The 121,896-nt window shown below is 39.5% G+C and overlaps 1 protein-coding gene across 1 annotated transcript; it reads left to right on the forward strand.

The window, feature by feature from the left end:
- Positions 1-43,766: 43,766 nt before the first annotated feature.
- foxn3.S (forkhead box N3 S homeolog) lies at positions 43,767-112,161 on the forward strand (the record flags this gene model as incomplete). Its single annotated transcript, NM_001096709.1, is given in 6 exon segments — positions 43,767-44,323; positions 64,309-64,445; positions 82,457-82,521; positions 94,010-94,075; positions 100,261-100,369; positions 111,489-112,161. Coding segments are annotated over 6 exon segments (1,455 nt in total). The 3' UTR covers positions 112,027-112,161.
- Between the last annotated feature and the right edge of the window lie 9,735 nt (positions 112,162-121,896).

Here is a 121,896-nt window from a genome sequence, read left to right on the forward strand (position 1 = left end):
ACTGCATAAGTTATAGTTGGGTGATCTAACCTTGCTACTTGGCAACTAAGGATAGTACCTTTCATTTTGGCAAATAGTGGTTGTTAACTGTGAGAGATCAACGCTTTCTTGAAGTTGTTCTCATTGCTTGCTGCAGGGTAGCTGACATATGTAGTTGTTTAGGGACTGTTTGAAGACTTGGGTTTTGCCAAAGTCCTTGAAGTTGCTTGAAGAAGCTTCATGTGTATTGAGTTTCCCTTAAGGATTTAAAAAGGACTGTGACAGGCAACACAGGAAACAACACGGGAAAAATAAAATATGCTAAAACTAGCATATTCCATGCACAGATGCTAAATCGTTAATAAGATCACACAGGGTTTGATTGTAAACTCTTGCAAGTAGGGCCCTCTGATCCTATTTTTACTCGGTGGCTTGTTTGTTAAATTATTGCAATCAATTAATGTATAGTGCTTAGTAGCTTGCTGGTACTACCTAAATTACATTTTTGTAAAATAAATAACAATATTAGAAGCATTTTTTATTTTGCAGAGCCTGCCTATTTACCCAGTTTTTATTTTAACACTGAACTGTTCCTTTAAAATCTGCAGGTGGAGTGAAGCATTTAATACCCAACATGTGCCTTTGCCAGATAATTCACAGGAACAGGATGGAAGTGGGAACAAGATCACTAAACTAATGATGCAGGAAGGGACTGACTTAAAATAGGCCTTTAAATAATAATGTGATCACAGACACCTGGCCTTAAAGGGATCCTGTCATCGGAAAACAAGTTTTTTTCAAAACGCACCAGTTAATAGTGCTACTCCGGCAGACTTCTGTACTGAAATCCATTTCTCAAAAGATTATTTTATATTTAATTTTGAAATTTGACATGGGGTTGTTCTTAGATCTCCAGGTAGCTGTTATCTTGTGTTAGGGAGCTGCTATCTGGTTACCTTCCTATTGTTCTTTTGTTTGGCTGCTGGGGGGGAAAAGGGAGGGGGATGATATCACTCCAACTTGCAGTACAGCAGTAAAGAGTGATTGAAGTTTATCAGAGCACAAGTCACATGGCTTGGGGCACCTGGAAAAATTGACAATATGTCTAGCCCCATGTCGGATTTCAAAATTGAATATAAAAAAATCTGTTTGCTCTTTTGAGAAATGGATTTCAGTGCAGAATTCTGCTGGATCAGCACTATTAACTGATTCATTTTGGAAAAAAATTTTTTTCCCCCATGACAGTATCCCTTTAAGAGACTGAAATATGAATAGGAGTGAGCCTGAATAGAAAGATGAATAATAGAAATTAGCAATAACAATTAGGGATGCACCAATCCAGGATTCAGTTCAAGATTTGGCCAGGATTCTGCCTTTTTCAGCAGGATTCGGCCGAACAAATCGCATATGCAAATTAGGGATGGGGAGGGAATTCACGTGACTTTATGTCACAAATCAAGGAAGTAACAAATGTTTTCCCCTTCCCACCCCTAATTTGCATATGCAAATTAGAATTTGGTTCGGTATTCCGCCAAATCTTTCTCGAAAAGATTCGGGGGTTTGGTCGAATCCAAAATAGTGGATTCGGTGCATCCCTAATAACAATACATTTATAGCCTTACAGAGCTTTTTAGAAGGGGTCAGCGATGCCCAATTGAAAGCTGCAAAGAGTCAGAATAAAAACTATAAACAATAAATAATGAAAACCAATTAAAAAGTTGCTTATAATTGGCCATTCGATAAAGTGCTAAAAGTTATATGTACTTATTTATCCCTTGTATATATAATTATTTAGAAATGATTCCTTTAACTGTCCTGGTCTCTGTGTTAGTCAAGGAATATTCATAGTTTAGCTAGACCATTTTATGTTTGTGTGCATGATGGCAATAGTCCTTGCCTACATTAATTCAGAGCCAATGTGCTTTGTGATGCATTACTTCTAATTCATTGCCCATGGAGATACTTTTGAAAGACTTTTCCCAGTACAGCGTTATGATCACTTCTTCCCTACACATTATCTATGGAAGATTTCTTACTGCGTCCTTCCATATACTTCTATTAACCTTGTCTCTGAAAGGCTTAGAACTAAACAAAACCACTAAGAATTCTGTTCTCCCCTAAGGCTAATATGCAAGTCTTTACCCACAGCTTGAACATTGTCATGTACTATTCATTTTGCTTGGTTCTAAAACTGGGTAAAGTTCCAATTACATTTCTTTAGGGCATTGAGGCTTTTTAAAACAGGGAAGTCAAATACAAAAGTGCATGTTATTAATAAGGTTTTAAGTTCTAAATCGAGGTCTGTAATTATCTGTGAATGACCCAAAGGAGAATGAAAGCAGCGGAGGTGAATGAGTTACAGCACAGTTGAATGACTTGAAAAAATGATTGTATCAAGCTGTTTGCAGCGTTATCTAGCAAGTATTTTCACTGCCTATAGAATGAAGAAAGAAGAACCTCATTATTTATTTAGGTTTAAATATAAGTCAATGTGGATGCAGAGAGGCTTATCTGAAACTGGTATGAGAATAAAAGATTATGTAGAATTCTGGGAAATTAGAATCTTCCAAGGCTAATGTCACCAGGCCTCCAGCAAAAAAGTGTGGAAGGACCCAGCATGCACACCAGCTCTGTTCCCTCTTCACATACCTGTGCGCTCAAAACAATTTTTTACAAATACGAGTGCCTCTGCAGATGGGGGATTTTTGTGCAGCAGACCCCATTGTGAATTTTGGCCATAATGTTCAGAGGTCAGCCATATTGAACTGTATTTGACTATCTTTTATTCAGGATGTCTTCATTTGACAATATAAGGGAAGATATGCTCTTGTGGCAACAATCTCATACGTCAAATTGAGTCAACAGTCAATTCCCAGGGGTAAACCTTGTAAACCCATTGGTTGACAATTTTAAGGGATACTGTCATGGGAAAAAACATTTTTTTCAAAATGAATCAGTTAATAGTGCTGCTCCAGCAGAATTCTGCACTGAAATCCATTTCTCAAAATAGCAAACAGATTTTTTTATATTCAATTTTGAAATCTGACATGGGGCTAGACATATTGTCAATTTCCCAGCTGCCCCAAGTCATGTGACTTGTGCTCTGATAAACTTCAATCACTCTTTACTGCTGTACTGCAAGTTGGAGTGATATCACCCCCTCCCTTTCCCCCCCCAGCAGCCAAACAAAAGAACAATGGGAAGGTAACCAAATAGCAGCTCCCTAACTCAAGATAACAACTGCCTGGTAGATCTAAGAACAATACTCAATAGTAAAAACCCATGTCCCACTGAGACACATTCAGTTACATTGAGAAGGAAAAACAGCAGCCTGCCAGAAAGCATTTCTCTCCTAAAGTACAGGCACAAGTCACATGACATGGGGCAGCTGGGAAATTGACAAAATGTCTAGCCCCATGTCAAATTTCAAAATTGAATATAAAAAAAATCTGTTTGCTCTTTTGAGAAATGGATTTCAGTGCAGAAGACTGCTGGAGTAGCACTATTAGCTGATGCGTTTTGAAAAAAACATGTTTTCTGATGACAGGATCCCTTTAAAGGAGAAGGAAAGATATGGAGGCAATTTATTGCCAATGGATTAGCTGCAATAGTGCAAGCTAGAATGCTATATTTATTCTGTAGAATGTTTTACCATACCTAAGTAAAAAGCTCTAGAAACTCTCTGTTTGTTTAGGATAGGAGCTGCAGTATTAACATGGTGTGACATCACTTCCTGCCTGAGTCTCTCCCTGCTCTGGGCTCAGATTACAGTAGAGAAGGGAGGGGAGGGGGAACAGGAGCAAACTGAGCATGCTCTTGCCCAGGGCAATGAGGTTTAAGCTGAAGGCAGGAAGTCTGATACAGAAGCCCATGTGTACACAATAGAAGGAAAGAAATGCAGTGTTTCTTTTGACAGGAGACCCAGAGCAGCACTACTTTGGGGGTTTACTGGTATATTTAGATGGACCTTTCTGATAAGACTTACTTAGTTTTAACCTTTCCTTCTCCTTTAAGGGATAGAAGCTGGTGGAGCTTACCACTCAAGGCTCCCCTCGACTGCTGTTCTTGTGAAAGTTCAGCAACTCCATACCGCACCCGTTTCAGATGTACTGATTTAAGGTGGCCATACACGGGCCGATAAATGCTGCCGACAGACCGAGTCGGCAGCTTATTGGCCCGTGTATGGGGCCCCCGACGGGCTTCCCCGATCGAGATCTGGCCAAAAGTCGGCCAGATCTCGATCGGATGGGACTAAAAATCCCGTCGGATCGCGGCCGCATCTGTTCGTTGATGCGGTCCCGCGATCCGACCGCCCGTCTGCGTTCGCTAGGATCCGATCTTTGGGCCCTAGGGCCCACAATCGGATCAGCCCGATATTGCCCACCTCAAGGTGGGCATATCGGAGGGAGATCCGCTCATTTGGCGCAATCGCCAAACGAGCGGATCTCTGCATGTATGGCCACCTTTAGGTTGACAATCCAGCGTTGACTGAGAAATCAACAGAGATTGCTAGCTTTATGGACACATTGTGATAAAAACAGGCAGTTCAAGTGCAAAACAGGCTTATGCGTTTTGTGCCTGGAATAGTTAGTGTATTTATAAAACATTACCCTGGCTTTAACCACTCATAAAGTGACACAAGGAATTCTTTCATTTAGGCTAGCCTGTTCTGTAATTTGGATGTTATTTGGGGATGAATGCTAACTTGCTGTGTTGGATAGTCTTTGAACACTATACCCAAGTGACTTTAATAAAATTTTTCTGAATCCATAAACTTCTTAGGCTAGGGTTGGCACAGCCAAATGTTGAACCCTAAAAGGTCAGACTATTTTAATACTCTTATTAGCCAAATTATGTTGCCAAGAGAGGATACAGACATTAATTTCATCACACATCTTGGTGTGTTTAATGGGTGCACCTGCTGCACCATCGTGTTGCCACCAATATCACATTTGCTGCATGTTAAATGCACTCAAGGTGTCAAAAATTGTGAAGATGAATTGCTTGAGTATCTGTCACTTTTGTACTGAGCTTCTGTAAACATTTTCTGTGTATATCCATAACTAACAGCCTGTTTTGGCATTTACGAGTTCAGATTTATATGAAAGGCTTTTTATTCTCATCGCTTATACGATTTAGATTCTCTCCGCACACTTAATTATGTGTGTTTGTTTTGGAGTCCAGCTGTTCATGTACATTGTGATATATGGCATTTTCACGTTTATGGTCAATTATGAAAATTAGATTTTAATTAGCAATATTTCCCTTTGCAAAGAACTAGAATGGTAAGACTGTGACAGGATAAAAGTTACTATACCTTAAATAGAGTGAAAGCTTTCAGAAACAGAAGGCTGTACACATAACATTGCCAGGTCCGATTGGTGGAAAGGCAGGATTTTAGGCATGCTGCCCAACCACAGCCGCGTTGCATCAGAAGCTCTGGGTATGCACAGGCGATACGATAGTTTATAAAATGTCTCATGTGCCAATCCCCAATGCTCCAGACCCAATGATGAAAATTTGTACATGTGCACGAATGAAGGGGAGGAGACAATGGCGACAAATGGCAAGCGACCTAGGGTGCCCGGCACTAAATATTGCCTTTAGACTATTGGTGTAAGATTTTAACTCTCATTTAAGAAATTATGGGCAGATACATAAAAATTACTCCATTACATCACTGCGGCCAACAATGAATCCAGTACCATTGAATCCTGGCCCTTTAAGAACTCAAATTCAACTATTAGTCACCTAAAACCTACCACATTACTGTGTAAATCAGTGGGAGAGGTCCAGGGATCGATTTGGTGATGTTTGCAGCCTTCCTGACATTTTTTTAAATTTGAATTGAGTTTTTATAATTTGAATCTAATTCAATTCGAGTTTTCGGATCACAATTCGTCCAACTTTAAAAAATTTGATTTTTATAATAAATTTCGATTGGTCGAATTTATGGGAGTTTAAGGGTAGTTTAAAAAAACTCACATGAATTTGAAATTTGAAATTTGACCCTTTAAAACTTAATTTAGGTTGGTCTTTTTGAATTCGAATTTTCAATTCAAATTCGACCCTTGATAAATATGCCCCTTAATGTTTCATATGTAATATCTTTTGAATGAGGCATCTTACAGTCTGACATTTGCTTTTTTTTAAAAAAAAAATGTAATTTACTTGTATTTCTATCAGGGGTGTGCAGAGGGAAGTAAAATAATGAGAATTATAAAACTTTTTAGTTTTGTTTTATTGTTACCTATAGATGAAAAGAATTTAACATTCTATATGACATAAATGTATTTAAAGGAAACATAAAGACTTAATGTAACTATAAAGACTGAACGTGAATGCATCTGAATCTGTGCACAGACAAATTCGCACATTATTTAAATTGCTGTAAATTGAGTGATTATTTTTAAATTACATTACAGTTATATCAGTTCTTGTTTAACGGAAATGAAATAAAAGGTTCTTATGAAAACAGCAAGTTTGCTGGGGTACAGCTGCTGCGCTCGGAAAATAATTTCATACCTTTATACAAAGGTGATTTCTTGTAATTTTTTGTCGATATAAACCACTTATTCGGGAAAGGGTTCATAGGAATATGATTACTGGAAATATATGAATATGTCTCACATTAGGGGGCATATTTATCAAGGGTCAAATTTAGAGTTCATGGCTGTTTATAAAAACTCCCATAAACTCAAAATTAGAACAAAAAAAAACACCAATCGAAATTTATTTAAAAGTTTTAATTTTTTAAATTTGGGTGAATAGGATCGACCTGCAAACTCGATCGAATTCGAATCGTAATAAACATGCATTTTGCAAATGAGCAGTATTCAAACCATACTGTGCATGTTCCAGTTGCCAAGTAGAGGGTGTGGCCAGTACTTAGGGCGGCACCATACATTTATACAGCCCTGGGGATTTAACATTAATTTTACTGATAAAGTTATAATTGGTGCCAAAATACCAAAATGTAGATTTATTAAGCTCCAATTTTTTCAGCCTTTTAAAGGGGGAAAACAATTTTTTTCAGAGGAAAAAAAACCTCAAATTTTTCATGATTTATTATTAAGCCCTGATAGTGTTAAAAGTCCAAATAAAAAAGTACTCCAACTCAGACCTGCCGAGTTTATGTACAAGTCAATGGCAGATGTTTCATTGGTATCCTGGTCTGCACTGGGTTTCGTTCAGTAATCCGAAGATTTTGTGGTTTTCGGGTGTCAAATCCGGAAAAGTCAGAGGTTTAGGGAGTCAAATACGAAAAAAATTACGATTCGGATTTTTTCACTATTTTATAGAATTTTTAACGCACAAATTTTTTTTGGAAAAATGCATTGATAAATAGGTGGGGAAAGTCTGTGTGAAAATCTGAAAAATTTGGGCTTTTCAGGAAAAAGTCTGAAAAACATCAGAAAAAAAATCGAGTGTTTCCCCGATTAAATGAAGCTTTTTGAATAATAAATAAGGTCATGGATTTTAGTTTGGTCTGACTTTTTTAAATTAAATAATCAGAAAAATTCGGATTTTGATAAATAACCCCTTAAGTATACGATTTGACTAATTGAAATAAGAAACTTTATTAATATAATCAAACATCTGTACTTTACACTTTACTTTCCCTGTCTGATCAGTCTGTCTCTCTACATACACTAGTATACTACTAGGCCAATGCATGTGGTGGGGCTGTTTCTTGGCCTGTGCTTATAAAACAGCCACTCTGCTCTTCCTCCGAATTTCTGTGTTTGCACCGAGCCAGAAGCAGACACACACATTATGCATTTTGGCAAAGAAATCCTGTCTGTGTATGTCTGCACCTCACTCTGCCTGATCACCAGTTAGCAGAAATAACAGGTTTTTGCACAGCAGTCTTAGTCTGGTCAACATGGGCTCACTAGAGTTATTGTATGCCAAGCAATGATGACACGTTGCTGCATTCCAATATGTGAGCCACAATAATTAAAGAAGCCATTAGTAACTCTGTGGATTTGTTAGTCGGAGGTCACGTACACACAGCACACCAGGCCTCTCCAACAGAAATAACTCCAGTGCTGCAGAGTTTAAGGAGGACATCGCCTCTATCATGCATAGGGTTGCCACTTTTTCTGCCGGTGGAGACCGGGCAGGGGGCGGGGCTGTGATGTGGAGGGGCGGAACAGTGACGCGGGCGAGGGACTGGCTGTGATGTCAGGGGGCGTAGCTATGCTGCGGTGATCGGTCAATCGACGTGTCAATCATGGGGAATTCCTTCCAGTTTTCTTAATTTGGAAAACCGGGCAGGAAGTTTTGACCCAGGCAGCCCTTCAAATTACCGTGCTGACCTGGTCAAAACCCTAGCCATGCATAGGAACCAAAAGAACTTCAGCACATGGGTTAAATGCTTAACAGGGATGTTCCATGTGTTTAATGGTGCTTGTAAGTATTTGGCTTGGCAGATTAAACACAAGGAACATCCCTGTTAAAGGAGACATATTGTGTGAAAAACAAGAATGTGCCGGTGCATTATACTCTTTTAAATATAGAAGAAAAGTGCTGAAAATCATGTTTTGGATTTATTAAAACTGTCTGCAAAAACCATAATAGCCCCATCTATCTGTTCCACTGCCTGTTGCCTCCTATACCAGGCTGTGCAGGGGAGCCACTGCAGTGTAGTGTAGGAACCAATCAGCAGCTAGCCTGACTTGGTAGGGAACAGGAGCCTGTCTTTTGTTTTGTGAGTGCAAGGCTGTGATTGGCTATCCCCTCTCCTACTGTGCTCTGTTAGGGACCATTAGGAAATTAAGTCAACGTTTTTTTTGTTGAATAGGTCGGTTTTTTATCGAATCGTATGAATCGAAGTCCACCAATTGACTCCAAATAGGTTCTAGGAGGTCCCCCATAGGCTAAAACAGCAATTCGGCAGGTTTTAGATGGCAAATGGTTGAAGTCGAATTTTTAAAGAGACTGTACATGATAAATTTCAAAATTCGAATTTTCTAATTTTTTTCAAATTCAAATCGAATTTGGATTATTTCCTAGTTGAAGTACACAAAAAATAGCTCGAAATTCTATGGGGCATATTTATCAATTTGTGGAATTGAAGTTCGATCAAATACGATATTACTCCATTCGTATGATTCGAGTTTGAACGAAAATGGCCTATTCACTTGAAAAAAAACCCTTCTTTTAATACATTTTGGTTACTCTTTTTTAGTCGTATGTCAATGTTTTTTATTCAAAAGTCAACCCTTGATAAATCTGCCCCATAATAAATTGTAAGCTCTTGTAACCAGTGCCCTCTAATCCTAGTTATGTAACCCTGCTGAATTATTGTTAGACCCCTGTTTGTTACAAATGACTGTAAAGCACTATGTAACTTATAAGTAAATTATATGATAGACATGCAGGGGGACGATTTTACAGAACATTTATTTAGATCCCCATTAATCTAAATGGGTTTAGTTAAAATATAATGCAAAAAAAAAAAATGTAAATGAAAAGCATCTTTTAGTATGACTGTAGCTGGTATTATATGCCCTTTTGCAACAGGTTTTTTGTCATTTCTTTCTCTTGAAACCTTGGTGTTCAGTTAGTGTGCGGCATCTAAGCTGCTATGTGGTTGCTAGGATAACTGATTTTAGCATCCAGCTTGTGCTTTGCATGTTAAACTGCATTAATATTAAAATATAAAATTCTGGCTTCCCCGTCTGTTGGCATTCAGTTCCCTGGGATACAATTGTGGCATGCCATGATTCCAGTAAGCATCAGAGTTTAGGTATAGGTATACATAAATCCCAGTTGTTAATGCGCAATATATCTATTATTTTCTCACTACCTTATATAAACCTGCCTACTGGTAAATGCAGCTTTTTATCAACAATATTAAGCAAAAGTGATTGCACAGCAATTGTACGCTTCCCGCGGTTACTTGGGGACATCTACATTATATTCACAGCACCACCTCTGCCGGCATCAGAACAGTGCAGTTTACAGTCTTTCTGCTACTAGAAAGGGTTAATTCTCCCGCAGACACGGGGTGCCCTGCGGTGCAGTTAATTCCTCTTGTGTCGTCACCTAAAGTTGGGCAGCTCAGGAACAAGGAGGAGATTCCATTTACCTGTGCACACACCACCAATCTGTTGTAGATGGGTTCAAAGTCCACATTTAGTACATCCACTTATAATGTCAGCATTAAAGCAGCAATAGACAAAAAAAGAGAGGATAGATATGAATGTCGGTGTTCCCCTGGGGTTCATGGGTGATGGAATTAACACTCTATCCTCGCTGTGTTTGTTTCCATGGCAACAGCTACGTACAAGATCCAGAGAACTAGACTATCTTCACGACACAGTTGCAGAAACAGTAGCTTGCAGGTTTCTGATATCGCACCACTGGACAGGCAGCACCCACTGTACTGAGTAAGTGGAAAATTATTTCTCCTTTAGTTTGGGAAAATTCTCCGAATTGGAGCCAGTGTGGGCACTGTATGTAGTTTGCATGCCTTTGTGATATGCAATTTGGCAGCGGCAGTCTAGAAGTTGCAGGTTTGGCGAGACCGCTGTGTGCTAAATATATCATTACATGCTGTGTTTAGCTCTCAACTCATGCGATAACAGCCTGGGAAAAAAAAACAACCCTTTGATTTCCACACTGCTGACAATAATGCTCTGGCACTCAAACAGAATTCCCAGCCAGTCTACTGAATTGGAGTTTAGTGGAAGCATTGGTGCCAGGGAGACTGGGAAGTGGGTTATTTTTTTAGGGTAAATAAACAATAGTCTGTCCTTCTGTAAGAGGTGTTTTCGTATGAACAAAAAGTATTGTTGAAACGGAGAATATCTAGTGATACATGTGGATGTGATCTATGACTTTATTATATGCAGGATCATTAGACAAGTGCATTGACATCTTCATGTCCTCTGATCCCCATAAACTACTATATCACAGAGAATTCTCTTCTCCTGAAATGCAAGTGCCGCTCTTCCTGCCTCCACGTTGAACCTGTTGGTTGTATTTTTGCATCTCTACTGAAATCTCTTCTTGTCTCTGGAATGTCTGAGAATAAGTGATATTATTTGTGAGGCAGCTGTGATGCAGGGAGGATTTTAAGCTGGGATTCTAGTCCAGTCAACGTCAGGATCGGCTGATTCCCCTGTGTGGAATAATATGTGACCAGCTGTTCCCCTGCAAAGCGGGGAAATCCTCATACACAGGATTCTGCCAGACAACATTTGTATGTTGTGGGAATACATTTGGCGCCTGGGTGGTGTGCTTCCCATTTAGAGACTCATTGAAAGAAATTCATAGAGGCGATCATCTAGGATCTATTCAATTAAAAATGCACAAAACATCTGCATAGTGGGCTTTTCTCTCTGGTATTCACCATGGAAGATCACCCTTTTTGTATAAACAGTATTTAACTCCTTTACTGCTAGATTGCTGAAATCATGCTTACAGCCAAGTGGTTAAAGGAGAAGGAAAGTTACCAAAGAAGTTTATTGCCAATAGATTAGCCACAATAGTGCAAGCTATAACACTAGCTATTTTCCTCCTTAAAGTTAACTTTTAGTATGTTATATAATAGTAATACTTAGCTACCTGTCAAAATTCCAAACTGAAGTACTTGAGTGAACAACCCCTTAAAGGAGAAGAAACGCTATGGAGGCATTTTATTGCCAATAGATTTGCTGCAATAGTGAAAGCTAGAATGCTATATTTATTCTGCAGAATGTTTTACCATACCTGAGTAAACAGCTCTAGAAGCTCTCAGTTTGTTTAGGATAGCAGCTGCCATATTAACTTGGTGTGACATCACTTCCTGCATGAGTCTCTCCCTGCTCCTTCCTAGCTCTAGGCTCAGATTAAAGCAGGAAGGGGAGGAGGGAGGGGGATGCAGGGGTAAACTGAGCATGCTCAAGCCTTAGCCCTGGAGTTTTAAGCTGAAAACAGTCTGATACAGAAGCCCATGTGTACACAATAGAAGGAAAGAAATGCTTTGTTTCTTCTGACAGAGGACTGAAGAGCACCATTACTTTGAGGGTTTACTGGTGTATATATTTATACAGACCTTTCTAATAATGCTTACTTAATTTTAGACTTTCCTTCTCCTTTAAGTACCAGTTGCAGACTTGTCTTCTCGCTATAACTCCACTGAATTTGTAGCCTTTTGATATCTACAATTATTGAGCCAGAAGTATTTTCTTGCTGAAGGTATGTTGGCAAAACCATTGTACCAAAAATGACAGATTTTATGCTGCTAATGGCGCTGCCATTGTATAAACATTTTTAACAGATAAATAATATTGGCCAGAGTGATGATATGGTGCTCTAATGTGCAGGAATATGAAAAGAATTGCAATGATCAGGACATGGTGAGTGATGAAGTGTATTAAAATAACAAAGTTTTATAAGATTTATTATGTATGTTTTTATTTGTCTGCTGATTTTGTTACTTTTAAGGTAAATGATTTCAATGCAAGCTAACACCTATGGCGGTTTACTAGTCCCTATTCTGATTTTAAAATAGTGTCTAAATAGATATGCAATATATACACCCTGACACTGGGCATTGCTTTCTGGTTCAACAAAACAGGACACAGAGGTACTTGGCAACTACAATTTGCTTTTCCTGGTGGGTTACTTTGCGTCTTGCTTTTCCATTGTACTAGTACTTGGGAGGTCCTACATACTGTGCAGCCTCACATGGGTATGACTTTTTTGCAAGTTAGCTGGAGAATCCCATATAAGAATCATCAGTTCTGCACAAGGAAATATACCCCAACCTGCAAATAATTTCCCCTCACCCCCTTTCTTAAACAAAGAAACTGGCTTATCATCCCCTTTTTAACTGCAGGCTACTGGAAAAATAATTTGTGTGGTTGAGATTGCTTCCATTAGACTACTAAAAAATTATTTCTCACAGCTTTGGTTATTGTTAAGACAAAAACGAACCTAATTTATAAGTCAGTCTGTTTTTTTTGTTTGCCCTTCAGGCAGCAATACCTAGGCTTCCTCCATTGCAGTGATTTTCAGAATTTTAAGGTTTGCAAACTCAATCATGGTTCAATATTTGTAAATGCCTACCCCTATTACCTTATAAAAAGGTTAGAATTTTTGAAAATTTTTGTTTTTATCTTAATTCAGGGTCGGACTGGGCTGGTGGCACACTGGCCGGCCCAGACCCAGTCCCTTCCCCAATCTGTCACTGCTTCCCGACCTCCTTTTCCTGCCCCGGTTACCCCATAAGAAAGGTACATGGGGGGGGCTGGAGGAGGCTTGTAGCATTGGTGTGGGGCTTTGCAGCAGGGGTGGAGGGGCCCAGTGTCACCCAAAAACCTTAGACTAGGGGCCCACTCTCAGTACTATTATTATTTTATTCTCTTAGTCTCTATTCTTTACATACTATAATCTTTTATTCCATTTATTTAGCCTCTTTGTTCTCAAAGAAATAGGAAATGGCTCCCATAAAGTGCTTTGAGTGGTTCTAGGATTGTGTGCCTCTATATATATACCAGTGTAGCAACATATTCTATGGAGAATGATTGTGCAGTGAGAAGCAGTATGGGAGATTCCATTCATACTGTAGGTATAAATCCAAATTATCAGAGAAGAAATGTTTAGTACTCCTAATAAGCTACCTCTCATACATACTGTCTGGATGATATTGAAAGAAGATTATTACCCAAAAATTGAGACTTGCTTGTCTTTAAGACATGAATGACAGTGTTACACCTGGGTCTTTATACAAGGCTGACATAGACTTTGTTGTGCTTTTACAATACAGAACTTGAAAGTTTCCCTCTCCTTTGTTTGTGTGTATGTCTTGTTCCAACATCATTGACAGATGAACCACATGGGATTAATAAACCAGTAACCTATACATTTTCCCAGGCATTGTTTAAATAAGAGTGATATATATTTTAGAGGAGTCAGTGCATCAGAAAAGACCTTAGCAGTAAAAGTCGTATTTGTGGCCAAAAGAAGATTTATGAGTTCAAGATTCAAACAGGGATATCCAACCTGCATCCCTCTGGCTGGCTGCCAAGATGTGCTGGGAGTTGTAGTACAGCAACTGCTGGAAAGCCGCTAATTATTATCCCTATAATATAAGCAGTGTTCACCCAGTGGAGTGCTTTTACTTGGCTGCCTCAGCTCGTAGCTCTCAAGTTGAAGTGTATGGTTAAGCTATAAGGATCATTTCTGCACACTGGCTCCTACTACCTAACTGGGAATAAGAAAGGACAAAAAGAAATGTGGATTTTGTGAGTTTGATTAATTATCTAGCATGTACATATGGAAATAAATGAACAAAGGGACATCAGGGAATAACCCTACCGCAGGAATGATAAATGAGTCCTTTTCGGAGATGACTATGTTCAGAAAAAGCATTGGTTTAAAAATGACTTTATGTTTTTATGTGAAAAAAAAACACAATCAGTGACAATTAGTGCCCCATTATTCAGACACATATACCCATACCCAGCACAGTCTAATGTGATGCCACCTTTTGTATTAGGTACAATGATTCCTATTGTTCTGGAGATCAGATGGAAGACACAAGCACAGAGAATTTCTCTTTTCCGCTGATTTAATCTCCGGCTTTCTTCAGAGTGGGTGATTTCATTTAAATGGAAATACTAAACCGTAATGTACTGCAAGTGGTGTAGAATGAGTGTTCTCTAAATGGGCCTTTAATACTTTTCTTGAAATATGTAGCAGTATCTGTGTACCAGAAATGCAGTTTGTTGTTAGGCTGTGCTAATCAAACAAATTGGGGATGGGTTTTTTGACCAATGAGACCGTAAAGCAGGGTCCCGTGAGCCACATTCAAATGTAAAAAGAGTTGCGGAGCAACATAAGCATGAAAAAGTCCCTTGGAGTTCCAAATAAGGGCTGTGATTGGCTATTTGGTAGCTCTTATGTACACCAGCAGCCTACAGGAGACTCTATTTAGCAGTACATATTGTTTTTATATAATCAAAACTTGCCTCCAAGTAAGAAATTCAAAAATAAGCACCTGCTTTGAGGCCCCCGGAAGCAACATCCAAGGGGTTGGAGAGCAACATGTTGCTCACGAGCCATATATAAAAATAAAAACTGGGTAAATAGATAGGCTGTGCAAAATAAAAAATGTTTCTAATATAGTTAGTTAGCCACAAATGTAATGTATAAAGGCTGGAGTGACTAACATAACAGCCAGTAATCAGTAAAACAGGCAAGCACACACAGCGAGTCAAACCGGAGTCATACCCCTGGTGCGTTTATTGCGTCACAACGTTTCGGGGATCGTTCCCCCTTCGTCAGGTGATCATCACCTGCATCACCTGACGAAGGGGGAACGCCCCCGAAACGTTGTGACGCAATAAACGCACCAGGGGTATGACCCCGGTTTGACTCGCTGTGTGTGCTTGCCTGTTTTACTGATTACTCATTGGTTTGGGGGTGCCGTCTCCCTAGGGCTTTAGCACCAAGCGGAAACAATATTGAAGGGCCTGAGAGTGCACGTGACCTTCTCTCCTAACATAACAGCCAGAACACTACTTCCTGCTTTTCAGCTCTCTTGGTTTCCACTGATTGGTTACCAGGCAGTAACCAATCAGTGACTTGAGGGGGTCACACAGGTCATAACTGTTTGCTTTTGAATCTGAGCTGAATGCTGAGGATCAATTGCAAACTCACTGAACAGATATGTGCCATGAAAAGCAGGAAGTAGCATTCTGGCTATTATGTTAGACATCCAGTCACTCCAGCCTTTATACATTACATTTTTGGCTAACTAACTATATTAGAAACATTTTTTATTTTGCACATCCTATTTATTTACACAGTTTTTATTTTTAAACTGAACTGTTCCTTTAAGGGCCCTTGTTTATTTATATTAGGGGTAATTTATTTATCCCAGATGCACAAGTGCCAGAGCACTAAAGGACAAAGGACATGCCCCTTAGTGATCAGTCAACAAGCTGTTGTAGCGATTGCTGCACTTTGTACCTAGCAGCTAAGGGCAGAGACACACGCTCAGATTCGGGCAGATTTAGTCACCCGGCGATAAATCGCCTCTTCTTAGCGGCGACTAATCTCCAAGAACTGCCTCCCACCGGCTAGAATCTAAATCGTCGGTGGGGTGGCACTTGGATCGCTTCATTTTCCGAAGTCGCCCAAAGTTTCCTCATCAGGCAACCATGGGCAACTTCAGAAAATCAAGCGCACCAATTGCCATCCCGATGTCGATTTCCATTCTAGCCGGTGGGAGGCAGTTCGGGGAGATTAGTCGCCCAAAAGAAAAGGAGATTTGTCGATGTGCGACTAATCTCCCCGAATCTGAGCGTGTGTCTCCCTAAAGGGGTTGTTCACATTTGAGTTAACTTTTAGTTTGACATAGAGAGTAATATTCTGAGATGATTAGCAGTTTATCTTTATTTTTATTACTTGTGTTTTATTTAATGATTTCAGTGTGGAGGCTCAACAGTTTGGAATGTCAGCAGCTATCTGGTTGCTATTGTACAAATGACCTTAGCAACCAGGGAAGGGTTTGAATGAGAACCTGGTACATTAATAGGACATGAATAGTAACATGAGTAATAAAAATTACAATAAAATTGTTCAGTGACTCCCATTTGAAAGCATTTTTTCAGAATAAGAAAGCAAATAATTCAAAAACTATAAGAAAGAAAAGTAAAAACGAACTGAAAATTTGCATAGAATTGGCCATTCTATAACATAAAAAAATAACTTGAAAGTGAAGCCCCCTCCATTAACTTTAAAGTGAACCATCCGCAGGTCAGGCCTGTCCGTACCACCAACTATAGGGGATGCAGCTTGCATGTCAGATGGTGTGTGTCAGTGCAAAGTTCAGTTCAGAGAGAGCCAGTGTAAAAACCCCAAATGCAAAGTTACAATTGCTTTTACTTTTGTCTGCCAACAATTGTATCAGTTAGGGTAGGACTACATGGACGTTTTCGACGTGATCCGGCGTGCTGCGACAAAACGCCTGCAACAAGACAGAAATAAATTAAGGGTAGGACAACATGGACGTTTCTGGTGCGATTCGACGCACTGCGACTTTCGGATGCAGACATTGAACGCTGCGTCTGTCAGTCATGTCTTGACGGATCAACACTGCGACTTCAGCTGATATTTTTATCTCTTACCTTATTTCTGTCGCATGCGACTTGTCGCAGGCGTTTTGTCGCAGTGCGTCATGTAGTCCTACCCTAAGAGATCAAAATGTCGGATGAAGTCGCATCGCTGATCCAACCCTGCGTCTACAGCCGACAGTCGTGTCAAATCAACGCTGCGACTTCATCCGACATTTCTATCTCTTACCTTATTTCTGTCGCATGCGACTTGCCGCATTGAGTCGTATCTCGCCGAAAACGTCCATGTAGTCCTACCCTTAAGAGCTGCAAAGTCAACATGTATTACTGGCCTGTGTGTAGCCGACTTAGCCTGAAACAGTTGTGTTTAGAAACCTGTTCATTCATCTCGCTTTCTTAGTATTGCCAAAGTTGAAGGCCAGAAGTTAGTGATATTTTTTTTCGTTTGCATGGCTGCACATTCAAATGGAGTGTTTGCGGAATACTGGCAAACAAAGCTGTTAGCTATGCAAGAAGTAAGTAACATGGATTTTGCTGTATAAATGCCATTTGATAGGTTTATTATTCACAGGGAATTCCGTATGTAAGCAGATGAATTCAGTTCCCATTTACGTTCATATACATAATCCATACATTCATCCATTATCCATAGCTCTAAGAACTGATAAGTGCAGGGAATTTACCAGGAAGTTCCTTTTCATACTATGGGGCAGATTTATCAAGGGTCGAATTTCGAGATTATGGGAGTTTCTAAAAACTCCCATGAACTTGAAATTCGAAAAAAAAATTACCAATCGAAATTTATTTAAAAAATCGATTTTTTTAAAAAAAACAAAAAACGGGTGAATAGGCTCGAGCTGCAAATTCAAATCAAATTCGATTTGAGGCTTTTCACCCCAAAAAAAAATGTTTTATTTAAAAAAAAAACATTTTTTCAAATTTTTTTTTCAAAAGTCCACCAAATGACTCCAAATTGATTGTAGGAGGTCCCCCATACGCTAAAACACCAGTTTGGCAGGTTTTAGTTGGCGATTAGTCGAATTTGAATTATTAAAGAAACAGTACATGATAAATTTCGAATCGAATTTGGACTATTCCCTAGCCGAAGTACATAAAAATAATTTGAAATTAGGATTTTTCGAATTCTGCCCCTTAATTTGCAGTAGTAAAACTACTACTATTATTACATTTTCCAAATGAACTAAAGGCATGTCTTATGTCAAACCACACCCTTTTTTATCTTGGGTTAATCTAAAGTGACTTTCTAAATACACACAAACACAACTTCAAAATGGTTGAAGTCAAAAACATCTTCTGGTCATAATCGGATTCACTGTAAATGTTTTAAAATAACAAAAGGATTGTAAACCCAGGAACATAACAAAAAAAAAAAGACAGTAAACTCAGTGACTTCAAGTAGGGCCAGGATTATGGGGAGGCTGCTGGGCGATAATCGGTGCTGGCCTAGGGGCGCCCGATTCGGGTCAGAGCTCTTCCTCAAAGTTGTAGTGATTGAAAAAAATAACTGTTATGGAGCCCTGTATTCCATTTTAACTACAGATATATGGGGCAGATTTATCAAGGGTTGAAGTTAATTTGAGGGAATTTTCGAAGTAAAAAAATTCGAAATTCAAAGTAATTTTTTGGATACTTCGACCATCGAAAAGCATACTACAACTTCGACTCTAAGTAAAATCGTTCGAATATTCAACCATTCGATAATCGAAGTACTGTCTCTTTAAAAAAACTTCGACTTCAATAGTTCGCCAAATTAAACCTACTGAAGTGCTATGTTAGCCTATGGGGACCTTCAAATGCATTTTTCTACGTTTTTTGTAGTCAAAGTTAAAACGTTCGATTGTTTGATGGTTGAATTTCTAAGTATATTTCACTTCGGAATTCAACCTTTGATAAATCTGCCCCTATGTGTTTCCAGGTCAATAGATAAAGCAATGCGGTTATCTAACTGTATTAGAGCTGATACATGATATATATAAGCTATTTGTTATTTGTATTTTGATTTTTATTATGGATTGTGTCTGTGCAAACTGTGTTTTTCTATGTACAATACTACCTACTGCTTTGCAGGTCAAACAGACACAGTTTTTATTTACATTCCTGTCTGCACTGCTTTTTTTTAATGAACTTCTGGCATATACATAAAAGGCTATAACAAACTGTTAATGGAGAACATCTGCATGGAATCAAGAGGCTCTAAACAATTTGCATATGTTGTGCTTGTGCCCAATTCATCATACAGTTTCAAACTCTGACTTCATATGGAGGTTTCCTATAGTCAGCAGTGTGGGACGTGCACCAAAGACCTTGAAGACAACTATTTCTCACATGATGTTGGATTTTATCAGGACACCAAATCAGTTACCCCATTTATTAGAAGTTTATATGCCTTGAATTACCTATCAAGGGGACTGAAAATGAGTATTGCTTAGAACAGTGATCCCCAACCAGTGGCTCGTGAGCAACATGTTCTCACCAACCCCTTGGATGTTGCTCCCATTGGCATTCATTTTTTGGGGGATAAGTTTTGGTTGCGTAAAAAACAGGTATACAGCCAAACAGACCCTTGTGTTCTAGTCCACATGCAGAAACCAATTAAATTATAACAGTTCTTGTTTGGCATCACCAGGGAACTTTTTTCATGCCTGTGTAGCTCCCCAGCAAATTTGATAATTGATTGTGGCTCACAGGTAAAAAAAAGTTTGGGGACCCCTGGTTTAGAACATTCATTACATACTTATTTGCATTAATAAATAGAATTAAAGGGGCTGTTCACCTTTAAGTTATCTTTTAGTATGTTATTGAATGGCCTATTAGCAACCTTTTCTTAATATTCATGTTTTATTTTGTTTAGTTTTGGAATTATTTGCTTTCCTGTTCTGACTCTTTCCAAATTGCCAGATGCCATTTTTTGTGAGGCTACATTTATTGCTTATTGGTTATTCATATTCCACACCACTGGCTTGTTGCTAGGGTAATTTGGACCCTAGCAACCAGATAGCTACTGAAATTCCAAACTGAAGAGCGGCTGAACAAAAAGATAAAATAAATAACCACAAATAATAGAAAACAAGGATGAATTGCAAATTGCACTCTCCGGGGCAAATTTACTAACCTTAAAAAATTTGCCAGTGACGGCTTCGCTCACATCACAACACTTCACCAGGCGTAGATTCTCCAGGACAATGCTAATTCACTAAAATCCAAAGTTGCAAATGCTGGTGAAGTTGTGCTAGCTTTACTGAGGCAAGCAAAGCGAAGTTGCACTTGGCTAATTTGCATACGGCAGGAAGTTAAAGTTGAATGGACGTATATGTTGCAGCAAAAACATTACGCTACACAAGCCCAACGAACCTTAATAAAGAAAATAAAGTTGTTATATTGTCCTACACATGAGCCCAGTGTATAGTTTAGGTGCCATATGTAAGGAAATGTAGGGGTACCCCAGAAAAAAAATTACGATCTTTTGCAGCCTATCACCCTGAAAAATTATAAGTCACAAGCGTTTTTTGGGACTTGGAAAAATTTTCAACTTTTTTTTGAGGAAGACCTATCAACTCTATTGCACTTTGCCTGGTCTGAGGTGGTGAAGGCAAGTCTGGCGCAAGAGGTAACGTTCAGTAAAATCCCCATCTTAATGAAGTTGCAAAGTAACGCTTTCGCCAGATTGAAAATTCGCCTGGCGTAAGAGTGCGAAGTAGCAATAGGGTCTATCTCCTTCGCTAGCAAAGTTACACCAGCAACCGTTAGTAAATTGGCAAAGTACCGAAATGCCGTTACACTGCCGAATTTTCGCCAGCGTTAGTCACTTCGCCCTTTAGTAAATTTGCCCCTCTATGTGATACTAAGTTAGTGAGCATCGCCAATTTATGCATAAAAAGGAAAATATTTGGAAATATTTGTTTACAGCATATATACTCAATGCTGATTGAGACCTTAGGGCTCAATTCTAAATAAGATAATTTAAAAAGTCAGGGACATTTCAAAATGATTGCATTTACATGCAGTCTGTGCAGCCTGTATTTTCTAAATGTGACACATATTTTTTTAAATATGTAGACCGTATGCTAGTGGGCACAATTCTCAGCAGTTTAGTGTTCGGTAGACTTAGGGGCAGATTTATCAAGGTTCGAATTGAAAATTTGAATTTTTCAATTCAAATTTCACGTTTATTTTAGTGTAATTCGACTAGGGAATTGTCCAAATTTGATTCGGATTTTAAAAAAAGAAATCAAATTCGTATCTTGCAATTTATCAAGTACTGTCCCTTTAAGAATTCGAATTTGAATATTCGCCATGTAAAACCTGCCGAATTGGTGTTTTAGCCTATGGGGACCTCCTACAATCAATTTGGAGTCGTTTGGTGGACTTTTTTTTAATTCTAATTAAATTTTAATTTAACATTCTTTTTTTTTTGGTGAAAAAATTTGAATTCAATTCGAATTTGCAGATCGATCCTATTCACCCGAATTTAAAAAAAATCACATTTTTAAATAAATTTTGATCGTTTTTAGAAACTCCCGTAAACTCGAAAATTCGACCCTTGATAAATCTGCCCTCTAGTGACTGCACCTACCCCTGCTGTAGTGAATGAACAAAATGTGTAGAACATGGGCACACTCCACATAATGCTTCTGCAGAAAATCTTTTGAAGAAAACTTCTTTTATTTATGAGATCCCAGCAAACGTTTCGGGGACGTGCCCCTTCATCCAGTGCTACTTACAAACTGTGCAAACAAGACTTTTAAAGGGAGGTGAACTGTAAGCCCCACCTTCCTTAACCACACATTTGACATCATCAAGTTAATTAACATAGTGATAGAAAAAACTTCTTTTCATATATAAATATATTATAAAAAAAGGATCCGTAATACCTTAATAAGGTGATTTTTCAATACTATTGATAGTCCTTTGGTGCTCATAATCCATACAATCACGTGATCCCTTTGTGTTAAGACTGTAGATAAAAATATACAAAAGATTTTATATAAAGAGTCAAAAAATGCCCTAAAAAATCTCAATTTTACAAAAACAGGCACAAACATATTCCCCCACTAATAGAAACAGGAATAACTTAAATCCTCATTGAGTCCCATGGGAGCTAGTATGTTCAATCTTTCTATCCACAGAACCTCTTGTTGCAATAGTATTTTGTCTTGGTTACCGCCCCTCATAGGGAAACTCTGCAGCTTTGTGTCAGCTCACATTTATTAAAGGGGATGTTCCAAATCTTTTATATGAGTGAATTCTCATTATAAATGACAATATAAAATGGAAGTGTGGCATTTTTAATTAAAGATAGCGTAGCCACTAATTTTTCTAGTCTTAACAACACTAATCTGGTTAGTAATGCTGTAATGATGCAGTCTACAGTGGAGGCACAAAGTGGGTCGGAGACCCACCTCTGCTGAGCAGTTAGTTCCCCATACACTTTGAAAAAAGGTAGCAAATGTGAAGCACTATTACTAAAATGCAACACTAATATTACTTCAAATTCATTCTGTTTCAATCAATACTTTCCCTGGGGAAAAGGAACATCTGCACACCGGAGAGACAAAGAGGCAATTAGTATTCTTCAGTTAACTATTTTAACAGCCAGTTTCATCTGTTAGTAAAAGTAGATTCAATTTGGAAAATCCTTTAGTGAAAAAATGGTATGCTTACTTTATATAAGACTTAAAACCAAAGGCAATGAAATCATAAGTCAGTGTGAGCAGCTCTGGAACTGAATTGGAACTGAAGTTCCCCCATGTGGATTGTGCAGTAGACAAGCAGACTAAATAATGGTAGAGGGGACTGTTGCAGAGTGAGTCTGCATGGGAATGTAACGCCTTATTAGCATGCACTGGGTACTTGTCTGACATTCTTGATGACTTCCTGGAGGGGCTATGAACACTTGTTGAGTAGACTGAGAATTCAGGGTTATCTTGATGAATGAGAATCCTCTGCCGGGATATATTCTTCCAAGTCTGCACTAGTGTATCAAAGCATTTGTCATGATCCTTCTTACGGAAATGGTTTCATGTGCCTAATCTTACTTAGGGAATATCCCCAAGGTGTGCATGAGTTGTTGAGATTTTATTTAGCAGTATCAATCAAATCATGTTCAACAGATCAGCCACCCCAAGGGATTTGAAGTAGAAATGATTACTTCAGGAAAATAGCGATGTGAATGACCAAGGAAACACTGCGCACAGTATCAAACTGGATTTCCCAAAGAGTAGCTCTCATGTACAATATGATTACTAATGCGGAACTATTTTTGGGAGCAAAAGAGAATTCTGATGATGGGGCACAAAGTCTATTAACTTGATTCTGTTCCCTAGGCAGTTTCTTTGGACCTTTGTGGGGACACAAGTGCAATTTTGCAACAGTGTAGTTACCCAATGCAAGTCACCAATTATCTACCGGAGATGCATTTGTTAATATGAATTTCGAAAAATAATATGTTTCCGAGTTCTCCCAGCCAAGAAAAAAGAGGACTTTCTGTGGGATATTTCTTTACAGCATTACTGAAGCTGAAATCCACTTTGCACTACTCTTCACCTGTTTTGGCACGCAACAAATATTGGATATCTGCATCAAAAGACAATGCCATCAGCTCTGATGATTTACTGCCAGAAGAACAACCAATGTCTGAAGTGTAATCATTTCTGAATGCAATATTCCAAAGAAGTGACAGCCCCTTACTTTATTCACATATAGATCATGAGGAATAGGGATGACCGACTGAACATTCAGCAGGAAAATAAAACAGAGGCCTTGCACTAAAATCAAGGCTTGGTAGGAGAGGAGGTGACATATGAACTATTTCAGCTGTTTGTCAGTTTCCTTTTATGTTTTATTTCCATGTTTTGTTTAGCTTTTAAGTAGACTGCAATAACAAAGTGGGGCCCTGTGAATGTATTGGAGACTGCCTGGCATGGGCTGTTTGTTTTGTGTGGTGCTAGTATTTCCAGGTCTTGAAAAAGCAGGAGAAACCAGCAGATTTATCCACCTGCAGTGCTTTACAAGGAATGGGGAAACAAGTATGTTTAAGAGGAAAATAGCTCTCCAAATAATTCATTGTACTTGACTGTGCATGGAGAAGAGCAGCTTTGAAATGATGAGCCTTTTCCTCTAAAGACCTAATCACTTGCACTCTGTGAATCTGCTTCGATTGCTTTGCCCAGCTCACATAGAAGATGCGATAACATGTATTGTTGTTATTATTACAATCACACCAATTACTTCTGAGTGTTTGTTTAACCTAAGAGCTTGAATTCCCTCTTAGGGCTATTCCACACGGGGAGATAGCCACGCGTTTGCGGTCGCGGCGACAAAGCGCCGCGCCAGTCGCCGCGACCGGCGCAGGCGACAGTTTTGTATGGGCGCCTATGTAAAAACGCCTGTGCTAACCACACGAGGCGATGCGCTTTTCAACAGTCGCCTGAAAATGCCTCGCCAGGCTTTTTCAGGCGACTGTTGAAAAGCGCATCGCCTCGTGTGGTTAGCACAGGCGTTTTTACATAGGCGCCCATACAAAACTGTCGCCTGCGCCGGTCGCGGCGCTTTGTCGCCGCGACCGCAAACGCGTGGCTATCTCCCCGTGTGGACTAGCCCTTAGAGCATTTATGAGATCAGATGGGTATTTCTAAACCAAAACAGAAAGTTTAATGGGGTTTAAAATGTGTTTTGACTAAATGATACCTTGAAATACGTATTAGCATGTGAAAAAAGTTTATTGTAGGAAAATACCCTATAGATCAGTGATCCCCAACCAGTGACTCGTGAACAGCACGTTGTTCACTAATCCCTTGGATGTTGCTCTCAGTGGGCTTAAAGCTGGTACTTATTTTTCAAATCTTGGCTTGAAAGGGGACCGTCACCCAAAAAAATTATTCCAAATCCTATTTTATCACGTTAGTCAAGCAAAATTAACTATAATTACACTATATAAATGATTTGAATCTTGTTTCCTTCAGTCTGGGAATTCATAATTACAGCAAGCAGGCAGGAGTCATTTTGTTGACACTGTTATTAAGACAAGCCTTGTATCATCTCAGAATCTTGTTTGTGCACCAGAATGGGGGACCTGATGTCCATCCCCATGCCCTGGTTACACAATTAAATGGTGAAGACAACGGGGGAATGTGGGGAGAGCAGTGACATCTAGGAAGTGCTGAATGGAAAGTGAAAGTAATTGCCCAAGGCATAGAGGAGGAGCAGACAATATTTGATTGACAGCTGAGATTTTTAAATGAGCTTACATCAGCTATGAATGCTTTAATAAAAATAGAAATTGGATTTCATGTTTAATTTGAAAAGGACTTTTATTATACAGAATTGTCTGGGTGACAGGTCCACTTGAAGGCAAGTTTTGGTTGCATAAAAACCAGGTGTAAAAAACCTGCAAATTAGAGCTTTATGTAGGCTGCCAGTCCAAATAGGGGGTACAAAATAACCAATCACAGCCCTTATTTGGCACCCAAGAACTTTTTACATGCTTGTGTTGCTCCCCAACAGTTTTTTTTTTAAACTGACAAGTTTAATTGATTGTCATAGCATTACCATATCAATATTGGCATATCAACATAAGGTTGTTAACGATTAAGGAAAATAAGAAAATTAAAGCGAAAACAAGAATGAAAATAAAATATTACCTTGAATTAACGAAATAGTGTTAATATGGCGGTGGGGTATTATTTACATTCTGTCTATGGTGGTTTCTTATACATCGGCATGCATGTAGAGCCAGGTACAGTTCTCCCCAACAGTTATTAGATTTGAATGTGGCTCACAGGTACACAAGGTTGGGGACCACTATGATAGAGTTTGAAATGGCTTACAGCTCTCCTCAATGTTGGGGTTAGCAATCATGTGATACAGTAACCACAATGCCAGAGATTCCTGGAGAAAAAGGAGAGGTTTTCTTATAAATTATGGGTGAAAGGGACTTTTCAATTGATTTATGTGCCCCAGTACCTGCCTGCATCTGAATAACATACATACATTGTTTAGTCAGTGCATTTTTCTATTTATAATGCATAAAAACATGTAGAATGTATCCTTATATTTGTCACTTGTGTGCCAGAGAGCATAAATAATCCCTTGATTTATTCTGTCAGTTTAGTTAAAGGGATACTGTCATGGGAAAAAAACATTTTTTCAAAATGAATCAGTTAATAGTGCTGCTCCAGCAGAATTCTGCACTGAAATCCATTTCTCAAAAAAGCAAACAGATTTTTTTATATTCAATTTTGAAATCTGACACGGGGCTAGACATATTGTCAATTTCCCAGTTGCCCCAAGTCATGTGACTTGTGCCTGCACTTTAGGAGAGAAATGCTTTCTTGGGAAATTGACAAAATGTCTAGCCCCATGTCAGATTTCAAAATTGAATATAAAAAAATCTGTTTGCTCTTTTGAGAAATAGATTTCAGTGCAGAATTCTGCTGGAGTAGCACTATTAACTGATCTGTTTTGAAAAAAACATGTTTTCAGATGACAGGTTCCCTTTAATAACAAATCCTACACTGAAATGCGTTCTCTATGTAGTCACAAAGGAGTGGGAAAAAGAGTTAAGTATACCACCTTCATACTGGCCAGATATATAGATCTATCCACAAAGCTTCTGTGGCAGTGAGAACTAGAGAAATAAATTATAAATTGACTTCCAGATGGTATTATACGCCCATAAAACACCTTGATTTCAAATGTATCTAATCTCTGTTGGAGATGAGGAAGAAGGATTTGGTTAATTTACAGCAAAATAATATATTTCTGGAAGAGAATTAGTAAACAAATATTTTCTATAACATTATTTCATGAAAGTAATAACTTAATACCTTTGATAACTTTCTATTTAGAAATCTTACAAAACTTGGTAATCTGAATGTATTATTGCATTCACCTTAAGCTGCCAAAGCATTCAAATTTAACAGAAGAAAATGGGAACTGGAGGAGTTACATAGTTACATAGTTAAATCGGGTTGAAAAAAGATAAAAGTCCATGAAGTTCAACCCCTCCAAATGAAAACACATCTATACACACACCCCTCCCTACTCTCACATAAATTCTATATACCCATACCTATACTAACTATAGAGTTTAGTATCACAATAGCCTTTGATATTATGTCTGTCCAACAAATCATCCAAGCCATGCTTAAAGGCATTAACGGAATCAGCATCACAACATCACTCGGCAGTGCATTCCACAACCTCACTGTCCTCACTGTAAAGAACCCCCTACGTTGCTTCAAATGAAAGTTCTTTTCTTCTAGTCTAAAGGGGTGGCCTCTGGTATGGTGATCCACTTTATGGGTAAAAAGGTCCCCTGCTATTTGTCTATAATGTCCTCTAATGTACTTGTAAAGTGTAATCATGTCCCCTTGCAAGCGTTTTTTTCCAGAGAAAACAACCCCATTATATCCCTCTTAGGGACTGGAGTCCAAAACTGCACTGCATACTCCAGATGAGGCCTTACCAGGGACCTATAAAGAGGCATAATTATGTTTTCATCCCTTGAGTTAATGCCCTTTTTTATGCAAGACAGAACTTTATTTGCTTTAGTAGCCACAGAATGACACTGCCCAGAATTCGACAACTTATCTACAAAGACCCCTAGATCCTTCTCATTTAAGGAAACTCCCAACACATTGCCATTTAGTGTATAACTTGCATTTATATTATTTTTGCCAAAGTGCATAACTTTGCATTTATTAAAATGTAACCTTATTTTCCAGTTTGCTGCCCAGTTTCCCAACTTAGACAAATCACTCTGCAAAGTGGCAGCATCCTGCATGGAACCTATAGTTCTGCACAATTTAGTATCATCTGCAAAAATAGAAACAGTACTTTCAATGCCCACCTCTAGGTCATTAATAAACAAGTTGAAAAGCAAGGGACCTAGTACAGAGCCCTGTGGTACTCCACTAACAACACTGGTCCAAATGTTCCATTTACCACCACTCTTTGTGGTCTATCTTTTAGCCAGTTCTCTATCCAGGTACAAATTCTATGTTCCAGGCCAACATTCCTTAATTTAACCAGTAACCTTTTGTGTGGCACTGTATCAAATGCTTTAGCAAAGTCTAAGTAAATCACATCCACTGCCATCCCAGAATCGAGGTCCTTGCTTACCTTCTCATGAAAAGAAATTAAGTTAGTCTGGCAAGATCTATTACACATAAAACCTTGCTGGCACACACTCATAGTATTATGATTTGCTATAAAGTCCAGTATCTTATCCTTTATTAACCCTTCAAAAAGCTTTCCTACCACTGACGTCAGACTAACTGGCCTATAGTTTTGAGGTTGAGAAGGGGATCCTTTTTTGAATAGAGGCACCACATTAGCAATTCGCCAGTCTCTCTGCACTATGCCAGACCTCGGACAATTCCTAGCAAAAATAAATCTAAAAACCTCTAAAAGTCCAAATTGATTTAAAACGGTCTCATCAGAACAGCTCCCATTGACTTCTACAGTACCTCGGTAACTTTACCCTGCCAAAGTTTTGTATTAGAGATTTTCGTAGTTCGTACACTTGATAAATCTCAAATATTTAGAGCTTTTTTAAAAAAAATTAGAAAACCATGAATTTTTAGAGATTCATGGAAAAAAAATCGAACTTCGATTATTAGTGAATGGAAACCAATATAGCCTCTGTAATTCTGTCAGGTGTCCCCCCCGCTTTCCAGCAAATGTGCACGCTCTGTGGGGGGAAGCGCATGGAGGTAGACAGATGGGCCTGCTCCACAAGAAAAAAATCCAAGATGGCTGTGTATTCCACTGTGGATTGGCAATTTTTCAGTGATTATACTGGCACGTCTGGGGTTAATATGATGATTAGCTATTGTCTGTGGTCTTTTGTAGTAATTATACTGGCACTTTTGGTGTTACTAAGCTGATTTTCCATTTTGTGTAGCAATAACAATGGTACATCAAGGGTAAATATACCCCGTATCCATTTTCTGTATTATATTATACTGGCATATGTATGAGTATGTTTCAGTAAAATAGGCATCGTTTTTAAAGGATAAGTAAACCTTTAAAATAAGTGAATGTGCAATTTATGAGGGGGGTATTCTAAGAACTTTTGCAATTTACATTTATTATTTATTCTTTTTAAATTCCAAGATATTAAGGGATACATGTACTGTTAATATAAATTAATTTTGTTACAACAACGCCACCGGCTGGTCATTTTCCCACCAGTCTGACCACCAAGTAGTCAAGGAAGTTGTCAGGAGAAAGAAAGAGGCTGATATTCATCTTGCTAGGAATAAAATTAGAAACCTTTCTCACTTTTCTAAGCAGAATTGGCGGAACATCTGTACGTGTGCGCAGCATTAAGGGACTGTACCACCACAAAGTGAAAATACATCATATATACACAGATTATTTCTCACTATGCAGAATTGGCAAAATATTTCAAACTAATTTCCAAATTCCTAATTTTAGCACAATGTTTTAACGCTAAATGTGTATAGAGAGCCAAGAATAATGTTTCAAATGTGCTTATTCAACTAGTACTAAATCCATTTGTTTGCATCAGAGAGTAACTGATGCAGTTTAAACTTTTTAAAAAGAAGAGAGCAGTGCAGTGTAGCATCTGGGGATGCTGCCAAGATCAGTCATTAATCCCTCTGGTGGCTGACCAGAACATCAGCTGTGCCAAAAGCAGAATACTACTCATGTTAAACTGCTAATATCTTAAATACAAAAAGACATAAAAAATAATTGTAAATGGCAAAAGTACTCCAAAGACCATTTTTAGTCATTTTAACTTTGTATACATTGCTCATGTAGATTAAGCAATTGCTGTGTATTCCAGATTTAAAAAAAACTCATTGGATAAGACAGTGATCTTCGTGTTTTCATTAAGCAGAAAAAACCTGCCTCCTTTTGTAACCCTATAGTGAAACAGATACAGAGATATTAAGCCACCACTGTATAATGTCCACCAGTAAAACTACTATAAGAGGGTAAATGTTTATTCAGATGCCATAAGCGCTAATCCAGCCAAGAGCTGAGCTTGCTTCAGAGTTGGGAGGTTGGTTGGTTACTTTTTCAGTTTCCTTGGAAGTTCTGTAATTTATTATGGTTATTGGGTGTCCCTATCTTCACAAGGGCAAGTCAACATGTGCTCTGTGTCTTTAGACTGCACTTGCTGGGAAGGATGTCAATGCAGGCCTGGACTGGCACTCTGTGAGTTCGGGCAAATTCCAGAATGGCTACTGTAAAATGCAATAGAGAGTCACTATTCTGTGGGTTTGATGTGGGACTGTTTGAGCCTATGTGTACTAAAAATGCCATGGCTTATTTTGAATCCCAGTCTGGGCCTGGATGGTTGTGATGAGTTAAAGTGAAGTTTCTGTAATAGCACACTCTGGGAGTGAGAGTTAAGCTTAAGGTAGGTGGTAGAGAAGTGTGGGCTCCATTGAGATTAGATGGGTTAGTGCCCCACATTATCACCAACTGGCATAGGAACTTAATCAGTAACAGAGATATATCTGGAGTAAGTCACCACTGTGATCATCATTCTAATGCTGGGGACTAGTTCACCTAAGTGAGTACTACCTCAAAGTTGTAGCTAACACTCTGATAATGTAATACCTATGCCCAATACCATCGAGGAAGTACTACTACTGTGGTTTGGTGGATTATGTGAAATAGGATTCAACAGAATTATTTGATCCAGCAATATAGAAACTGTATGCAGGGCCACCATCAGACATTTTGGGGCCCCTCACATGTACTGGAGTGGAGTATTTTTACAGTTTATTGTTCTTACCCTAACATCCATTCCCACAAGAATCCAGTAGGCTTTACTACCTGGTAAAGGAACAGTTCAGTGTAAAAATAAAAACTCTGTAAATAGATAGACTGTGTAGTTAGCCAAAAATGTAATGTATAAAGGTTGGAGTGACTGGATGTCTAACATAATAGCTAGAACACTTCTTCCTGCTTTTCAGACCTCTAACTCTGAGTTGGTCAGTGACTTGAAGGGGGGCCACATGGGACATAACTATTCAGTGAGTTTGTAATTGATCCTCGGCATTCAACTCAGATTCAAAAGCAATAGTTGTGACCCATGTGGCCCCCCTCAAGACACTGATTGGTTACTGCCTGGTAACCAATCAGTGGAAACAAAGAGAGCAGCACAACTGGAAGTAGTGTTCTGTTCTGTTAGACTTCATATTCAAAGCATTGCATGGTTGCAGGGTAATTAGATGAAATTGCAAACTTGGGAGTTGCTGTATAAAAAGCCAAAAAAGGCAAAAATCACAAATAAAAACCAATTGCAAATTGCAAATATCACTATCTAGAATGATCATAATAAAAGTAAACCCAAAGGTGGAACAACCCCTTTAAAGGAACAGTAACACCTTCTCTGGTAAAACTGGTGTTTTTGCTTCAGAAACAAAACTATAGTTTATATAAACAAGCTGCTGTGTAGCCATTGGGGGCAGCCATTCAAAGCTGAAAAAGGACAAAAGACACAGGATACACAGCAGATAACCGATAAGCTCTGTATTATACAATGGGATTCTTCAAAACGTATCCATTATCTACTTTATATCCTGTGCTTGAATTTCTGCCTCCATGGCTACACAGCAGCTTGTTTATATAAACTATAGTAATGTTACTGAAGCAAACACACAAGTTGTACCAGCGCAGTGCAACAGTATATTATACTGTCGTTCCTTTAAAATGCTTTAATTTTTTTGGTGTTACTGTTTCTTTAAAGACGTCCTTGGCTGATCTGGTTGTACGATGCTGGGCGTGATTTACTATTGTTAAGAAGAGTATACACTGAATTCATTGCCTGTTGGCTTTGTGACATATATGTGAGCTCAGGAGCCACTATATATATTTTTTTTTTCTTGGCAAAAGGCTCCTGTTCTTTCCGTAATTAATTTCTGTTCGGATATTGCTGCTCCCATGATTATGTCAAGATGTCTAAGTTTGGGTGAGTGGAAATCGCTGACCTGGCTGTAACCTTTCAGTTTGGAAAGCAGTCAGAAGTCAGACGCAGAGTAACTCACTACAGCGGTTTCCCTATGATTCAGGCCTGCCAGCGGAAAGCCGAGTCTGGCAATAAATAGCACAGAACTGCTGAACTCACAGCTCCAATATCTCCAGCTCCTTCCTGTCATTGCAAGGCTGTCCCTATAGAATGAACTGCTTTCTCCCATCACTGAATACAGTGCATAAAGAGAGAGAGAGAGCTGGCTCAAGAGAGGTAATAAACAATGTAGAAAACAGTGAAGTCTCAGATTCAATGTGTTTAAAACGTTGTTTTTCTGAAGAGGACAATAGTGCATATTTATCGAGGTTGCAAATAGATTTATAAGTAAATCTTTCAGTTAACATGAGTTTTGTTGTCACTATTTTAGAAGACTTGGGTTGAACTGTAGAATCTGACAATTCAGCAGTTGTGAACTGCTAACCTGGCTGCTCCTTTAAAGTGATTATGTCATTATTTTTATGATGTATTTTTTATTTCTAAATTACAGTGTTTATACTGCAAATAATTCACTCTACAATGTAAAATGTAATTCCTGAACCAGCAAGTGTATTTTTTTAGTTGTAATATTGGTGTGTAGGCAGCATCTCAGGTCATTTTGCCTGGTCATGTGCTTTCAGAAAGAGCCAGCACTGGTTTCTGACAGGCTGTTGTTTCTCCTACTCAATGTAACTGAATGTGTCGCAGTGGGACCTGGATTTTACTATTGAGTGCTGTTCTTAGATCTACCAGGCAGCTGGTATCTTGGGTTAGGGAGCTGCTATCTCATAACCTTCCCATTATTCTGTTGTTAAAGGAGAAGGAAAGCTACGTAGGCATTTTATTGCCAATAGATTAGCTGCAATAGTGCAAGCTAGAATGCTATATTTATTCTGTAGAATGTTTTACTATACCTGAGTAAAAAGCTCTAGAAACTCTCTGTTTGTTTAGGATAGGAGCTGCAGTATTAATGTGGTGTGACATCACTTCCTGCCTGAGTCTCTCCCTGCTCTGGGCTCAGATTACAGTAGAGAAGGGAGGGGGAGGAAGAGGAGCAAACTGAGCATGCTCTTGCCCAGGGCAATGAGGTTTAAGCTGAAGGCTGGAAGTCTGATACAGAAGCCAATGTGTACACAATAGAAGGAAAGAAATGCAGTGTTTCTTTTGACAGGGGACTCAGAGAAGCACTACTTTGGGGGTTTACTGGTATATTTAGATGGACCTTTCTGATAAGGCTTACTTAGTTTTTACCTTTCCTTCTCCTTTAAGGTGGCCATTTGAAAAACTTCGAAAATTTGAATTCAAAAAGACCAACCAAAATTAAATCAAAGGTTTCTTTTGTCCAAATATTTTTCACCAGTTGACTCCAAGTAGGTTCTAGGAGGTCCCCCATAGGCTAAAACAGCAAATTGGCAAGTTTTAGATGGCGACGGGTCGAAGTTGAATTTTTAAAGAGGCAGCACATGATAAATTTCAAAATCCGAATTTTCTAATTTTTTTCAAATTCAAATCGAATTAGGGCTATTCCCTAGTTAAAGTACACAAAAATTACCTTGAAATTTTCACTTCGACCTAATGCTGACTTACTTCTGTAGTATCTCTTTCTATAAGCGGAGAGCTGTTCCTAGAAAAACATATTTCTAACTTGCATTATCAATGTAGTTCTTGAATGAGCCAGAAAATGTGCAGACATTATATAAACTATTCACAGTGTAAGTAGTCTGATAGCAGCCTGAAGTGCCATTTTATAGTTAAATGCTAATTCCTGGTTGTACTATTAGAATCTGGCAAATTCTCTGATCTCCTGGGTCTTGTACTCTGCATATCCCTTAGAGAAGAATCACAAATGTTCCGTATTGTGCTCCTTTTTTTCAACTCAGTTCATTTGTTTTCATGATTTGCTTGATACACCTGGATAATTTCTAATATAATTTGGCTGCAGGCCAAATGTGCAATTATATCTTAGTTTTAATACTCAGTAATGAAATGGAAACAGCAGCCATTATTTTTTGTGATACTTTTAACTTACTTTACTCTAAGATGAAAAAAGGGCACATGGGTATATGACTAAAGCTGACTTCTGACATATCAGCTGACATGTACATTATTGCTGCTGGCAATTCACTCAACTTAGAAAGCAGCCAAGTGAGCAAGGATGTTAGGCTGAGTGGCAAGCAAAGGGCCAAACCCTGATTTCTTATGGGCTGGGTTTGTCAGATCTGATTGTGTTAAGGTAGCCATACATTGTAAGATTCGCTAGTTTGGTGAAGTCGCCAAACAAGCTAATCTTTCCCCAGACAGGCCCACTTTGGGTTAGCGATTTTTTGGGTGGTATCAATTTTTGCCCAGTTATTGGTTGGGGAGGCCTGTTGGAGAACCAAATTCATGACAAGATATGCTGCCAAATAGGTCTAAAGGACCCGAATTGGCATCTTAAATCCGCCCGTGTATGGCCATCTTAAAGGGATTCTGTTGTGATTTTTATGATTTCGTTTTTTTATTTCTAAATTACTCTGTTTACACTGCAAGTAATTCATTGTACAATATAAAATTTAATTTCTGGACCAATAAGTGTATTTTTTTCAGTTGTAATATTGGTGTGCCTCTTGACTCTTTGTACCCTAGAATGGCAGTACTAATGGTACCTAATACTGGGTGAGATAAGACAGGCAGTACTAGTGGTACCCTAATACTGGGTGGGATAAGACTGGCAGTACTAATGGTACCTAATACTGGGTGGGATAAGACTGGCAGTACTAATGATACCTAATACTGGGTGAGATAAGACTGGCAGTACTAGTGGTACCCTAATACTGGGTGGGATAAGACTGGCAGTACTAATGGTACCTAATACTGGGTGGGATAAGACTGGCAGTACTAATGATACCTAATACTGGGTGGGATAAGAATGGCAGTCCTGTATGGGTAACACACTGACCTTGTTGCTACTCTATGTCAGGGGCACCCAGGTTACTGCCTCACACGTCTCTCTACATAAAGATGCCACTAGCCAGCAGCACACGCGCAGGGACACTTTTGATAACACTCAGATGTGGGGGAACGCTAAGGAAGCCGATACTATTGGCGCAGAGAGATGGTACTGGTATTCCACTCATACCCTTGCTTTATACACAGGCCGTACCATATGGTGACACAGTTGCAGGGGTTCCTTGAAGTCTCCGGGCACGTTGCTGTCTGTGCAGCCTCTGCTTTTTCACTTCAGGAGCCCTCGCGTAGGTATCATATATATATATTTACATAGTTTGCTTTTCTATCGATGAGGATTGTTTTGTCATCAGAAAGAGAAAGCGGTCGAATCCTTGCTAATTAACCCCTTCAGGGGGGGGCAGTATTGTCGAACCCGCAGCCCCTTCACCCTGTTTGCCTTCTCCCTCCGTGCGCGCGCCCCTCTCCTCCCCCAGAGTTTCTCCTCCCCCCGGATAACGCCCCGCCCACGTTTCTCCCCTCTGGGCATGTGTGGCTTTTTGTTTGCAGTGGAAACAATTTCTCGCTCTTTAGCTTCCCAGGCTGCCCCTCCTCCCCCTCCGGGCTGGCACAAGTCCACGTGTCCGGTGCCCGCGGGCTGCTAAAACTTTGGAGGATCATGACGGCGGGGAAGGGGTGAAGTTCTTCGCTCTAGGTACGTTAAGGTTTTACTTGTACTGATCCTACGGGCAGGAAGTGATCTGATCCAGCTTGGGATCGTGTTGGGGAAGGTTTAATGTGCAAGTGATCAGACTAAAAACTCTATACGGTTTCCTATTGGTTAAGTAGCTGTCTGTGCCCTGGTGTCACTCCCTGGCCATTACAAGTGCGTAGCTGCTGCTGCTGCTGCAGAACATGTTGCTTTTAGTTCAAGGAACAATAACACCAAAAATGGAAAGTCTTCTAAAGTAATGAATATATAATGTACATTTCTGCTGCAGTGTTAAAACGGATGTTTGCTTCAGCAACACTACTATAGTTTATATAAACAAGCTGCCGTGTAGCCATGGGGGCAGCCATTTAAAACTGAAAAAGGAAAAAAGGCACAGGATACACAGCAGATAAGCTCTGTAGTAGACAATGGGATTCTTCAGAACTTATCTGTCATCTACTATGTATCCTGCGCTTGAACGGCTGCACCCATGGCTACACAGCTGTTTGTTTATATAAACCAGGGATCCCCAACTTTTAGAAACCTTGAGCAACATTCAGAAGTAAAAGGCGTTAAAGGAGAAGGAAAGCTACGGAGGCATTTTATTTCCAATAGATTAGCTGCAATAGTGCAAGCTAGAATGCTGTATTTATTCTGTAGAATGTTTTACCATACCTGAGTAAAAAGCTCTAGAAGCTCTCTGTTTGTTTAGGATAGCAGCTGCCGTATTAGCTTGGTGGGTCATCACTTCCTGTCTGAGTCTCTCCCTGCTCACTCATAGCTCTCGGCTCAGATTACAGCAGAGAAGGGAGGGGGGCGAGGCGCAAACTGAGCATGCTCACGCCCAGGGGATATAGGAGCCCATGAGTACACTATAGAAGGAAAGAAATGCTGTGTTTCTTTTGACAAAGCACTCAGAACAGCATTACTTTGAGGGTTTACTGGTGTATTTATATAGACCTTTCTGATAAAGCTTACTTAATTTTAGCCTTTCCTTCTCCTTTAAGGAGCAACACTAGTATGAAAAATGTCCCTGGGGTGCCAAATAAGGGCTGTGATTGGCTGTTTAGTAGCCCCTATGTGGATTGTCAACCTAAATTGAAGCTCTGTTTGGTAGTGCACCTGGTTTTTATGCAGCCAAAACTTGTCTCCAAGTCTTGAATTCAAAAATAAGCACCTGCTTTGAGGCCACTGGGAGCAACATCCAAGGGGTTGGAGAGCGCTCATGAGCTACTGGTTGGGGATCACTGATCAAACACACCTGTTTTTTACCAGTGCAGGGCAACAGTTCATTATATTGTCATTCCTTTAAGACACTTTCAGTTTTCAGTGTTCCGGTTCCTTTAAGTTGTCCTTCACTAGTCACTGATGTCACTGATGTCACAACTAAATATGGAAAGTTACTTCATAAAGGCTGAAGCTCTGCTCCTGTGTTCTACCATGCACCCTGAAGTGGCAGCTGACCTTTAATGGGGTGCAGCTCACACAGGACTCACGATTACACACAGACACACTATAGTGAGCTACTCGTACTAGTCTCACGTTGAAGTACATTATGCTGAGGCGTAAATTAGCTCAGTATTCACTTTTGCAGCAGTCCATGTCCTCAACATGAGGCTTGCCCGGCCTTCTGCCCTAAAGCTGTTGAGGAAACTAAAAGCTGGCTGTCTAAGATGTGGGACTTATGTAGTTCAGCATCAGGAAGGCCATTGCCTAATTTTAGCTTGTAAAAAAAAAAGCGTTGTTTCTCTCGAAGTGGAGTAGGAAGATCTGGTTTGTTGCTTCCTAGCAACAAGGATTGACTTAACACTCAGCCAATCCCAACAGCTGGGTCACAGCACTTCCTACATTCAAACAGCGTGTTGTTGTAATATGAAGTTCATAGTGCTGCTCCCCCCCCCCCCTTAACTTGCCCTGCCCCAACAGGCCCTTGCTTGCTAAACTGTCTGCCTTTAAAGCTTCTTTATTTACTGCTGATGAAGTGCGATGTTTGCACAAACTCCACCACTTTGTATCCTCAATAAAACCAGCTGAATAGGAGGGATGGCTCCCCCTGACTCACCCTTTGTGTTTGGAAACCTGTAAACAGAGAGAACAGAGAAAGGGGAGGAGGAAAGTTTTGAGATGGCACGGTAGCTGCTAATGTGATTGGGACTCCTTAAACATTTACTCATCTGCTTTCAGCTAGTGTCTGCATGTATGGAGTAATAACCCTGGAAGTTCAGAGGGGATTTGCAACCCTTCACAAGGTAGTTGAGGTGTTCTTCAGATCAGTAAGGGCCCTTACACGTGCGCATTTTGAGCTGCGCTCCCCTTCGTTTCGGTTTCATGCGTTCAGCTGTATAGTAATAGCATGCATAAAAATAAAGAATAAAATGAACGTACTAAAGTATAAGCATGAAAATTATCAGTACTTCACTATGCCGTGAACTGTTTTGATTTGATTTCACAGCCATGCATTAAAAAGAAAGGGGACTGGCATTAGGGCCCTTACACGCGTTTTGAGCTGCGCTCCCCTGCTTTTCGGTTTCCTGCGTTCAGCCGCAGGGGAGTGCAGGAGTAAATAATGTCAAGGGGGCTGTACTCACACAGACGCATGTAAGCCCTGAACGCAGGTTGAGACGCAGCATGTTGCATTTTACCTGTGTTCGGCGCTTAAATGCGTCTGTGTGAGAACAGCCCCCTTGACAGTAATGGCGTGCGTTTACTCCTGCGCTCCCCTGCGGCTGAACGCTGGAAACTGGAACTCAGGGGAGCGCGTCTCAAAACGCCCGTTTGTAAGGGCCCTAATTCCAGTCCCCTTTCTTTTTAATGCCTGGGTGTGAAATCAAATCAAAACAGTTCATGGCATAATGAAGTGCAGATAATTTTCATGCTTATACTTTCGTACGTTCATTTTATTCTTAATTTTGATGTATGCTTTTACTGTGCTACAGCACCATATAATAGTATTCAGGTATTGCATTATTCTGTGTAGTGTGCCGGTTATCCAACTTGGCAAGTTTTGAGAAGTGACGATCGAACAGGAAGATGTTAGTGAGGACGCAATCTTCTTCCTTTTTCAAATTCTGATTTCCTTGCATAGCATTTGGGCAGAAGGGCAAGGTGATCTAAGAGGACATATTTGTTGTTTACCTGTGTTGGAATGAAAATAAAAAGAAGGTGGTATAACAATGACAGAGTGTTCGACAGTCTCTTGCAGAGGTTACTGGCACATAAGCAAATTACTCAGAATAGAGAGAAGCATGTTGTTATAGCAACATTGCAATTAAATTACTGTACTGTCAACCATAATATCATTTTTCTGTTTAGAGGCTCTTGGGACCGAGAACTTCCGTTTGCAGACCAAGCAGTGTTTGATAGATGTATCAGCAGTGTAATGTGTCCCCTGTGCTAAGGGCACTACTTGTGCACATATCAAATCATCTTTGGAGAGTCCCAGGACAGATGGTTTCTGATCATGATACCCCATAAAAACAAATATATGTTCCTCTGTGTATGTATGTGTTTGTGTATATATAAATAATATATATAGAGAGAACATGAAATATTAAGCTGGCAGAACTGCAACACCCTGACTGGCAGTATGCTTAATTTCCTTCGTTGTAGATTTAGAAGTTAGAAGCATTTGGGTGTTCAGGATTTTGATTTAAAAAAATATTTAAGGAAGCAATTTTCATTTGCACTATATAACTGAGGTGCAGTTTAGTGCAAGAAATTGTTTCCATAATGAATTCGAAGTCCTTGGTTTGTACTGTAAAAAAGTACTGATTTGCTTTAGGTCTATGGCACAAGGGTTTCTGACAAGTGTTGTAACAATTGAATCTGCGGCCACTATGGTTCCCAGACTGTTGCCTGGTCTGCATTACGATACCCTAGCCCTGATCTTGGTGGTGGGCATTTAAGTTATACTACTTGATCTAATCTCTGCTGCCCTCCAACAAACAACAGCACTGGTTAGAATTCCTCTACCGATATTGTTACTGATATAGTATTGCCATGTGTAGCAGATGAAGCACTTATAGGCAGACCTCTGCTCAGAAATACTCGTTCCAACCAGGGCCGGCCTTAGGCCAATTGGACCAATTGGGCCCCGCACCTCTGGGGGGCCCCGCACCACAGGGCAGCACAGATATTTCCCTCAGCACATGATGCTGCCTGGCCTGCCCCCAACTTTGAGAGTCCAGCCCATCCCCAAATCCATAGGTCTAGCCTGCCCCCAACTCTCATAGGCCCAGCTTTCCTCCAACCTTGATAGGCCCTGCCTGCCCCCAATCCAACCAAGCCTGCTCCCAAGCTGAATCGGCCCAGCCCCAAACTAATTGGCCCAGTCCACTCTCCTATTTCCTCCCTCTCTCTCTTACCCTGTGTGCCCCTATTATGTTACCTTGTCTGCCCCTTTCCTTTCTATTTTGTGCCTGTATGCCCTTATTTTCCTAAATACTTGGTGTGTCAGTAGCCAGCAACACTTTGTCTAGGGGCCCCGCCAACATGGTCCCAATTGGGCCCCACATTTGATAGGACCAGCCCTGGTTCCAACATCCGCTTTTTCTGCCGTATGTCATATTATGTTCACATAGTCCTTAGAGTTAGGCATTGATTTCCAAACATGGAGCATCAGAAACCGCCAAATGCCACATTTCTTACCGTTAATCGCCTGACCACTGGCAGAGTCCACGAATTTACCTTACAAATAATGTAAGCACTTCCTACTATTTGTTGCCTGCACATTTGCCACCCTATATGCTACTTAAGTATTCATGTTTCATGCTTGTTCTTAACTTCTTAAATGTTTCTTGTTAAGATAAGTCTAAGTAGATATTTTTTTTTCTTATTAGATATGTGAGAAGTAGGAATGGGCGAATTTAACCCGTTTCGCTTCACCAAATATTCGCCAGGGGAAATGAAGCCCATAGACTTCAATGGGAGAAAAAAATGGCGTGTGTCAAAAATATGTCGGCCAGAGGCTTAAATGGGAGAAAAAAATTACGTGCATCAAAAAAAATTTGTCATCCATAGACTTGAATGCATTTTGCCAAATTTTTTGCGAAGCGAAACTGGTTAAATTCGCCCATCCCTAGTGAGAAGATAAGGGCTGCTACATTGTATTGTGTTGTTTATAGTACAACTGACTATCTCATTTATATTTAAATAAAACCAGGTGGTTTGTATTTTGTGGTAGACCAAAAGTAAATGAGATTTGTCGCCGGGCGACTAATCTCCGCGAGTCTGAGCGTGTGTCTCTGTCCTTAGAATTGGCCATTCGGTCAAACTAGTGAAATTAGGCAATTATGGGGCCAGGTTGCAAAAATATCTGACTGGAATATCCTAGATTCAGACCCTTTGTGGTGCTTTGACATTTTTGATTGTGTTATTTATCAGTAAATTATCTTTTCCTAGCAGTGAATTGTTTGAGTGAAGATGACCATACACTGCAGGAATTAAAGAAGATTAATTGTGACTTCCCTTTACTTCTTCATTTGGTGCTGCACTAACCGACATGGTTCATTGTCAGTTTTTTAAACTTCACCAGCTGATAAGCTGTCTGGTATCAATGGCACAAATACATTGGTAGGGATGAGCAACTCAACGTACATGTTCCATAAATCATAATCTTAATGCTGTATCATAATGTTAATGGCCAGCTTTAGTCGCTGTAAGCACCTTTATTTTCAAGCTGTATGAACAGTGGGATACCAGTTATTGGGGTCTCTTAGCAAAATCTTTTTGGGACACCCCATTCACCAAACATTTTGCACACATGCTGTGATAGATCCTCCACAGCCTCTAGATCTGTTGCATTTGTTTGTACTGGGACAAAAATTATCAGAACAATTTCCAGCCTTCTTGTGTATCTGTCCGTTTTAGATAGCATAACATGCAATGTGTGGAGGTTACATTTAACCCCATTAAAGTGGTTGTTCACCTTTAAATGAACATAGAGTGATATTCTGAGACAATTTGCAATTGTTTTTTATTATTTGTGGGTTTTGAGTTATTTAGATGTTTATTCAGCAGCTCTTCAGTTTGCAAGATCAGCAGTCTGATTGCTATGGTCCAAATTGTCCTAGCAGCCTTGCATTGATTTGAATTAGAAACAGGAATATGAATAGGAGAAGCCTGAATAGGAAGATGAGTAATAAAAAGTCGCAGGAACAATGCATCTGTAGCCTTACAGACCATTTGTTTTTTAGATGGGGCCCCCTATTTGAAAGCTGGAAGAAGAAGGCAAATAATTCAAAAACTATAAAAAAGAAAAAATGATGGCCAATTGAAAAGTTGCTTAGAATTAGCCATTCTCTAACATACTAAAAGTTAACTAAAAAGTGAACCACCCCTTTTAAGCTAGAATGGCCTTGATCAGTTAGAAATTAGCTGTTTATAACCAGTGTGAGAATATTTTGGAGTACTCCATAGTTTTGAATGGATTACTTTCAGCATTAAACAAACATTAGAGAAGCTGAACAACTTCTGCTGTAATGTAAACCCTGCTAATAGAAACAATGTTTGTATTCATATTAACTTGTTATTGTCTTTTATTTATGCAACATTGGCAGGTTCCATAGTGTTTGCAGAGAATGTTGAACATTCACATCAGTCATGCACAAGGGCTAGTTTCCTCAAGAGCCAAGTAACTTGCTTGTTTTTTTTTTTTAGAGGAATCTGGAGTACCTTCAGGAAAACCATGCAGATACATACTGGGATAAATGGCAATAGTTAGTATTCTTAAATTAGGCATGGTCTCTAAGCTGTTTTCAGTATCTGCAATATCTTCTTCTTTTGGCCTTCTTTGTGCTAAAATGGTACCAATTTTGAAAGATGTCTGATTCGTTTTCCCTTAAATTGCTCAAAAGTACAGGCAGATTTTTTTAATAACACTTTACATAAGTATATACATACATCTTGGGCAACTTACCTCTGTGCATTATCCCATAGCAACCAATCAGCCATTAGCTATAACCAGGCCCGGATTTGTGAAAAGGCCTAGGGCGGCAGGATTTTGGGTGGCGGAATGCTGCCCAACCACACCCACATTGGTTCAGAAATACTAGGGATGAGCAGGCGATACAAGTTTTTTAAATCTCCTGTGCACCAATCCCCATTGCTCCGGTCCCAATTATGAAAATTTGAGCGAATAAAAAGGAGGAGACGGTGGCGACGAATGACAGCAGGCCTAGGGGTGCCCACTGTCTAAATCCGGCCCTGGCTATAACCTGTCTGCTTAATTTAGAGTAATGAAAGCAAATATCTGGTTGTTATGGAGGCTGATTTGCCCAGTTTTACGAAATGAGCCGTTCTGATTGTCCATTTAAGAACTTATAATTTTCACTACGTATACTCTTCAGGATTTTCATAAACCTATAAATGTGTTCATACATGCTTCTTACTTCCCCTTTGTAATGGGATGGTTACGGTCTATTGGGTTCTCTCAGATCAGTAATATTTGGAAACCTCCTGGGGTTAAATTTGTTTTCTTGTTCTATCAGGTTTCTTATTTAGTAGGGAAATTGAACATGCATGCTTTGTTGTCTTCCCCTATTTATTACAGGGTAAGTATGTTTACATGTTCTGTTGAATTTCTTATTTAATTGGGGGGTGCTCATGAGTTGTTCGCTTCCCATATTTATAATGCTGTGTGTTCGTGTCCATGCTCTTTTGGTGTTTTGTATAGTAATTGTGTACTGGAGTACTTATGTTTCTATATGTATTTCTTTGGAATTCACCGAATCCACTATTTTGGATTCGACAAACCCCCAAATCCTTCGTGAAAGATTCGGCCAAATACCGAACCGAAACCGAAACCTGCATATGCAAATTAGCAGTGGGAAGGGGAAACCATTTTTTACGCGATTTCCCTTCCCGCCCCTAATTTGCATATGCGGTTCGGTCTGGCAGAAGGATTCGGACGAATTTGAATCCTGCTGAAAAAGGCTTGTCCTGAACCGAATCCTGGATTCGGTGCATCCCTAGTATTTTTGCATGTGTGAACGTGTTTGTTATATATGTGTTTGCTCGATTCCTTGCAGTTCTCCCATAGCTAATTTTACAAATATTTAATGTCTCACAGGAGTCTTTGCCTAAATGGGTCCAGTCATGCCTCCTAGTAAGAAGCCTGAGGGCACAGGAATCAGTGTTTCTAGCCAGTGTTACAGGAGTAGCACATTATCCAACCCACTCCAAGATGATGATGACTTGGACTTCCCACCACCCCCTGTGAAAATCCATAAAGAGAAAGGTGGAATGGAAGATGAGGAACTAACAAATTTGAACTGGTTGCATGAGAACAAGAACTTGCTTAAAAGTTTTGGGGACACTGTCTTACGAAGTGTCAGCCCTGTTCAGGACATTGATGATGACACCCCGCCTTCACCTGCTCAGTCAGACATGCCCTATGATGCTAAGCAGAACCCAAACTGCAAACCTCCATATTCTTTCAGTTGTCTCATATTTATGGCCGTTGAGGATTCTCCCACCAAGAGACTGCCAGTAAAGGATATATACAACTGGATCCTAGAACACTTTCCTTACTTTGCCAATGCTCCAACAGGCTGGAAGAACTCTGTCAGGCATAATCTATCATTAAATAAGTGTTTTAAGAAAGTGGATAAAGACAGAAGTCAGGTAAGCTGCTTCAGTAAATGTGCAATAATGAGAAAATGAGCATGCCCAAATTTAACTTACAGTACCCTCTTTAAAGGGATTCTGTCTTGATTTTTATGGTGTAGTTTTTATTTCTAAATTACACTGTTTACACTGCAAATAATTAATATATGAAATTTAATTCCTGAACCAGCAAGTGCATTTTTTTTATTGCTAATATTGGTGTGTAGGGAGCCATCATAGGTAATTTTTCCTGAGCATGTGCTTTCAGAAAGAGCTAGCACTTTAGGATGGAACTGCTTTCTGGCAGGCTGTTCTTTCTCCTACTCAATGTAACCGAAGGTGTCACAATGGGACCTGGATTTTACTATTGAGTGCTGTTCTTAGATCTACCAGGGAGCTGTTATCTTTTGTTAGGGAGCTGCTAATTGGTTACCTTAGCATTGTTCTGTTGTTAGGCTGCTGGGAGGGAGGGGGCGATATCACTCCAAATTGCAGTACAGCAGTAAAGAGTGACTGAAGTTTATCAGAGCACAAGTCACATGACTGGGGCAGCTGGGAAATGGACAATATGCCTAGCCCCATGCCAAATTTAGAATTTGAAATATAAACTAATCTGTTTGCTATTTTGAGAAACAGATTTCAGTGCAGAATTCTGCTGGAGCTGCACTATTAACTGATGCATTTTGAAAAAATAACATATTTTCCCATGACCCTATCTATCCCTTTAAGAAATCATCTTAAACTGGCCTTCCACAAGCAGATCTGGGCCCACTTTGGCCTGCTATGTGTAGTGCCAAACTGAGCTGATCCAATCATTGACCCCAGGGCAAACTACCAGATCATACAGAGGGGCCTGCATAGACCAGCCAGATGAGGATCACATTGACACGTGCTCCTCATCTGTCTGAATTTTTGAACCTGGTAATTTGATATCTAGATTATTTACGGATAGCCCTTTGGTAAGCCCCATACAGTTGTGCTGTTATAAGAACAGTCCTGAGTAAGTACAGCACTGTGGAATATGTTGTTGCTTTATAAATAAATATAATATAAAGATGAATAGCTAGAAATTGTCTGTGCAAATTCTTTTAGAATAGTTATCCATGTTTCAAATGTTATAGGTAAAAAGTGACTTTCCATGTGATTAATCTTTGGTGTGTTGTTATCTTGACAAAACTAAATGCCTGAAAACTGCTGCATGCCTTAAAGGAATTGTTCAGTTTAAAAATAAAAAACTTGGCAAATGTTTAGGCAAAATAAAAAAATTCGTACGATTAGAAACATTTTTTTATATTTTGCACAGCCTATTTACCCAGTTTTCATTTTTGCACCGAACTGTTATTTTAAATCCCTGCCTTTTTGTTTGTTTCCTATATTCTACCACACTTATTGTCCCATATGTTCGAAAACATCACCCTGTCCTTCCCCTGAATGATAGTACAAAAATAAAATCATACTGTATTTACTTGCATATGAAGTATTTTATTGTGAAATAAATGACAGTTGATGGCATATATGATCAAATCCATGTCACAGCACATTTACATACAGTTGACATACAAATCATTAAAACTTGTTTTATTGCTAGATTTACTGGCACACTGATTTATTTGGGGCCAGATGGGAGACTTTTTGTGCAGGCCTTTTCAGGGTAATAACAATGATGATCAAGATGGATATTTACCTCTTGAGGTTGCTGCCCATTCTGCAGAATAACATAAAAAGCAATGGTATACATTACAATTAAAGGAAGACTAAAGCTTAACTAAAGAAGTAGGCTAGAAATGTTATACATTATGTTTTTGGCTCTTTACCAGCCCAAGGCAACCACAAGCCTTTAGCAGGGAAGATCTGTCTCCAAAGATGCCCCAGTAGTTCCCCATCTTCTTTTCTGCTGATTCACTTCAAATGCACTGTGCTGCCATCACTTACTCAGCTTAGGGACTCACTCACAATATACTGTACACATAGAATAGAAATGTCACAATATAAGGCTGATTAGTAATTAATACAGATAATCACTACATGGCAGCACAGAAACCAGTGCAATTGACATCAGAATGTAATAATCAGCCTTGTAGCATCAGCTTATATTACAGACAAACCTTGTTTTCTGCTAGATAATTTGCGACAACCCCTAAGCGCAGCTCCTCAAAAGCTGCTCAGTGCCCACTGAACATGTGAGTGTCGCAGACACTTTCCAAGATGGTGACCTCCTGTGACAAGTTTGAAGTCCTGGATCATTGCTGCTATCGAGAAGTTGAAACTTTAGGCTGGTGCAATAAGTTCTATATATAAAATATGGCATTTTTATCCATATTAATTTGTATGGTTTTGTTCTCCTTTAAGAGATTATTGTTTGGGAATGCTAACCTCCTCTTTAGAAAACAATACTCTACCATGGAAATTTCCCTTTATAACACTGGGAAACATTGCTGGTGAACAAAATTATTATGTGTTTATTTGTGATCAAAATGCCTTGTGTGTTATGTGCCTATATAACCAATGGCATACAAATGGTACACAAAGTATACTGATGCGTTAGCTAGGCTTTTCCATCTCTGGCCCTTTATCTATTTAGCAGGATGACAGACAAAGGTTAAACTTCCTTGACTTAGTGTGAATATTACGAATAAAACCCTGGGCTCAGTGGGAAATGGCCTAGCTTATGCAAGTTCATAAGAAATTATACACAGCATTTATGTGACCTAGTTCTTTATGGAGGAATTTCCTTTCTTAAATTTTTCCAGCAATCCCAAAGGGTGGTAAACAACGGTGAAGCAACATGTGAAGGAAATGTTGCAAATAGTTATTATTCTTATAGTCCGTTTTTTTTTTCTTCCAATATTTGTACCGTACATAGTCTCACAGAGCAGGTTACACTTTGACAGAAATGGACATGGAAAAAGGAAAAAATAAGTTTAAAATAAAATTGTCCAGCCTCAATTCCATTTGTGAAATCCTAGCCTGGGCTCTACCTCACATCCCTATTGCTCGGTAAAAGGCTGCATTTTGTGCTCTGGATATCTTTAAAACCATAATGTTATTGCAAGGGTGAGTGTGCTGGGTATAAGGGTAGATGACAGGGCTGCCTGTAGGTGAGTTTGTTGTGTGAGCCTTGAAAGACACACTTATTCCCCCCTGGTTTGTCCATTTTGCCCACGAATTTCCAGGTCCGCTGCCATCTGTTCCTCGGCTGCTGAGAGAGGGAAATTTTTTTTGTATACCTGTTCCCATGGAAACATGCTCACAGTTGATATGGAAAGTAACCAGTTGCCATAGGAACAGAGTTAGTGATGTGGCAGTTGGTGCGTGCGTTCAGCTGCGAGTCTCTGACCCTTGTTGCAGTGCTGTTTATGGGATTGCAGTAATTTTGTGCAATCCACAGACCCGCTTGAGGATTTTGGGAATGATTTAGACATGGAGATAAATATCTTTGTTTTGGCTGTTTTTGTGAGTGGGCTGGGCCAGAAAAATACTATTCCCATGCTGAGACAGCTGTTTTTTTAGTGCTGCTTGCTGAAAGTTTGCTTTAAGCTATTTCAGCTACATTGCTGACAGCTTTAAAAATTGATTTTGTGTTATGAAACCTGTTTCCTTTAGTTCTATCTGCAGAATATTTATTGATTTCTGTGCCCTTGCCTGTGTGTTACTGCCTCATGCGTAAAGGGATTATACCTATGCCTTGATACTTTTTCATTTTGTATTCACTTCTAGCAAATGTTTCTTCCTGAAGATACAACCCCCATTTATTGTGTAATAATTTGCATGCCTAAAGTGATTTGCGCTAATATATTTCATTCACTGCACAAACAAGTACAGCTGACCCAAACATTTAAAAAATGGTGGCTGAATTTAGCCACATGGTTACATTATCTGGGTTTTTCTTTGTTTAACTTTTAGTTGCCTTTGGATGCTACAAGTAACCTCTAAGTACAAGATAGATTGTTTGCCTTAAATGAAAAACTTGTTGCCTTGGACAGTGCTTAAAGGGATTCTGTCACAATTTTTATGGTGTAGTTTTTATTTCTAAATGATACTGTTTACCGTATATACTCGAGTATAAGCCGACCCGAGTATAAGCCGAGGTACCTAATTTTACCTACGAAAACTGGGAAAACGTATTGACTCGAGTATAAGCCTAGACACAACTACAGCCCTGTCTCCCAGCAGCGCACATTCCGCCAAAGCGACCCCCCCCAGCGATCAACTGGACTTCTTTGCAAAGTTGATGGTGACAGAGAATTGCAAAACGGATTACTGTGTGCACTGTCCCACTGTCCCACTACCATGTGCAGAGGGTGCTGTGATATTGCCATCACTGTTAATCCTTCATATAACCAACAGAGGGCGCTGTGTGATATTGCCATCACAGTCAATCCTTCATATAACCAACAGAGGACGCTGTGTGATATTGCAGTCACTGTTATTCTTTCATATAACCAACAGATGGCGCTGTGTGAAATTGCAGTCACTGTTATTGTTTCATATAACCAACAGAGGGCGCACTGTTATTCTTTCATATAACCAACAGAGGGCGCTGTGTGATATTGCAGTCTCTCCCCAAGTGAACTGTTGGTATAGGAATGATTAAAAGTGACTGCAATCTCAGCTACTGCCCACTGAATCGAGTATAAGCTGAGGTAGACTTTTTCAGCACATTTTGGATGCTGAAAAACTTGGCTTATACTCGAGTATATATGGTACACTGCAAATAATTTACTCTACAATATAACGTTTCTTTCCTGAACCAACAAGTATATTTTTTTTAAATTTCGAATATTTTGTGTGTAAGCAGCCATCGCAGGTCATTTTGCTTGATCATGTGCTTTCAAAAAGAGCCAGCACTTTAGGATGGAACTGTTTCTGGCAGGCTGTTGTTTCTCTTACTCGTGAAGCGACTTCAGAAAACAAAGCGTTCCGAGTGCCATCCTGCCAGCAATTCACATTCTAGCCGGCGGGAGGCAGTTCGGGGAGATTAGTCGCCCTGAAGAAGAGGAAAGTTGTCGCCAGGCGACTAATCTCCCAGAATCTGAGCGCGTGCCCTGACCCTTAATGTGTTTATTTTGTTACTTCATCATATGACTCCAGTGACTGGTGAAGTGTCTGTTGTAGGGAGAAACAGGGGGGCATATAGCCCGTACAGCCTTTGGACTGTGCAAAGAGACGGGTGCCTTTGTTCATGAAGCCATTTTTAGACGTTTCTAATGAGGCATTGCTATGCCAGAAAAAAAGTGTATAAGTATTTCCCATACTCAGTTTACTCCAAATGTTTCAGTGCATTCATTGGGCATTGCTGTATGACAGCCCCCGTGCAAAGATTGCAGTAGTGTCTGCCCATGAACTTTTTCTATGACATAGAGGCTAATGTCACATAAAGTATTTTCCAAGTTGGCAGATCACACAGATCTTGCAGGCTGTATAAAATGCACACTTGCCAATTTTGGGCCTGAAATCCACCACACGTGAGCACTGACAAGCAGATGCGATTCCTCTCAGTGTGCACAGACCACTGGGCAGACCAAAGCAGATTGGTGTTTTCTTTACTGAGAGAAACAAAAAATTATGGAAAAATAAAATAACTGTACATGTGCAAAGAAGCATGTCCTCCTGCAAATAGAAGAACACACCTAGAAGAACTCCAGAAGAGATCATTGGCAAACGCAGGCCACAATTATGGTCTTCAATAATGTGCCTAAACACATTCCTTGCACTTGTTTATATTTGTATTGAAGCCACCCCAGGGACTGTAATTATTCCAGGGTTCCCACCGTGTCAGTAGTCTCAATTGACCCAGTCACCATCCTGACAGCAATTCCGTCTGATTTCTATTGCAAAAGACAACTGTGCTGAGCAAAAATCTGCAAGCAAACACAATCATTCTGAAACTGCTGGAAAAAACGATGTATGGGTGAAAAGCACATCAACTGCTGGTGCATTTTATCTCTATTTTATGAGGACATGTTGATATTTCTTGTATATATGACTAATCACGCTCATTGCATTCAGCATGCTATTTTTTTTTTGTTTGGCATGCACAAAAACTGTTCAATTGTTTTCTATGGCATAAACACATGTTCTGCTTCCATTGTTCTTTCTATTAAGGACATACACCAATTTCAGCAGATGGTACGGAACGATTACAGATCATCATTTATTTAGTAATATTTTTGTCCAAAAGATTATATTGTTTTCTTTGCTCTGGTAATATATAAAGATAAATATCAAAGACATGCACAGTTTCTCAATTAAAAACATTTATTGGTGCATATAAACCACAAAAAATAACATATCAATATTCAATTCACACACACCACAAAGCAGTGTCTCCCCCCCAGTCTGCCTACCTGTTGTTAGCCACACCCTCCTGACGCGTTTCGCGCTATTGGGCGCTTCATCAGAGGAGGTGTGGCTAGTGCTGGTCATGTCCCTTAAGTACCTGCTAGATTACTTAATGCAGGTTCTAGGGTTAGATACGTGCACATTAATTACCTGCAGAATTATTTTCTACAGGTTCAGGGGTGACATATGTGTTACATACAAATCAGAAGGTCTATTCAACTTGCCACTGTGTACCCATTAACCCCAGTTTTCTACTTATATTATATTTTATTTCAATCCGCATTAATGTTACAATGCGGATTGAAATAAAATATAATATAAGTAGAAAACTGGGGTTAATGGGTACACAGTGGCAAGTTGAATAGACCTTCTGATTTGTATGTAACACATATGTCACCCCTGAACCTGTAGAAAATAATTCTGCAGGTAATTAATGTGCACGTATCTAACCCTAGAACCTGCATTAAGTAATCTAGCAGGTACTTAAGGGACATGACCAGCACTAGCCACACCTCCTCTGATGAAGCGCCCAATAGCGCGAAACGCGTCAGGAGGGTGTGGCTAACAACAGGTAGGCAGACTGGGGGGGAGACACTGCTTTGTGGTGTGTGTGAATTGAATATTGATATGTTATTTTTTGTGGTTTATATGCACCAATAAATGTTTTTAATTGAGAAACTGTGCATGTCTTTGATATTTACCTTGGTTTAATTGGGCCTGTGCACAGTACTCGCTGTATAGACAGCAGCTACCCCATAATTGATTTTTGTTTTAATATATAAAGATATATCAAGGAGGTAAGCTTTTTTTTAAGTAATATCTGGAACTTTCTAAAGGTGGCCATACACCAGCAGATAAAAGCTGCCGATATAGGACTTTTAGACCAATTCGGAAGCTTACCTACCAGTGTATGGGGGCTTCCAGTGGGTCTTCCCGATTGATATTTGGTCAATATATCGAACCGGGAGGTTTGATTGTTCTGGCAACAAAGGACCACAACGGCTAGTTACCGTATTAAGGTGCTCATCCCGTTGGCACCCAGTCTCTCCGAATGTTCGGATTAACACGATATCACCCTGCCGTTGGTGCGCATATCGGGGAAAGATCCGCTCATATGGTTGACCTCAACAAACTCTTAGTTAAAGGGGTTGTTCACCTTTGAGTTCACTTTTAGTATGATGTGTAGAGAGTGATATTCTGAGACAATTCTGAGTTACAATTGGTTTTCATTTTTTGTGGTTTCTTAGTTATTTAGCTTTTTATTCAGCAGCTCTCCAGTTTGCAGTTTCAGCAATATGTTTGCTGGGGCCCAAGTTCCCCTAGCAACCATGCATTGATGTGAATAACAGACTAGAATAGGATAGGTCTAAATAGAAAGAGGAGTAATAAAAAGTAGAAATGACAATAAATATGTAGCCTTAGATTTTTTTAGATTTAGTTTTTTAGATGGGGTCATTGACCCCAATGTGAAAGCTGGAAAGAGTCAGAAGGAAAGTGCAAATTATTAAAAAAAAAACTAAAGATAAATAATGAAGACCAATTAAAAAGTTGCTTAGAATTGGTCACTCTATAACATACCAAATGTTTACTTAAAGGGGTGGTTCACCTTTGAGGTAACTTTTATTGTTACAGAACGGCCAATTATAAGCAACTTTACAATTGGTTTTCATTATGTATTTTTCATAGTTATTTGCCTTTTTCTTCTGACTATGCAACTTTCAAATAGGCCTCGCTGACTCCCTTCTAAAAAAACAAGTTCTCTGTAAGGCTACAAATGTATTGTTATTGCTACTTTTTATTACTGATCCTTCTATTCAGGCCTCTCCTATTCATATTCCAGTCTTATTTAAATCAGTGCATGGTTGCTATGGAAATTCAGACCCTAGTTACCAGATTGCTTAAGATGCAAATTGAAGAGTTGCTGAATAAAAAGCTAAATAACACAAAAAGCACAAATAATAAAAATTTTTTAAAAAATTGCAAATTGGCTCAGAATATCACTCTCTACATCATACTAAAAGGCGAACAACCCCTTTAAAGATGAACCACCACTCAAAAGCATTACAAGTGCCACAAAAGGTACACTGTTCTATATGTTATTATTTTAGCTATTAGGTGTCTGCCCTACGATTCGGTATTAATATTAATTGATAAAAAAATAACTTATACCTTGTATGGATTTTCTATAGGAGGAAAGTCCTTCATGAAACCCCCTCTGCTGACTCAGTAGTTATTGACTGGCTGCAGTGCTGCTGGGAATTGTACAGTAGTCCGCATCATCCGAGGGCATGTGTGCTTTGAAGACTGTGTTTGTAACTTGAAATACTTGTTTTCATGTACAGAACTGGACACTGCAACAAGTTTGTTAGAGTTGTTTTTGGGCTGATTTATGTTGACGATGATCTTTACATTCAACAGGAAATGTCTGGTCTTGTGGAATAAATAGTAGTTTGTTGTGAGGCTGTCTGCTTCCATTTTTTTCTGTGGCGATCTCTAATTTTACACTAACTAAATCTGCCCCTAAGTATTTAATATTTCAATTGGGCAAGTCCATAGGGAAAATAAAATCAAAAATGTATGGCCCTTAACCTTAAAGTAGAAGCCAGGAGGTTCACTTTCTGCAGAACAACAGAAAGAAAGACTTTTAAGAATGAGAAGCATGCAATAAGAACAAAAAACGTACAATATCTGCCCAGGCCATTTTAGCCAGGCGCATCGCTTGGTTGTGTTTCCGCACTCCCGGCTCCACTCAGGCCCCACTCCAGTGTCGGACTGTCCCACCAGGATACCAGGAAAACTCCCGGTGGGCCCAAGTGTCAGTGGGCTTCTAACCTTTTGGCCTATTTCATGGTCATTCCCCATTTCTAAGCAAAAAGGCTTAATAATGGAAGAATAGAGTTTAGTATTTAGAGAAAAGAGACTAGGAGAATAAAGAGGTTGAGTGAGGAGAGGAGGTATAATAGTTTGGAAAGTGGTTTTCCTAAGGTTTTCTGGTGGGCCCCTGGCATCCCAGTCCGACACTGCCCCACTCCACCCCAACATTGCGCGACAGAAGTGAACTTTTCATAAAGAAGCTTGTTGTGATTTGCACTTGTTTCTATTCATTTAATAGACTTCATCTGAGTCAGTATTTGTCTTTACCTGCAGATGTGCCAGGGGAAATATATTCACTTACTAAAATACCTTGGGAGGCTTTATTAATTGTGATTGCTGTCTCAGTGGCAAATGGTTTGTTAGTGTGTTAAATTGGATGTTTTCTGCTGTTTATGTATGAATATTTCTTTACCACATTAATGTTCAACTTTTATTAATGATATTTTAGTACAGGTATGGGATCCATTATCCGGAAACCTGTTATCCAGAAAGCTCCGATTTACGGAAAGGCCATCTTCCCATAGACTACATTATAAACAAATAATCCAAATTTAAAAAAATGATTTCCTTTTTTTCTGTAATAATAAAACAATATCTTGTACTTGATCCAAACCAAGATTACTTAATCCTTATTGAAAGCAATAACCATTTGTTTGGTTTATTTAATGTTTACATGATTTTCTAGTGGATTTAAGGTATGAAGATTACAAATTACAGAAAGATCCGTTATCCGGAAACCTGAACATTTATTTTATATGTTATAGGAGTCTCCATGACATGTTTTTTACTATATGTCCTGCACATATGCACAAAATTACATATATACCTAGAGATATTTGTTAAAATATACTTGATTGGTCAGATTTCAATGGCTAAAATTTCAATAATAGTTTATCGATATAACCATAATTTTTTTTTTTAGGACAGATTTTGATAAAATAAACTAATAATCTTTTCTACTCCAGACTACCAAATTGCCATGTTTTCCTAAAAAAAATTACTTTTATAAAAATTTCGTGTGGTTTTGAAAAATGTCCTTAATAAGGTACCCAAATAATACATCCTAAAAATAGTTGCCAGGGGTCTACTGAACACTTTGAAGACCATGTACATTGGGTTACCTAAGTATGTGGCATGTAGGGGCCCAAATTGATATCCCCATATGATCTAGCCGTGTGTGTATACTTCAGGTATACGAGGTTCACCTTCAGAGTAAGGTACCGCCAGACCTTGCAAACTTTCACAAATTGTAGAAATCATTCTGGAGAACCAATCACTTTTAGTCCATAATCACTTTATTTGGTAATGCACGACATGTTTCGGATCTTGTGATCCTTTCTCAGGTGCTCTTATAAAATTGTTTATAAGAGCACCTGAGGAAGGATCACAAGATCTGAAACTTCCCCCCCCCCCGGCTTTTCCTAACATATGGCACATAAACTATACAATGAGCTCATGTGTAGGGCAATATAACAACTTTATTTTATTTTATTAAGGTTTCCCGGGCTTGTGTAGTGTACTGTATTTGCTGCAACATATATGTCCATTGAACTTTAACTTCCCGCCGTATGCAAATTAGGCAACGCTAGTGCAACTTTGCCAGCGTTCGGCACCCTGGATGGAACTTCGTATTTTAGTGAATTAGCGTTGTCCTGGTGAATCTACGAATGGCAAAGTGTTGCGCTGTGAGCGAAGCCGTCGCTGCCAAATTTTCGGAGGTTTGTGAATTTGTCCCCTAGACTCGAAGCCAAACAGCTTGTTTAAGACAAAATGTTTTTACACTGATTAGCATTGAGTTCAATCAATTCCTGTGGTGGTTCCTTGGATGCTCCGCCTCTGGCAACCTATATAGCAGGGCCGGAACTAGGGGTAGGCAGAGTAGGCACGTGCCTAGGGCGCAAAGCTGAGGGGGCGCCAGGCACGTACCTGCTCTGTCGCCTACCCCGTGTCCGGTCCCGTCTCTGCCCGACTGCCACTGGCGTCTTCCGTGTAAATGCGCTTTTGCGCATGCGCACATACATTTCGCACTGGAGCGAACTTTTGCGTATGCGCAGTCGAGCGCGCACAGAGCCGGCGCCTTGGCCCGTCAGGCTGCCTAGGGCGCCTGGCCGGGTTGGCCCGGCTCTGCTATATAGACACGACATGTTTCGGGCACATTGGCCCTTTTTCACGCTTGAAAAAGGGCCAATGTGCCCAAAACATGTCGTGTGGCAATGGAATAAAGGCTTAATTGCAGTTAATCTGCTTTTGTGTGTTTCCAAAACCTTGTTACAATTTGATTCAAACAGCTTCTTTGTAGCATTAGATGATGTTTATTATTTGCACCACCGGTAAAGAGGTCAGTATAATGGTTCCTGAATATAATTGTGTGTGTGTGTGTAAATAAATAAAAACATTTTTTCAATTTAAGTCCTGAGAGTGCGGACCTTCTTTGTGGGATATATATATATATATATATATATATATATATATATATATATATATATATATATATATATATATATATATATAATCTCTTTATAATCACATGCTGCTATAAAAGTGCTGTTAACCTTTTCATCTATGTCTCACAATATGTTCACTCACTGGTAGCAAACAGAACAAATTACATGACATTTAATTAGATAATGGCAGTGAAGCAGTTAAGTTGTTGGTGTAAGGAGATGAAATGGCTTCCAGGCCCCTGTGTCTTTGCCTTCTGGCATTATTCTGTTGAGTTTTTTTTAACATTGAAGTTAAATATCCATTTACATGTTTATGATAAATGGCTGGTCGTTATGGAAATAGACTGGTTTGGATGATATGTGGCAGCACTGAATTGTAGGAAAATAGTATTTATTATGTTTATTTAATTGCTTTCATGTTCTCTGTTCAGTGTGTGATTATCAGATGAATATGTGCAAGTAGAGCATAGGCTGCTTACGATTTAGTACTTATATTATAGATTCTTGCTCTAATCCAAGGTTTTTGCATCTTGCAGATACACTGGGATAGCAGGTAGTTGGGGGATGCCGTATTTCAGGCTTTTAGAGGATGCTGGGAGTAGTACTCTATAAATAGCTGTGAGTATGTAATTGTTTATGCCTGAGTGAACCTTGTTAGTGAATTTACTGCCACTGTCAGCATCTGCTGCTGACGGAATAGTTTGCTCAGTCCCTGAAACATTCCACCACTGAGATTATCCAGCTGCTTTTCTTCTCTCATGAGTCACTTGTTGCCTTGGAAATAAATGAAACGCAGGTTCTTTCCGCTTTTCATTGGAGTCCTTGTCGGCTGCTCTTATTGGTGGAGTTAGGGGAAGCTGCACGCCAACTGTCATAAGGCGGAAATTAATCACCACAAAAGAGGCCTAAACTCTATTGATTTTTCACGGCTGACTACTGTGCATGGAAATGGGTGGAGGGGAAGGTTGAAAAATAAGCTCTGCTTCCCTAAACACGGATCTGTTAACTAAAAGCAGATGTTTATACCTTTGTGCTTCCGGCCAGCAACATTAATGCACAGTGCTGCCTAAAGTTTTTCAGATGAATGTTCGATCTCTAAAATGTACAATCTAGTATTTTCTTCTTGTCTTCCCATTAAAGGAACAGTTCAGTGTAAATATGCTGTGCAAGATAAAAAATGTTAGCCAAAAATGTATAAGGGTAGGACTACACGAACGATTCTGACGCAATCCGACGTGCTGCGACAAAACACATGTGACAAAACTAAGGTAAGAGATAGAATTCTTGCATGGTGTTGCAGCGTTGATGCGTCTGCATCCGAATGTTGTGTCGCGTCGAATCTACGCTGCGACAATTCTATCTCTTACCTTATTTTTGTTGCATGCAACTTGGTGCAGCGCGTCGCATTACGCATGAATCATTTGTGTAGTCCTACCCTAAAGGCTGGAGTGACTTTATGCCTAACAGAACAGAATACAACTTCTTGCTTTTCAGCTCTGAGTAAAGCTGGCCATACCGATAAAAGCTGCCGACAGACGAGTCGACAGCTTATTGGCCTGTGTGTGGGGCCTTCTGACGGGCTTCTCTGATTTATATCTGGCCAAAAGCTGGCCAGATGTCGATCGGGTAGGGTTAAAAATCGCGTTGGATCTCGACTGCATCTCTTCGTTGATGCGGTCCCACGATCCGACCACCAGTATTGGCTGTGGAAACCAAGAGAGCTGAAAAGCAGGAAGTAGTGTTCTGGCTATTATGTTAGACATCCAGTCTCTCCAGCATTTATACATAACACTTTTGACTAACTATACTGAAAACATTTTTTATTTTTCACATCCTATTTACGCTGTTTTTATTTTTGCACTGAACAATTCCTTTAACTTTAAATAACAACGTTTTGTAACTGGATAGGGCTCTTCACTTGCCATGAACACCACATTGATTTGTATGATATTGCCATTTTCATATTGCCTTTCTTATATACTCATTTTGTCATACAGCGTACCAAGATAGAAATGTTACATTATGTTGCAGACTTTCATTTACGGCAGAGAAAAGCAGATATCACTGAAACCTACTGCTGTGTTTTATTGCACACGTGCCATAGGCATTTAGGGAAAGTGCTGCCAGCCTTCATAAGGGAAGAGTTAGAGGTTTATTAGGCTGCACTTCTGTGCTAATAGGTAAATATTTAGATAAATCCTTATCTATGTGACTTGTGTCCTCTGGGTCACTTGGAGCGTGCTGCCTCAGAGCAATCAATATGCTGATCTGTTCACTCCCTCATTCATACAAAGAGTACAAGGCAGAAGCATTTCATTTTTTTGTTTTCTCTGCCCATGTTCATAGGGCAATGTGTTACACTTATATCAGCAATGATAATCTGTCTGGTGGGCTATATTTTCTCTTCTGTAGTTTCCTGTGCTGAAAATGTGTTGTGATTTCTACTTGCTGACAAGCACTCTGAATTTTCTGCATTCCTGCACAAGGTCAATTGTACAGCAGCTTGGCTTAACCTATCTGTCGCAATGACCCATTGTTGCAGATCTATTGCAATTGTAGCAGAACATCTATGATATAATATACATGTGATGTATGACCTTAAAGGGGATAATAAACCAGAGTTATGTTGGTGGATGGAGTGTTGCAGTGCCTCTTTAGGCAGAGTATAATATGCTGGCTGATTGTAAATGCTTCTTTCCAACATCAATATTCATATCTAATTAAATCTATTTAATTAAGAAAAACATTCTTACTTTAGCATTTGTCTGTGAATTATATATGAGAGCCTCTATGAAAGGTATTTTAAAATATGGGTAAGATTAGTCACCTGCGGTAAATCTGTAATGCTAAAGGCTACAAGTCTCCTGAATGTGCGTTGCAATATATATGCTTCACGTTGCAAAAACTTGCCCCAAGAAAATCACATTACTTCAGTGATCCAGGAAAATCTTATAGAAGGCAGTTTCCCTGTGATTGAGCTGGATCACTGCAAGCAATGAGATCTACTTGTGGCATTTAGAAGGATAGGCAAAGGGAAGGCATTTTTGGGAGATTTGTCGCTCACAGTAAAGCAGATTTACTGCAGGCGACAAATATCCCTCAGTACCCTAACTGCAGTTTTTTCTGGAAACGCCACATCTGCCTTGGGGAGCATGTTTCTGTTATATCTCTAAGGAATGTCTTGACTGCTGCTGTTGTTCTGCTAATAGCCTTATATACCGGCCATGGGATGGCACTCTGAGCGCTTTGTTTTCTGAAGTCGTCAGGTAAATTAGTTAGATTAAAAGTATTAGGGCTCTTACAGATGAGCGTTTTTACCTGCGCTCCCCTGCGTTCCGTTTTTCTGCATTCAGCCGCAGGGGAGCGCAGGAATAGACGCATTACATTTTTTCCAATGGGGCTGTACTCACACAGGCGCATGTAGGCGCTGAACGCAGGTTGAGACGCAACATGCTGCATTTTTCCTGCGTTCGGCGCCTACACGCGCCTGTGTGAGTACAGCCCCATTGGAAAAAATTTAATGCGTCTATTCCTGCGCTCCCCTGCAGCTGAACGCAGAAAAACTGAACGCAGGGGAGCGCAGGTAAAAACGCTCGTCTGTAAGAGCACTTACTGTTGCATCTGTGTATTATTTATAAATGTTTATTAGATGTGTGCTTCCATGATGTATTTTACTGTGTTGTCAAACTTCCCGCTTAGGGCTCTTACATGCTGCGTCCCAACCTGCGTTTGGCGCTTACATGCGTCTGTGTGAGTACACATAATTCAATGCGTCTACTCCTGCGCTCCCCTGCGGCTGAATGGAAGAAAGCGCAATGCAGGGAAGCGCACAAACACTGTGTGTAAGAGCCCTAAGGGATTCACAGCATTGTATAAGTGCCTGGAGGCACCTGAACAGTTCTGAGTCAGGCAAGCAATTTGAATCCGCTCAGAATCCTTGCAAATGTGCCTTGTGCAGAGCTATTAAATGGCTCTGCAAGTGTCAGAAATCCAGCAGAAGAAATAAGGTGACTGCTGCTGCATGCGTCATCTACAGAGTTAAATCTGTTGATGAGAGATTGCAACTAGTTTAAGATGACTCCTACAGCCAAGGATGGATTTCTAAGGACTTACCAAAAATTCCCAGGAGGCGGAAAACTGGAGCTCTAAAAATGCCTCTGCATGTCACTGCTTCCAATTTCAAGCTATAGTAAAAGTACTAATTAGTGGCAACAGATGGATCTCTGCTCTAAAAAACACATGCTTTGGCTTTTAGAGTGAAGGTCAACCTGTCACTGAGGTGTGCTGTTTAACTAATGCAGATTTCTATTAGACATGGTAACAGAGAGAAAGCAGTGCTCTGACCATCAGTGTTTCCGCAACTGGAATCAAAACTGTCCTGTGCCTTTAACCTAATAGCTGAGATGCTTCCAGGTGTTATAGAGGCACTAATATGTCATAAATATTCAATACAAATACAGATACCGAACTAAGAATTTACAATTCATAAAATGCATTTAATTACGTTATAATATTTACATATTATTGGCACAAAATACTCTAAAGTTTTAAAGTCAGCCATTGTTATCAGAAGGAAAAACACAATTTTTTCGTGGCGGGTTGATTCTCAGATTTGAAAATGACTAGGGTTTTGAATTCACAGGTGTTTGGACAATTCTTTTGTGGAGGATTCAGTATTTGTCAGAATGCAAACATGCATGCCAAAGAATCTTATTACCCACTATTTATCAAGGGTCGCATTTCGAATTCATGTGAGTTTTCTAAAACTCCCATAAATTCGAAATTCGACTAGTTGAAATGTATTAATAAAATCACATTTTTTATACTCAAATTTAAACGACCCGAAAACTCAAATTTGATGCGAATTCAATGAAACTTGATTCGAGTTTTTTCTCAACTCAAATGTCAGGAAGGCTGCAAACATCTCCAAATTAATCCCTGCACCTCTCCCATTGACTTAAACAGTAATTCGGTAGGTTTTAGGTGGTGAATTGTCAAATTCAAATTCTTAAAGGGCCAATGATAAATCTCGAAAATCGAATTTGAATTTTTTTTAAAAAGCTCGAATTGAGTTTGGATAACTCCCTAGTCAAATTTGGCAGTTTTGACCATAAAAAAAGCTTGAGAATTTGAATTTTCAATTCAACCCTTGATAAATCTGCTCCTAAGGGTAGAGCTCCACGAGAGTTTTTCGTCAGGGACCTTAGGACAGACCCTCTCCTCATTTGAAACATGGACCAGAGAACATCTATTGGGAGCTCCAATAAAGGGGCAATTTTTAAAGATAATATTAATTTTTATCACAGTGTAAAAGCAACACAATATATTACTCATAAATGCCTACAAAATTAGGGTTTTTTTCATTTATCCTGTATGTCTCTTTTAAAATGTTGATTTGCTCTGTGTATGAGGCCCTCTGAAGGGCTCACGCGACTGATATATGGCTGAAAATTGCCCAGATGTTGATCGGACAGATTTTATTTTCTTGTTGGATAGAGGACTGCATCGGCTCATTGACGACTCGTTTTCTCATCACAGTAATCCCTCGCCCGATATGGCCCAGTTTAAGTGGGAATCTCAGGGGAAAGGTCTGCTTGTCGACCTCTCCAAATGAGTGGATCTTATAATGTATGGCCATCTTAATTACCTGCATTGTTCACTCCCTAAACTCAGAATGTAAGCGACTGCATTTTTCACACCTCATACAGACTAAAGGAGAGGTGCTGGCTTTGTGTCACTGTATGTAGTACTGCTTGTCATAGAGTATTCCTGACCTGATAGTTACTTGCATGGTCCCGATTGGTTTTCCTGTCTTCTTCTTCTGCTCTCCTGTCCTATGCTACTTGTGGAAGGTGAGCCTGGTGGGATTTGTCGGCTTTTAGAAATAGTTACTACGGGGTCCTTAAAGTGTTTAATCATAGGCTGGTGTGTGCTATACTATCCACAGGGGTAGAGGAGACATATGCATTTAAGGGTATGTCTTAAAGGAGAACTAAAGCCTAACTAAAGAAATAGGCTAGAAATGTTGTACATTATATTTTCGGCTTCTGTACCAGCCCAAGGCAACCACAGCTCTTTATAATTAAAGATCTGTGTCTCCAAAGATGCCCCACTAGCTCCCCATCTTCTTTTCTACTCATTCACTGCACATGCTCTGTGCTGCTGGCCCTTACTGGACTTAGTAACCAACTCAAAATATACAGTACATATAGAATATAAATGTTACAATATAAGGCTGATTAGTAATTAATACAGATAATTACTACATGGTAGCACAGAAACCAGCGCAACTAGCATCAGAATTTAATAATCTGCCCTGTAGCATCAGCTTATATTACAGGCAAACCTTATATTCTGCTTGATCATTTGCAACGACCCCTAAGCTTAGCTTCTCAACTGCTGCTCAGAGCCCACTGAACATGTGAGTGTCACAGACACTTTCCAAGATGGTGACCCCCTGTGACAAGTTTGAAATCCTGGATCATTGCTGCTATTGAGAAGCTAAAACTTTAAGCTGGCGCAATAAGGTCATTATCATGGCATTTTTAGCCATATTCATTTTTAGGGTTTAGTTCTCCTTTAATATGACTTAAAGGCGAAGGAAAGGCTAAAATGTAGTAAGCTTTATCGGAAAGGTCTATATAAATAAGTAAACCCATAAAGTAATGCTGCTCTGAGTCCTCTGTCAAAAGAAACACAGCATTCTTTCCATCTATTGTGTATACATGGGCTTCTGTATCAGACTTCCTGTTTTCAGCATAAACCTCCAGGGCAGGGCTCGAGCATGCTCAGTTTGCTTCTCTCCCTCTCCCTCCTCCCATCCCTGCTGTAATCTGAGCTCAGAGCTGTAAGTAAGCTGTCACACCGAGTTTATATGGCAGCTTCTATCCTAAACAAACAGAGACAGTGTCTACAGCTGTTTACTCAGGTATGGTTAAGCATTCTGCAGAATAAATATAGCATTCTATCTTGCACTATTGTGGCTAATCTGTTGCCAATAAACTGTCTTGGAGCTTTCCTTCTCCTTTAAGAAACTTTTTTCACAAATTCCAGCCCTTGGTATCGCTATTAATGTGGATATGGCTTTAAAAGTTCTTGTGAGAACATGGACTTGGTTTAAAGTAGGTATGGATTAAAAACTGGGAGTGGTTAACACTGATTTCCATTATTATTATCAGCCCTCCACCAGGTAAACCAGAAAAATTCCATCCCCCAGTACCACAGAAGTTGGACTGGACTAGTGTATTAGAACGAGGCTGCTTCCTGGGAAAAACAGTTAAAGGGATACTGTCATGGGAAAAAAAAAATGTTTCAAAATGAATCAGTTAATAGTGCTGCTCCAGCAGAATTCTGTACTGAAATCCATTTCTCAAAAGAGCAAACAGATTTTTTTATATTCAATTTTGAAATCTGACATGGGGCTAGACATTTTGTCAATTTCCCAGCTACCCCCAGTCATGTGACTTGTGCTCTGATAAACTTCAATCACTCTTTACTGCTGTACTGCAAGTTGGAGTGATATCACCCACCTCCCTTCCCCCCCCCCCAGCAGCCAAACAAAAGAACAATGGGAAGGTAACCAGATAACAGCTCCCTAACACAAGATAACAGCTGCCTGGTAGATCTAAGAACAGCACTCAATAGTAAAACCCATGTCTCACTGAGACACATTCAGTAACATTGAGAAGGAAAAACAGCAGCCTGCCAGAAAGCATTTCTCTCCTAAAGTGCAGGCACAAGTCACATGACCAGGGGCAGCTGGGAAATTGACAAAATGTCTAGCCCCATGTCAGATTTCAAAATTGAATATAAAAAAATCAGTTTGCTCTTTTGAGAAATGGATTTCAGTGCAGAATTCTGCTGGAGTAGCACTATTAACTGATGTGTTTTGGAAAAAACATGTTTTCCGATGACAGGATCCCTTTAATATATGGCAGGACTGGGTTTAGGCATGTTGCACCCAAAGTCCCAATAGTTCTGTATCCGTTTCACTGCCCACCCCCACCCTGATCTGAGCTGAAGGGCAGAGACACACGTGGAGATGGGGGAAGATTTAGTCGCCCCCGCCGACAAATCGGCTCTTCTTTGGCCGACTAATCTCCCTGAACTGTCTTCCCGTCGGCTAGAATCGAAATCGCTGGCGGGATGGCACTCGGGGAAAAAAGTAGTAAGAAAGGTAATGTAAAGGCATCAGGCAAATACTTTTATGGCAAAATTATAAATAGCATTCAAAGACAATGTTATGATACATATAAAAAGGTTATTTTTTGGTGTCAGTATCTCTCGAAGTTTGTTTTGACTAAAGGTAGAGTACACACATTGATTAGCATTTTTTTGTTGCAGAGCATTGGCAAAGGTTCTCTGTGGTGCATAGATCCTGAATATAGGCAAAACCTGATACAAGCCTTGAAAAAGACCCCTTATCATCCCTACTCATATGTTTTCAACACCCCGCCCACATCTCCTCAGGCATATCAAAGGTAAGTGCTTACTTTAGACTTCTGCATAAAGTATACAGCAAATGTGTAAAACTGCAATCTTTCATTTACTACAAATCAATATGACTGATTGACTTTGTTTTCTATTTAGTTTTCTTTGTTCATAGACATTGCAATATTATGTCATAGTTTGATCAACAAAGGATATTTCATTACTTACAATGTGTACATCTTAGCTACAAATCTTAAGATAAAAGAACACAAAAAGGGGGACAAGAAAATAAGGAACAGTAGTAAAACCAAAACAGGAATTCCAATAAATATAAAATAAATATTGCTTTTATAATGAGCAATTGTGATGCAGTACTAGATTTCAGCATGTAAGAGAATATATTTTACAGCCTACCAGGATGCCCTTTTTATTGAACCCAATAGGGTTGTTTTACACCCAATATGGATTCATGCAGGTTAGCTAGGATCAAGTACAAGGTACTGTTTTATTATTACAGAGAGCAAGGAAATTATTCTTTAAAAAATTAAATTATTTGCTAAAAATGGCCTTTTCGGTATGACAGATTTCCTGGAAAAGGGGTACCATACTACCTCAAGAGAGCTGCTGCTACACCACTGCATGTTTTGTGGGCATTGCTCACGCTACATATACCCATTATATGTGTACATGGCAGTTCCATGTCCTGTGCATTTAAAAGTATTGTGTTCATAGTCCATTTAAGGTCTGTGTCTGTTATCGTACATCAAATATCCCAGCCAAATTACCAGCTATGGGTGCTTGCTCTCTTGATTTGGTAATCGCACTTTGCCTTTACCTGCTTTGAATTTCTCATACATGCAATGCCGTTTCTCTAGATGGGATTCTGCCAAATCCCAAGTCTTTCATGCAGGATTTGCAGAATCACGAACCAAATCCTAATTTACATATGCACATTCACGTCTGCATTGGATAGAAATTATGCGTGTTCTGCTTGCCAAAAGTTGTCGCTCTCTCTAAGAATGCAAAAATTTTACTTATTTTATTAGGGTTTGCATTCTGTCCAGCTAGGCACTTGGATTCGACCAAGGTTTGGCTATCACTGATATGGTATGGGCAGCCCCAATATGACTACTAATAATTCTTTGTTTGTTGTACCACTAGCAACCTTACCTTTGTTACTTTGCAGGAGTCCCTGCATGTGTTGTCCCATTCATGTGCCCATCTGAAGCCTCCATTAACTTCATAAAGGACAACCAGATAAAAATAAAACAAAAGCCTTCTTTAGCAAAGTCACTTGGGTGCACATATCTGCAGGTTATGGATAGTATTCCTGTCCTTCTTGTACTAAGTAGAATAGACACTCCTTAGGTTTATGTTACATGGTCTCCATGCCACCAAGCACTAGACCTGTTTTGTTATGGTTACACTCTGTTTGTTTGTGCAGTACTCCTGTCAGTCAGCCAGAGGAACATGGTGGCTTTCTAATTAATGGCTTTTGTAAAATGTGTGTGTATAGCTCACTGGAATATGAACTTGGGTTACACTCAGTAAGAGCTAGGCCTCTGTGCTTTAGTACAAGAAACATAGGAAGTGTTATTGCAAGGAAAAGTTTTGTGTCCACAAATCTCAAACACTGTAGAATTCTTCATTTACTTACTTGCTGCTCTGTACCTTGATCTTATATTGCAATATATTGTATCTTTGTATCTGCTCAGGTGCTTAAGATACAAATTATTAGACATTATAAAAAAAAAATACCCAATAAGAGCAGATGTGACAAAAGACATTCTGTATTTAGAAGATACTGTTGTTATAATTGCATATGTAAGATAGTTTAGGTAGCTTTGTCATCTGAAATGACTTCTGACCTGTTTGGATTACAGAAAGTTCTTTATTCGGTAGCAGCAGTAGTACCTGCTAGCACATATAATGCATACCTACATACACATGAAAATGGTCCCACGCTATTGCTATGTGTATAGCCAGGCTGGCGGTAAACCAGAAACGGGTCTGATCTGATTAATGGAAATGTCATAGTGAACTAGATAATTGGATAAATCATAGTTTGTGGTGTGTCTTTCTGCTTCTGCTCCTGACTTCAGTTTGTAAACCAATCTCTTTAAGGCAGAGACCCCCTATGCCTGACTTGCTGCAAGAAAGAAATGAAGGTTTCATGAGCTTATATGCATACACTGGGATGGGGGCACAGAAGATTGGATATTGAATCAGCAGAAATGGCTGCAATGCCATTTTCCCTGGAAGAATATGTGATGCATGCCATTAGAAATTATATGGATTCATGCTAATATTAAGTGGAAGATTCAAATGAATGTATTTTCCCCTTCTATGCCCACCTCAAGCTGGGCAATATCAGACTGGAGATCTTTTAAATTAAGACCTTATCAACAAGCTGTTGCAGTCCTCAACCCAACAGAATGTTTAAACCTGATTGATTGACATCTGCCACATATTTGGGCAGATATTGGTTGGGCAATCCCATCTGGAGGCCCCATACATGGGCCAATAATCCCCCAGACTGAGTTGGCTGCTTTAATCCGCCTGCATATGTATACATTTCCATAGTAATCTAGTAGATAAGTGAATTCATACATGAAAGTTTATGATTCTCAAATGCTTTGTTTAAACAAAATTGGGTAATACACTGCAGATCTCCTGTAAGTGGTTGGCCAAGTGTTTTCAGGCAGTTGCCATAAAGCGGAATTCAGGGTGATAATTTTGCTCTACGTGTTTGGGCAAAACACCATGTGACATTGATCTTACAAGATACACTTGAATGGACCATTGTTCAAGTTCTTAACTGGAGGTTTTGGCAAGATAGTATTATTAAACAATATAGTGGCAACATATTCTGCAGGACTTTACATAGATTATACATTGTTCAAAAGGATCTTAAAATAGCGAGGGAAACGTCATTAAATGTTCTTCAAAAAAACATATATATATATATATATATATATATATAGGTGTGTGTGTGTGTGTGTGTGTGTGTACACACACACACACACACACACACTTATTTTTTTTATTTATTTAATGACATTTCCCTCCATCGCTATCGAGGAGCATTCCATCACATGCCCAGAGAGTCAATCTTTAGTTAGAGATGGGAGGAACAGCTGGGCTTTAGGGGAATACTGCCGTAAGTCTGTCCTAGCAAGGCGATTAGCGTGATGGTAACTATGGCAACTGGAGCGTCACCATAGCAACACATAGCGGAGACAGGTGCAGTTGGATCACAAGGCTGTTAGTTGCCTGGCAAAAGGACAGGACATTTGCACGTATAACTACACAGTTACCATGGCAACAAATAACCCCACGTAGCGGCTACAGTTGGCGCCAAGATTTTTCTTCGGAGATGTGGTACCTGCTTTTGTCATTATTTCTTTGGGTTTTTTTTTAAATCAGCAGTGGCATGAATTATCTGATATGACAACTTAGGTCAGATAGCTTCAGGGGGGAAAAGAGTGCACAAGAAAATTGTGCCGTGAAGTGCAGCTAAAAACCTCCCCCCCACCCCTTAATAACAATTACAATAAAAGCAATGCTATTTTGCTCTCTTTTTAGGGCAGCAAAGATGTTACATTGTGCAGAGCCACCATTATCTTCCCCTAGTAGCCCATAAAGGGAAAGCATTTCATTCTGGCACATCTGATCATCAATCAGAACATTTTTGTTGGTCGTACAGCCCCAGGAAAACATCACTTTGAAGGATCTGTCACAGTTAAACAAATGTCTGGATACATTTGCCTTCAAGAGCTACAGAAATCTCCAGTGGTTAATGCGTATACTTCAGCTGGTGTGGATAAAGAGCTAAACATTACTATGTGTGGCTTTAGTTATTCCTGCAAAGCCACAGAGAGTGCATATTCCCAATGTGTATTATTTGTATTAATAGGTATGGTAACCCATTCCAGTGAAGGATTAGGGATATAGCTTTACTGCTTTTTGTGAATGAGAGAAAATAAAGGAAAAGCTTACCTTATAGTTAAAGGGGTGGTTCACCTTCAAAGAACTAGTTGTTTTCAGATAGGTCACCAGAAATAACGACTTTTTCTAATGACTTTCTATGTGTCACCGTTATTCTTTCTCTCCTTCTGAAGCAGCTCTGGGAGGGGGGTCGCCGACCCAGTAAATTGTTCTAAATTGATGCATTTCTTATCTTTGTCCCTGCTGAGCAGAATCTCTTGGTTTCATTACAGGCAGCAGTTGATACGAGAGATGCTCCAATGTATCAACTCAATGTTGTAAAATTGTAACAGTTTAGACTAGTCTGCACCTAAATTACTGAGCTGCCAGACTCAAACACCAGAGACTGGGACATTCAACTTTAAACTTTTGGAAAAAACGTGAAAAATAAATAATGGAAAGTAATTGAAAAAAGTCTTGGGAACAATCTAAAAACAAGTGAATTGAAAAAAAGTGTTTTGAAGGTGAATAACCTTTCCTTTTAAGGAACAAAATCTCTGACCTTGTGCGCTGTCCAATTACGCACCATTATATTATAAGCTACATATACTGAAATACTGAAACCAAATGATAAAATCCTCTTTGACTAGATGCCTGAGATCATATGCAGTAACAAATGTTCCACAGGTTCCAGTACTATACACTACAGAATTGCCAAAGGGGAGAAAAAAAAGTCAATGGTGGTGAGTCAATCCACATGCAGTATCAATACAATAGTCTCTCACCTGCTGCCCTTGTCAGGGGGCTCCGTGTAACAGGTGAGAGACTATACTCACTGGGGGTGCCCATAGCTTGGCAGCTGCCCAGTCATTTAACTTTTCCTTCTCTGTTATCCCACTGTATTCTAAATAGCTTATCTCTTGCCTCTTCTTCAGAGAGGGCCATAAAGGACTCTGCATGGCTGCCTCTTCTGCTACAGCATAGCTTTTATATAAATTATATTAGGCACATTACACACAGATCATTTGATTTCCATGGTGATCTCAAACCAAATTCTTCTGAGATGCCAACTTGACATTGCCAGCATTTATCATATCCAGCATGTTTCCCATTTAACAAATAGGAAGACAGTTTGAATGTCATAATTCTTTCCTTCTGTTATATGCCATACAGCTTATATTTTCGGAGAGAAACACTTTTAATAAGAGCAAGGGAATGGTACATTATATTTAGATCTGTATGGAGAACTTTCATATGTGGTGTTACCGATCCATTAAGTTAGAATTTTTTTGGGGAAAAGAATGTGCAACCAATGTAAGGACTCTAAAGTTGGCCACACAATCTCTGATTCATGTTGGTAGGCAGCTGTGAACGGCGTTTTGGCGCATGTGCAGTAGGATCATTTCGCCGGTACGGATCTACTGCACATGCACCAAAAGTCACGCGCATGCGCAGTAGATCGTACCGGCGAAATGATCCTACTGCGCATGCGCCGTTCAAAGCAGGAAGAAGATCGCGTGGAAGATGATGTCGTCGGTGAACTCCCTGGACTGGACCTGCGCAGAAGGGTAAGTAACAAGTTAGGGGCATTTGCCCAGCGGGACGGGTAGGCCAGGGGGGAGGAGGGAGGGTGGGCAACAAACGGGAGGGGGGGGGTGGAAGGTTTGCGCCGACTAGGTTTCCTTCCTCTTTAAAGGAATTGTTCACTGGTTAAATAGATAACTATTAGGGCAGGGGCACATTGGCAGATTCGGGTAGATTTAGTCGCCTGGCGACTAATCACCTCTTCTGCAGGGCAACAATCTCCCCGAACTGCCTTCCACCTGCTATAATGAGAAAACGTCAGCGCCAATGCACTCGCAGCACTTCGATTTCCAAAGTCGCTTTTGGAAATCGTAGCGCCGCAAGTGCATTGGTGTTGGGTGCATGTCGCTTTCGGAAATCGAAGCGGCGCAAGTGCATTGGTGTTGGGTGCATGCCGCTTTCGGAAATCGAAGTGCCGCAGGTGCATTGGTGCTGGCGGTTTCTCATTATAGCAGGCGGCAAGCAGTTCTGGGAGATTGTCGCCCCGCAGAAGAGTCGATTAGTCGCCAGGCGACTAAATCTTCCCAAATCTGCCCATGTGCCCCTGCCCTTAGAAACATTTTTTATCTTGCACAGCCTATCTATTTGCCCAGTTTTTATTTTTACACTAAACTGTTCCTTTAACAGTGGAATCTTGAGACAGGCTGGCTTTTAAGAGCATATCATGTACAGGGGGAATCGTCAGCTGTCAGCCTGTTGAACATTAGTCAGTCACAGGGAAATGCTGTTGGTTTCTTTTAGGATAACTGCGGTAAGTATGTAGTGTGATTTCTTTCTCTGCCATATTGCCTTTTGTAGTGCAGGTCTTTAAGCCTATTATTATCTAGTCAATAGTAGGTTAAAAGTCCAGGAGTTCTGTGGCAACAAAGTGAATGGAAAATGAATGGAAAATGGATTTCTTTACTTTCGTTCCATCTTGCTGTGTAATTTAGACAGATTTGTTCATTCCTATTATGCACGGCTCTGTTTACATGGCACTATAAAGGGAACAGAGGGCGGCTTCCCCCGGGAAAACAAACAAACTGAGCAGAGGACACAGACATGTCAGAAGTGGGAATCAGCTTGCTGGCATCAATTAGTAATTCTGATTACTGCAAGAGGATTGCAATTTCAGGGCTAGATGAATGGGCACTGGGCAAGAGCATTTGAAATGAGATTATAGAATTAAAAAACTCCTGGCTTTGTTCAGAGCATAATGCAGCAATTCTGCCTGAATGAGTGAAACAATCCAGTTTGGAAGTTGGAGTGCCAGATCAATGTCCTGTGGCTCTCTCCAAAAACGCATGCCTGAGCTGACCACCAGAGAATACATTTAAAGGGGTTGTTCAACTTCCACACACTTTTTTTCAGATTGTTCACCGGAAATAGTTTTTTTTTCAGTTGCTTACCATGTTTTATTTTTGGCTGTTTTTTTTTTTAATAGGTAACTTTTTATTAACATTTCCAAAGGAAAAACAAAAAAAAAGCGGGATACAGAAAAGAAAAAAGGGGGGGGGAGGTACAGCAAGTCCATATGCAACTATTACATTCCATAAGCACACAGAATAATATCATGCAGAATTCAAGGCAATGTTGGCAAGTGCACATCGGTCCAAGGGTCCCAAATATTCCCAAACTTTCCAGGACATCCTCTGGCTTCATAGGTCAATTTGATTAAAGGGAGCATGTTATTAACATATTGTACCCAGTCACCCTGTTTTGGAGGTAAAGGAGCCATCCACTTCATAATAATTATTTTCCTAGCATAGTAGAGGAGGGATCTAACTAGAACTCTGGTTGCAATAAGAAAGTCATCTACTAGGCCCAACAAACAAATCTCAGGGGAACAGACGGAAGGAAGGTCAAGAATGTCCTGGATATGGTGTGTTACCGCTGCCCAATATCTATTGATGACTGTACATGTCCAAATCATGTGCCAGTAGGACCCATCCTGCTCCCCACACCGCTTGCATAGTGGTGCAGGGAGTTTCCCCATGCGATATAACCTGTTGGGAGTGAGGTAAGTTCTTAGAATAAATTTATGCTGAATAAGCTTGTCTCTGGCACTAATGAGGAAGCTATAAAGATTCCCTGTTACTTCATCCCACTGATCAATACTGAGATTTGGAATATCTCTTTTCCACGCAGCTAAAGCTTTATCAAAGGGTTTGGGACCAGTTTCCACTATTATGGCATATAATTTGGAGATCCTTTTGGAGGTGTCCTCGTGTCTGAGCTGGCTAAGCACCCGGGGTTCCTCTAGTACCATGACTCCTGTCCCAAACTGAGCCCGAAACATATGGCGGAGTTGGAGATACCTATACATGGGCATATTTGGGGTCCCAGTTTTGTCTCTCAATGGGTTCATATCAATAAAGGTCGAACCATCCACCAAATCTGCCAGATACTTGATTGCCTTGGGTGCCCAATATCTAGTGATCGCTGTATCTAGAAAATGGTGCAAATGGGAATTTCCCCACAAGGGAAGTGCTGAGGATACAATTGGGGGTTTGGTTCGGGTTAGTTTCAGTACTGCCACCCACGCTAACCAGGGAGCTTTCATACAAGGTGGAAGGTGTGGAATATCCTTCTCTTTTCTAAAAACACAGTTCCGTAGAGCCTCCAGAGAGCCCACATATTTGGCTTGCAGAATTACATTGGGATTTTCCAGGTCCTGTGTTAGCCACCAATTAATGTAAGCCAGCTGGGCTGCCAGATAGTAAGCATAAAGATTGGGCAAACCTAGTCCCCCTCTATCATACGGTGCCATTAACGTGTTCTGCTACACTCTCGGGACTTTATTACCCCATAGAAAGGGTCTAATCAGGGCTTGTATAGAGTCTAAGGTATCTTTAGCTATGCTCAACGGTGAATTATGCAGGACATATAGGTACTTTGGTAGAAAGATCATTTTGATTACGTTAGTTCTGCCCCAGAGGGTAAGGGGAAGTGAGCTCCAGGATATCAATGCTGATGTGAGCTGTCTAGTGATAGGGGAAATGTTTTGGGGGTACAAATTGCTCTAAGTCCCTATGGATGTCGATCCCCAGATACTTGAAGGTAGTGACCCATTGCAGTCTGTGGTCAGCTGCCAGACCAGGGTCCAGGTCTTGTTCTAGAGGGAAAACTACAGACTTGCCCAGTTGATGCGTAAACCGGCATATTTAGTAAAGGTATCAAACAAGTCTAGTACCCCTACCAAAGAAGGACCCGTGTCAGCTAAGTATAACAATACATCATCCGCGTATAAAGAGATTTTTTCCTCAATGTCGCCATATTTGAGCCCTTTAATCTGCGGTGAAGTTCTGATCTGTATGGCCAGTGGTTCAATAGCCAGCGCAAAGAGAAGGGGGGACAGAGGGCACCCCTGTCGGGTCCCCCGTCCTAGCTGAAAATTATCAGTTATAAAATCATTAACCTGTACTTGGGCCGTTGGATTTTGGTAGAGGAGTTTGACCCACTGAATATACCGGTCCCCAAACCCATATTGCCTCATGATTCCCCATAGATAAGCCCATTCAATAGAATCGAAGGCTTTTTCTGAATCAAGCGACAGTATCACCCTGGAACCTACATTGTCATGTGGGACCTGCAAATTAAAGTAAAGCCTCCTTAGATTTACATCCGTAGCGCGATCAGGCATAAAACCCGTCTGATCAGGATCCACCAATTCGGTGATAACCAGCTTGAGCCTGATAGCCAACACTTTCGCTAGGATCTTAGCATCTACATTGAGAAGGGATATTGGACGGTACGACCCACAGGATTCCACATCTTTCCCCTCTTTATGTATCAAAACAATTAAGGCATTACTAAATGATGGAGGCAATGTACCCTGGTCATAGGCCTGTGCCAGAATATCACACAATGTACCTGTCACTTTCTTTCCCAAATTTTTGGCTGTTTTTACAGAATTAAAGTTCAGTGGTCCTCCTTGTGGTGTTTTAGTGTGGAAGCTACTAATGCAGGTGCATATTCTGAACTTAAAGAGTCAGGGCACAGTTTCGGTGAGATTAGTTGCCGGTGACAAGTCTCTTCTTCTTCGGGGCGACTAGAACTGCAAACTGCCTTCCCGCCAGCTAAAATGTATATCGGCACTCGGAGCAATTCGTTTTCCAAAGTTGCCCGAAGTTTCCTTGTGAAGCAACTTTGGGCGACTCCGGAAAATGAAGTGCTCCGAGTGCCACCCTGCCGGCGATTTACATTGTAAAGTTCGGGGAGATTAGTCCCCCCCAAAGAGGAGGAGTTCTCCCTGAATCTGAGCGTGTGCCCTGACCCTTACAATTTACTACATTAGTTGATACATTTCTCAGCAGCATCTGTGAAATATTAGCAACTAAATCTAACAGCTGCCTTTAATGAAACTCCAGAATTCTGGTCAGCAGGGCCAAAGATTAAAAATGCATCAACTAATGTATATAGAACATTTCCCCCCAGAGCTGCTTTAGAAAGACATAAAAAGGTGAATAATTAAATTTTAAACGAAAATATTAGAAAAATGTTCATAAAAAGGAAATCGAAAGTAATTGGGAAAAGTCTCTTTTTGGTGAACTTTTTAAAAACCTGACCTGAAAACAAATACATTATATTTATGTGAGCATATACAGATGTATATGCTCACGTAAATACTATGTTTTTGTTTTGCTCAGAATCCCAGTGTTGCTGGTGTTTTGGAATGTGTATATCTAGATATAATACACAAAAGCCATGAATATCCTGTAAATTATATTCTTATAAACGGTGAGTTCTGATGTCATCAGTTATAAACGGTGAGTTCTGATGTCATTTCTGTCACATGACTCACTGAAATTTGTGTATTATAATAAATAAAGTACCCCCAGTTGCAAAATATGAGGATATTAGAAGTTACCTTGGAGTTCCATGACCTGTATAAAAACACTCGGCCTTCGGCCTCGTGTTTTTATATGGTCATGAAACTCCTCGGTAACTTATAATATCCTTATATTTTACAAGAGGGGGTACTTTATTCACTATATATATTTGTCCTTTTTTGGCTTTGCTCATTTAGGCAATGACACATGGGGAGATTGTAATTTACTTGCAGCAATTACTAAATTAGCGAATGGCAAAGCATTTTGGGTGGGGACTTGACGTTTAAAAGGGAACTCCACACAAGCATAACTTAAACTTTTTAAAAAGTAAACCTAATTTAAAGCAACTTTTCAATATACATCAGTTAAAAAAATATGCAGACTTTTCATGATTTTTAGCCCGCATCCTCCAAACCCCACAATTCCCTGCACACGTGATTTCAATAAGGAAAGGAACATCATAGTGCAATGCATTGTGGGTTATGTAGTTCCTGCATGCTGTCTGTAAGCTGGGGAGAAGTTGTTACAATTTGTAACATCAGTGTTTAGTCCCTCCTTCCCTGCCAGGATTTCAAATGATGCAGAAAGAGAACTGTTAAACAGCTGGATTTCAGCATAGAAAATGGCATTTTTTTCATATTTTTTGATGAAACCGGTAACTTTGATAGGTATATTAGGGGTTTCTGTGTTATGTGGGTCTCTTTATCAAATTCTGGTTCAGACGCCGGAGTTCCCCTTTAACAAATCTTCCCCTGTGTCATTGTCCTTTAAATCCAGGTTCTCAGTGGCTCATGCCGTGTTTGGAACCCCTTTGTCTCCCAATCAATTACTGCAGGCTAACTAAAGATTTTGGTTTGTTGATACTTAAGTCAATGTACCACTTTAATTTGTATTGGCTTATGATACACAGAGAGCTTTTTTTTAGTTATCTTAAAAATGACTGTGACCACATCCTGAAGTTCCTGTTCACTTCATTGGGAAACCGCAGTGCACGTTGGAGTACTTTTGGCCCAAAACCAGGAAAATCTGTTCCCTTAAGCAGAGGAGAAATCTGTCCCCGGTAAATACTTGGGTGTTAAAATATCAAAGCTGTATTGACTGCTTGAATTCACTGAGCTGAAGTAGAACAATATTTTTGCTGCAAAAAAAAAATGAACCCTTTATATTCGTCACTACAATAAAATGATCTAGTACTTGAGTTTTCCCAGCTTTAAGAAAAGTCCCAATCTATATAATGTCTCTGTTGTCAAATAAATGGTTCTAAAGCTGCTCCTTCCTAAGCCTGTTTGGGGGGGTATAAAGGATCGGTCACCCTTATGTTCCAGAGTTGCTGGTCTCCATAGAGATGCATACCACTATTGCAACAGATGCAAACCATGTGCCTGACAAGCAGAAACTGCAGCTCCCACACCAATCACTGCTTACAGCCCCTCTGCAATGTCTTCCTCATGCTTTCACTGCACAATGGAAATCTGCCACCTCTAACCTTAATCTGGGCTCTATACAATACATCCTTTGCTATAGACTGCTGCATATAGGCATTTGTTTATGCCAGAATGTAAATATGGAGGGTCACATACATACAAAACCATTAATGACTGCAGTAAGGTTTATGATACAGACCAGGGCCAATGTGCTGACACAGTGACATGTAGACCAAATAAATTGCAAAATTGGCTTCAGATAATGTAGATTGTGATAATTGAGCAAAACACCAGGCAGGGAGTCACATCTACAGATTTTTATTGGTACGGAGGGATAAACCTGGCGACTGTAGACATATTGCACTCCAAAAAACTACTGGTAGGTTAATTGGCTCCTGACTAAATTAGCCCCACTGTGTGTGAATTTGATAGGGACCTGAGAGTGTAAGCAATGTAAAATCAGGGAAATCTGTCAAAGTAACTTTTTCTTCAAGTACTGAAAGGATATAAGCACAGGAGTCTGTTTTACTTTGAGATACAATATTTACTGTGTTAATGTTACACTATAGGGGCAAGTGCAGGTCTGTATAAGGGGCAGACTAATTGGAATTGACCATTTAGAGGCAGAACCATGGCAAATTATACATCTGGTTAGTATTTTAAACCTTTTAATTTCACAAATAATTAAGGATGCACCGAATCCACTATTTTGGATTCAGCCGAACCACCGAATCCTTCGCAAAAGATTCGGCCGAATCTGCATATGTAAATTCGGGTTCGGCTGGGCGGAAGGATTTGGACGAATCCTGCTGAAAAAGTCTGTATCCTGCTGAAAAAGGCCAAATCCGAATCCTGCTGAAAAAGGCCGAATCCCGTACCGAATCCTGGATTCAGTTCATCCCTACAAATAATCACATTCATAGAGGGGAAAAAGCAGTTTTTGGGTACATCAGAACAAAATTTTGATGCAATATCCAGGAAACCATAACTTAAAATCAGGGAAATGCATTATGAATTGGTGGGACCACAAATAAAAAAATTTAAAATGTGGGAAAACTTAAAATCAGGGTACTTAAAATCGAGGTTTCACTGTATAATAACAATGTGTGTATATTATTAATCATCTGGGATTTACATTTTCACTATAGGGCTTATTTATAGAAATGAAAAGAGTTCGCATTAGACCTTTTTTTGACAGGGCATTTACACTTGGATCAAACTCTGAATGGCTAGTCAGTTCTTGCATATTACTGATGGTAATGAAACCTGGAAGCATTCATTCACTGTAAGTCTTGTAAACGTTTTGCCATGCAGAATGAACCTTTGGTTTTCACTCGTAAACACCAGCAAATGTATTACTTTTCTTCAAAGAGCATACAGCAGGAATATCAGCCTCACAGCTCTCTGGGAACTGCAATGTCCTGCATTAGTGGTCTGACTGGGGATTCTGTGAGTTGTAGATCAGATTATAGGTATAGATAAGGACAGTTTAGTAAGTCTACTTTAGTTCTTGCATTGATGGATAGGCCCAACATAAGAAAACCATTCAAGTTTCATTGATTTTATTGTAGCTTGCAAAAGTTGCGGAACTGATCTAATCACTGATTGGTTACTGCTTATCTTGAAATGTGCCTGCTGTTAGTAAATAAGCATATACACTGTATTTCGAAAGGAGACGATCAGCTGGCTGCACTTGGAAATTATTTGGGGGATTGAACGGTTACATTTTTACAAACAGAAACTTTACTCATTCACAGTAACACGAATATTCAAGACTTAAAGCGATTTAAACTGCTCTGCAGGGAAACATTCATACTTATGAACAGCAGGGGGAGCCCCCGCGTTCCCAGCCATTCAGAACTCAGCAGCTTTGTTTGTTTCCCTGTAGAGCAGTCGGCGGCAGCTGTGTAGAGATTTGTATAGGATTTTATTTTTGCCTTTACATCCCCTTTACTATTTCCAACTCCAGCTGCAGGGACAAAGATCATGGAGCCAGATTTAAACAGATAAACTGGGATTTGTAGAGTTGGAGAAAGTTTGTATTAAATCCACATTAGATTACATGAAAACACAGGACTCAGTGCAGTCTGCCTATTCTGATATTAATCAGTCTTGATGTATCGGCTTCTGGCAGATATTAATTGACTTGTGCTGTTTTGATAATTTAAGACGATCCTTAAGCAGCAGCCTTGACCACACTGAGCATGTGCACAGCCTTGGTCTTGCAAAGATGTTTAACAAAGTTATAAAATGGTGACCCCCTGTGGCCAACTTTGAAAGCATTTGTTTGATTAGGCTTCTGGTGCAGTAAGTTCATGTTTAGTATACAAAATACAGCATTTCTAGCCTTATTCTATTTTAGACTTTACTTTCCCTTTAAGATCAAATCAGTTTTCTGTCCACTACAGCATAGTCTGTGGTACACAAACCTGTATGAGGTAACTGGATATCACTAGAAGCCCTTTTGTCACTCATCAGCTTACATTTAAAAAACAGCTACAAGCATTAACCTTCAAATGAACGTCTTCCCAGGACATATTTCGCTTCCAGCGTTTCTCGGTTTCAGAGCAGCCATTGTTGACTGTAACTAAGCAACTGGTAATTGTGATATTAGATGCTATTAAGATGTGGGCAGCAAGTGTAAAAACAATTTGTTTATTTTGACAATAGCATTGGGTGTAATTTACTACACGCTTTTTCTCCAATTTGCCCCTCAAAACTATGGTTTTATAAAGAGTGCACTATAAAAATGTCCTTCATATTAATCTTTGTGCATCTATACCTAGCTATCTGTATGTGAATGTATTTTTTAATTAAGGTTGTTATACCAGCAAAAAATATAGTGGGAGGATGAAAGAAGTAAAGTTGTGTAGTTTTAGGCACTGGATGGAGATTACTTGGGCAGCAGCAATCAATGCACATTCCTGAGCCTGGGCCATGCAGAGCAGCGACTGAGAATATTTATAATGACCTATGATCTCTCCATATTTCAAAACAAACATCAAGATCATCAAGTAAAACATGCTTTGTAAGAATCTTGTTACAGAAGCCACATCAAAGCTAAAGGATCTTGTGTTATGTGGTGTTTCCTTATTTAATTTTTTTTATAGAGGAAAACTACATATAGAGAGTCAATGGAATCTCATTAGGACAATCCCCAAACCTGGGAGTGCAGGTATAGAACCTGTTATCCAGAATGCTTGGGATCTGGGCTGTTCCCTCATTACTGGTATTTCCATAATTTGGATCTCCATACCATCATGTAAACATTAAATAAGATTAATAGGATGTTGAAAGATTAATTATTTTTTAGTTTGGATCAAGTACAAAGTTCCATAATTACGGAGCTTTTTGGATGACAGGTTTCCCGATAATGGATCCTATACCTGTATATCTTTAGTGGGTGATGTTGGTACTTTGTGAATACAGTCATGTCTGTGGAAGTGGCAGTGTGTCTTTTTCACAGTTCATACAAACCATAAAAAAACTAGTAATTAAGATGGCCATAGATGCAAAGATCTGATTGTTCGAGTCCTTGAACAATCAGACTTTCCCATCTCCTGACCTGCCACTAACCATTCAGATCAAATAAAGTGGTAAAAGAACAGATCAGCCGATGTCCTACCCCTGACAGCAATTGTACGAAAGTTATGTCCGACAAAGCTGGTGACAGTCTCCCACTGAAAATCGTCTGATCGTCAATACATGCAGAGAAATTAACGGCAACCGACAGAAATTTGGCTGATCGACCAAACGACCGATCTCCTTGGGACAAAAAATGTCGGGACTCTCCCCACACGGTCCGAAAATCGTATGAATCCTTGATTCGTACAATTGGATCTTTGGGTCTATGGCCAGCTTTAGACCTATTTGATCCGTAGAAGCCTGGAGACCAACACCATTATAGCCATTTTATTAGTATTAGATGCAACTTTTTGCACATGTCTGAAACAAAAGGACAAACAAACTTGAAACATCCTTTCCTTTTAAGTGAGGACTGTGGTGTTGGCTCAAACGGAACTTATCTGATTGTTTTGCTCCCATGCCAACAATCTGATAACAAGTGTGGTCCATGCAGACTTGTCCCAATTCTCTTTCTGTCCAACAGGTTTTTGAGCCTGGGCCAATATATATCTGTAAAGCTTCAATCAGAAAACAAGCATTGTTTTGGGCTACATACATAGGCTAATAGGTTGCCGATATGACTATGATGTCAGCCAAAATCTGCCCTTGTATGGCCAGCTTAACGCAGTTGCAAATTTTGAGTAATGAGAGAAGCTGTCTGTGAATACTGACCTGCTCGAGTTTTTGTTTGACTTCTCTATTTTGACCCAAGTCTTGCATGCATTCACAGTGTTGCAGCAGCACTGTGTGCCATTGCACTTAAAGGAGAAGGAAAGGTGTATATATAATTGTGGGTGCCAAAAGTTAGACACTCCCAAGTGATTATATTTTCTTAACTCACACCCCGGTCCAGTGCTCCTTTCAGGAGAAAACTGCACCAATCCGGGGGTTCAGCGAGCACCATGGAGCAATCGGCTTCCTTCTTCAAATTTCGGTGCAGTTTTCTGCTGATAGGAGCACCGGCCCGGAGTGTTAGGTAAGTAGATACAATCACTTGGGGGTGCCTAACTTTGGGCACCGCCAAGTAAATAGAGCCTTCCCTTCTCCTTTAATCTTGGTTTGATTCTTTCAAGATAACAAATAAAACCAGTCTGTTGTAATACCACCATTCCTCTTATAGCTTTTGAATATGTTGTGTCAGTTTCCTTAAAGGATCACATTTTCTGAGTAAATCTGGTATCATCTGAATGTGTGCCATACTATTTTCTGCATTTGTATTATATGATCTGCGCTTGGGTAGGTATAATTGGTTTGTAGTGGTATTTCCCCAGCTAAGCTGAAGCTTTGGTCGTGCTGGTTGTGAACAGCACACAGGGGGATACAGACGGCATGGTTTGTGCTGCTTTAGCCTCTCTTGCTTTTTATTTTCTTAGAAGGCATGAAGAAGACGAATGCGTGTAAGAGATGTAAAGTGCCCTTTCATGAATGACTCGCATGCCAGAGAATAGTCCTTAAATCCGGTGAAGTGTCTTTGAAGAGGTTGCTTTACACAGTTTTCTATTTTGATTTTTAAGAAGGTCATAAAACACGGTGGAAAGGGGGTTAAAATGTCATCAGTTGAAGATTGTGTTTCTGTAGGGAAATGTTTTTATGAGCAAAGAGTACAGTATGGGAAAAATGGTAATGCCTCTAATTTTCACATGAACATTTTCATAATGATGTTATTGCCATACAGTGGGCTTAGGCTAACTACAAATGCATGAGTTCTACTGTGGTTCTCCTAAAACCAAGTCTTTTCACAGAACTACAATTTCAGCAACTCCCAGTAACAAAAGCAGTGTTGGACTGGCCCACCGGGATACCAGGAAAACTCCCGGTGGGCCCAGGTGTCGGTTCTATGAGAACAAAGCTATAGTATGTAAAGAAAACAGACTAGGAGAATAGAGGTTGAATGAGGAGAGGAAGAATATTAGTACTGAGAGTGGGCCCATGGTCTAAGGTTTTATGGTGGGCCCCTGGTCTAAGGTTTTTGGGTAGCTCCCCGTGCGAGCAGCCATGTTGGTCACAGGGCATGTGCATAGTGCACTTCTGACGTCAGGCGCATGCAAATAATAAGCAAATTGCAGCATTTGCTCATTATGTGTGTGCCCCAACATGGCCGCTCCAACTGGGAGCTCCCTCCCGGTGCGGGTGGCCTAGCGCTGGCGGGGGGACATTTAAAAAAAAAAAAGTTACTTGTTTTTATTGTTTCTTTCCAACACCTTACCGTACAAAAAGCAGGGAGAATGTATTATGTCATATATATGTATTAAGTCATAATAGAAAACAAAATAAAGATTTATATTTATTAGCTCGCACCTTTGGTTGGAAATTATAAATTTTGGTAACAGGTGCCCTTTCAAAACTTTACATTATTTAATTATTCGTCTTCCCCTTCTGGCTTTCTCCTACTTTCCACCCGGCAGGCAAAAAGGCAACCGTTTTCAAAAATAAAAAAAGAGCCCAATAGCAAATTTGCTTAGAAAATTACATTTTCCAACATATGAAAAATTATTTATTGGTGAATGACACATATGTACCCCCCCCCCATTGATTGTACAGCACTGTGAAATATGTTGGTGCTGGAAAAGTCCTTCATATTAATAACTGTGGCCATAATTTGAACTTGTTTATCAGGAATTTTATGTCAGAATGTTACCTTCTAGTATGTAAGACACACTTTTTTTTAATAGTCTTTCTGTTTGTCTGCAGCACACCAGTCCCACCCCTCTGGCCAGGAAGCACCTTCTTTAAGAAGAATGGAGCCTTGCTCCAAGGTAAGTTAATACTACTGGATTGCGTCACAATCCAACTGTACAACAGGATTCCTGTATTATCTGGTTTTGTGCAATGATTTTAGATTCCTACCGCACACCTCCAATTCACCAATCCTGCAGTAGTGGTGCGTCCTTCCGTTGACCCGGCCGGGCCACCCAAACAACGTGTATTTTTGAAGAAAACGGATCCGCACACACAGATTGTTGCAGTCGGGGAGTATCCCCTTTTATTTGCCACCAAACATTCAACGTTTCGGGGGGGCACACCCTCCCTTCATCAGGAAGCTGATGAAGGGAGGGTGTGCCCCCCCGAAACGTTGAATGTTTGGTGGCGAATAAAAGGGGATACTCCCCGACTGCAACAATCTGTGTGTGCGGATCCGTTTTCTTCAAAAATACACGTTATCTGGTTTTGTACCATTTGGTGGTCCTTTTTTCCCATAATACAATAAACAATAAACTTTTATTTTTCCATCAATATTTCTATTGCTTTTTAAACACATTCAATATATATGAGAACCAGGATTTGACATATTATCAAAAACATTACAGTCGTTTTGAAATAAACATAAGTAAATTACCATCACACATTTGTACAATTGTATAAAGTTGACAGTGAATGTACAAAATACATTTGTTACAGGTTATCGTAAGCCAATGTGAACCTAATATATTGAATCCTTGATTCATACGATCGGATCTATGCGTCTATGGGCAGCTTAAGCAGGAACAAATTCTTATTATCTGAATGCTTAGAAACATGTAGTAGCTGCTGCTTCGAATGTCTTAAAGAGATAAGCAGGATTAGTTGAAGCAATGTAAACAGACTCATTGTAATTATAAACTACATAGCTGAGATCTGAACCTCCAATATAATACAAATTATACAACACTTTTAAAACTTGGTAAAAAAACATGACACCTACCATTCCTGTAGTGCACAAGTTAATGCAGTAATGGCATGTCATGCTTCCATTGCTGACCTAGAAATGACAGTGACTGTACCCTTCTTCTGCTTCTGCTCTGCTTGTTTGGCCATGCGTCATTCATTTCAGTTTTACCATATACATATATGTTTGGTCCAATCCTGTAATAGCTGGACTGGGTTTATTTGCTATGTGGACAACCTCTTGCAGATGTTCATCATAATATAAATTGTATTGTCGCAATCCAAATTGCATTATGCGGTCACCATTATCTGCACTTGATGATCTAACCCAGTGATCCCCAACCAGTAGCTCGTGAGCAACATGTTGCTCTCCAACCCCTTGGATGTTGCTCCCAGTGGCCTCAAAGCAGGTGCTTATTTTTGAATTCCAGGCTTGGAGGCAAGTTTTGGTTGTCTAAAAACCAGGTGTACTGCCAAACAGAGCCACAATGTAGGTTGACAATCCACATAGGGGCTACCAAATGACCAATCACAGCACTTATTTGGCACCCCAAGAAAATTTGTCATGCTTATGTTGCTCCCCAACTCCTTTTTCTGCTGAATGTTGCTCACGGGTTCAAAAGGTTGGGGATCCCTGATCTAACCGTACCCAAACAACTTCTAGCTAAAGGCCAGAGTTTCCATCAGTGGACGGATACCATCAGTTCATTAATGGTAAAGTGAATTAAAAATATGCACCTACCTGCTCTACTGATATAAGTGAATGCATACAGGAATGTAAGTAAGAGTAAGTTTGTGTACAGCTTTTACATTAGGGTGAATACACACTTAGCTTATACAGCTAATTTTTGTGGCAACAAAATACCCTGCCATAGACAATACTGAGAATTGCCTCTGCTAAAGCACATTTAGTGTCTTAGTAAAGCCGATTATCCCTGTTGTCTATTTTGTAGGCATGGCAGGTAGTTGCTACCAGTAGCTCTGTGTGTCTTCACCCTGAGAGGTTTCATAAATATGGGGCTTTCATACCCAAGGTGATGCACCCTAAAGGCCTGTAAATGTAAGATTTTGGTGGCAAATGCTAATGCTAAAATATCCTTAAACTATATGCCGCCTCTTCCCCTGTAGACAAAACAGCACACCCAGCATATGATTAAACACCTTAGGAGCCCCTTACAACAATTTCCAAATGCTCACAAACCCCCAGAACAAACCCTACCAGGCTCACGTCCCACAGAGTAGGACAGGCAGAGTATGGCACACCCAGGGAGCATAGGGCAGGCAGAGTATAGCACACAGGGAGCATAGGACAGGCAGAGTATGGCACACACAGGGAGCATATGGCAGGCAGAGTATGTCACACACGGAGCATAGGGCAGGCAGAGAATGTCACACACAGGGAGCATAGGGCAGGCAGAGTATGGCACACACAGGGGGCATAGGGAAGGCAGAATTCAGCAGGAGACAGGGAAACCTATAGGGACTCTAAGATGGACACTGCTGCATACAGTGACACAATGCTGGTGTCCCTCCAGTAGTTTGTCTGAGGTGTAAACAGGTAAACAATGTGGACAGTTTGAGTATGGGTCTAAAGTGTGAACAGTACAGAGCTTTAGGGTGTGAACAATAGAATTGTTACAGGTGTGAACAATGCAGGAGTTTACTGTTTGAAAGGGGGACCATATCCGGCTCGCTGGGCCGCCAGTTGGACAGCCCTGCCTTAAATTATGGATTTGTCTAACATTGCTGAACTTGCACTTTGTGAGCATGTCACTGATTAAATACTCACTACTTTCTTTTCTTTGGAATTGTTTATAATAAAATGCACAATTATCTGAAGCATTTCCCAATTTATTATCCAGTGCATAAAGTAGATTGGTTTTCATTGCAATATCCTGGTCAGTAGGACTGTGAAAGTATAGTCCTACATTTATAGCAACATTGTCTGCCCTTTAGAGGCTGCTCCTCCTGGTTTTAGGGCCCTCTCAGATTATTCCTGCTCTCTGTTGTCTCTCAGCACAACAAAAGATGTCCGTGCTAGTGCCATAGGATGTAAGGAAGAAGCTAAATTAAACCCTCTTTTATTGGCGTTGTGTACTGAGCATTCAAGTACAAGTCTATCTGCACCCGCCTTCTAACTAAACAGGGTAAAGTTTAATGGCGCAGATTGGTTTCCTGAGCAACTAAGAGGTGTGTGTAAAAACAAACCATGCTGCTGTTTAAATGCTAGGTGTGTATACATGTTATTATCTGCAATGTGATCCCTTGTGTCTACAACACAGTCGATACATTGTGATGGCCCTTTAACCCTCTTGCTGCCATAGAGACTGGGATGCATAGCAATGTGGTGCCTGTTTGAGAGAGAGAAGGTTAAAGAAGTAGAGATTTATATATATAAACACGTTTAAACAGCTATCTGGTTACTAGGGCTACCTTATAAAACAGGCATTTGAATGGCAGAACAAAGTATGACTCAGAAACGGACCTGAAGAACAGAAAAATAAGCAATGGTAATAAGAAAATATATCAGTCCAGTGTCCACATAAAATTGCTTTCAGCTTGCAATCACTGACCCTAGCACCTAGAGGCAGAATAAAGACCAATTGCACATGTGTTGGTTGTCTTCAAACTGCAGTATTCTATAGTTAATTGTAAAACTGCCCCTTAAAGGAACAGGAACACCTAAGAATGAAAGTATTTTAACAATTGTTTTTACTAATTTTGTACTGGTAAAACAGGTGTGTTTGCTTCAGAAAGACTACTATCGTTTATATAAACAAGCTGTGTAGTCATGGGCGCAGCCATTTAAAGGGATTCTGTCATGATTTTTATGGTGTAGTATTTTTTACTTAAAAAGACTGCCCACACACCAATATTATAAGTTGTTGGGTTAGGAATTAAATTTTAAAAGGTAAAGTGAATTATTTGGTGTGTGGGCAGTCTTTTTAAGTCATTTTGCCTGGCCATGTGCTTTCAGAAAGAGCCTGTACTGCACCATTCATGGAACTGCTTTCTGACAGGCTATTTTACTCCTACTCAATGTAACTGAAGAAGTCGCAGTGGGACATGGATTTTTACTGTTCAGTGCTGTTCTTATATCCAACAGCAGCTGTTATCTGGTTACCTTCCCTTTGTTCTGCTGATGGGCTGCTGGGGGGGGTGAAATCACTCCAACTTGCAATGCAGCAGTAAAGAGTGACTGAAGTTTATCAGAGCACAAGTCACATGACTGTGGGCACCTGGGAAATGGACAATATGTCTAGCACCATGTCAGATTTCAAAATTTAATGTAAAAAACAGATTTCAGTGCACAATTAACTGATGCATTTTTAAAAGACCATGACCGTATCCCATTAAGCACAGGATACACAGTAGAAAAAGCATCCAAAATCATTTTTAAATCTGGTTTAAAATGGTCTATGGTTCTTAAAGGGATACGGTCATGGGAAGGGGAAAAATTTCAAAATGCATCAGTTAATAGTCCAGCAGAATTCTGCACTGAAATCTGTTTCTCAAAAGAGCAATTTGTTTATATTTAATTTTGAAATCTGACATGGGGCTAGACATATTGTCAGTTTTGCAGTTGCCCCAGTCATGTGACTTGTGCTCTGATAACTTCAGTCACTCTTTACTGCTGTACTGCAAGTTGGTGTGATATGACCCCTCCCTCCCCCCCCCCCAGGAGCCTAACAACAGAAAAGGGAGATGGCAGCTCTCTAAATACATAACAGCTGTCAATAGTAAAATCCAGGTCCCACTGTGACACATTCAGTTACATTGAGTAAGAGAAACAACAGCCTGCCAGAAAGCAGTTCCATCCTAAAATGCTGGCTCTGAAAGCACATGACCAGGCAAAATGACCTGAGATGGCACCTACACACCAATATTACAACTAAAAAAAATAAACTTGCTGGTTCAGGAATGAAATTTTACATGGTAGAGTGAATTATTTCCAGTGTAAACAGTGTCATTTAGAAAGAAAAACGACATCATAATGTATTCTCTAAATCTAGATGTTGCCAAACTTCCTACTACATAAGTCTTTAGAATGGTTAATTACTTAGAGATAACTCAAAAAAGGGTAATTCAGCTAATGAGTGGAACTAATTAAATGAACAGCCAGTGGTATGTCACACACAAACAGACTGCAAGAAGGACCTGCGGAGAAGAGAGTGCTTCCTCAGTCTGATTGGATCATCGTCAGAAGGATGTCTGCCAGTGTTCAGGGAATGCTCACAGACCATGTCATCTGATTGCATGATATACTTGTGTTGTGCACTATTTAGCCACAAATCCACCAATAACTCTGCAAGCTGCATAATTTTCTCTCTTGCTAGATTCTCACACATATTCTTTTATTTTTAAATTAGCAGCTGCTCTAGACTGAAAAGGCATTCATATGAATTAATAATAATCACTTTAACACAATGAAATTAGATGTGGGATGATTTTGGGCTCTATCCAATGATCCATGATACATTCAATTAAAGCTGTTCTATAAAGCTGTGCTTAACCCTTTTAACATATACATGGTCAGTTAACGAATGGCTGGATTTGTCCCCTCAGGTGAATGTTTAGACTCTAGAGTTTAGAGGCTCCATTGTAGATAGTTGGCCAGATTTTTGTATTAACTGCTAACATGAAAATTGGCTTGGTTAGTTATCATGTACATTGATAACTGTTAAGTGCGTATCATTTTTCTGCTGCAGCCATTTTCATCAGAAAGCTGTGAAATGATTCACTTGGTGCCCATGGAGGGGAATACTAAAAATCCAATGATTATGTTGTATGTAAAAGAGGCTCAATGTTATGTTTTGTTAATCTTAAATTGTGTTCATTATTGTTTGTACACAGCATAATTACAGGATTTTATTCTGTGTCAGCCTGATACCTATTGACTTTGCAAACTCTCGGCAAGTAATTCCATTGCAAGCAATATTTATCCAATTATTTCTGTTGCACTGACCTTGAGAATGAATTCTATTTATGGATACAGGCTTGTCAATGTTGTATCTGACATTTACTATAAAGGATATGGAGAATGCTTTCTTAGCCACCCTGAGATACCAACTATTAAACAATCCACCTCTCAACCGAATAATACTCCTTAAAGGGGTTGTTCACATCTAAACATTTTTTTTTTTTTTTTTTCATTTTATTTGTTTTCAGATTGTTCACCAGAAATAGAGTTTTTTTCAATTGCTTATATTTTTTTATAGTTTTTCCAAAATTGAAGCCTAAAGTTTAATGTTCATGTTTCAGTCTGGCAGCTCAGTGATCCAGGAGTAGATTCTGAACTGTTACAATTTGCTACATTTAGTTGATACATTTCTCAGCAGCATCTGTGGAATATTAGCAACTATTGTATCAATTGTAACAGCTGCCTTTTAGTGATGTGTGGTCAGACCCGATACCGATTTTTTGCTAAAGTAATACTCTTTTTAACTGCGTATCACTACACATTAGTATATTGTTTGCCTCCCTGAGCTGAAGGTCTGGGGTTTGAGCACCTGGACCCCCCCACTTCATAATTTTTAGTCAGTTAACCGCTATTTCTTACCATATTCAACACTGATGGGCAGATTTGTCAAGGGTCGAAGTGAAAATGTGAATTTTCGAGTTTTTTTTTATGGGCAAAACTGTCGAATTCGACTAGGGAATAGAATTTGATTAAAAAAATTTTAAAAATTCAAATTTGATTTTTGAAATTTATCATACACTGTCTCTTTAAGAACTTAAATTTGACTATTCATCACATTAAACCTGCTGAATTGCTGTTTTTGCCTATGGAAGACGTCCTGGGATCAATTTGGAGTTGCTTCCAGCCTTCCTGACATTTGTGTTTTTTGCACTGAGAAAACTAGAATCGAGTTTGAAAAACTCGAATCGAATCTGATTCGAATTTTCGGTTCGATCCTATTCACCCGAAAATTAAAAATTCGACTTTTTTTGATAAATTTCGATTGGTTGAATTTCGAGTCCATGGGAGTTTTAAAGGACAAGGAAAGTCTAAAATAGAATAAGGCTAGAAATGCTGTATTTTGTATACTAAACATAAGCATGAACTTACTGCACCACAAGCCTAATCAAACAAATGATTTATGCTTTCAAAGTTGGTAACAGGGGGTCACCATCTTGTAACTTTGTTAAAAATCTTTGCAAGACTAAGACTGGGCACATGCTCAGTGTGGTCTGGGCTGCTTAGGGTTCGTCATAAACAAAGCTGCTTGAATTCTGCATGGCTGGTAAGTAAGGTGGGGGCACCCCCTGCTGTACATAAGTATCATTGTTTCCCTGCTCAGCAGTTAGAGACTGTCTGACAATTCCTATCCACAGCAGTAAATGAAGGGAGAATCTCACTGCATACAGTCAGGTTTCTTATAAAAACAGTACACATTTTTTAATTAAAGTATATTGGAGATAGGTTTCATTAAAGAAAGTAAAAATGGGGTTTTATTTTTTTGCCTTTCCTTGTCCTTAAATAACTCCCATGAACTCGAAATACGTTCCTTGATAAATCTTCCCCAAAATGTCTCTCCAGAAATTACCTGATTTAAAACATTTCTTTGCCCAAAAAAAAAAAAAAATTTTTACAATGCTATTAGCCTGGAGTAAGAAATGTACCATTCCTAATTACAAGAATCGACCTCTCAAAACTGCTGTTATTTTAAGGCATTCTGCTGAGTGAGCATTTCATTCTGTCATATTGTCCAACAACATTTGGAGAAGCTCTTGGAGAGACCACAAACATTGCTAGTTGGCATCAAAGTAAAAGTTCTTCTGGGGCAGAAAGTGGATGAAAGAAGAGGATCTGCTTTAGCTAAGCCAGCCTTGTAGGGGTCTGTAGTATTTCCATATCTTTTCACTCACATAATTGAGCGAAGAATATAAGCAAGTTGTGTAACAAAGACGGGTTGCTTGTGCCTCCCTGTACAACTGCAGGCTGCTTACAAGGCTGACAGCTGAATGAGGCACATGTTTGCTTTTGTGTTGTCATGACAACAATGCAAATAAATGTAAAGACGAGCCCCCTCCCCAGCGTCCCTTTGTTTATTCTCTGCACAAGGAGCTAACCTGAGGTCCTTTTTTTTCCCCTCAGGATTTAAATGGAAAAGAACAACCACAAGAGTCTACAATGTAAATGGCTTATTTAAATATTGTAATGACCCCTATTTAACCACAAGCCGTAGTTCCTACCAAAAATCAGAAAGCAAGTGGCAATGGTGCCGCTAACATCAGTGATTTAGCGCTTCAGTCTATGAAATCGAAAAGGGCTAATTATAAGCCAGAGTAATAAAGATTTTAGCCGTGTATCTACAGCAACTGCAGGGTTTGCTTTGCAACTTATACATGAGAGGCTGGATTCTTGCCCTATCAATGAATGATACCCAAGGACTCTATAGCAGCAAGAATAGGGTAGAAAGAGAGGCAGTTATGTAGAGCACTAGTCTATGAAAAATATTTCATTGTTTTGTAACGTCGATTTGCTAACTGCCTGTGACACTCATACTGCTGCTGAACTGAAACTCTCAGCATCCCCATTCATATTAGCTGCACTAAGTGCCCCACTAGGCTGAGCTTTGTGTGAGACAGAGAATTGCCAATTAGTCTAGGAAGACTGCTGCTTCATAAGTCTTTTATCCAGTATGCATACAGATCATTTCTGGGATAAAATTCAGATTGTCAAGTGTTCTTTTTTTGGAAATCTACTTAAATCTCTTCTTTTTTTTTTGTGTGCTTCAGGCTTAGTCAGACATAACGCTTAACAAAGATGACACATAGTGATCTCATTAAGTTGTGTAACAGACCTATGTGTATCAGAATGCACACAACTGTGTCTACAAACACAGACAGGACACTGAGTGCACGTGCCAGCCAGCATGACCAAGAGTAAGGGAATGCACCGAACCACCAGTAATGCAACACTATGCGCATGCCCATTTAATTAGCATGACATTGATCTAAGTGACTGACTTGCACCTGCTAATCACACCAGAGACATACACATTTACCCAGCTAGAAGGATGATGCACAGTGGCACTTAGGGTTTTTATTGCCGCTTGCCTGTGGGCGCTCACCTTGGCCAATGTTCACTTGCCTTCAAAGGCACCCAAACAAAATTCTGCCTAGGCCAATTGACTAGTCAAACGATAACCAAGCCTTCTGCTGATACCAGTCAACTCGTCTCCCACCATACACACACCGAATATCGTAGGAGAATTTGTTTTGTACAATAATATCTGTGCATGTATGGCCACCTTAATTGTTGTCCTAGATATTGCTTAATAGCTGATACAGCAATGATTTCCAATATCTGCATTCTTCTTTCCAGGTAAGGAGGTCCCTGTACCTCTAAGGGGGTTGGACAGATAGGATCTGCCCTAAGGGGACCCGTCAGCCAAAAAAAATATTCAAAATCCTATTTTATCACATAAGTCAAGCAAAATTAACTTTTATTACATTATATCAATTATTTGAATCTTGTTTCCATCAGTCTGGGAATTCATAATTATAGCAAGCAGGCAGGAGCCATTTTTTGTGGACACTGTTATTAAGGCAGGCCTTGCATCATCTCAGAATCTTGTTTGTGCACCAGAATGGGGGACCTGATGTCTATCCCCGTGCCCTGGTTACACAATTAAATGGTGACAAGAACGGGGAATGTGGGGAGAGCAGTGACATCTAGGAAGTGCTGAATGGAAAGTGAAAGTAATTTTATGCCTAAGCCATAGAGGAGGGGCAGACAATATTTGAGTGACAGCTGAGATTTTTAAATGAGTTTACAACAGCTATGAATGCTTTCATAAAAATAGAATTTGGATTTTCAGGTTTAATTTGACTTTTATTATACAGCACTTATCCAGTGTCTGGATGACAGGTCCATTTTAAGAGCCTTTGCATTAGAAGTTTTTATTTTAGTCACTGCTCTGCACCATTCGTTACTGTGAAATGCAGGTATGGGACCTGTTATCCAGAATGCTCGGGACCTGGGGTTTCCCGGATCTTTTCCTTTAAATGCCAGTATCAATATTATATTTAATGCAAAGCTAATGGTAAATACAGCAAAATGTAATCAGCAGTGTAATATATTATATATACTGTATATAGACATGTATTTATAGCACCATGTGTGAATAGAAATCTATGAGCTCCTCCAGTCTGTGTGATTCATTCTCTTTTTATCATTCACATTCACTTCAGTTGCAGAAAAGATCTTTCAGATAAGGATGAATGCCACAGGCCGTCTCCGTTGCATTATACACATGGAAATGGAGCAGCTGGTGTGTAGCCAATGCACTTTTTGCTTCTACAAAATCAAATTCTCCCGCATGAAACCCAAAACAAAGTGGCATGAAGCTGTTAGCAGTAAATTGAATTTTTTGGTGTGTAATTTAGTAGAAGTAGTGACAAGCAAAAACGTGGAGGTCATTAGTCATTCCGTTTAATCTGCCTGGGTGTGATGTTTGTGTCTGTTCCAATTGCACACTTCATTTCCTTGGACACGGCACAGTCTGCTCTGTCTGTCACGCAGCCGCATTGCTCCCTTAGTCACTTTCGCCCTACGGCAGATGGGACGCAGTTCTGGGGCAGATGTTCTTTTCAGTCGATTCAGAAGTTGGCCTTGGATGTTTATCGTTGTTATGGTGACCTTGGTTTCCATGGTAACGCTGTTGCGACCTAAACGTGTGCCATGGTGTTATGGCTCGAAGAGGGATTGTGGTTTTCTCAGTGTGTGCAGCTTGCCATCTGTCAACTGGCAGAGATTGGTTCGGCAAAAGATTAGAGAGAATGGCAGTGACTTTTTATGTTTTTGTCTTTGTGGAATAGCCACCTGATTTCTCCCATGCACACTCTTGCCTCCTCATTTGCATAGTTAAAGGAGAAGGAAAGCTACCGAAGCAGTTTATTGGCAATGATAAGTCACAATAGTGCAAGCTATATTACTATATTTATTCTGCAAAATACTTTACCATACCTGAATAAACCGCTCTAGAAGCTCTCTCTGTTTGTTTAGGATAGTAGCTGCCATATTAGCTCGGTGTGACATCACTTCCTGCCTGAGTCTTGCTCATAGCTCTAGGCTCGGTTTACAGCAGGGAGGGGAGGGGGAGAGAGGAACAAACTGAGCATACTCAAGCACTAGCCTTGGAGATTTAAGATGAAATCAGGAAGTCTGATACAGAAGCCCATATGTACACAATAAAAGGAAAGAAATGCTGTGTTTCTTTTGACAGAGGACTCAGAGCAGCATTATTTTGAGGGTTTACTGGTGTATTTATATAGACCTTTCTGATAAAGCTTACTTAATTTTAGCCTTTCTTTCTCCTTTAAAGTAGGTATGGTGACAGCCTTTGCACAGCTTCTGTCAAATCAGAGACTCATTTTGTGTCCCCTATTCTTCTCACAAAAGGCTCTACCCAAAACACAAAATCATTTTTAACTTAAACCTGGTGTTGATGGTGGGTCTACTCATGCTCTCCATCCTTAAACTTTTTTAAGCTGCCCCACAATATCATGATATTGTTTAGCTAAACTGGTAAAATGACATCACAACAGAAACCCAATTGTAAATAATGTATCTATTGGTTGATTTTCCAGATTCCGACATTGACTCTGCTTCTGCCATGATGCTATTGAATTCTGCCCATGAGTTACAAACAGGTTGAGTAGATGCTTCTATATAGTAAAGTAGAAATCCATGTAGCAAACCCAAAGAAATCTCCTCATCTTAATGGAATTGCAGTCAATCTGGACTCCATAATCTTTCCTCATTCAAATGCATCTTGCACTGGCAGCCCGTAGCTCTTTTTTTTTATTAATCAGTAACATAACGAAAGCTCTTCGATTCCTACATCCCCAGAATATCTACACAAATCATTTTATTTAGTCTTACATGGATAGTGCAGCTTATTGGAAGCAGTGAGTTTTTCAGTACAGTGTGTGTGTATGTGTGTGTGTGTATATATATATAGATATATAGATATATAGATAGATAGATAGATAGATAGATAGATAGATAGATATATTTTTTTTTTTTTTTTTTTTATTTAACCTCCCAGATACTCTAGTATTTGCTTAGGATCCCCTGACTTTATAACAAGGTTACAGATATAATATATATATATATATATATATATATATATATATATATATATATATATATATATATATATATATATATATATATATATATATATATATATATATATATATATATATATATATATAATAAGAATATTCTAGCTGCCCCCACAGTTTGGGAAATGTTGGATTAGATTTAGTAAAGCAAATTATGGTAGTAAAGATGACTTTGTACAGAAAAATAACATTTTCTAAATGTGTAGCCCTCCGCAGAGCTGTTATTTATGATGTATTTATAGCCCCTGATACATATTTTGTGACAACATACGTTCCAATTGTTTCCCTACATAATGAGGCAGATCCTGCAGTAAGAGCACAGTCATCAATAATACGTGATTTAAACCATAATCTAGAGCTAAAAGCAGATGATTTTCAGCTATGGAAGGGAATCCCTCTTCACCAATGACTCATACACCTATTTAAATCAAATGAAGCACAGAACATTTTGCCCAGTAATCGCGTCTTTTTTTTAATACAAAACCTGCTTTCATTATATTTCTTTAGTTTTTAAAATGTAAATTACATTTCAGCCACTTAAATCTTAAAATAACAATGGAATAATAAATGACCAGACCATCCGTCTGTGTGTGAGGCCCCCTGCGCCTTTGTATCAAAAAATGAATGTGCAACGTGATTGCTACAGGATTGATTGGTCTATATGATAAACCTGATTGTTTAGGCAGCAGGTTTGTCTGCCCCAAATACATAACTAAACAAATTATCCCAGCACTCATTATACAACTTTAAGGATCAATTGGATTAAAGGAACTTGTCTGTATTTGGTAAAAAGTGACACTTTTAGTTACATGGTTTGTACAAAGTATACATAAGCTGATGCACCCCACCAAGGCGGTGTCTATGCATCAGTCCTACCTACTTGAAAAAAGGGTATTTTCTTTGGGGGGAGAAAGACCATACCTGCTTCTCTATTTATTTGGCATGACCTCTTCCAAAGAAAACATTTAGCATTATGGGTTTTAAGTAATCTGTAGGATTTATAGAGGGGCGGTGGTTGGGAGAGCAAGCATTAAAGGGAAAGCCACTTTCCTACATAGAATATACATAAGCAAAGAATGCAGCTCACCCATGTCCATGCCCCAAATACATGTCATCAGACCATCTGACCCCATCTTGTGTGGCCAGTTTAAGAAGATTATTGCTTGCAGCGGGTCCATTTTTTTGGAACCCGTACCCGCAATCCACAACCGGGACCGCAACACGTATTCTTACCCGATTGGACCCACTACCCGACCCGCAAGTACCCTATCCGCAACCCGGACCCGCGACCCGCTGACCATCAAGAATCAGGAAGTTCTTTCATTGTAAGTGACATCATCGGAAGTAGGCGTGATCAGAAAAAAGGAGTAAAAATCGCTATTGACAAGACCCGCGGCCCGACCCGCAGACCCGCTTCTATACCCGCACCCGGAACTTCTACCCGCAACCTGCAGGGTACCATAGGTTTTTGCCGGTAACCTGCGGGTACCCGACCCGCTGCAGGACTCTAGCATAATCCCCCTCCCAATTAATGCTTCCCACACCTATCAATGTGAAGGGCCACGTGGTGCCTCCAAAAATACATCATTGTTTGTTTATAATTGATTATCCTACCAGTGCAGCATGTGCCACCATGAAGAGTGATCAGTGGTGGGAATTGATGGTTAATGCATAGTTTTGCATGAGAAGAAATCCATTTCATGTCTTTAGTGACACTGAAAATAAATAAAACAAAAATGCAGATTTGTGGGTTATGCCATTTTAAGCATGGTAAGTGAGAGAGCAACATTTTTTCACAAATAGAGATTTATCAATAGTATTGTTGCATATCAGAATAACACTGCTTAAAGGAGAAGGAAAGTCGGTATTTACTTTGGGGTGCCAAAAGTTAGACACCCCCAAGTGATTATATTTACTTACCTCTAGGGATGCACCGAATCCAGGATTCGATTTGGGATTCGGCCATATGCAAATTAGGGACGGGGAGGGAAATTGCGTGACTTTTTGTTACAAAACAAGGAAGTTAAAAATGTTTTTCCCTTCCCACCGCTAATTTGCATATGCAAATTAGGATTTGGTTCGGTATTTGGCCGAATCTTTCGCAAAGCCGAATCCTAAATAGTGTATTTGGTGCATCTCTACTTACCTCACACCCCAGGCACCGGCCCGGGGTTATTCCAGTGAGAACCACAGAGCGATCGGCCGAACTTTAACGAAGAAATCCGCTATTTCATTCTACTGTGCATGTGTCTGCCCGGGAAATTTGGAGAAAGAAGAAGGAAGCCAATCTCTCTGTGGTGCTCACTGGAATAACCCCCGGACTGGTGCAGTTTTCTGCTGATATGAGCTTCAGCCCTATCAGGTAAGTATATATAATCACTTGGGGGTGCCTAACTTTTGGCACCCCCAAGTAAATATACCTTTCCTTCTCCTTTAAAACAATCCATTTTAGATTTACAGACATCTTAACAGTGCTAGGACAAAGTACTTCTCGTAGCAGCCTATAAAAGAATACAGCCCTCTCTGGTTGTCTCTTGGTTTGGGCTGAATAGGGTGAATTTTTTTACACACGACCAATTTACCGCTGGCAGCGCTGGAAAACGTATCCACGGGAGACGGTAGGAATAATATCAATGTCTGGCTTTATTTAAACATACATAGTGGTTTCAAAGTAGTGGGAGTGCCAAAAACTGACGCGTATCGTGCCCCACACATATAATAAATAGACACTGGCATGTATTAAAGTCGGATCCATTACTCTCACAATTAGGTTTGGCGAAACCACAATTCACGTATAGACGGGGCTACAATCTGAGAGATAAGTTATCCCCTAGTATGTTACCTGATAAGATTAATGAGAATAGGAACTGGTTACATATGGTAGGAACGTATATGTGTGGCGCTAACATTTGTAAATGCTGCAAATTTATAAAAGTCTCTAAGGAGATATGCAGTACGAGTAATGGCAGGATATATAAGAATAGAACATATGCTAATTGTAGAACTACAAATCTTATATATCTTGCCACGTGTCGATGTGGTAAACAGTATGTAGGCAAGACTAAGAGGAGACTGAAGGATAGGGTACTGGAACACCTAGCATGTGTGAATAGGAAGGATGTCTCATCAGCTATCGCAGCACATATAATGGATGAACATGACGATAATGCAAATTTTGTCTCTTTCCAGGTTATAGAGAATGTGAGAATGGGGAAGAGAAAAGGAGATTATGATAAAGTACTGTCAAAAAGAGAAATCAAATGGATGTTCACACTGGAGACAGTTACACCACAAGGTTTAAATAAAGAGTGTGACGTCAAGTATTATATAGATTAAGGCAAAACATTAATAATGAAACAAACAAATAATATAAAGAATGAATATATGATCTGGGGAGAGACAAACATAAGCACCTGTGAATAAATTTATAACAAATGTAAGCGATTTTTTGTATATATATATAAATAATCGAATAATAATACGTTTACTGATTGGTTTAAATAACCAATTGGTTAAAAATATGTATTATCTAAGCTTAGTTGCATTCTTAATAGAAGTATTTAACTTACGTGTTGAGAAAAGAAAAGTACATATTTTTGGGATATTGTGATAATATATACCTAAAGCAGAGTAATAATACATAGTTCTTTTAGCAATATTATGATGTTGATAATCTTATGAATTATATAGTCACTTTTATAGGTAATTTTAAAAAATTGATTGGCACTATTAAAAGATTTATACATTTTTTATACTAAAGATATGATCTATGACTTTTTCACATTTTTATTCCTTAAATATTTATGAAGCACATATATGGTGTGATTTTATAATATATGAAACCTTCATGTTATATAAATTTAAGGTGAACTAATATGTACAAGCACTATGTATACTAATTAATTGATTAATAGGCAACACGTGTGAACACAGCTATTTATTTGAATTTTTACGTCACTTCTATTGAACTCTGAAGAAGTGCCCAGTGTGGGGCACGATACGCGTCAGTTTTTGGCACTCCCACTACTTTGAAACCACTATGTATGTTTAAATAAAGCCAGACATTGATATTATTCCTACCGTCTCCCGTGGATACGTTTTCCAGCGCTGCCAGCGGTAAATTGGTCGTGTGTAAGTGAATGCTCGGCTGAGTGTTGCCGGGATCCCGCGATAGCTGCGGAGGACGTGGGAGAGTGGAAGGAGTGGGGAGAGCTCCGCCATCGATTTCTCTTTTCTAATAGGGTGAATTTTTTGCTTAGAATCTTGAAATTAGAAAACATTTGCTAGTTTTTGCTCAGTGAAAGCACAGTTTTAGTCTCCATGCATATTATTAAGTACTATTTCATGTGGGCCATACTTTTGTTCTCAATGGTCGGTTGTCAGTGAAAATACGAGAACGTGCCTCAGCTAACAGACTTTGCATAAGAAGCGTTTATGTAAGACTACCATAATCCCGTTTATTTTCAGTCAACTGCATACTATTCTGTCAAATAAAAGTGCTCTATCAGTCCTTGTCCTGGCTCTTTGTACACCCTAGGTATATACTGGCAATTATTACACTATATAATATCAGTTCATAGCCCACAGACCCATGTGACACAAAAATCATCTTCCTTTCTGATCACTGGTTGCGTTATTCACCTCTTTGTCAGCCAGAGACATGGGCAAAACCTGCACATTGTACATCATTGACTCTGTATGTTTGTGAGTATGGAGACAGATACAGGTGCAGAACTGTTGGTTGTATTGATGATGTGATTATGTTGCATTGCAGGAGCTGTAAAAATTTGAAGCAGTGTGGTTTGTACAACCTGTACTTCCATGGCATGAATCATCATTATCCTTATATGACACTGACACCTTTACACAGTGACTGTTCGATAATTCCTGTAGTATAAAGTTTACAGTCTTCGTTTCCACATTCAGGCAAAACACTAGGGTTAATTTAATCAGGAGGCAATTAATCTGCCTGTATATATATATATATATGTGTGAGAGCAAACCCACACAGACACGGCAGAACATTAAAGGAATAGTTAAGTATAAAAATAAAAACTGGGTAAATAGGTGTGCAAAATAAAAAATGTTTCTAATCTAGTTAGTGCCAAAAATGTAATATATAAAGGCTGGAGTGACTGGATGTGTAACAGAACAGAACAATACTTTTCAGTTCTCTAACTCTTGAGTTAGTCAGTGACTTTACATGGGGCCACATGGGACATAACTGTTCAGTGAGTTTGTAATTGATCCTTAGAATTCAGCTCAGATTCAAAAGCAACAGTTATGATCCATGTGCCCCCCCAAAGTTACTGATTGGTTTCTGCCTGGTAACCAAGAGACCTGCAAAGCAGGAAGTAGCATTCTGTTCTGTTAGACATCCAGTCACTCCAGCCTTTATAAATTTATATAATAATATATATATTGGGCTGATCCAATTTTAGCCCAGGCCAAATGATCAGATCACGACCCTTACTATGTACAAAGTCCTACAGGAGAACTCTGTTGAGTAGTAACACAGGCGTGCATTGTAAACGGAAATTCTTTTTCAGCGGGTAACCCTTTGCTGGGGGCTTACATAGTACCTCTGCCATAGTGTTGATATTTAAAGGTGAAGCTCTTGGCTATAATGATGGCCTTCCTCTAGATATGTGTAGCTTGAAGTTTTGCTATTGTGTTTGCGTGGTTATAAATTATTTCCTTTCATTTTCCAGTTTCTCCGGGTGTGATACAAAATGGAGCCAGAGTGTTGAACAGAGGATTCTTCCCAGGTGTCCGACCTTTGCCAATTAATCCTATTGGAGCTATGGCTGCCTCAGTCAGGTAAGTGTGTGATGTATGTTACATCAATAGCACATCACTGCTTGCTGGGCTTCTTCCATCCATCTAAAAACTGTGTAGTGAATCCATTTCCATGCTGGCCTATCTGATTGCTTATCTGGCCAAGATGCCAGTTTTATTACAATCCACGGATAAAATCCTTCAACAAGATAAACGGACATCAAAAATATATCACTGGCAATATTTAACCCTCTGTCAGCAATGGCTGCAAACCCTGCTCTGTTGGAATTAGGATTTTGACCCACAATTTTTATGAGTCTCTACTACGGCATCACTTTTAAGTTGCAAATTTGAGGTGTCTCTCTCAAAGTAAAACTGACTGAAAAATAAGGAGATTTTCTTACCTGAAAAATCTTTTTCTAGTCGGCCCGTGCTGTCAGTGCAGGATGACTGGGGATTAAATTGCTCCTCTCTGAAGGCAGAACAAACTGAAGAAAACACTTCTCACCCTCCTTTTTGGAGTCTCTACCTCTTCCTCCAGTAATTTCAGTTTGTCCTACCTAGGAGGCAGCAACTTTCCTCTCTCCTACAATCTACAAGGATATATATGTTACTTGGTTGAGCCCTACACATAGGGGCAAATTTACTAACCTGCGGAAATTCCTCAGCAACGGCTTCACATTCGCCAGGACAACTCTAATTCACTAAAATGTGAAATTCCGTCCAGGGCAACGAACGATGGCGCAGTGTCGCTAACGTTAATTCAGCAAGCAAAGGGAAGTTGCGCTAGCGTTGGCTAATTTGTATATGCCGGGAAGTTAAATTTCAATGGACGTATATGTTGCAGTTAAATTTCAATGGACATATATGTTGCAGCAAATACATTACATTACACAAGCCCAGGGAACCTTAATAAAATAAAGTTGTTATAATGCCCTACACATTAGGTATAGTTTATTTGTCATATGTTAGGAAATGTAGGGGGGAAGCCGGGTACCGTTAAAAAAAAAATTACGATCTTTTGCAGCCTATCACCCTGAAAATGGAAAAGTCGCCAGCGTTTTTTGGGACTTAGAAAATTTTTAATTTTTTTTTTTGAGGAACTCCTATCTACTCTATTGTACTTCGCCTGGTCTGAGGTGGCGAAGGCAAGTCTGGCGCAAAAGGTAACGTTTAGTAAAATCCACATCTTAGTGAATTTGCATACCGATAGTTACGTCCATTCACCAGAGCGAAAATTTGCCTGCTACAGTCTATCTCTAATTCGCTAGCGAATTTACGCCAGTGCCCGTTAGTAAATCGGCAAAGTCCCGAAATGACGTCATGCTGGCGAATTTTTCGCCAGTGTTAGTCACTTCGCCCTTTAGTAAATTTGCCCCATAGAGTGCTCCTAAGTGGAAAACACCAACTACTAGTCCTAGTCGAGCCCCTTATGGGTGAGATCCTAGGTGGATTTACATCACCATCAGTTCTGGCTATGGATTGTTACGGTCACCTTAGGCGAGTCCTAAGAGCCACTCTAACTGAGAGCCTATACAGGCAGACCTGTCTATAAAGCATGCTCCCCTCGGGTTGAGCCCTAAAAACAGGTGGAGGCAAGCATGCTCCCTACAGGGTTGAGCCCTACACTGGGACTAATGGACACGAGCTACCAACAGCTCTTCTGGCCTTCGGTCTTGGCTCCCAGATTACCTAGGTTGAGCCAACACAGAAACAAGATGGTCTCCTTGTTCTGAATAATACTCTTTGTAGGGGTAGGGTCCTTGTGCTGTTAATTAATTAAACAATCATTCACTACATACACATGGTGAGTTTAGTTACAGGATTTCTCCTGATATGGCCCTGTTCAATGGAGCTTGCTTCCAAGGCAGCTGTGAATAGGCAGAGGACTAAAAGCATTCTGCCTGGTGTAGGCATTAGGTGATCAGGTGATACGAAGAATCATCACATACAGGCTTTATCAGTCTTGGCTGAGGCTCCCAAGATGTCTTACACTGTAGTTGGAACTGCTGATTTTTACTATAGTACTTTGCAAAGAGTAAATTGTCTTACATTAATAAGTGTATTTATTTACAAGTAAATGCATAAGCTATGAATTTTTATTTCTTAGTTTTGGCTATGATCAAGGTTCAAAGAGACATTATCATCAAATGATAGAGGGGTTTGTGCATTCTGAGCAATGTGTAATATAAGTAAAAGCAGAGTGATAAATTAGAAACTGGCATGTGAACTGTTTCTTTGTATGTCAGTGTTAGATTGTCAGGAGTAGTTCTTGACAGAGATAAGGGGGGATGTTTTGCAAATATATAACTCAAAATGATTCTAGTTATATCCATATTAAATAGTGCTTCATTAAAAAATTTAGGTAACAAAGGATTGTGAAAAGGCAAAAGTGCCTAATCATATCATTGTCTCATTTTATAACAGAGAACCCACTCTGTAGTAATATTTCTGGTGTTACTAGGATATCTGCACCACGAAAAAAGCAACATTAAAACATTTATAGAATGTTTGATCCTTTAGAGCAATTTTAAGCTTACACAATTTACCATCAGCCCAGTACAAAACAAGCCTAGAAAGGAGCCTGATCTAGTTTACATACAGTTGAAGAAACAATGTCACCAGGGTTGGTGAGATGTTTCACACGTTGTACCTCATTAGACCCAAGGAGTTCATGTCCTTACAGAATCATTCCATTTGTTTGCAAATTTCTCAGCCATAATTATGTTTCAATATTTAGTTATGTGTTTAAAATGTTCCTGTGTTGTCCCAGGATTTAACAACACTAGGGAATTAAGCTCTGCTTACCGTAATGACAGACAACTGTGGGGATCAAATATTTCTGAATATTCACTCAGGTCCAGTCCTTTCATGTTAGTTGCACAATCTTCCAGAGTAGGTACATTCTGAAGAAATGTGGCTTATCAGATACCCTATAGAGAGAAGACCAGGCTGAGAGTCAGTTGTTCTGTACAGGGATAGTTGATGTTGTAGGATATCCATCTCAAATGATCAATCGAAACTTTATTTTACCTGTATACGTGTAGTCATACAAGTAGCCGGTAGTCTCACAAACTAAATATTTGGTGCACAAAGCAATCGTACATTTATACAACACTCAAAAAAAATACTATACCAAAAAGTCAAAGGAACTCCTCCAAAACCCTTTTTATATCATTGGTTGCTTCATCAGAGAAGGTGTGGTATCCCAGTGAGTTTTCCTTTTTATATCCAAGTATGAAAAGCAATACATGTCCAAAATATGGAGGTCACTTGTGTTTAAATTATTATGTATGTAATAGCATAGGGGCAAAGTGGAGGAGAGAAGAGGCAAGTCCAATCTGCCTCACCTCTAAAACCACCTCAATGTAAATCCCTGCACTAACCACCAACATCCTCACATCAAACATAAAGGGCACATATACTTTGGTTTTTCCCCTAGCCTAATATGAATATACATGTTAAAAAATTGAAGGTAGTACAGATTTTACCATATCTTTCGCATTCATTTCCTCCAAAAATTTCCTTTTCTTCCCCATGTCTCTCTACTTCCAGCCTGACCAAGTCCTGCCCTGTGCAAGCTCTAGTGAAAGCTTCTTAAAATAAAAGGCATTCATCTGCTGTCCCTTTAGTTCTTTTCATCTTAACTACGATGGTCCCTTTATTTTCCCTGATTAAATTCTGACAGTCTTTCTGCTCATGTCAAAGCCCTCCAACTGTCTCTGAATAACTACCCAAACAGTAGCTTGTGAGCAACATGTTGCTCTCCAACCTCTTGGTTGTTGCTCCCAGTGGCCTCAAACCAAGCACTTATTTTTGAATTACTGACTTGGAGGCATGTTTTTAATTGCATACAAACTACATATTCTGCCAAACAGAGCCTCAAGTAGGTTGACAGTCCACCTAGGGGCTACCAAATGGCCAATCATAGCACTTATTTAGCACCCCAAGAACATTATTAATGCTCTGTTGCTCCTTTAACATATGAATGTTGGTCACGGGTTCAAAGGGTTGGGGATCCCTTCTATAGAGGAAGTAGACCAGTGGTCCGTGGGCCCCCCCAGCCAGTTGGCCACAACAGATGGCGCTGTGTAAAAACCAAAAAATGTTGTGGACAAAAATGTGGATTGCAAATTTTATATTTAATTGTTTGAACCCAGGCTGATATCCGTCCCAGCTTGTCTGCCTAATTCTCCTTCCTTGTGCAGCATCATCTGATTGATGTGAAAGATTTGCAGATCACTAGGAGGCCTGTGCAGAGCCACTCCTGTCATGACCCAATGTAAAATTAAGGAGGGACTCTATAATGCACATTATTTGAATGACAAGGGAAGATGCCAGATACTCTGTATTTAACTCTTTATAAAATGATGGCACTAAAAGCACCACGAGAGCCATAGAGGGATGTCTGTTACAAACATGTAGAAACCCATGGAGACAGGACAGACACAGGAACATGGAATTATGGGGTTTATTTAAACCCAAAACGCTTATATTTTTCGTGAAATTGATCGAAGCCCCAGAATTTTCGGATTTTTGCCCGAAACTCCGCACAGACCATGATATTTTCAAATTTGTAGTGGGACCTTTGCTATTGACTTCTACAGGACCCCGACAGCTTGGAGTATTTTCACATTCTAACTTTTTCCATCCTCGTGTTTTTTTTTCCCCACTAAAAATTCGGATTTTATACTTAAAAAAACTAAAAAATTTTTGAGATTTTGGCACTCAGACTTTAATAAATAACCCCCTAAGTGATGATACAACTCCCTGTGTATAACCTTTACATTTGTCATTATTTATTAACTACAAGGTCATTTAATATGTGACGATTAAACCCAATTTAAATATTACAGTTATTAGACTGTGGGAGATTGCCTTCCTGTAATTTGACAAAAAAAAAAACTAATGAGAATGAGAATAAATCTTGAGTTTTGATTTCCCATGTGCCACAGTGAAGAGAAATTGAGGGGGTGACTTTCTGTAGAATTTCTTGCTACAGTGATACCTGGAATAAGGAAACAACCGAGGACAGGCATGAGACCTGTTATCCAGAATGCACGGGACCTGGGGTTTTCCGGATAACGTATATTTCTGTAATTTGGATCTTCATACCTTAAGTCTACTAGAAAATCATGGAAACAGTAAATAAACCAAATAAGCTGTTATTACTTTCAATAAGGATTAATTAATCTTTGTTGGGATCAAGTACAAGGTACTGTTTTATTATTACAGAAAAAAAGGAAATCATTTTTTTTTTTAAAATGTGGATTATATGGATAGAATGGAGTCTATGGGAGACGTCCTTTCTGTAATTCGGAACTGGTAACAGGTTTCTGAATAACGGGTAAGGCGTGTAATTATTTTGTGGACTGTCTGTGGCATATTGCACTGCTGTTGAGTCTCCCTTGACTATATTCTGGCTTCTGTCTTGTTTAACCCTTGCAGTACAGATATGGGATCTGTTTTCCGGAAACCTGTTATCCAGAAAGTTCCGAATTAAGGAAAGTTTGTCTCCCATAGACTCCATTATAATGAAATAATCCGAATTTTTAAAAATGATTCCCTTTTTCTCTGTTATAATAAAACAGTAGCTTGTACTTGATCCTAACTAAGTTATGATTAATCCTTATTGGAAGCAAAACCACCCTGTTTGGTTTATTTAAAGTTTGCATCTTTTTCTAGTAGTGTTAAGGTAGGAAGATCCAAATTATGGAAAGATCTATTATCTGGAAAGCCCCTTTTCCCAAGCATTCTGGATAATAGGTCCCACGCCTGTATAAGACGTGTACAGTGGAGGGGGTTAATGTTTTGGAAAATTATACCCATTTTTATAATTCTTTTAAAAACATATTTGGTGTACGAGGTTTAGCCCCATGGAAGCAGAATAAATTATTTGGAATAAAATATTTATGAGCCTTGTTGACGCCCGTCTGATGGATATTGCTCTGTGTAACAGACCAGAAACCTGGAGTTTGGAAAAACAATACTTTTGAAGGGCAAGCTCATGTCTGTGGTTTGTCCAGACTTCTCTAGGAAACTGCCCATCATTAACCTTCTCTCTACCAGAGGCTCCTGTAATAGATTCTATTCAAATGTTACTTGTAACATCAGTTCTGTGTGGTGCCGGGGTAAATTTCACATCAGGAATGTATTTATGCATAAAGATTCGTGTATATGGAATCCTAAATATCCCGATGACTTGCTATTTCTCATGTTGGTCTCTACCCCAGACTTACTTATGGGCTGATCTACTACTTTCTAACACTGAAAATGAAACTTTGTAAGAATGACATCATTACGGGGCCCATTTTCTAACAACTGAATTTCTGTTTTTTCCACAAATCTCGAAAAAAAAATTCATGTTTTTCTTATATTTCTAAAAAGCTGTAAAAATTCAAGATTTATTAAAGGGGTAGTTCAACTTCCAAACAGTTTTTTTCAGTTCAGTTGTTTTCAGATTGGTTCCCCCAGAAATAGACTTTTTTCAATTACTTTCCATTATTTATTTATTAGAGTTTTTCCAAAATGTAAGCTTAAAGGGCATGTAAAGTCTAAAATAAAATAAGGCTAGAAATGCTGTATTTTGTATACTAAATATAAACATGAACTTACTGCACCAAAAGTCTAATCAAGCAAATAATTTATGCTTTCAAAGTTGGCTACAGGGGGTCACCATCTTGTAACTTTGTTAAACATCTTTTAGTTGATGGTAAATTCTATGGGGAGCTTTAAGCTCCCCATAGACGCGACGATTCTTCTTGCCGAACGACTGATTTTAGGGAAGCCCGACCAATCCTTCGAAATTATCGTGCGGTTAGTGGTATTCGAACGATCGTACATCTTACGATTTTTTGGCCGACATTTGTCGGGAAATTGATCGGCCAGGTCAAAAAATCTTTGTCGGTCCCAGTGCAATCTATCTATGTTTGCAGGGCCACGCAGGCAGCTCCCCTTTGTTTTCCTGGTAAATTGGTCTTTTTAGTTGATGGTAAATTCGTACGATTGTCCTGAGAAGATCGTGGTCTCACGATCAGGATCTGATCTTTTAAAAATCTCAACATCTATGGCCATCTTAAGACTGTGCACATGTGTAGTCTGGGCTGCTTAGGGATCGTCATAAACAAAGCTGCTTGAGTTCTGCATGGCTGGTAAGTAAGGTGGGGGCTCCCCCTGCTGTTCATAAGTATGATTGTTTCCCTGCTCAGCAGTTAGGGACCATCTGACAATTACTATCCACAGCAGTAAATGAAGGGAGAATTTCACTGCATACAGTCAGGTTTCTTATAAAAACTGTACACATTTTTTAATTAAAAGTATATTGGAGATAGATAGGTTTCTTTTTCATTAATGAAAGTAAAAATGGGATTTTATTTTGTTTGCCTTTACATGCCCTTAAAAGGTGAATGTTCTTGTCTCTGGTGTTTGAGTCTGGCAGCTCAGTAATTCAGGCGCAGACTCTAAACTGTTACAGTTCCAACATTTTTGATATATTTCTCAGCAGCATCTCTGGAGTATTAGCAACTATTGTATCAATTCTAACAGCTGCCTGTAATGAAACCCAGAGATTCTGCTCAGCAGGGACAAAGACAACAAATGTATCAATTAAATCAATCAATTTAGAACAGTTTGCCAGGTGAAAAATTACGATCACATGTAGAATATGATTAAAAAAAGTCTTTATTTGTATTGAACTATCTGAAAACAACTAGGTGTTTGAAGATGAACAACCCCTTTAAGTGTAAAAACCCCTAAGGCAAAACATTGCCAAGTAAAAGTTGTTGAGGTCCTATAGATGTCAGTGTGAGGAGCTCTGAACTGATTGCACCACTTTTAATCCAATCAGAATGTTAGAGGTTTTCAGATATTTTTTTTTCAGTATAGCTATAGGATCTGTTATCCGGAAGCCCGTTATCCACAAAGCTACGAATTACAGAATGCCTGTCTCCCATAGACTCCATTTTAACCCAAATAATCCAAATTTTTAAAAAGTATTTCCTTTTTCTCTGTAATAATAAAACCGTAATATGTACTTGATCCCGACTAAGATATAATTAATCCTTATTGGAAGCAAAACCAGCCTGTTGGGTTTATTTAATGTTTACATGATTTTCTAACAGACTTAAAGGATAAGTAAACCTTCAAAATAAGTGAATGTAAAATTGATGAGGGGGCAATTCTAAGCACTTCTGTAATTTAGATTCATTATTTATTCTTTTTAAATTCCAAGATATTGAGGGATACATGTACTGTTAATATGAATGAATTTAGTTCCTGCTTAGGAATGATTTGAGAAAGGTTTCTAATTGTATTCCTAAGCAGAAGAACATCAGAGCAGCCTCTTTCTTTCTCCTGACAACTTCCTTGACTACTTGCTGGTCAGACTGGTGGGAAACTGACCAGCAGGTGGTGCTGTTAACAAAGTTCATTCATATTAACAGTACATGTATCCCTTAATATCTTGCAATCAAAACAAAATAAATAATGAATGTATATTGCAAAAGTGCTTAGAATAGCCCCCTCATCAATTTTACTATCACTTATTTTTAAGGTTTACTTATCCTTTAAGGTGTGAAGATCCAAAACCTCAGGGTCCCATACCTGTACAAATAGTCCAAAAACTCGAGTTATTCATATATTTTTTTTTTTTTTGCAACCGTTCAGTGCTTTTTTCCTTCGTGCTTTTTATAATCAGAACTTTTAATTAATTAATTGACAGTCGTGGGTTTAGACGTTGTCGTTTTATTTGGGGGTTTAGTTGTGGTTTCTTAAACCACTAAAATCCAACCTTTTATAAATAAATCTCCACAAGTGCAACAGCAAATAACCTACTGCCCACTTGTAGGAATGTACTGCACTCCACTGAACCTGCCTCACACTCTCTGCCATACGGAACCTCCACTGGCAAGCAACATGGCTACTTTATAGGGTATTAATTAGTCATGGGCAAATCTGACCCGTTTCGCTTTGCCAAAAATTCGATAAGCAGCGAAAATTCGCCAAAATGAATTGAACTCTATGGACATCAAAATTTTTTTTGTTGCACATCAATTTTTTTTCACCTATTGGAGGAGTCTATGGGCGTCAATTTTTGTGGCAAAACTCTGCGAAAAATTTCTTGCTCATCACTAGTATAAATCACAGTTTCCTAAGAGAGAGCAGTATAAGTGTTGATGCACATCAGCTTTTATATCATGCATTCAACATATGTGTTTGGGTGGGCATTTACGTATAATATTAAACAGAGGTTACTTTTAGTGTCCATATTTGCTTCACTGCACTAATAGTTCCACCGACTTCTGGTTAGGAATAGACTTGCATTCACACATGAATTTAACTGGGTTGTTCACCTTTAAGGGTAGGACTTCACAGACGATTTCCGCGCAATCTGACGCGCTGCGCAAAAACGCAGGCGTCCTGTCGAATGCGACAGAAATAAAGTAAGTAATGGAAATGTCAGATGAAGTTGCAGCGTTGATCCGACAGTCGTGTTGCGTCGGATCAATGCTGCACCACCATCCGTCAATGCATTCACTTACCTTATTTCCGTTGCATCTGATTTGACGCCTGCTTTTTTGCGCAGCTCGTCAAATTGCTCCAAAATCGTCCGTGGAGTTCCTCCCTTAGTTAACTTTTAGGATGATGTAGAGTGTGATATTCTGAGACGTTTTACAAATGGTTTTTATTATTATTTATGTTTTTTTATATATGGCTTTATATTCAGCAGCTCTCCAGTAATCAAGTTCAGCAATCTGATTGCTAGGGTCCAAATGATTCATTCATATTAGAATAGGAGAGGCCTGAGTAGAAAGATGAGTAATAAAAACTAACAATAACAATACATTTGTAGCCTTACAGATCATTTGTTTTTTAGATGGGGTCAGTGACCCGCATTTGAAAGCTGGAAAGAGTCAGAAGAAGAAGGCAAATAATTAGAAAACTATATTAAAAAAAGACCAATTAAAAAGTTGCTTAGCATTGGCCATTTTATAACATACTAAATGTTTACCTAAAGGTAAACAACCCTTTTAATGTGTTTGAGTACATATAAATGTGTATGTAGCCTTATAGTTCATCATTTGAACATTATCCAAAATCATGTGGCTATGTCTAATTATTCTGCATAAGTTAAAGTATTCTCCCTTGTGCTAAACTCATTCTCCTTTTCACAAATGTGACTATATTTAAGAAAGATGGGTTAATCTCTATCAAAAATGATACTCCAGTTTTCATAATACTCTAAATCCCAACATTTGAACAGACTATATCATTTCAATGTTCTCATGTTTCATCTGAGCTCGTGAAATGAAACGTCTGAACGATTCAAGTTTGTTATAAAGATGAAAAATCAGGCTTGCAAAACCTCAGATCAATGACATTAATGGGCAAATAAAGTGGAAACTAAATTAGCCACATTGAAGTCCCTGATAGCGACGTATTGTCGGTGACGATGGTCAGGCTTTTGGATGCACTGAGACATTAAAATGAGTGAAACCACAACTGTAAGTAATGAGGATTCTTTTTTAAAAAAGAGACAATTTGCAGGGAAAGAAGGGTACCTATTGTCTTAACTGTGCTGTTAGAGGCACATTTATCAAGGGTCGAATTTCTAATTCATGCGAGTTTTTTGAAAACTACCATGAACTCGAAATTCGACCAATCAAAATTTATTTTAAAAACTCAGGTGAATAGGATCGACCCGAAAACTCAAATCGAATTTGAATAGAATTTGATTCGGATTTTAAAAAACTCTTGAGAAAAAAACCTGAATGTCAGGAATGCTGCAGACAACTCCAAATTCATCCCTGGACGTCTCCCATTGACTTAAAACAGTAATTCGGCAGGTTTTAAGTAGTGAATAGTCAAATTTGAGTTCAAGGGCCAGTGTATGATAAACCTCGAAAATCTAATTAGAATTTTTTGAAAACTTGCATCGAATTTGAATAACTCTCTAGTCGAAATTGACAGTTTTGACCATAAAAATAACTCGAAATTTAGAATTCGAATTTTCAATTCAACCCTTGATAAATCTGCCCCTTAGTGTATAGTTTTGGTGACAGTTCCTCTTTAAATATTAGAATATAGCGATCTGTTTTCCCAAATCTTATGTGTAGGATTTCAGGTCGAACCATTAACGTTTCTTTTGGTTCTGTCTTTGCAGAAATGGGATTGCAAATTGCCGAACGAGAATGGAGAGTGAGCCGTCTTGTGGATCTCCCTTGGTTAGCAGTGATCCCAAAGATGACCACAATTACAGCAGCGCCAAATCTGCTAACAAGAGGAGCTCATCTCCCAGTGACTCCATATCGTCTGCCGACGATCACTACGAATTTGCAGCCAAAGTCTGCCGAGAAGGCAGTGATATCAGCTTCCAGAGCCACGAGAGCTTCAGCGAGACAGAGGAAGAGGACAAGAAACAGATAAAGAAGGAGCTGAAGGATCCCCTGGTTGAGAGCAGCTACTCCTCCCAACACAAGAAAAAGCAGCATTTACTAAAACTTCGGAGGATCCCCAGTGATGCCCTTCCTCTGAAAAAGAGACGCACAGAAAAACCACCCGAGAGTGACGACGAGGAGATGAAAGAGGCAGCTGGGTCCCTCTTGCATTTGGCAGGAATCCGCTCTTGTTTGAATAACATCACCAATCGGACGGCTAAGGGACAGAAAGAGCAAAAGGACAAAGACACCACAAAAAATTAGTGCAAATCCGATAGAAATGGTTTTAAAATCCAAACATTTCAGCACGTCAGGTGAATTCAAATGATCTTGTGGCAATATCAACATATTTTTCCCCTTTATTTTTATTTTGGTGTTTTTTTGTTTGTTTTTTTTTTTGGACCCTTGAAATGTTTATTTTTTAAAGGAGATTGAAGCCATAGAACTCAGCTAACTCACATTTTCCGACAACAAAATTTAAAAAAATAAATAAAAAAAATCCAAAAGCCAAAAATCACCTTCACTCTCAGCGGCTCTCCAGGAATGAATAAACAAATGGTTAATGGTTAATCAGTGACAACAACCTGTGTAAGAAGGGAATTGGTGCGTTTTAGGAGGGGGGCATACCTCAGATATTTCCTGGCTGTCATATCCACAGATGGCAGTCAGCCACCATCACATTCACAGAAAACATAGAAACCCTGTGCCATATATGTGCTGAATAAGCCCAGAAAGTGATCTATGCTGGTGAAGGTTGGCAGAATGCTATGTAACCTCATCTGCAGAGAAAAGGTTTCCAGTAGTGATGTGTGGGTTGAGTTTTTCCCGACCCTAACCACCCGCATCTGACTTCCGGGTTCCTTTTATAGACCTGCGCCACCCCGCCAATGACGTCACAAAAGAGGCGGGATGAGCAGGCGCGCGGCTATAAAGCTTGAAGTCAGAAGCTGGCATTTGAAGGTGGTGGGCTGTGAGAGCAGAAGAGCCTGCCGCTGCGAAGAGGAGTGTGAGGTTGGTCCAAACCCGCGGGTATCAGGCCAGCCCGCACATCACTACTTTCCAGTCATTGGGCAGGGGGAAACCATACACTTGAATATTGGCATTATGCTAAAATCTAATCAGAGAATAAATCACTTATATGTCAGATTTACCATTGGCTCCTCCAAAACAAAAAGCTACAGAAACTGCCAGGAGTATTATGCTGCCAATGGGGATACTAACGTACAACGTAACAAGCACTGCCCTCGATACGGAGCTTGTGTTACCACGGCAACAGGAATTCCTCTGGATGGAAATTCAAACTATGGTTTCAGATGCAACCATTGGCCAGCAGCAAATCCAAAATTCTTATCTACAGGGGCATGGATTCCTAGTCAAAAATTGCAATTTTTTTTTTTAAATTTCAAATTGACAACAAAAAGTTATTGTAAGGTAAATAATGTATTTAGCATGAAGCATGGATTATTTTCATATAAATAGAAAAAAAAAATTGAGAAAAAGGCAATGCCTCTAATTTGTAGGCCATGGGCCTGGACATTTTTTTCCTTTTCTTTGCTTTTTTTTGTTTTTTTTGTTGTTTTTTTGAAGCAGGTTTTAAAGGTCTAACCTTCTTCAGGGACACACAGTTGACTGTTGGGGAACTCGCTCTCTCTGCAATATATTGATACATACAAATGTCATTCTCTGGTAGGGCTTGGATGGTTGAACTATACTGCCTTGTCTGCACATTCAGCCCTCCCCTTTCCTGTATTTCTCTGTTTATATATACAAAAATGTTTGTCTTTCTCCTTTATGTGTATTTGTTAAACAAGATGCAATAATGTAAACAATTGGAGTAGTGAGTGTGAATGAGAGAATACAGGGACGATTATTGCGCCAACACCTTGAAATTCACATTGAGTCTTGAACAATAACAGTGTAACACACAACGGTGCTCTTGGGTGCAGTGCACTGGGCAAAACACAAAGCTGTTGGGAGCTTGAGAGCTCAATTAAAGCTCTGAGTGATAATTAATAATAAACCCAAGAATACTACATTCTTTTAAAAAGGACATTTCTAATATGAAGTAGATTGAAGCAACCAAGCGTTTTGTTCTGCCTCTGTACAACCTGATTGTTACAGATAATACAGATGCTATTGCTTTCAAGATGTGTTGCAGGGCCCTTTAACTGGAAGCTTGTAGGCTGCATGTGGCCCTCCAAAGGATTTTTGCAGCTCCCAGTCAGCCATTGGGGCCATAGGCTTCTTTCTATTGCAGCAGCATTTGGCATACAGCCAGAAAGCTGAATGTTTATCATAAAACTGTCTGGATCTGTTTTAAAGCAAAGGTTAAAACTAAGTAAGCTTTATCAGAAATGTCTAAATACACCAGTGAACCCTCAAAGTAATGCTGCTCTGAGTCCTCTGTCAAATGAAACACCTAATTTCTTTCCTTTTATTGTGTACTCATGGGCTTCTGTATCAGACTTCCTGTTTTCAGCATAAACTCCAGGGCAGGGCTTGAGCATGCTCAGTTTGCTCCTCTCTTTTTCCCTCCCTCCTCCCCTGTAATCAAAGCTCAAAGCGAGGATGGAGGGACTCAGGCAGGAAGTGATGTCACAGCAAGCTAATATGGCAGCTGTTATACTAAACAAACAGAGAGTGTCTAGAGCTGTTTACTTAAGTATGGAAAAGGCATTCTAAAGGATAAAAATGGCACTGTTGTGGCTAATCTATTGGCAATAAACTGCGTTGATAGCTTTCCTTCTCCTTTAAAGAGCATGGATGTAGAGTTTGATGTCTTGGGAACTTTTATCATGATGAATAAAACAATTTCTGCCTTTTTAGGGTGGTGGCAGACGAGTCTACTGGGGGGAGATTAGTCGCCCAGCAACAAATCGCCTTTTCTGTGGACGACTAATCTCCCCTAAATGCCTTCCCGCCGGCGATTTAGATTCTTGCCAGCAGGAAGGCATTTATGGGAGATTAGTCATCCGAAGAAAGGGCGATTTGTCGCTGGGCGACTAATCTCCGCCCAGTGCCAATGGTTCTCTGATCACTTTTTTTTCCTCGTGAGGCAACTTCGGGCGACTTTGGAAAATGAAGCGTTCTGAGTGCCATCCCGCATTTCGGGGAGATTAATCTCGCTCTAGTAGCCTCATCTACCATTAACATTCTATGTTACTAAAACTAGCCATACTGCCACTCTGTATTGCATCAGCACCTTATTGGCCTGTGTATGGGGCATAAACTACTGCCAGATATTGAATCTCCGATGTATGGAAGTTGTTCATACATTTAGCACTATTCCTGTCTGTGACATTTACCTATTCATTGTAAGACTTGCAACAAAGAAGAAATCACCCTTGAATTTTAACCACATTCTTTTCCCTCCTATAGCCACAGGAAGATTAGTAGCACTAGTTCTACAACTAGAGGGCTGTGTTCTGATTTACCATGTTTCTGTTCACAAATTATATGTATAAGACTTAATTACTGCCAAGAGAAAGTGATTTGCTGAAAGTGATCTTGGGTATTGCTGAAGTCCTTGATCTCTTAAGCAAAGAATAACACAGACATTAGAAGCATTCATGTACCATGCAACTACCATATATACACAGAATGTTTACATATTTGTTTACATCCAGAGATCACTGTCTGCTACGAAATTAGTATTTGTTTTGCAATAAGCAGAGACCGAGGGGTGCCAAAAACAACCCCCTAAACAAGGCACAATATTGAAATCTGCCTGAGAAAGGAATGCATAGGTTTTAGTGAAGACTTTCAGACTCCATTTTTAAGGAAACCCTTTAATAAAGCTGGTTGTTAGTATTTATAAATATACCTCTGAGCTAAGGGCTCTATTCACATTTGGTCAGAGCAATTGCTCCCAAAGGCAACCAGGGATTGGGTCCTTATTGAGGTTGGGTGTGGAATCCCCTCAGATAACATTTACTTTGGAAAGGCTATGGTAGGATGCTTTGCATTGAAATTCATATAATCATACACTATTTGCCTCTCTAAGTGTTCATTATTCTCAATTCTTGCAATAGTAAAAATGGAATCACAGGTGCCCTAGTGGAATGAATGCAGCCCCTACCCCAGCTGACGTTGCAATGGTGAGCACTAGTTCTGACTAGATTTGCTTACAAAGTATAGGTGCAGGGGGTTAAATGAAGTCCCATTAAAAGGAACGCAACTGCCAGCCAACCAGCACTAATGTCATTTTCCAATGCAGGCAATTCGTTACAAACTAGGAACACAATTATTATATAGTTCATGATGCTATAGACTATACCTGTAAGCCACATTCAGATGTAAAAAGAGTTGGGGAGCACTGGAAATATGAACGATTTCCTGGGTGATGCATAATCAGTGCTGTGATTGGCTATTAGGTAGCCCCTATGTGGACTGGTAGCCTAAAGGAGATTCTGTTTGGCAGTACACGTGGTTTTATGCAACTAAAACTTGTCTCCAAGTCAAGAATTCAAATATAAGCATCTGCTTAAAGGCCACTTGGAACAATATCCAAGCGGTTGGAGAGCAACATGTTCCTCATGAGTAGTGATGAGCAGAATTGTTAGCCCATAGACCCCAATGGTTGAAAAAAATTGTTGTGCAACAAAAATAATCTGAAGACCATAGACTTCAATGCATTTTGGCAAATTTTTGCCATTTCGAGAATTTTTTGGCCAAGCGAAATGGGTCGGATTCACCTATCACTACTCACGAGCCACTGGTTGGGGTTGACTGATATAGACTCTTAAGGTGGTCATAGACGTAGAGATCTGCTCGTCGCCAAACGAGCCGATCTCTGCCCGATATGCCCACATTGAAGTGGGCGATAGCGGGCTGATCCAATTGCGGGCTCTAGGGCTCAACGGATCATAATGCAGGAAAATGGGCGGTCGGATTGCGGGACCGCATACATGCACAGATGCGGCCGTGATCCGAAGGGATTTTTTAACCCGCCCGAACCAGATCTGGCCGACTTTCGGCCCAGATATAAATCAGGAAAGCCCGTCGGATGGCCCCACACACAGGCCAATAAGCTGCTGACTCAGCTTTTATCAGCCCGTATATGGGGGCCTTTATTCATTTGCTAAATAAACAAATCTCCACTCAACATCAGCTATGCTGGCTCTCTCCTACCAAAGAGTCTTTCACTGGCCAGTCTCACTTCTCCAGACTGCAAAAACACATGTCCTTGACATTACCAGACTCCCGATTGTGCACCTGTTTTATGTTCGGTCACGTGAGCTACTGAATTTGAGAGGGAAGCAGAAGTCATTGTTTTCTTATCAGCCACACTCACTACTTCAAATTGTCCTGCTATAAAATGTTGAGGAGAAAAAATAATGTGTGTATGAAAAAGAATACATTTTTCACTTGTAGATCTTTTTATTTTAAGGATTCTGTAACATTTCTAAAATATTTTATTTTGGTGAAAAAAAAAAAATAGTTCTAAAGCAATCAAAAGGGCCGCTCTGTTGTACCAGTTGGAAGGGTCTGTGGCAGTGTAAGGCTCCATGCACACTAGAGGCTTTCATCCGATTCTAGTTTGGTAAAAAGGAAGGAGAAATGGTGCACTCTGAGGGGGATATTTACTAAAAAGCTAATTATAGCTGTGTGAGGCTCCACCACACTCATCAGAAGTTAATTCACAGCACATACACTTATTCATCAAAATGCGAAGTTACGTCTCAGCAGATGAACGCTGGTGAATTTTCATCACCTCGAGCATTTTATAGCGGACTGTCGCGAACGTTCATTTCTGCCTAGAGAAACTTATTTTACACACCTACGCTTAGGTCAATTTGAATAGGGCGGGTACATATTGGTTTTATATATATAACCAATATGTCTTTTTCAGAGATTTTGGTGAAATTGCTTGATTGTTAAAGATGTCCAGAAAAGCAAAATAAAGATAAAAGAGATATTCTATTGTCCTAGACATGAGCCCACCCTAAAACAAATGTGGCATGACCTTCAAATGGTTAAAAAAAATTTTTATAAATATATATATATATATATATATATATATATATATATATATATATTTAACAGTTACAACTTTTAAACACAATACCACTTTAAAATATGAAACAATGCCGGTGTTTTGTCTTTTTTTTATGACTTTTCGGCATACAGGATATGATGTCACTGACATAAGATTATTGAGGATGTAACTTCATTTTATCAGTTCGCAACTAAAACCTGGCGAAGCAGACTCTGTCATAAAGGGTCACGTAGTGGGAAAATTCACACTTTGAACAATTGGCGGTGTAACGATTGTTGAGCGAAAATTCACCTGGCGAAAAGGGCGCGTAAATTCATTAGCAATGTACTCTTTCACTAGAGAATCGTCCTTTATGCCTGTTAGTAAATTGGCAATGCCTCTGCAGATTGTTGTTTTGGCGCCCTTTAGTAAATTTGCCTCTGAGAGTCTCATGGGTTTATACAAAGTGTTCAAGTAGTTTAGTAAAAGTTTAGCAGAATAGTTTAGTACAAGTTTTACCATGAGTCTCATCACAGAAAGTCAATGAAGCCATCAGAAACTACTGTCCCCTTTCAGCAAACTAGGAGGAGCCAACTGCAGATATGAAGCTCGTAGAACGGACTGAAATGTGGTCTGTGTACATTAGACCCAACTGGTAACAATCCCGCCTTGCTGGGGTACACTGTAGCACTATGCACAGCAACACACCAGCAATGTGAGGATAGAGACAACATGGTCCAAAAAAAAAGTCAAACCTTTAATGGCCAAGACTAGGAGTAAGTACAACTGAGAAGATACTGCCATTCTTTATTCTCTACTTATGTGCAACTGCCAATGTTCTGAACCTAAAAAACTGTCATCAATGGAGGAGCTCTGTTTACCAAGCAAGTAGGCAGAAAGTGGGAGCAATCAGCTGGTTATTAGCAGATAATGGAAAACGATGATTTAAAAACATACTTTGCATTTCACATTTTCTTAATGTGTTATCATATTGCCAAAGAAAAACTATTTCATTGATTATTGTAAATAACACTTTCCAAAATCTACCATAACGTTTCTGTGATGTATTGTCTTCCAGTTGCAATAAAATTTACTGAGTTGCATCAATCGACATTACTGGTGAGTTTAATTGCGGTCATGTTCATTCTAGCATCATAACTTTTGGAGGCCCATTTATCTCATTATTTTCTGATAAGTCTGAATTCATCTCATTATTTTCTGAAAACAACCAAATCTGCACGGGTTTTTCCACCTTATTTATTAATACACTTTTTTGAAATTGTTGTTTGCTGGAAAAACTGAAAAAATCACAAAAATACGAATCATAAGAATCTTTTAGATTTTCCACCCGAAAACTCAGATTTTTTTCAGATTTTTGCCTGAAAACCACAAAATCTTCAGGATATTGCACGAAACCCAGCACAGATCAAAATATCTTTGGGACTTCTCCCATTGACTTAAATGCAACCTCGGCAGTTCTGAGATGCTGGATTTTTGGATTCTGACTTTTTCCATCCTCGGGGTATAATAAATTCCGAAAAATTTGTGGGGATTTTTTTTCCAAGAAAAGTTTTGATTTTATACTAAAAAAAACATGATTTTTTTTATTTTTTGGCATTCGGAGTTTAGTAAAAACTAGTAAAAAAAATGTCATAAAGGAAGTAAGTATGAGATATGAAGCAAGACCAATAGTCAGTGATATGAGAGCAGTGTCGGACTTGCCCACTGGGACACCAGGAAAAATCCCGGTGGGCTCCAGCCCCCATGACCACAAGCTACGCTACCCTATTTTTTGGTCGGCGCTAGGAGTGCTCCCACAGCTGTGGGCCCCTCTGTGGCTATTCCATCTGGGTTGCTCTTTAATTATCCCTGCTGCGCCCCGAACCATTGTTACACACAACACGTCTCATAGTGTTGTGCACATCTGACTGGCAGCGTCCTTCGCATGGGGGCATCAGAGAGAGGCTGGAATCAGTAAAAAAAAATTATATAAATATATATGTGTGTTTAAACTAGGGATGCACCGAATTCACGATTTTGGATTCGGCTGAATCCTTTGTGAAAGATTTGGCTGAATACAGAACTGAATCCTAATTTGCATATGCAAATTAGAGTTGGGAAGGGTGAAACATTTTTTTACTTCCTTGTTTTGTGACAAAAAGTCACGCAATTTCCCTCCCCATCCCTAATTTGCATATGCAAATTAGGATTCGGTTCAGCCTGGCAGAAGGATACGGCCGAATCCTGCTGAAAAAAAGCCGAATCCCGAACTGAATCCTGGATTCGGTGCATCCCTAGTTTAAACAACTGCTCCATTTTGGAGGCTTTTAAATCACTTTCCCCTTTACGAGGAAGCAATCATTCCAATAAGAGCCCGTATTAAATTCTGCTTATAAAGTGCTTGGACATGTAAAACTATACTGTAAAATTCTCAGATCAAGCAATAAGATTAATATGAAATAAGGGACCTGCTGTTGTGATAACGAGTCCCAGGAAATCCAGTGTGTTTTTGCAAAATTGCAAAATGTTTATTTATTTGGATAAAGTCTGCTGCAAAAATACGTTCCATCTGGGACTCCTCTGCTGGAAGCAACACAGCAGAAAATCCGGCAGCAATTTCATTAGAAAAAAAAGCTGTTACTCACTGAGCACCCAGTGACACATCAGGGCACATTTACTAAGCTCGAGTGAATGATTCGAATGAAAAAACTTCGAATTTAGAAGTATTTTTTTGGGTATTTCGACCATCGAATAGGCTACTATGACCTTCGACTTTGATTCGAATAATTAGAACTAAAAATCGTTTGACTATTTGACCATACGATAGTTGAAGTACTGTCTCTTTAAAAAAAACGACATACTTCGGTAGTTTAAACCTACCAAGGTACAATGTTAGCCTATGGGGACCTTCCCATATCACCTTTCTAAGCTTTTTTTGATTAAAGAAAAATCCTCGATTCTAAGAATTTTTACGATTTTTACTTTGATCGATTGTAGGATTTGCGCTAAATCCTTTGAATTCGACATTCGAATTCGAAGGATTTAAATTCGAGGGTCGAATTTGAGGGTTTATTAACCCTCGATATTCGACCCTTAGTAAATGTAACCCAACATGTTGAGAAGAAGCAGCACTTCTCAACATGAATTCACAAAAGTGTCGGGAAGGAAAAAATGTCTTTTACTTGTCGTAGAAAATGTCATAGGAACAGCCGACAAATTCAAAGAGCATTTACCCTCCAGTTTCCCAACATGTACGACACTTTCAAAATAGTGACGTTAAAAGTGGGCGTGGTTTTCTTGGCACCACTTTTCCTGACATTTTTATGAATTACTCGTAAACTCATTTGTTTTGCCGACAATTTTTCAGACACATTAGGCTCTCCAAAATGAAAATGTCAGTCAAATTGTCTTTTGAAAACGCTCAGTAAAATGTTGTCTGTCCGACGAAAAGATAAACGACATTTTAGAAAACTGTCGACATTCAGAGACGGAAACATCTGCCTTTGTGAATTTGCCATTCGTACAACATTTTACAAATTTGACGACCGCCACTTCTGGGTTACTTATTTTACCAACACTTTTGTGAATGTCCCCTAAAGTCTGCCTTCCATTGTTTTTCTTGAAAGTATAATTTATTCATTTTAAAAGGGAAGAAGGGGGAGGGAGTTGGGATTATAACAACAAATAATAAAAAGAAAATGTAGTCCAAACATACAATATAGTCTGCATTGATTTCTCTGTATTACAACTAGGGATGCACCGAATCCACTATTTTGGATTCGGCCGAACCCCCGCATCCTTGGCGAAAGATTCGACCGAATAAGAACCCAAATTTGCATATGCAAATTAGGGGTGGGAAGGGGAAAACATTTTTTACTTCCTTGTTTTATGTCAAAAAGTCATGCGATTTCCCTCCCCGCCCCTAATATGCATATGCAAATTAGGGTTTGGTTCGGCTGGGCAGAAGGATTCGCCCGAATCCTGCTGAAAAAGGCCGAATCCTGGCCGAATCCCGAACCGAATCCTGGATTCGGTGCATCCCTAATTACATTTACAATATCATATTGCGTATACAGTAATTGTCCTATTACATATTAAGTGGAATTCCCCGAGGTTTGAAGGTGGGGGATCTGTGGTTCGTACCTCTAACCAGGGGG

Source organism: Xenopus laevis, chromosome 8S, assembly GCF_017654675.1.
Source record: "Xenopus laevis strain J_2021 chromosome 8S, Xenopus_laevis_v10.1, whole genome shotgun sequence".
NCBI lineage: Eukaryota > Metazoa > Chordata > Amphibia > Anura > Pipidae > Xenopus > Xenopus laevis.